Here is a 144179-nt window from a genome sequence, read left to right as displayed (position 1 = left end):
CTAAGTGAAATAAGCCATACAGAGAAAGACAGATACCATATGGTTTCACTCTTATGTGGATCCTGAGAAGCTTAACAGAAACACATGGGGGAGGGGAAGGAAAAAAAAAAGAGGTTAGAGTGGAAGAGAGCCAAAGCATAAGAGACTCTTAAAAACTGAGAACAAACTGAGGGTTGATGGGGGGTGGGAGGGAGAGGAGGGTGGGTGATGGGTATTGAGGAGGGCACTTTTTGGGATGAGCACTGGGTGTTGTATGGAAACCAATTTGACAATAAACTTCATACATTGAAAAAAAAAAGACTAAGAGAAATATCAACAAAAGGCAACCCATTAACATTTTGGTATGTGTCTCATTTTTTTCCACATACTTTAAATCATTATTTGCATTTTTTTCACTTAATATATACAAGTTTGCATGGAATAAAAACTCTTCACAAATAATTTAAAGGTAAATGTATAGTCTATAGATTAAGTGTATCATTTTCTTAAACTCCCATTCATATTAAGTATGTGAGATGCTTCCAAAGTTTTGGTATTTTAAATAATATTATTTTATATTTATTACTAACTATAATATACTAAATATTCTTTTAGACAATATTATGATGAACATCTTACAAGAATTCATTTAAGTTATAGCAACTGTTTTTGTTAATTAAAAATATTGTTTTCTTGAACCTGAAATTGGTATATTCACAAATAAATCAGGCACATCAGCGCTCATATAGCCTCTTAAATTCTCAGACTTTGTACATGATGTTTCCCTTACAACCAAAATTGAAGTGGAGCATTAAGGAAATTATCTAAATTTATGGGGGGGGGAATAATTAAAGGTATTTCTTTACTGGAATTATCCACACTTGCAATCTATATTAATTCCATTACAGACTGTAATAGATTACTGTGAACATTTTATACCTTTAAAATGATAGATTTAAATTGAAATTGAATAAATATCAGAGAAGAGCTAAGGATGAAGATGAAAATTGGAGAAAACAAGGTTGGAAAATTGGTCAGAATTTCAAAAGCCTGATCCACAGCCAGAGTGAAACAATGAAAACTTAAGCTGTGATATAGTTCATAAAACTGTGGGTTGGAAAAAGGGAAGGCAACGGAAAGGAATGAAGAGGAGACTTCCCCTCTAAATGACATAATATCTGACCCAGTATCTTAGGGAAATTTTTTTTTTTAATTTATTTTTGGGACAGAGAGAGACAGAGCATGAACGGGCGAGGGGCAGAGAGAGAGGGAGACACAGAATCGGAAACAGGCTCCAGGCTCCGAGCCATCAGCCCAGAGCCCGACGCGGGGCTCGAACTCACGGACCGTGAGATCGTGACCTGGTTGAAGTCGGACGCTTAACCGACTGCGCCACCCAGGCGCCCCTCTTAGGGAAATTTTAATGTAATCAATGCAACACAGCCACATTTACCAGAGGCACTACATAACAAGTCCTTGACGGTTATCATCAGACCGCACAAACGTCCAAAGCAACCTCTTCCTCCAGTCTCTCTTTCTGCCTAACATGTTCTGTTTCTAGAAGTTAGATTATAAACTCATGTATGAAAATTCACATGCTACAAAAAATAATATATAATCTTCTCACTTTTTACCCTTAGCATGGCATAATGATTTTAAAAGATCAACTAACTGCCACTGAAGAAAGCAAGAGCTCCTACTCTAAGAGCTGAATTACAAAACAGACCCATTATTACAGGATATGTTGACCGAAGAAAAACAGCTACAGAGAAAGAGAGCCTAGAAACATAAAATCCGGGTAGTCAAAGGTTACCACTGACCTGTATGGGTCACAAATGGCAGGTCCCAGGCCAGAGGGTCCTAAAACAAGGACCCAGGCTCAATAAACCATAAAGAAGGGGGCCGAGGGGGGAGGTTAGGAGAAGGGTGTATGCACACATAAGTGCATGTGTATGTAAGAGAGATGGAGACACAGAGGGGGAAAATCCATGCCTATGCCTGCAACAAAGGCAATAAAATGAGGAACTGGATATAAAAGAAAAGTTTCTGTTTTGCAGAAGGGTAGCTCTAATTCTTACTTTCAGAAATAATTTATTTTGTTCACCTGCCATAAATTTTCTGGAGAAAAGCCTTTAGTCATAATTTACACAGAGTACTATTCCAATGGTTGGAGATCTTTGTGAAAAAATTTAAAACACACACACACACACACACACACACACACACACACACATCAGGTTAATCAATAAAAGGAATGAAGAATTTTTTTGCATATTTTTAAAAAGATGGTTCCTTTTTGTTAGGTTCTCTATACTGGAAACTGCAGCATAAATTTGTCCTTGGCATTAGAATAAATTACAGCCCATCTCTTCCTAGGAAAACTGTATTCCTGTCTACCGTGCTTAGTGGGAGTAAGCTAGGAACAGCTTATCAGATTACACAGTATTACTAAGTACATACAGCTCTCATCTGATTGCTTTTCAATCAGAACCTCACATCTTTTGCCAGATATAAATCATCTCATATAAAAGAGCTTTAGAATACAAAGTCAATGACATATTTTTTTTTCTGGAGGTCTTAATGCAACCCTTATTTGATTATATAAAACCCAAACTTGACCACTATATTCTATATAGACGAAGTATGCTGTGTTTACAAAGTACATTTCTGTAACACAAATTATACAAGTACAAACTATATGACCTTGCTACTGAACTGCAAATTATTCAAATGTAATTCTACCCTAAATTAGAAAAATAAGGCATAGTATACTTTCCACCTCTTCCAAATTATAGTGTAATTACAAACATAGCTTTTAGCTCAATTCCCAAGAGCAACAGAGAAAACAGAATACTGGTATGTGCGTGAATATGTGACAGGGCAATTGTGTTGGAGAGAGAAAGGAAGAGGGACTATATGCAATAGACAACAGGTAATAAAACCCTGCCTCCCTGATCTCCAAGCTGGTGGTTGGAAAATACCTCAAGTGTTCTGGGATTGACCTAATAGCCAAGTATCCTGGGTTCAAAATCAAGTCCTAGGACTAATTCACTCTGAATTACTAATTACTTCAGGCCATTGAGTCTCAATATTCTCAGCTAAAAATAATAATAACAATAATAATAATAATAATAATAATAATAATATGGTTGTATTTTGCCCTATCTGGGAATTTTATTATTATTTTCAGATAAACTAAGTATACCATATACATGGCACAATCGTGATCTTTACTTGTTTGCCTTATTTTTAAACACTGGATAAAATGTAAATAAAAATGGAAAAGACAAATAAATAAAACTAGATACCTCAAGTCATTTTTGAAAAGCCTCAAGTTCATTATTCAACAATTATACCCATTGAGTACCTACAACGTACCAAGTATAGCCCAGGGCACTAAGTTGTAAATGAAAGGATAAATGGGTGGTAGGATACACAGGAAATGAGAAAGAAGGGAAGAAGAAGTTAGTTGCTTAGTTGGATACTCAAGCTTATAACAAAATTGGGAGAGGGTGAGAATACACTCATTAGGACAGAGTTTCCCAAAGCCTAGCACTGATAAAATATGATGTAATAATATCATTTTAGGTGACACACTAAAGAATAATTTTATATTAACAATTATAGTTTATATATATAATAACCAATAAAATAAATAGCACACATAACTGGCCATACCTATTTTTTCAGGGATATTATTGGTTAATACAAGGCAATATAAAATAAGTGAGTTGAATTAAGGTCAATTTAAAGAAATATTACATAATAATACGACATGTGTAGAAAGCAAAGATCATGAAGATGGCATTTAAAATGACTAAACATGGGAAAATATAAGAAAAGAAGATAAACCTCTGATATTTTGCTGCCATTCTCTTGAATTCATAGCCCCTCTGATGATTCCATAATCTTTAAATTCTCACACTAGAGAAGAGCAGCTTATCTCTAGGCAACAGATTAAGAATTATATATATACACAAACAACATAGGCCAGCATTCCCTCAACAGATGGGCTCCAAAAAGTTATCAGAATGGACAGGAGATAACCTAAGAGCTTCACGGCAGGGGGGAGGGGGTGGGGAATGGTACTAGAATAAGGTATATAGTGAAAACTACCACATTCGTAAACGTCTACTCTGTGTCTTGCTTTGTACTTAACATTATTGCTAATCTTCATAACAACCTTGAAGGTAGAGTTTCTCTTTTTTTTTTTTTTTCCTATTTTACCTATAAGAAAACTGAGACGGATATATTTTAAGAAGTTTTCTTAGATAACACTGAAGACACAGGCATAAATGAATTGAGCTCTTATCACGTTGTTACTAAAATGAGTTTTAGTTTCTATTTGTGGTATAGTTTTCTACTTTAGATCAAATGTTTATAAAGAACTACATTTCTCTCTAAAAGTTCTCTCTATGAAATAAAGCAAACCTAGCAGTGGATATAGAGATATGAGGGCTATTGGCAATTACAAATGTGATTGGGAGACTGCATGCTCTACCAAACAGAACATTCTCCCCCAAGATATTTAAGAGGAAAACAGGAGGCTGAAGCAATGAGGCACTAAGTATAGACAATGGGCGGAGGGAGTCAAAGTTCTAGCTTTCTCCATCAGGCCCTCTACCATGAGCAACATTCATTCACAAAGGCACCTCAAGCTCAGAAACGAGTTCTGAGAACTCTGCTTTGGAATTCAGGCTGCCTGTCCATTTTATCTATTTTTCTAAATTACTTAGAACATATGTACTTAATGTAGCCAAAATAATTCTTGCAGAATAACACAAATAGAATTACTGACAACCTGATCTATAATACCAGATGATCTTAACATTAGTAATAGGAGGTAGGACAGAAAACAAAAAAGAAAAAGTGCTTACATTTTTCTTTAAATTGATTTTACACCTTGTGAGAACACCATAAGCTTATGCACTGATCTTGCGTGTGTTCAAAAAATTTAGGGTAACCTCCATAAGATAAATGGAGCATGTATCTTTCAAACCCAGAGGAAATTTTCCTAAAAGGTGTAATTAAAACACAATCCACAAAAGGCAGACAGAGAAATAAGAAAAGAAAGACAAAAGAGAATAGACAAACATAAAAGAAGATAACATTAACAAGTCCAAGATGAAAGGACTCCATTCATTAGATAGAGAGAGACCACACGGGGAGGCCCATACGGACAGAAATGGAGTCTCCACCAGCCAGTAGCCAACACCAGTGGGCAGGCATGTGAGTGAACAGCCTGCAGATGATTCCAGCATCTGACCTGTGAGTCTTCCAAATATCATGAGCAGACACAAACCACTCTCACTGCACCCCATCCAAATTCCTAATCCACAGAATCCATTTGTTTTTAATGCACTAGGTTTTAGAGAAAACCTATTATGTAGCTATAGTAATGAAATACACGCAAACACACACACACACACACACACACACACACACACAAACACACAAAGAAAGTACTAGTGATAAAGTAAATGGGTCAAAATATAAACTATTAGTGAAGCCTGGTAAAGGCCATATGGGAGTGAATTTTACTATATTGGCAACTTTCTAGAGATTTGAATTTATATCAAAATTTAAAGACAGAAAAAGAGACAAAGTGATAACAGAGACAGAGAGAGGAAATATAAGGCAGAGGTAACAGAATGAAAAGATGTACCCTATGTCTGGAAATTTTTTTAATGGAGGAGACACAGATGCAGGAAGGGCAACGTAAACAGGATCGATGAAAAGAAATCCACTTGATCTATTGGAGTGAAACAGCAGAAGATAAAGACAAAATCTTAAAAGCAGCCAGAAAGAAATGAGAGGATATGAAAAGGAATGACAATTAAACTGACAGGAGGTTTCTAAAGGGTAGCAATGCAGAGGATAATGAAATCATACCTGTGAAGTGTTAAGAGGAAAAAACACAAAACTCTTAGCTAGACTTTTGTACCCAATTTAAGAATAAGGGAGATACTAAACATACTAAGGAAATTCTGAAGGATATGTCTCAAGAAAAAAAAAAAAAAGTCCCCAGAAGAAGGTAAGAGAAGGAAATGGTAAGCAGAGAAGGTGCCAAGCACACAAGAAACCAGGATGGACATGATAAAGCACCACACGGTGTCCCTTTCACAGAAGGTCTAGTGGCTCTGACAGTTAGAGAGCTGTCAGCTGATGGCATTCACCTATCAGCCCCTCCAGGGAGTGCCCAGATGAAGAGAAGCACCTTACTCAAAGTCAAAAAGCAGTCCACATCTGATGATTGATCAAGGCAGGGATACAAAGGCTGTCATTTTGGACAAAGTTCATATAACTCTGGCAGACCATTTACTCCTGGTGAGGTCAACTGGGACTGTCATTGGACCTTCATCACAGCTCAACTGCTCTCTCCTGTCCTTCCTGCTTCCTTTCCCTCCCCTCCACAAGTGTTGGTCCTGATGGCACTCCGTAATAAGCATCCTTCACTCTGAGGAGAGAAGGGAAGGAAAGAAGTATGAAGAAAGCAAGAAAGGGAGGGTTAGAGGGAAAGAGGGTGGACAGAAAGAGATGGAAGAAAGGATGGATGGTTGGAAGTAAAGAAAGAAGAAAAAGAGAAAGGGAGGAAGGAGAGGGGAGACAGAAAGGAGGGAGAGAGCAAATGAAAGAAAGAAGGAAAAAAGGAAGGGAGGGAAGGAGGGAGAGAATGAATGAAAGGAAGGAAGGAGATAGGGAGAGAGACAGAGAGAGAAGGGAGAAAAAAGGAAGGAAAGAAAGAAACAGAAATCATAAATTATTTAGAAATAAATGAAAAATTGGAACACTGCATATCAAAATCTGTGGGATGGAAGCCAAAGCAATAATATGAGGAAAGTACTTAGCCTCAGTTGTACTTGTTGGAAATCAAGAGAATGAAAAATGAATGAAATTAGATTAAAACTCCAATAGCTAATAGCAATTAATAAGAACAAGTTCCAACAAAAGACAAAATAAATGAATAAAGATAAAAATAGAAATAGAAATAATAATTTCATCAATATAACCAGAAGCCACCTTTTTGAAAAGGTGAATAAAATAAAATTTAAAAACCTTTGTAGATGTGACCAAAATAATGTCATAAATGCAAAAGGAAATATAACTATAGATATAGAAAATATACCTGAAGTGGTAATTAAGTGCTTTGTCTCATCACTTCCTTTCCATAAATTTGATCATCTCGGCTTGAATAATTTTTTGGATGAATCCACATTGCTAAAATAATGAAGAAATTTCGAACAGGCTGATAGTCAAAGAATAAATTATAGAAGTGGTCAAATGCCTACCTCTCAAGAAGAACATTCACATAGCTTTACCAAATCTGTAATAAATAATTACTATATACAAAAGTTTTCTTTTCCAGAGCATAAAATAAATAGCTTTTAAAGCATTCTTTAAGTTACTCTACAAAGGAACCATTACCATGATGCCAAGTCTGAACCAGATAGCTCAATAAAGGAAACAAATTTAAGGACATAGGTATAAATGCAATAAGTAAATTATTAGCAAATTATATCAAAAAGTGTAGATTAAAAAAAAAAACTTACCTTGACCATTCGAGTCTTACCTAGAAATGCTAGGGTGGTTCAACTTAACAAATCAATTAAGGTAATTTGTTATACTATCATATTATAGGATCAAAACATGTAACCATGAATCATGCAATTATGTCAAGAAAAGAAAGGCTTAATAAAATTTCTGGTAAAAATGCTTAGCAAAATATAAATTAAAAGTCCTTCACAAGGTGAGGTATATTTATAGGACACCTGAAATTTAATGATAACCAATAGAAGCATTCCTGTTAAAGTCGAGAACATAGCATAAATGTCATCTAACAATCTCGCTTTACAAACCATACTGGAAGTCCCCAGTGCAATTAGGGAAAGAAAAGATATTGTAAAGAAAAGACCAACATCGTTATTTATGGATGAAATCATTGATTTTCAGATCAGCTGAGAAATAATTAGCATTAATGAGAGTTCTATAGAGGGCCAATACAAGATCAAAAGACAAACACTGGTAATTATTTTAATGTTTATTTCTTTTTCAAAAAAAGGGGGGGGGTGGGCAGAGAGAGAGGGAGACACAGAATCCGAAGCAGGTTCCAGACTCTGGGCTGTCAGCCCAGAGTCCCATGCGGGGCTCAAACTCAGGAGCCATGAGATCATGACCTGACTGGAAGTCAGATGCTTAACTAACTGAGCCACCCAGGCGCCCCAAGAGACAAACACTATTAATAGATCACTAATATACCAGCAATGATCAACTATAAAATAATATAGAAAAGTATACCCCATTGACAATAGAACAAAAATAAGAAACCTAAAAAAAGATTCTAATAAGAAATATAAAAAGACACATCACATTACTTTCACGTTTACCTATTTATTCCATCTGAAATTTAAATTGAGCCCCGTGTCAGGCTCCACGCTGACAATACAGATCTGGCTTGGGATTCTCTCTCCCTCTCTCTCTGCCCCTACCCTACTCGTGCTTGATCTCTCTCAAAATAAATAAATAAACTTTAAAAAATCTTATAAAAAACATAAACAGAGAGAGATGTGCAAAATTCTTATATGGGAAGATTCATAATGTCTTAAATATGTAATGTCTCACCAAATTAATGTAATTGACACAGTATGAATAAAATTTGACAGGATATTTTATAAAACCAAATCATCTGAATGCAAAATTCATACAAAAAGAAAAAAGGTACTTGAGTAGTGCAATAAACTTTTGAAAAAAAATAAAGAACATAGAGGTGCCCCACCAGATACAAATAATATATTTTAAAACTACAACAATTTAGATCTTGAGATACGAGAACCATATTCAAATCAGTGTGGAAAAGATTAAGCTACTTAATAAATACTATTTGGACCATTAGCTATTCATTCGAGGGGAAAGGAAGTAAATGAAACCATGAAGTATAAAAACATTGTACAATAATTTTATTGTCATGAAAGGGCAAACACAAAAGCCAAAGGAAAACAAACAGCATTTTGTTTAGGAAGACAAAAACGCAGCCTTTAAAAGAAGACTAACATACCTCAATATAAAAAATGTATAAATTCTGTCTAAACAAGGACCACATAACCTTATTTTTAAAGTAGACCAAGAAAAGAAACTCTACAATATATAAAACAGAAAAAGTAAAATCTAAGTATAAAAAGACTTTCTACAAATCAGTGATTAAAAGCCAAAAAAGCTCAATAGAAAAAGGGATAAACACATGAACAAGCAGTTCTTGGAAGAAAAATATAAATGACAAATAGATGTTAAGTTTCCCAACCTTACCTGTAATCAGGAAAATATTAATTAAAACTATAGTGAAATAAAACTTTTTACCCAACCCATCAGCAAAAATTAAAATATTAATATGATTTAGCTTTGAGGAGAAGGTTAGGAATAGACACTCTTCCTGAAGCAACACTCTCTGCTGGATGCTTTGTCAAAATATAAATATATAATGGATTTTTGGAGGTCAGTTTAGCCATATCTCTCAAACCAAATATATGGTAACCTTTTGACACACTGATTCCAACTTTAAGCATCTATCCTAGATAAACAGTTATGAATGTTCTCTAAGAAACATGCAGAAAAAAGTAATTCTAGTATCATTCATAATGGTGAAAAATAAGAAATATTCTAAATGACTGCCAATGATGGAAGAATTAAATTCTAGTAACACCATCCAGTGCAGCAATTTAAAAAATGTAAATAGGATCTAGACGCATTTGTATGGAAAGATCTTCCACATATTTTTAAGTAAAAAAGCAGTAAACAGAATAGTTGCAAATGAATCCTACATATGACCTCAAAAAAATAATTTATTATTTGTCCTTATGCATAAAACGTATGTAAATGGATAGAAAATACACTGGAAAAATGTATACTACACTGCTAACAGTGTTTACTTCCAGAGAACAAACTGGGATTTAGGCAAGGAGAAAATATCCTTAACCTCTTAATTCCTTCTCCCATATTGTTGAAAAGTTTAACTATGGGAATTTATTTATTCATTGTTCAAATAAAAATAAAAATAAGAGGGGCGCCTGGGTGGCGCAGTCGGTTAAGCGTCCGACTTCAGCCAGGTCACGATCTCGTGGTCCATGAGTTCGAGCCCCGCGTCAGGCTCTGGGCTGATGGCTCGGAGCCTGGAGCCTGTTTCCGATTCTGTGTCTCCCTCTCTCTCTGCCCCTCCCCCGTTCATGCTCTGTCTCTCTCTGTCCCAAAAATAAATAAAAACGTTGAAAGAAAAAATTAAAAATAAATAAATAAATAAATAAAAATAAGAAAAACAACTTTTAGCTAGGCAATACTTGATTTGTATGTTATTTGAACATATTTTATAGGTACATTTTCCTCTGAGTAACTTCTTCAGCTCCAGTGATTTCTTTAAACTATAAAATATACTTCTAATTACAGAATACAAGCAAGCTCATTTGATTCTCTTCCCCTTTTTTGGCACTCTTTCATAGCCCACAAATTAATGACATGAATAGTAATCGAAAGCCATTTCATAAAACAGAGGTAAGTATAGAATATGAAACCATGAAACCACAACAGAGCCTCAGTTTGATGACTGTTTGAAAATTCTAATTCTACAATGTAAGCATATGATGGCTATCCTGACTATGGAATATCTAAGCAGTTGGTACTTCATAAGTAGGAGGGGCTCACTCAGCATTTAAGGTCAGAAGACCTTAACTGTATGAGTCAGGTGCATTGCTTAACTTTCCTTATGTTATTACCAATCACACTTTCTAAATGTATACATTTGGGTAAGTTATTCAACTTTCCTTATGTTCATTTTTTTCTTCTTTAAAGTGGGGGAAATAACAGTAATACCTCTTCCCACACAGTTGACTTGAGTACTAAAGGAGATCATAAGAACAGAAGTTCTTTATCATCTGTAAAGCAGTATTAAAAATCAATTAATATAGTAGTAGTATTCCTTTCAGGGAAGAGGGTGTGAAGAGCACAACAAAGATACAAAGAAACTTCACTAGTGATGGATTATAATCTTTCTAAAATGCAACGTTTTATTGCCCCTTATAATACTAGATACAAGAAACAGGCATCCTGTTTTTCTGTTACTACTTATTAACATGTTCAAGTATTATACAGAATACACATTATTTTAATTTTCGAAGTGAGATCTATTATACTTATGGAGAATTAAAAGAATTTACAAGCTTTTCTTTCTGAAATTACCCTCCTTCAATAGCATACCATATTACAACACAAGGGGGCAGTATTTCTTTAAAAAATTTCTCTGTCAGATGAGTAATGTTATTCACTGAGGTGGCACGATGGGAGCATCTTTTAACAATACGCCAAGATTAAAACAATTTAGCATCCATGTGAACTATAACTCACAGCCACTGAGAGAAAAATCACAGCACTACATTTCTGGAAACACTTGAATAATTCCTAAAGCAAGAAGTTCATGGGTTACCACAGACGTAGAGATGAAACGTCTGCCAACCAGACCAGAAAGAACAAATATGTAGTTCTTGTCCCAGCTACACAAGCTGTCTTCATAGTCAAACAGGCTGGGGAGCATGGTGCTGTCTCAGCAGCGGCAGCAACAATTAGTATGTGCAAAAGAAACAAAATCTAGTGTGACTTCACCACCCTAATAAAGTCCATTAGGGAAATATCAAGTAAATTAAATGGCTGTTTCCCTGGAAATGGGCAGCAAAAATCCTTACAAAGGACTCTCTACCTCATACTTAAAGAACTGAATTATATGAACTTCAGTTTAATGTATACAAGTACCAGGGAAATATAGCCCAATGCTCCTTTTTATGGAGGGTCTAATGGCATTTTATGCATGGGTCAAGGCATGGGTCAACAGGAATAACCTCCCTAATGGGCTGAAAAAGTAAAACATAACACTATGGCACAGGCTGAAACTACTAATCGCTGAGATGATTCTAAATATAGGTCAAAAGGCAGAGCAGACCAGCCTCCTCAAGGCAGCATGATGTTATTACCATTTATCTAGTGCTCACCATGCTAGGCTATCTTAGGTTTCATTCAGTTCATTTAATCTTCCCACTAAGACTATGATAGGGATAGGTGCTGAGGCACAGGTTAAATAAATAGCAACGGTTGAGTTGGAGTCAAAGGGAAACCCAGAAGCTCTAACTGCAGAGCTAGTGCACTTAATCAGCACATGATACACTGCTTTTCACAAGGCTGAGTTCTGTGCGAGCATCCAGGTGGTCTGGCTTTCAATCTTCCACTGACACTACATGTGTGAGGCTGGCAAAACTGCATCACTTCTGGGCCTCAGTCCACCCTCCCGGCTCACCCACCACCCACCACCATCACCTCCATAAATAAAGGCACCAGACTAGTAAAGTACAAGACCTTTCTTTGGCTCAGTAATCCACGGCAATTTACGAAAGCAGGGACTGAGTTGATGCAAAGTGTGTAGATTCTGGTACTTTTAGATACCTGCCTTCTGTGATCTGATAGTAGCAAAGAAAACTGGTTTGTTTGTTTTAATTCCTCAAAGGCATACAAAGAATCACCAGTTTACTTGTTTAAAGAAAATCAGAGCTATCTATTATCTGTTCTTTATCTGGAAGCAGGTTTTTACATAGAGGGCAAAATACATGCACTGTATGTCTATAATTAAATGGGGATTGCTGGGTATTCACATCAAGAATGTAAAAAAGCTATGGTGCCTGGGTGGCTCAGTCAGTTAAGCGTCCAACTTCAGCTCAGGTCAAGATCTCATGGGTGTGTGGGTTTGAGCCCAGCATGGGGCTCTGTGCTGACAGCTCAGAGCCTGGAGGCTCCTTCAGATTATGTGTCTCCCTCTCTCTCTCTGCCCCTCCCCAACTCGTGCTCTGTCTCTCTATCTCTCTCAAAAATAAATAAACATTAAAAAAAATTTAATGTAAAAAAGCTACCAAATACGGAAGTTCTGGGCAGTAAACATGAATTTCATGTACCATACTTTACAAGTCTGACTTGACCTGACTCCAGTCCTTCCACTGGGATTTAAATACTGCGATAACTTTGAGAGACTTGGTAGCATAACATAACGGAAATCACATGTAATGCCTGTTTACATGTGATAACGATTTTTATATCTTGAAAGATGTTTTTACTGCAATTACTGATCTTTTCATTAAAATTTCCAAAAATTTAGTGCAAAACACTGAGATCCTATTAGATAATCTTACAATCATTTCAAGAAGTCTCTAGATGTTCCCCTAGAATATCAATTCTGTTTCAAATTTATCACATTAAAATTATTTCTTGAAAGCATAATTTCAAACTGGCCATTTTTACAAATTGAAGGAAATACTTCCTTCTTTTGATGCAATTTAAACTGTATCTTAAGTTCTTTGAGATTTTTAAACATGAAGTCAATTTATCTCTGTTATATTCCTGTTCAGGCTGATGTTGCCAGAGGCTTATTTAGAAAAAAAAAAAAAGGAGGAGGAGGAGGAGATATAGGGGGAGAAGGAGGAGGTGAAGGGGGAGGGGGAGGGGGAGGGGGAGGAGGAGGAGAACAACAACAACAACAACACTATTCTCAAATATATAAAAAAAAAATTAGAGCTCAAGTATCAAAACTGCTATTATTTCAGATTTGAAATAGATGCTGGGGGCTAAAAAAATTAAAAAATTTTTTAATAAAATTTTTAAATCTTTAGTATTTGTCACTCTACTTATTTATGAAATAGTAATAGCATTCTGGCAGACTTTATAATTTCTGACTGGTGAATTAACTTTGGCCTTTTCTCTGATAATATAACTGCTATGGAGACCCTATAAATTTGGGGAAATAAGCTCCATTAACATTGAGTAATCCTCCCTTTCAGTCTTCTTAATAATGCACTTCTTGTTGTTTCGTACATATACAAACCAGAAACTCAGTCAAAGCTAGTCTTATATGATAGTTCTAAGGACTAAAAATATTTCTCCAGAGGTTATACAAGGCTGATAGATTCTGCCATTCAGCTTACGCTGTATTTTCCCACCTGGAAGTAAAAAAAGTGGATATGGTATGTATAACATAAAAACTGAAAGACCTTTATTTAATTACTCTGAGAATCTTCTGATAACCCTACAAATATTAGGGATAGTGAACATGATTGTAATCACCTTAAAGGTTTACATATGTATCAATGTCTTTATTTTTTAAGAGTAGCAGAGAACTAAAAACATAATCAAAATTTTCACAGAACACTTCTCTGAAATCCACTCAAGTCTAATTGTTCTCAAAAGGCACATTAGATCAGACCAAAAAGCTTTTCCCAGAGTCATAAACTAAACTAGAAAACAGGATTCCAGACAGTAATAACATAATGAGCAAACTAGCTCTATTTGTGCCAAAATTAATTGAAAAAGTTGTTTGAATTGATTCTTAGCTTGATTTAAGCTACATTTAAACAAACAAACAGGCAAAAAGCAAAACTATATCTAGGTTAGAGTACTCAACTTTAATAAACTTCAAAAGCCATTTTGAATTTTATTACCTTAGTCTCATCTTAAAGATTATGCTATATTTTATCTTAAGGTGTCACGTTTGAAAGGAGAAAAGGAAACTAACATTTATTATGTTCCAGCAAAGGGCCTTTGGAAACTGTGAATTTTCAAAAAATTAAAAAAAAAAAAAAAAAAAAAAAAGAAAAAAAAAAAAGGGGCGCCTGGGTGGCGCAGTCGGTTGGGCGTCCGACTTCAGCCAGGTCACGATCTCGCGGTCCGTGAGTTCGAGCCCCGCGTCAGGCTCTGGGCTGATGGCTCGGAGCCTGGAGCCTGTTTCCGATTCTGTGTCTCCCTCTCTCTCTGCCCCTCCCCCGTTCATGCTCTGTCTCTCTCTGTCCCAAAAATAAATAAACGTTGAAAAAAAAAAAAAATTTAAAAAAAAAAAAAAAAAAAAAGGAAACTGTGAATTTTCTGGTTTAACCCTCATAACTTCCCTGGAAGGAACACATCATTTTCCAGAGATTTCAAATGAGGGCCTCGAAAAAAATTATACTATTTACCAATGTGCCTAAAAACACTGACCTGGGAGCAACAATTTTTCCATAACATAATCTAAGCTCTTAAATGGAAAGATGCCTGAACCAAGTGATTAACTTGGACTTTAGAAGTCATAGGATTGGTCAGCAAGAGCTTGCTGCTGTTCAACAAATGTGTACTGAGGGTCCACAGAGTGGACCTAGGTACTGGGACTAGAGGTAACACAGAGTCCCTGCCCGAAAGGGGCTTATACTGTAGGACACATGTAGAGAATTAGGTAAGGGTTAAGCACTTACTAAGGTCTCCATAAACATCTGGTCCCAGAAAGATTTTCTATCTAACCCAAATTTCTCCCAAGTGCCTTCCAACTATAATTAACTAGAATAGATCCCCACCATGCTTCTGGACTTTAATGTTATCTTCCTCTAAATCTCTTAGAGACCAATATAAACTAACCTCTCTCTGAGCATGGTACTATTTTTAATGACCCCAGCAGCTCTTGGACCTCTTCCCCAACTAAACGATGGCAGGATCCGGTTATAGGAAATGGAGGAAATATAGGAAATGTATGTATGTACTCCATACATCTTACTCCAACTGCAAGAAAGCTTATGCTGCTGCTGATACTATATACAACTTGAGGACTGTATGTAGCAGTGGCTCTATGGCATCACTTGAGGAAAACCTGAATTAGTTCCTTTCCAGTTTCCAAAGAGCTCCTTTATTTGCTTTTAACAGCGCTGGCAACTGCAACTGCAGTCATTCTTTCATTAGGTCTAGAACGGAAACGCTGAATACATAGAAAGCACGCGCTTATTCTTGCCTTCTGTGCCACAGTAGGACATCAGTTATCAACCACAATACCCTCTCCAGGTGAGCGAGGACACTTACCTTAGGGTGCTTCCCAAAACAACATTACAATCCATCTACTGAAGGAGGCTCACAGGCACATCTCTTGTCTAGACAGTGTTTCTAACTGCCACTCACTTACCAGTGTCTGCAAACCCGCTCTTAAACGCAAATATGCAAATTCAAAAGGGAATTGCCATAAGAGATTCCAAAAGATTCTGCTGCCAACTAGAGAAAAAGGTGTCTGCTCTGGCTGACCTCAGACTGATACATATAATAAGCAGAGATCTGAAATGCAGTCCCAGACCAGGTCTACTGCCTTCTACTCACACAACTATAACTTCAACCTGACTTAAACATTCCTAGTTCAGACGTTTGGTGTGAGGACTTGTCCTGGGGAAGATTTAGGGGGGAGGGGGAAAGGTCAATGCTAGAAAAAATTCCAGCGAGAATAGTGGAAGCCAGCACAAGGAGCAGCTATCCCCACTGTTCAAGCTAAAGAAAGAAATTTCATTTGCCATAGAAGTTAGGCAAGGCACTGTGCCTAACTGACTCTGTCTATAAACAGTCCCCATTCCACTCTACTCTCTAGGCAAGAAAACATTTAATACATTAGTGTAAAAATGTTAAAAATGTAAAATTTCCTCTTTACTTTGGAACTAAAATTTTGACGAGAAAGCCACGAAATTTTGGCAGAACCAGTTACAATTCTCACTAAAAGAAATCTCCATATAAGGATAAGCAAAAAAAAAAAAAAAAAAAAAAAAAAAAAAAAGCATATGAAAAACTTTATTAAATGAAAATTCAAGTATTGCCTTTTTGATCACCTCTCCTAATCTCTCCTCCATACTCTTCTGTTTCAGCAACACTGTTGTCCTCGCTGCTGTTTGAACATAATGTACACCCACCTACCATGGTTCCTTTGCACTCTGAGAGTTCCTCTGTAAGCCAGTTCTTTCTTCAACTATCTATGTGGCCCAGTGACTCACTGCCTTCATGCTTTTGCCCACATAGATCACCTTCTCATTGAAGCCCTCTCTAACAAACTACTTAAAATTAGAATCTATTTTCCCATTGCTTCTCCATCTGGCACCCCAATCCTCCTTATCCTGCTCTATTTTTTCATGCCCTTTATCATGTTATATTAAATTTAATATTGTGCAGAAAATGGCTCACATAGAAGAACTACTGTTATTGTTCTTTAAAAAGGCTTGCTTGGGGCGCCTGGGTGGCGCAGTCGGTTAAGCGTCCGACTTCAGCCAGGTCACGATCTCGCGGTCCGTGAGTTCGAGCCCCGCGTCGGGCTCTGGGCTGATGGCTCAGAGCCTGGAGCCTGTTTCCGATTCTGTGTCTCCCTCTCTCTCTGCCCCTCCCCCGTTCATGCTCTGTCTCTCTCTGTCCCAAAAATAAATAAAAAACGTTGAAAAAAAAATTAAAAAAAAAAAAATAATAAAAATAAAAAAAAAAAAAAAAGGCTTGCTTGTGGGGCTGGCCCTCAGCTGGCCTGGTTAAGTTGGATTTTGGAATGTTCCCTATTTTATTTACTAATAAGACCCATTAGTATGTCAGGGGCACCGAGCTCTCCTTGCCTATGCGCTTTGTGAAAACGTGTGATTCATGGTGAACAACTGCTTTCTTTCTGAGAGTCTGAAAGTTTGGTAACATGTGGGTGATTGCATAGGGAGAATGCACCTATGTGACTGTCCCATAATAAAAACTCTGGACTCTTGAGTCTCAAGTGAGCTTTCCTGGGCAGAAAACAATGCCATTGCACATGTGTTACTACAAGTCATTGTTAGAAGAACAAGCAAGTTCTCTGTGACATGCCAGCCCATGGGAGAGAGAACTTTGGAAGGCTGTGTCTGGAAACCTCCAGACTCTGCCTGATGTGACCTTTCCCTCTGCGTATCCTGACTTGTATACGTAGCTCTGAGTACAACTGCCTCTGAGTCCTGTGAGTCTTTCCAACAAGCCACCGACCATGTGAATGATCGCGTGACCTTCAAAAAATATGTTCCCTGCTAATGTTTCCTCCCCCATTAGCATGTAAACTCCCCAAGGCAGGAATTTAAAAATCCCTTTAGCCCACTGATATATTATACACCCATATAAAATCCCTTTAGCTCATTTATATATCCCCAGTGCCTAGAACAATGTCTTCCCACATAATGTGTTCAGTAAATATTTGTTGAATGAATGAGTAATAAAGCAAATATTCTTCCATGAAACAGAATTTTTAATAAATACTGAAAATATCAATTTATAATCTCAAAGATATTTAAGAGGACATTGTTTCTATAAAGAAAGAACACTCTGCTACCAGGAAAAAAATGCTTTTAAATTAAAAGCAAGAGCTGAATTACAAACATTATAGTTATGGCAACAGTAGATTGCATACTTCAGAAATACCATAAACATGAATGAGACCACCTAGAGAAATTCTCCTAAACTCAGAAGGAAAGGAGGAAGAGATAAACATAAAAAGTAAGAATAAATTAATTTCAAAAATCAAAATTATAAACATCCAGGGAGAAGAAATCAAGTTATCTACACTAGACATAGTAGACTCATAATAAGCAATTGCTGAATGAACTGAATGAAACAGGAAAACAATCATATTGGTATCAATATATCCTTTTCCTATATAAAAACAAGTGAAGCATTTTAGAAGAAAAGATAGTGACATAACAATTCAATAGACAGGTGAGAGATTATATGTGGGGCAACAAAAAGACCTTCCCAGAAACTCCTTTATTCAGAAAATATAACAATTATGAACTCTTCCTAACATTTATGCAAGGAAATACTCCTGCTGACTACGAAATTAATCAAATAACAAATGCAAGTAGCAGAATAACCAGCATGATATGAAGCCATGAAATAATAAAAGCCTTTCATTAAATTAAGAAGACAGGGATTTAACTGTCATAACTTTATTTAATAAAGTTTGGTCAGCCCCCCCCTCTAATTTTTGTAGGTTCTGGGACAACAGAACAAAAAGAGGCCATGTACCATATTACCAAATAATTAGAAGTTAAAAAAATCAAGCTATCAGGATACAAAATCAACATACAAAAATCTGTTGTATTTTTACACAGTAATAACAAAATCTCAAAAAGACAAATTAAGAAAATAATCCCATTTACAACTGCATCAAAAAGAATAAAATACCTAGGAATAAATTTAAGCGAGGAGGTAAAGACCCATGCACTGAAAACTATAAGACATTGATGAAATAAACTGAAGAAGACACAAATAAATGGAAAGATGTTTAATGTTCATGGATTTTAAAAATCAGTGTTATTAAAGTGTCCATACTACCCAAAGAAATCTACAGATTCATTGCAATCTCCATCAAATTCTAATGGCATGTTTCACAAAAATAGAACAATCTTAAAATTTATGGAACTATAAAACACCCTCAATAGCCAAAGCATTCTTGAGAAAGAAGTACAAAACAGGAGGCATCATGCTCCCTGACTTCAAGCTATATTACAAAGGCATAGTAATCAGAACAGTATGATGCTGGAATAAAAAGAGGCACAAAATCAATGGAACACAATAGAGAATGCAGAAATAAACCCCCACATATATGATCAATTAATTCACAACAACAATAAAGGAGCCAAGAATATGTACCAAGGAAAGAGCAGTCTCTTCAATAATGGTGCCGGAAAACTGCACAGCCACTGAAAAAGAAATGCAAAACAATGACCCAAGCCTTAAAGTTAACGAAACCTCATTAACACATGTAAAAAATATGAAGAGTTATATGAACAGAACTAGCAAACACACCACTAATGGTATAAACGAGGACTTGAAATAATGGAGAGATAATTCACGTTCTTAAATAGTCTACTGGATCATTGTATTTTCAACTTGGTTAAGCTAAAGTTCCCAGATGCCTCCTCTCTGTATGGTTCTAAGTTACAAGTGACCAAAAGGAATATTTGAATAGTATTTGAGAGGCAGAAGTTAAGCAGGAGCCATCGGTCTTTGAAACTGGTAACAGTTCTATGAAATGACAGATACAGAGGTTTCAATGAGCTCCAGCTTGGGCCCCCCCCCCCACTTTTGCTCCACGTCCAGCACTTTTTTCTGACTATTAACTTGCTAACCAATACTGGTTCCAGCCCATTACCAGACACCATCAAATTCTCTCCTCCCTGACTGTTACCCCTTCTATCACGAGGTGTAATTTATTTCTCCACTCTCTAACACTGGGCTAAATTTGTGATGACTTGACTAGCAGAATGCAGTGGAAAGTGATGTTCACAGCCTTGACTCCAGGCTGTAAAACACCTGGGGCTACCATCTTTGCAGTTTTAGAAGCATGCTACCATGCTAGAAGGGAAGTCCAAGGTATCTAGCAAGAGAAAAAGGCCATGTGGACAAGACCTGAGACATCTAAACAACAGTAAGAACTGAGACTGCAAACATGTGAGAGTCCTTCTCGGACCTTCTAGACCAACTGCAGCAGAGCTCCCAGTTGAATATGAGGACATAGGCAACGTCAGCCTATACTGCATGGAGCAGAAAAGAACTGGCCAACTCAGCCTAGTCAGCCCACTGGATAGTGAGAAATAATTGTTCTTGTTTTAAACCACCAAGTTGTGTGGTGGCTTATTTCACAGCAATGGGTAATGATGTGGTTTGGAGTACTGGGGCTCAGAGCCAATGGCTAAGAAAGAATTCTGGAGAGGTCTTGGATGCCAAAAGGTGGTTTTTTAAAGCAAGGGGACAGGAGCCATGGGCAGAAAGAGCTGCACTGAAATTGTGAGGAGTAACTGATTATATAAGACTTTCTATCCTCTGGAGGGGAGGATGATGTTAGGGCTCTCAGAAAATTGAGTCTATAGGTTTCTGGAGATTGCCTTTTTTCTTGTAGATCATTAAGACAGTTGCAAACTCATGGAGGCTCATGTCCTGCATGACTGTGATGTCTACCAGTTGACCATTTGTTTCTTCCTTTCCCTTGTTCCTGGGCAGCCAGAAGTGCCTGAGGAATGTCACACATATCCCCACTGGAGGGGGAGAGGATTGTTAGCTTGTACATCAGGTAACTGAAATGGGGAAACTTATGCTGTAAATATGACAGCACCATTCTACCCCCCTGACCCCCTTTGGGTCTTAATGAAAGCATTCTAAAGGTCATATGTAAGAATATTCAGTGATTTTTTTTAAAAAACTAAAATAATGAGGGGATATTTGCCCTACCAAACTTTGAAACATTTTTAAACTTTAGCAATCAGAAAAAGAATAACAGTTATCATTTACTGAATGTTTACTGTGTCTTAGCCATTGTTTAAAATATTGCCATGACAAATAAATAATGCTATTATTCTTTATGTTTTCAGATGAAAATATGAAAGTAATTTTCTAAGCTTTTATGTTAATAATTGTAAGACACACGGGTGACTGGGTTGGCTCAGTTGGTTACGCAGCAGACTTCAGCTCAGGTCATGATCTCGCAGTCCGTGAGTTCGAGCCCCGCGTCGGGCTCTGTGCTGACAGCTTGGAGCCTGGAGCCTACTTTGGATTTTCTGTCTCCCTCTCTCTCTGCTCCTCCCCTGCTTGCGCTCTATCTCTCTCTGTCTCTCAAAAATAAATAAATGTTAAAAAAAATTTTTAAAATTGTAAGACATCAATGCTTTAGCTAAACTAGAATAATGGGAAAGATACTCAATAAAACCGCAAATGTATTGAGTTAGGCCAGGTCGGCCTGTCAGAGTTCATTAAAATAAATTAAGTATGTAAGAACACTTGGCCTGTCCAGGCATTGTGCTAAATAATAATCATCAGAACTTAAGAGCCCTCAACCTTTTGAAAAGTTTCCTAAGGGATCTAAGATAACTATGATTCTCACCTAAGGCAAAAAGATCAGGAGAAAAGAATGAAAATCCGTGATTTCAGCCAGTCTGTCATCTTGCTCTGTATAACAGGGTGTACCAGGAAGAGAATCATCAGGGAAGGATAAAGTAAGGTCTCTCCTTAGCATATAAACTTTGCTGTGGGAGGAAAGCCCATCCCTGGAGGCAAAGAGCAGATTTCCTCCATTCATAAATTAAAGCTGGAAAAACCCTTTGAGATCAAAGAGCAATTCATTCATTTTGCAGATGAAGGAGCTGATGCCCAGTGGGTAATGTGATTTGCTCGGAGTCATTCACTGGTGCCAGAAACGTTCCCCAGACCCCAACTCCCACTCCACTCCAGATTGATTCTTTCTCTGTATCCTTTCTGCACCAAACCCACTTAGAAACACCCATCTCCAGCCCCAACCACTTCACTGTATGAACAGACAGTAATTTAAACAAGGAAGACAGCAAAGGTAGTGGCCGTCTTGTTCACTTTCTTAGCATCTAGCTCTATTCTTCTCCATGGAATAACACTCAAAGAGCACTGATGGAGCAAAGGAAGTGAAATGCGTATTAGCCAACAATTATCTTCAACTCTCCTCCATAAAGGCAAGCTATGTGTAAAAATACTTCTGTTGAATATGTCAATCGTCTGTTAACACCCAAGTATTCATTTCTATCTATGTTAATCAACTGTAAGACAAAAATAATGTTATTCTTTGAAAGTAAAGATTTGTTTTTCTGGCATAATTATGATTTTGCTTTCATAATTAATATAGTCATTATATAGAAGGAGTTGCTTATTTTCATTTATCACCAAGAGGGCAAGATGTTTACTTATAAACAATGATTAGAAAGCTCTGAGGTGGGCAGCCTGCACTTTGCCTGAAGTGTCATTTCATCTGCGGGAATATGACTCTCAGTTCATGAAGCCACATTAAAACCATATGTTTCTTTATTTAAAGACACCTGTTCACAAGAGGCAATGCCAGGATAAAATTAAAATTCAAAAGCGATCAGAATGTATTACAAGTGAAGGGATGCTTCAGGACCACAGGTTTTTACAATATCCTAAACAAAGAAAATTCTCCCTAAAGCCCTCAGAGTGGCTGAAATACATACCATGTCGTAATATTTTCTTCTGTAAATAATTCTTAAACTAAATAGTTAACTGTATGCTTCTCATGTTTTCAGAAATTATCCTATCCTCAGCATAGCAGTATCATTACACTAGAAAGTCTTGGATATTCCCTAACCCTCCTCAGCATTCTTGGCAGAGGCCACGTATCAGTGTTTCTTCAGTGGCACTTACACAATTTGGCTAGAAATTTTTTTGTTATTCAGGACTGTTCCATCAACTGCTGTCCACTAGATGTCTACAACATCCCCAGTCATAAAGACAACCAAAAACATCCTCACTTTTCTCAACTCAGTCCACCAGGCTACACCTGGATCCCCCTGTACCAGCACAACATAGCCCGCCCCTCTCTCAGTGTAGTTAAGTTGAGGCCATCATAGGCCTCACTTCATTTTCCCCTATTTCTCAGAGATTACTGTCCTTCACTGGATGTCTTGAAAACCACTGTTTCAGGTATTTTGTCCAGTTTTACTGTTTGTTTCAGGTAAATCAAAAGTCAGCAGTTATTTTTTAAGCTTAATGTGGATGTGGATATAATTCTGACTTTTTTTTTTACTAGATACAGGTTTTAATGGAGATCAGAAAGAAAGCAGACCTGAGACACCGTGGATTTCTGAAGGGGAGAGGACATTAGGGAGTGGAAACAAAGAGCAGGCGGGCATCAGACACTAATCTACTCTACCTCCCAGGTTTTTCTAGGAATGGCCCAGGAAAAAAAAGAGTTCAAAAACACTAGACTCTAGGGTTGTGTCAAGGTTTATATTTATGATTCAGCACTTACAACAATAAAAAAGCAATTCTTCACTCACGAAGACCACCTGTCCCAAGCTACACAAATAGGCAGCTTACATAAAGACACCTTCTTTATGATTAGTGCTCTGCAAATGGTCCTTAGGTCTACACCTGCTGATGAGCAGCTCCTTGCAAGGTGTCCATACTCCAATGTGGAAATAAGTTATCAGTTCCCACAATAGAAGAATCTATACACACCTGTGTTCTGCATATTGACCTCCACCATTTCCTCCCACCGTGTTCCTCAGTCTCCTTCACGTCACAAAGCTTGTAATACTTATCCAACCAACCAAAAGCAATCCCTGACATAGTGCTGTCATTCTAACATACATGTTTTACATCCCATCCTCCTGAATAATGAAGCAGGCACGTGGAGGAATTAGGGCAAACCCAGAAGTTTCTAAAGTAGATTCTTTTAGTGCAGTGAGAGAAGGGACACTTAATGAGGTTTTTAATTAGTTGAATACAATTTCCCGATACTAAGAAACATAGCACTATTTGCATATCCAGTGAAGTTTTCTTTATAAGGGTAGTAAGACCCTGGCCTAAATTTATTGGCAGGCTAGATATAAAACCATTAGTAAAATAACAATCACTGATCCATGCCAGTGAGGAGACATGAGTCTTCTCTAGTGCCTGCCCATGGATAAAATGAACCAGTCCTTATCTCTTTACTTGAATAAAAACAAGATTTCTGTCATCTGAATGTTAATCCATGCAATCTCACAGATGTTATTTGAATGAACGGAAACTGTCAGCATGGCTCCATTTAAACAGCATGTTGCTTGGACTTTTCTGCCTGACAGAGCAGGGCTGAAATGTGGCAGGTGTGGATATGCCAGATGACATACTGAATCAGGCCATGCTCAGGGGGATGAGTCTGATGATGCAAGCCATTAAGAGGAAGGAAAAATTACCAAATAATAAATATGTTCTTCTTAAAGCACAGTCTCAATCACTAACTTAGAAGAGAAAAAATCTGGTCATGCCTGACAACCGGGTTGATTCAGAGAGTTGGCTAGGAAACCGCATAATATAACAAGCTCTAATCTGCCCTTTGCATATGGAGAACAGCAGCGCTTAAGATATCATTTCTATACAAGGCAGCTTTATGTGTGGTCTTCTATGTAAAGGGTAAATGTCATTTACAATAACAATAACAATAGATGTATTGTTACTGCAATACCTTCTATATACTTCAGTCCATGTTCATGTTCAGAAATAAAATGTACAGACACCATGAACTCTACCTCACATTTTTAGCCATACTCAACTACAGTCCATGATATTCAGTCATAGGTTTCAGCTCTAAAATTCCTGAGGTAATTACAAACATGGCATGAAGTGCAAAAAAAGTCTCCTTGGTGCTTACAAATTTAGTTCACTGCAAAAGGTTTGCCATTTGGCAAGCATAAGCCCTTAGCTCCAGTGGGCCCTCCAGTCAGCACATAGCATTCAAATCCCTACTGGGTTCACTCACGCTGGAAGATTTGCCTCAAGTTCCTGCTTAGTACTGTAGTGCTATTAGGGTTGTCCTTGTTAGCGAGGATTGTGAACCTGGTTAACTTAACTGAAACTGTTATGGAGAGGGGAAACCCTGCCCCTTCCATTCTCAGCTGTAGTCTGGAGTCTGGTTTGGAATAATGTGATGATCTGGAGAATTCATTCTGAGGCCTCCCCAGCTTCCCATGTGAGCACTGCCTAAATCCTTCTACTGCTATCTACCATCTTCCAAATTAGACCACCAATGAGACAAAGTCTAGTCAGGGCATCGGACTGCTAACTACCCAACTTGAAGGCAAATCTTAGAGCAAAGATTCTTCTCTCTTGATCCACAGAACTCCGGATGACTCATGAGAAAGTTTCAGACAATCCATGAACCCTCAACGTTAATTCTGTATATTGATAGTTTGGGGTATATGCAAATGAATTTTCATCAAACTTTCAAAGAATCCATAGACCAAAAGTAGTTTAAGATCCATCAACCAGCAGAGAGACCTGTTTTTCCTGTCTAGGTTTCTTCTAGTCTTAGTTTCTTCTCCCTACTGATGAGCACCAATGAAATCCTAAAAAGTACAACAAATGAGCGAGACAGAATTGTAACAACTATAGAGCAGGTTTTATAGGTAAACTGTTATTCCAAAATGTCCCTTTACTCCAATGTTTTCTTCACATTTCCTACTTGCAGTTAAGAAAAATCAGCAACTATTACTTAATGATGCAATGTTCTCAAACAGCTCCTTAATGGATGCTTAACTGATTTTCATCCAATTAAAATTATTTGCTTTCAAACTGCACAGGATACTAGTGAAAGGCATCAATTTCCAAGAATATCCTCTGCTACAAGCTTTCTTTTCCTTTGCTTTGCTGTTCCTACTCTATGGATTAAACTATGATCATAGTTTAAATGGGAAAAATATCCAAACTTAACTGTAGTTGACATGGAAGATTTTAAACACGTGCCAGTTAGCTTTATTTGAATGGCCATTCTCATGTTGACATTGTGATCTTCAGAAACTGAAGTTCTCCTGTCAAATCACAATTCATAACTTTTCTCATTTCTGGTTTCTTTTTTCTTCCAGTTTTTATTGCAATAAAATACACATAACATGATATTTACCATCTTAACCACTTTTCTGTTCTTACTCATTTTTATAGAATATCATTCACAGCTACAGCAAAAGGCACTCTATTGTTTTTATTAAATTTCATTTTCACCCCAACTACTAAATTTGTTAATTTATTTTTATCAGATAGTTTTCTTTAGTCTGTGTCTAGCACTTTCTCACCCCTCCCTGGAAATGAAGTTAAGAAAGCTCAGTGGTTGTTGATTCTGTAGGAAAATTACCAAGAAAAAGAAAGATTCCTCTTCTTGGATGGACCTTCCTATACTCTTTTTGTTTTTCTTTCAGTTTTTAATTCTTTACGGCCAAATAGTTGCACTATGCACAGAAACTCCTGATAAAAGCTAACAGCAAAGAGAAAATAGATTACATTGCCAATTATAGTAAGAATGAGGTCAAGGTCTGAAATTATTTACAGTAATACTTTTCTTTTTCATTATATCAAAAATTACAGTGAATGCATTAAGAAAAAAGGTATATATTTGAAATCCTACTAAATAAATGCTGCCTTTTTATTGACTAATACATGAATAATTAAATTTAAAACTACAGCTTTCAACAAATGAATTCTCACCTGAAAACCTGAACTATTTTTTCTGAACAAAAAATCACAAAGATCAGGGATACGTGGGTGTGGGTGTGTGTCAGAACTGGCTCTATTTTTGTTGCTATTGATTTTTCAAAAGAACAATATATGTGTATATATACATATGTATGCATATGTACAGATATATATATGTACATATACGTATATATATATACACATATGTACACATATGTGTATATATATATACACGTATACATATATATAGATATAGATATAGATATAGATATAGATATAGATATAGATATAGATATATACACATTTCTGTAGGGAACTGCATTCAGCATTTCAGCATGGACACTGTCAGTACAGAGCAAAATGAAGGCTTGTGTATTAAAGAAGGTAAACAATGTTGGAGAATACAATGTATAAGGCTTACTTTAGAAGTGAAATTAAAAAAATATTAAAAACAAAACATAAAAACACTTACAGAGCTTCAGAGAAGCCTGTTCTTCTTTCCCCTAAGATCTAGCCATAAAAGGCCTCACCCTACCAAAGCCCTGGGAAGAAGTAAAAACACATCTCCCCATACTCCATTTTCACCTATGGGATTATAATCAGGATCATAAATGTCTTCAAGATTGGGCAGCCCAGATAAAAAACTGAAACTCTTATATATTTACTAACAGGCAGTGTGGGGCCAGTGGTAAACTGAAGACATCACAGCTTTCAAATTAAAGGAAGGAGAGAAGGAAGGAAGAAAGAAGGAAAGAAGGGAGGGAAGGAGGAAGGGAGGAAGGATGGACGGCAGGCAGACCATATTGGCCAAACAAAACACATCAACACAGTAAACTCAGCTGTGGTTCTATCTGTTTGTTCCCTAACACCTCCTCACACTCCCAAATTCAAGTTTCTGATGCAGTTCTCATGGCCTGGGGAGGGGCTCCAACAGAATATGGCTTGATGGGGTTCTTAGGAACTGGAGTCAAGGGCTCCTGAGAGCGAAAATAAATAAGGCCACCATCTTGGGCAGAACCCTGTCACCCCCTTCCTTATCTCCTAAAAGTCTTGACAATTAGCCAAGCTAATTCTACTTTTAGTATTATATCTTTTGCTTCTGCCTAGGGCTTTTCTCTGGCCAAGTGAGAAACATGGTAATCTCACAGAATTTACCCTTTTCTCTTGGTCTTAAAGCAAGCATAAAACTATTTTTGTGGGTTTTCTCACAGTTTTATTTTTAATAGTTAAAGATAAAATGGGATTTAAAGATAAAATGTGACTTACATAATGCATATGTATATCAAATCACCATGATGTACACTTTAAATACCGTTAAATTTTATGTCAGTGATAGTGCAATAAAGCTAACAAATAATAAATGAATAAATAAAAATGTGGCTTAAAAGACTGCTACATACCTAGCTTGTTTTCTTCATCTTTTTCTGCTTCAATGCTAGTACAAAATAAAGAGGACACAGGTGATCAGAGCAGGGTTATGTAGTAAAATATGCCTCGTGTTCAGAAGAATCCTAAAGCAGTTCATAAGAACATATGGGGCATAGTCTCTTGGTAGGAAACTGAAAGGGGAAAGGGATAGTTTTTGAGAAATGAAGGGAAATATTCTAAAATTATGAGACCAGTCCTAGGGCTGAGAGAGAACAAGGGTGAGAATGGAAACAGTAGCTGCTCAGTGGCTTATAGGCTTACTCTCCTCCTGCTTCTCTTCAACCTTCTCTCTCTTGCTTCCATAGAATCTACGTTGAAAGATAGTGAGAGAATGAGCAATGGATGAGATGGCTTTGAGAAAAAAAAGAAAGACATGAGGTGAGAAGATCCTAAGCTGGATAGAAGGGAGGGGGTGGCCTAAACCCAGGGGATCCTGTCTGTGTAGCCATTCTAATGAATGGGAAGGAGATCCATTATTAGTCTAGACCAACATCCACTGTTGACCATACCATCCAAGTAAATCCTTCATAGTCCCTCACCTGTATTCAGGGCAGGCACTCCACAAACAAAATAGCAATGATGTGAACTAAGCATTTCCAAAGAAATGTCCAAGGTTATCCAATATTTGAGCAGTGGTTTCTACTTCCTGTTTTAATAGCATAGTTTCAGTTGTCATACAATTTTAGACTCAAACAACTGAGGACAACATTTGAAATATTCATTTGGTTTCAAACACAGGGCTGTTTGTGTCTCAGTGAGTGAGTGAGTGTGTATGTGTGTGCGTGTTTATTTTGGCTGGTTTACATTGCTGAAGTCAAGCAGATAACTTTTCTGTATTCCTTTAGAAAACAATTTAATAAAGAACTTAACTGAAAGGCAAAAACTCTATTAACCAATGAACAAAGGAATCCAGAAAAAATGAAGAGAAAGAGCAGAAGTTGGCCTGTAGTATTCATTTTTGTAAAACTAGCCAAAACATACTAACTGGAACTTGTGACCTTCACTGTTTCAACAGGGAAAAAGGAAGTCAACATCTCAGATTGACAATTTTGTTGGAAGCCTCTCTCAAGCAATTTTTAACTTGGTACAAATGTTTTCTGCCAATTAAAATTGTGTAATATACTCATAGATTAAAATATTCTTGGCAAGTACATCTCCTTGGAAAAAAAATAAAGAGTTGGGTTTTTTAAGTGCTTAATTTAAGAATGTCTTAAGTAGGTCTAACCACTAAATATTCACTTTAAAATATAATAAACATTTTTAATTACTATTTTGGGGCTGAAAATGAAGACCCAGAAATTTCTCCATTATCAAAACAAAACATAAAATAATCTCTAATGGTTTGCAACATAATTTTATAAGTCTGAGAATTTCTAAAAATTATTAAAGTCATTTCCTCTTGATCTACTATGAGTTGGTCTTTTGATCTGCTACAGGTCCAAGCATTGGAAACAAAATTAAAAAAAAAAAAAAAATCACTACCCTTTAGGTAATAAAGTTTCATCATCAAGTGGCTATGTAAGTAAAACAAAGGACAAAGGGTACAAAAAATAGATCATTCACATAAAAGGAAATCCACATGGACAATAAACATATGGAAAAAAAGTTAATATATAGGGCACCTAGGTGGCTCAATCAGTTAAGTGTCCAACTCTTGATTTCAGCTCAGGGCATGATCTCAAGGTTTGTGTACTCAAACTCCATATCTTCACTGACAGTACAGAGCCTGCTTGGTATTTTCTCTCTCTCTTTCTCAAAATAAATAAACTTTTTAAAAAAGATAACTTAAAATTCTTATGAGCATTAGGCTCTAGACTCAGGTCATTTAAAGTCAAATCTAGGTGACCACTTACTAGCTGTTTGGCTTTGGACAAGTCACTGATCCTTCTATACCTTTTCATCTGCAATGTAAATATCAGATATTCTAACTCACAGGGATACTATCAGGAATAAAGGAGATAATACACGTAAGGGATTATCAAATAATTGTCATGGTATATGCACTCAATAAATGTTGGTTATTATTACTATTATTAGAAAATAGACTCAACCTTATTAGTAATCAGGAAGCTGTAGATTAAAATAAGATTTAATTTTACCATTTTGGAGTAGCAAAATTTTATAAAGTAATTGATAGTACCCAGTGTTGCCAAGACAGTAAAGAAAGTGGTACACATATATACAATTAGTAGAAATATATATTGGTTCTGCCTCTCTTGATAGCAATTCAGGGTAAAGGAGGGAAGTGGGCTATGGGAGAGAGGAAGAGAGGCAAATATATATATATATGCAGTGTTCCTAAGTACATCTTACTAAGGACATTTTTCATCATCATCATCATTTGTTACACCCTATTCCATGCAAGTCATTTATCAGAAGTTGTTCATTTACTGTATTTGACAAACCAAAATAAGATCAAAAGAAACTGAACACACACACACGCACACACACACAATCCTGTATTCATGTGAATGTTCTTTTCTAATCCAATGACACAACATTTTCTTTCAGTGAGCCCCTGTAAATCTTTAAATTGACTCTATATTTAATAAAACAACCATGTGGTATCTATAGACTCTTTATTGTAAATAGTCCTTGATATATAATACATAATCTATTTTTTTTTCTTTCTGCCTCTCTCTTCTTTTTCTATTGGGAAATGTTTTCAAGACTTCATTCTTCTAATCTGAATCAGACTAACTTCATACATTATGGTGGGGAAATTCCCTTGGCCACAACCTTTTATAAAAATAAATAAAACATAAAATAATAAACTATTAAGTAGTAGCCATGGCATGGTAGAAAGAAAACTAGTCTAGTCAAGAAGGCTGAGTTGTGCCATTCTGACACCTCAGGCAGGTTTCTTAACCTGGCTGAGACTCAATTTTCTAATCTGTAAAGCATAAGAATGTTATGATTTCCTAAAATCATAATGGGAAAAATATACCATCCCCAAACTGATTTTTGTTAATATTTGAAACAACTGTCTCCTCTCAGTCTCTGTGGCAATAGAGATAGGATCTTGCAGAGGCCTCCCTTGATTTCATCCAAGTTCAAGAAGAACAAGACCTTCTCTAGATCAGTGCTGAAATGGGATTCTCCAGTTATTAACATTACCATCATTGTGGGGAAAGATTAGGAGGGAAGAGAGAGTTGAGAGAGGAGAGACGTATGATTTTTAAAGGGCATCAAAGTTCATTCTCTTGATTTGATTCTCAAGGACAGGGAAAAACAAAAGGATTATAAATCAAACCAGAGCGATCAGTTCTGTCTTTACTACCCCTGGAAGAATAACATCAAGAGAGACCCAAGAAGGGAAAATGGGGTGAAAGAAGTCTGGGAAGGGAAGATGGAAGGAAGCTCAGGTCTAAACCTATCCTAGACCTTAACCTAGCATAAAAACAATCCTTCAGATCTTGGATATGATGAAACAAGAATGAAGTATGAGCAGGTGCAGTGGTTGAGAATTTCCTTTGTCTAATTCTTAATGCTCTAAGCAAAGTCCTAAGTGACTCAAAGGGCATTTGAGATTTTGAGATTGAGGATTTGGTTTTAACTTGCTAAATGAAGTTTCAAGCTTTAAGGTCATGCAAGATCTGGAATTGGCTCCCATCTTTCTTTCCTCCCTGCCTCTTCCTTCCAACACACACACACACAAACACACACACACACACACACACACACACACAATATTACATATCCATATATACTTCCTGTGATAATCTTTTAAGAATTTTTTTTAAGTTCACTTATTTATTTTGAGAGACAGAGAGAGAGAAAATTGTAAGTGGTGAGGGGCAGAGAGAGAGGGAGAGAGAGAAAGAGAGAGAGAGAGAGAGAGAGAATCTCAAGCAGGGCCTCCACTTACTGTCAGTGCAGAGCCTAATGCAGGCCCAAACCCACAAACCTTGAGATCATAACCTGAGCTGAAGTTAGATGCTTAACATACTGAGCCACCCAGGTACCTCCCTGTGATAATCTTTAACTCTTTCAGTCTTAACGTAGATTAGGACTCTGGAGACAATGCCCAGAGGCCTGGTCTTTCATTCCATGGGGACTCTAGATATGGACAACCTGTTATTTTTTAACAAGAAGGTTAATTTTTTTTTTAATGTTTTATTTGTGTTTGAGAGAAAGAGAGAGCAGTAGAGGGGCAGAGAGAGAGGAATACAGGATTTGAAGCAGAACCCAATGCAGGACTCAAACTCATGAACCGTGAGACCATGACCTGAGCTGAAGTCGGACACTTAACCGACTGAGCCACCCAGGTGCCCCTGGGATAATCTGTTCTAACAAGAGTTTGGAGCTTTGGGAACACAGCTTTTGTTATTTTTTTCACCCCCCAGATCAATAGCGCCTCTCTGGTAACTCTGAGTGTAGTCAGAGTCCCCAAAAGAACACTTCCTCTTAGAATTATTGCTTCATTTGGGGCATTAAAACTGTCTATCAAGATTGCTACGTTTCTAAAGGTGTATGTTGTAAACCAGGAAGCCCTACAAAACAACTCAAAATAAGCATTCTATAGAATTGCTGCATTCCCAAAGATTTATTTTCAGTAACTCTGGGGAACAGTATAGGAAGGAAGTACATGGAGTACTCATTTGAATCATTAAAAGTGATAAATGTCCACCATTACTTGCTGTCATGGGTTGATGCAATCTGAGACAGTGTCCCAAAATAACAAATGGTGTTATTTAAAAATTAATTAGGTAATACATAACATTTTTACTTTTATATGTTTTTAAGATCCAGAAATTGGTGAAGCCCAGTTTAATGTCAACAGGGCAGAGTTAGCTGTAGGCAAATTTTTGAAATAGAAAAGTTTTCTTTGGCCCCCTCCAAACATCATCTACTCTATATTCTGTTACTCTGTGAAGAATCCTCAGCACTGAAATCCCTCTTAATGCCTTCTGGTAAGCCAGATACTCCCATGTAGTGTCCTTCTCTGACTGGCCCACCCTAAGTAGGGCTTCATTAGTTAGGTCTTTACTTCACAGTAACTTCTAATCAAAACTTAACTTGTCATATATTCTACTCTTATTAGACTCTTTTATTTTAGCTTAAAAATTGTTTATGACTAAGAAGTGAAAGTCTGTTAAGCATTATTACTCATTGGTTATAGTTATATTATTAAACACCAATATATTAAAAAGAAATTCATAAGATCTGCAATATATTTCCACAAGACCCTTTGTCAGCATTAGTGAAAAAGCAATCATCGGCAACACTCTCACTTCAGATGCCTCCAGCAAAGGTTAAGGGTGTGTTATGTATCCAGGTACAAGGCCATTATGAAATGATGCCTTGAACTCTCTCTTCCCCAGTATAAACAAATGGAACATTTTATGGATGAAATTAAAGGATCATAGAAATATGACATTACATCCTGCATTTTTTCTTCTCTTTGGCAAACATCTGGGGATCCAGCCTTTTGTTTTGGGACACCTCTGACTATACCTAGCCAAGGGAACAAGGTTACTACCCCAGGGAAAGAAAGGACCTCATCTGGATGTCCAGAACTGGGTCTTATGGTAATTTTAAGGGATGGTCATAAAAGAGGTATCAATATTTAACTCGTGGGAAGAAAAGTGGAAAAATACTCAAGATAAAAGCTCTGTTTAGAAATAGTGTCTTTTGACTAGGGATGTTTTCATCCTCATACCTCTTGAGAATCTAAGTTCCACAATAGTGACTAGAAGGTAAGTGGGTTTAATGGTAGCAAATACGGTTTCTGAGAGAATAAGTCAGTCTCCTCCCCCAAGAGTAAACTACATTTTTCTATCATTATTTCTTATTCTTTTCTTGTTTTGTTGCTTCCACACATAATACCAAAGGAAGAAATCAGTCCCTCTTTATCCCCACTTCATAAGTTAAATTTCTCTTTGTTTTTAGAATTTGGTGAGCTAAAAAATCTCTTTCTCCTCTTCTTGCAGTGAGAATTTAGCCTCCATCCTCAATCATTGGAAATTAGATCACTAGAAATCCAGAAGTTTCAGAGTAAATAATCTTGACAAAATAAGTTCATATCTGTTGAAACCTTCAGACCTTGTCAGTGGAGACCTTTCACCTTGCACCATTTTCCCATTCAGCACCAGAGGCACAGTGATCTTGGCCTGTGGTATTTGAGTGCCTTTAAAAAGTGAGATTATAAAAGAGCTATTAGATGGATATGAAAGGAAAAAGAGACAATTCAATAATAGGTGGAGACTTCAATACTCAACTTTTAATAATGGATAGAACAGCTATGCAGAAGATTAACAAGGAAATAGAAGACTAGAACAACACTATAAATCAACCGGACTTAACAGATACCTATGTAATATTTCACCCAACAATGACAGAATATACATTCTTCTCAAGTGCATAAGGAAGATTCTTTAAAATAGATCACATGCTAGCCCATAAAACACACCTCAAAAACTTAAAAGGACAGAAATAATACAAAGTAGATTTTCCAATCAAAATGGGATGAAAGTAGAATAGAAAAAGATTAGAAAAATCCTCAAACGTGTGAAAATTAAACAACACACTCCTGAATAATCAATGGTTCAATGAAGAAGTCAAATAAGGAACCAGAAAATATTTTGAGATGAATGAAAATAAAGACACAACATACAACTGATAGATGTATCTAAAGCAGTACTTAATGGGAAACTTATATCTGCAAACGCTTATATGTAGAAAGAAAGATCTCAAATAGTAAAGCTAAGCTTCCACCTTAAAACACTAGAAAAAGAAGAGCAAATTAAATCTAAAGGAAGAAAATAGTAAGAATTATTTTATTAATAAAAAGTATAACAGGAATTAATGAAATAGAGAATGCAAAGACAATAGTGAAAAATCAATTTAAAAAAACCTGGTTCTTTATAAAGGTCAACAAGTTTGACAAACCTATGGATAGATTAACCAAGAAAAAATAGAGAAACTTAAAATACTAGAATCAGAAATAAAAGAGAGGATATTACTACCAAACTTAGAGGGGGAAAAAAAGTATTACAAAGGAATACTATGAACAACTGTACACTAATAAATTAGATAATTTTGATGAAATAAACTCTTTGGAAGACACAAACTATTGAATTGATTCAAGAAAAAACAATCTCAAAATATCTACAACAAGTGAAGGGAATGAATTATTAACCAAAACCTACCCAAAAAGGAAATCCAAGCCCAGATGGCTTCATTAGTGAATTATACCAAAGAATTAATAACAGCTCTACACAAACTCTTCCAAATAATATAAGAGGATGAAACACTTCCCAACTCATTACCTTGTATTACCCTGATGCCAAAACCAAACAAAGACATCACAAGGAAAAAAACAAAAAACAAAAAAAAAATATGGACCAATATTTCTTAAGAATACAGATGCAAATATCCTCAACAAAATACTAGCAAATTGAATCCAGTAACATATTTTTTTAAAAATGATACTCCATGACCAAGTGGGATTTACTCCAGGAATGCCAGGTTAGTTTAACATCTGAAAATCAATTAATTTAATGCATCATATCAATAGAATGAAAAATTAAAATCACACAATTATCTCGATAAACACCAGAAAAGCATTTGACAAAATCCAGTAACTTTTCATGATAAAGCCACATGACAGTGAAGGAATATGAGGAAACTTCCTCAACCTGGTAAAGGCCACCGTCAAAAAACATAGCTAACACCATACATAATGGTGAAAGACTAGATGCCCTACCCCTAAGATCAGGAACAAGATAAAAATGCTTTTTTCAGCACTTTTGTTCAACATTCTACTGGAGGTTCAAATTAGGACAATATAGGCAAGAAACAGAATACATCCAGATTGGAAAAGAAGAAGTAAAACTATATCCAAAGAAGGGCACCCGGGGGGCTCAGTCCATTAAGCATTGGACTTCAGCTCAGGTCATGATCTTGTAGTTCGTGAGTTTGAGCCCGACATCGGGCTCTGTGCTGACAGCTCAGAGCCTGGAGCTTACTTCAGATTCTGTGTCTCCCTCTCTCTCTTCCCCTTCCCAACTCACACTCTGTTTCTCTATCTCAAAAATAAACATTAAAAATAAATTTAAAAACAATAAATAAATAAAAACTATGTCCAAACACAGGTGGCATGATACTGTATAAAAGAAATCCTAGGGAATACACTAAAAAATTATTAAAACTAAAAAAAAAATTAATTCAGCAAGTTTTCAGAATATAAGGACAATATACAAAAATCAATAGTATTTCTATGAACCAGCAATGAATAATCTCAATACAAAAATAAGAAAAACATAATTTTTACAATAGCATCAAAATGAATAAAATACTTAGGAACAAACTCAACAAAAGAAGTGCAAAACTCATAGGGCACCTGGGTGGCTCAGTCATTTAAGCATCTAACTTCAGCTCAGGTCATGATCTCACCATTAGTGAGTTCGAGCCCCTTGTAGGGCTCTCTGCTGATCTGCTTCAGATCCTGTATCTCCCTCTCTCTATGCCCTTCCCCCACTCATGCTCTGTCTCTCTCAAAAATAAACATTAATTTTTTTTAAAAAAAAGAAGTGCAAAACTCATACTTTGAAATTTACAAAACACTGTTGAAGGAAATTAAAGAAAATCTAAGCAAATGGAAAAAACATCCATGAGCGTGGGTTGGAAGACTTAATATGGCAATACTCCTCAAACTGATCTACAGATTCAACAGAATGCCTATGAGAAATTCAATCTGACTTATTTGTAGAAATTCACAGGCTGATTGTAAAATTTATATGTAATTACATAGGATCCAGGATAGACAAAACAATCTTGAAAAAGAGTAACAAAGTAGGAGTACTTATATTTCCTGATTTTAAACTTACTACAAGTCATTGGTAATCAAAACTGTGTGGTACTCACAAAAGTATAAACATATAAATGAATGGAATAGAACTGAGTCAAGAAATAAAATCATATGTCTATGGCCAACTTAGTTTTTGACAAGGGTGCCAAAACCATTTAATAGGGAGTATTTCAACAGATGGAGGTGGAATTACTGAAGAGCTATGTGTAAAAGATTGAAGCTGGACCTTTGCCCCAGGATATACAAAAATTAACTCAAAATAGATCAAAGGCATAATTGTAAAACTATAAAACTCAAAAAAAAAGCAAAGGATATGTTCCCTTGGATTTGAAAAAGATTCTCAGATATGACATCACAAGCACAAGCGACAAAAGAAAAATAGATACCTGAATTTCAGCAAAATCAGAAATGTTTGTGCTTCCAAGGATACCACTGAGAAAGTGAAAAGCCAACCCACAAAATGGAGACAAAATAAACCACGTATCTGATAACAGACTTGTATCCAAAGTATACAAAGAACTTTTACAACTCAGTACTAGAGAGACACATAAGCCATTTTTTTAAAAAGAGGTGAAATATTTAAATGAACGTTTTTCCAAGGAAGATATCGAAGTGGGCACCAACCACATAAAAAGATATTCAACACCATTAGTCATCACAGAAATGTAAATTAAAACCACGGCATATCACTTTGTACCTACTAGGACATTAGAATCAAAAGCCAGATAATAACAAATGTTGACAAGAACGTGAAAAAAATCCGAACTTTCCTAGACTGCTGGTAAGAATGTAAAATGGTGCAGCCACTTTTAAATAGCAATTTCTCAAACATTTAAACATAGAGTTTAAATAAGTTACCATATGATCTACTAATTCCACTTCTTATATATACCCAAAAGAACTAAAAGTAGGCATTCAAATAAATAGTTGTACACAAATAATTAAGCAACACTGTTTACAATAGGCAAGAGGTGGAAATAACCCACATGTCCAACTGATGAATGGATAAATAAAATATGGTATATCCATACAATGGAAATATTATTCAACCATAATAATTAATAGATTATTGATACATGCTCCAGCATGAATAAACCTTGAACACATCATGCTAAGTAAAAGAAGCCAGTAACAGAAGACTAAATGTTAATTATTCCATTTATATAAAATATCCAGAATTAACAAATCAATAGAGATAAAAAGCAGATTAGTGGGTGTCTATGGATGGGCAGGATCGAACTTTGGCTCAGGTCATGATGCTCCAGTTTGTGAGTTCGAGCCCTGCATCAGGCTCTCTGCTGTCAGTGCAGCAGACAGATCCTCTGTTTCCCTCTCTCTCTGCCCCTACCCCACTCTCATGCATGCTTGCTCTCTCTCTCTCTGTCCCTCTCAAAAATAAACATTAAAAAAAAAAACAGTATTCTAGTTTGAAAACAAAAGTTATTGACTCCCAACATAAAATAATTAAAAGTCTACAAAATAAATGTGATGTTTATTTCATTGATCATTAAATTTAATATTAATAACAATTTAAGTTACCCAGTACAATTTGTAGATTAGATTGTCTCATTTCAAAATAATTCTCTAGTAAGCATTATTATTCTTTAGAAATCAGAACCAAACACAAATAATTTAAACAACAAAACTATAAAAAGCATTTACATCTTGTTCACTGTGCAGAAATTCTACTTAATGAGATGTGGGTACACTTATGAGTTCTTCGTAAGATATAAAACACAATTTTCAAGAGCTAAGTGTTGCACACTAACAAACTCTTAAAATGTCCCTGCTTTTACATGTCTTTCCCCACAGGCACATGCCCAGACATTGTGTTTGTCAGTAAAAAAGCCTTACTATTGCAATGTCATTCCTCTTGACTCAACACATTTTCATTTCCAGGGACTCTTGGCCCCAGCTTTCTCCTCAGGTTTTGATCATTAATTCTTTTTTGTCATCTTTCAGCACACCAAGGCTTATGCTTTCAAGTCAGAAATATGGGAAATGTGAACTGATAAACCTATAACATGGACTGAACAGATAAAGCACTATAATATGGATTAGCTCATTTTCATGCAAATGTCTTTATTAAGAGAAAATGTCTTTGTGTCAAGAAAGAAGGGTTAAAAGTGCTAATCTATAAATACCTGAAGTGAAATTCGTACAGTACATAAAATTATTCCTCTTGAAATAAAATTATAGCTATTAAGTATTTTAAATGTGGCCAATCATCAAGATAGAAAGCTTAGAGACACTTTGGAGATAGATTATCCTAGGTTTGGATCTCTTGTCTTTCATTTACTGGTTGGATGATCTTGAGCCAGTTGCCCAAATTCAGTTCTCTTATTTTTATAAAAGAGAGTAATAAATTATTCATACATCATAACATTATAAGAAAAAAAAAAAGGACTATGCCTAGCAAAAATAGGTATTCAAAAATTTTTCCTATCTTAATATTCTATAAAATAGTGATATCCATAATGGCACCACTGGCCATTCAAGAAATGTTGATTCCTAACAGGAATGCTTGATTCCTAACAGCTAAAAAGATTGATTCTGTTTGTTCTAAATACACACAGGTAGATCAGACACTCGGTAGACGACAAATACATCTTCTCCCTACTGCTTCATACTCCTTAACCTTTTATAATATCTAATAAAATAGTTCCCAAAGAGCTTCCTGTGAAAACTGAGGAGTATAGACTCCAGAACAGGGCAATCACTGGAGCACGTGTGATAATTAATAGGCAACAGGCACTCAAGTTTCCCGACAGTAAAATAATTGGTCATCCCTCCCTCTCTGGTGTAGCACTGCATCTACAGACTATCTTACATCATAGGGATGTCATGAAGAACTAAAGACCTAATAGAAACTCATAAGATGATTACAGGCACCAAATGCCTACTGAATTAATGAAAGATAAATAAAGCATAAAAGAAGTAAAGGAAGGGAAGGAACGAAGGAAAGACAAAGTTATCCTCAACTGTAGAATAAAGAAAAAGCAACTTGAGTAAGGTCAAGAAAACATGTTAAATAGAATACTTGAGAGAAGCCTTCTAAATGTTTCTAAATATCTGACGTGATTTTATTTCTTTCAACTTGCATTTCTTTATATTTTTCACTTTCCTTCACAAATCAATTCTTGTGAAACTGTCCTGTACCTATAATGGAAGGGCACACACATAGTGATAGAGATTTTCTAATGAACTATGGCTCAGAAGATAGATTCTGACCTTTTCATACACCTTCCCTGGATCCTTTCAAAGTTAAGCTTAAAAGAACTGGAGTCAGGAAGAGTTGGGGATTGATTTAGTTAAGTCAATTTCTAAAGCGGTCTGGAAATGAACCATATGGATAAGAACAGGATTTACTTGTTTGTGTTTATATTTTCTCTTTGGCAAAATAAGACTATATATTTCCTACTAGCGGAGGAAGGAAAGAGATCGTTTTGAAAGTGTCTTTATGGTCAAAATGATTTATGAAACAAATGGTGGTGTATCTTCAATTAATATAACAAAATCTAAACAAAGAGTTGAAAAACCACATAATATTTTTAAAATTTTTAAAATTGTGATTAAAACTTACATAACATAAAATTTACCATCTTGGAGAGTGTGGCCAGGTGGCTCAGACCAAGCAGGGTTTTCCTTACCAGCGGATTGAGTAGAACGCACTGCCAGTCTTGTAGTCCATTCGCCATGGCTTCTTCTGATATCCCCGTGAAAAAACTGGAGAAGTATGCCTCAGGCCAGGCTTTTAAGCTGATTCTCAGCCCTCAGTCAAATGAATCTGTCCCAGAATTCCCCCTTTCCCCTTCAGATAAGGATCTTTCCCTGGAGGAAATTCAGAAGAAATTAGAAGCTGCAGAAGAAAAACACAAGTCCCAAGAAGTCGAAGTCTTGAAGCAGCTTACCAAGGAACGAGAACATGAAAAAGTGCTTCAGAAAGCAACAGCAGAGAACAACTTTGGTAAAATGGCAGAAGAAAAGCTGACCCACAAAATGGATGCCAATAAACAGATCAAGAGGCACAAATGGCTGCCAAACTGGAGCATTTGCGAGAGAAGGGCAAGCACGTGAAGAATATGAAGTGTACAAGAACAAAGACTCCAAAGATCCTGCTGATGAAACTGAAGCTGACTAATTTGTTCTGAGAACTGACTTTCTCCCCTTCCCTTTCCCAAATATCCAAAGACTGTACTGGCCAGTGTCATTTCATTTTTGCTGTCCTGACAAATATTCTAGAAGCTAATGTAGGACTATATAGGTAGATCTAGACTGTATGTTGTTGTTTTAGAGGCAAAAGGGGAAAGACTCTTCTCCTAAAGTGTTTCTCATGTAGCTCTTTTTCTTGTTGTATCTTTTCTATTTCAGTACACTTGGCTGGGTTAATGGCTAGTACAGTACTGGCTCTGTAAAAAAAACATGTTTGTGAAAAGAGTATATAGTGGCTTCTTCCAAACTGTTAGATGTTACATCTGTTCACATTTAAATCCCAATTCTGTCCTGATCTTACCAGATGCTCCTGTACTTAACTGGCTAATAAAACTGCATAGTGCTATTGAAAAAAAAATTACCATCTTAACCATTTTAAAATTTACAGTTCAACAGTGTTAAGTATATTCATATTATTGTGAAACAGATATTTGGAATCTTTTCATCTTGCAAATATGAAACTCTATAATCATTAAACAACTTCTATTTCCCCCACCCCAACCCCTGATAACCACCATTGTGCTTTCTATAAATTTTATTATTTTAGATACCTCATATAAAAGGAACCATACGGTATCTGTCTTTTTGTGACTGGCTCATTTCACTTGACATAATGTCTTTAAGGTCCAATCATGCTGTAGCATGTGAAAAAATGTAAAAAGGATCCCCCTCCTTTTTAAGGGTGAATAATATTCCATTGTATGTATATATCACCTCTTGTTGATCCACTCACCTACTGATAAACATTTGGGTTGTTTCCACTCTTAGGTATTGTGAATAGTGCTACCATGAACATGGATGTGCAAATATCTCTGAGTCCCTGTTTTCAATTCTTTTGGATATATCCCCCAAAGAAGGATTATTGGACCATATGGTACTTCTATTTTTAAACTTTTGAGGAACTACCATACTGTTTTCCATAGCAATTGCATCATTTTACAATCCCACCAATAGTGTACAAGGTTCCAATTTCTCCACATACTCACCAACACTTATTATTCTCTGTCTTGTTTTTAAATGTTTATTTATTTATATTGAGGGTGGGGGGAGAAAGAGAATCCCAAGTAGGCTCCACACAGCACAGAGTCCAATGCAGGACCTGATCCCACAAACTGTGATATTCTGACCTGAGCCAAAATCAAGAGTTGGACGCTTAACTGAGCCACCCAGGCACCCTATCTGTGTTTTTATTTTTAATAGTAGACATGCTAATGGTTGTGAGGTAATATCTCATTGTGGTTCTGATTTTCATTTTTCAGATGATTACTAATGTTGAGCATCTTTTCGTATGCTTGTGGGCCATTTGTATATCTTCTTTGGATAAATGTCTATTCAAAGACTTTTTTTAATTTTTAACTTTTAATTTTTAATCAGATTATTTGATTTTTTGTTGTTGAGTTGTAGCAGTTCTTTATTTATTCTGGGTATTAATCACTTATCAGATATAGCTTACAAATATCTTCTCCCATTCTGCAGCTTGCTATTTCATTCTGACTGAGCCACTTGATGCATAAAAGTTTTTCAGTTTAATGCAGTCCTATTTTTCCTTTTTTTGCTTGTGTTTTCTGTGCTTTTGATGTCGTATTCCAAGAAATCATTGCCAAGTTCAACATGATGAAGTTTTCGCTCTTTGTTTTCTCCTAGGAGTTTTATAGTTTTAGGTCTTGTCTTTATGTCATTAATCCAGTTTAATTTTTGAATACAGTAAAAGATAAGGGTCCAATTTAATTCCTTTGCATATATATGCCCACTTTTACCAAAAATATTTGTGGAAGAGATTATCTTTTCATATTGAATAGTCTTGGCACCCTTGTCAAAGAACATTTGGCTATATATGTGATGGTTTATTTTGGGGCTCTCTACTTTATTCCACTAATCTATTTGTCTGTCTTTATATTAATGCCACACTGTTTTGATTACTGTGACTTTGTGGTATGTTTTGAAGTCAAGAAGTGTGAGTCCTCCAACTTTGTTTTTTTATTACAAAATTGTTTTGAATATTCAAAGTCCCTTAAGAATCCATAAAAATTTTAGGATGAATTTTGCTATTTCTTCAAAAAGTGCTGTTGGAGGGGCACCTGGATGGCTCAGTTGGTTAAGCATCTGACTCTGGATTTCGGCTCAAGTAATGATCTCACGGTTTGTGAGTTCAAGCCCTGCATCTAGCTCTGCACTGACAGCACAGAGCCTGCTTGGGATTCTCTCTCTCTCTGATCCTCCCCTGCTCATGCTCACTCTCTCTCTATTTCAAAATAAATGAATAACTTTTTAAAAAAAGACTTTAAAAAATTCTGTTGGAATTTTGATAGAGACTGCATTGAACCTGTAGATTACTTTTGGTAGTATGGACATGTTAACAACATTAAGTCTTCCACTCTACAAAAACTTGAGGTGTATTTCCATTTATTTGTCTTCTCTTAAATTTCTTTTAGCAATGTTTTGTGGTTTTTACTGAATAAGTCTTCTACCTCCTTGGTTAAATTTATTCCTAAGTATTTTATTACATTTGATACTACTGTAAATATTGTTTTCTTATGTTACTCTTGTGGATAGTATATTGTTTCATCTGATAGGTTTTTATAAATAATTTGCCATTAGCTTCCCCCCTCTTTGCTAAGATTCTTTTCTATGGTAGGTGCATGTAGTCATGAGGCAGAATGGATGTCATGGTCTGTGTTCCTCTGATGTACACCCATTTCATTGTCAGCCTCTTCCCTGCTTCCAACCATGGTACCTTCAATACTTTAGGAGACCAGAATCAAAATGGAGAGTCAATGAGATGGGTGACAGAGGAGGCTCCTGAGCTTCCCTCCTCCCCACAGATATACCAAATATGCAGCTATACATGGAGCAATTTCCTGTGAAAAAATACAGAAACTAGTCGAATTACTCCTACACACTGGGCAAATGAGAAAATAACACTGAAAGGAGCCTGGATGGCTCAATCAGTTAAGTGTGTCCGGCTTCGACTCAGGTCATGATCTCGTGGTCTGTGGATTTGAGCCCTGCATCAGGTTCTATGCTGACAGCTCAGAGCCTGGAGCCTGCTTCAGATTCTGTATGTGTGTGTGTATGTGTATGTGTGTGTGTGTGTGTGTGTGTGTGTGTGTGTGTGTGTCTGTCTGTCCCTCCCACACTCATGCTCACTCTCTCTCTCTCTCATAATAATAAATAAACATTAAAAAAAGGAAATATATTGAAATGGGTAGGAAAGTCTGAGACACACTTTTGCCATAAAACCCACACCTAGTACAGCACTATGCAATAAGAATGGAACACCCAACAGCCAACTTCTCCCTCTGGAGCAAAGGGGGTTGGGATCCTACCTCTAACACTCCAACTTTTAAGACTCCCACCTGTGAGACAGGCTCCCAAACACCTTGTTCTGAAAGCCAATAGGACTTTCATCCATGAGATTCACAAGACTGTATCAAACAGAAAAACAGTTCTTAACTGGCTATCCCCACCAAGGCTCAGCACAGTGAGAACAGACAAAAAATACCCATCTCCCATTCATTCCCTGAAAAGAGTTTATCTACACATATCAAAAGCTGCTTCCTAAAGGTCAGGCTTCTAATTTAGCAGGCATCCAGGGGCTCTGATCCTCCCTCAGAGACTAGGAAAGTTGGCAAACATTTCCCCCATCTACTCCCTCCACTCACTCCAAGTCACTAGTATTTCCCTGAAAGAAGCTTGTACATACATCTATACCCCATTTTTTTCCAGCCGCTGACCAAGGGATGGGTCTCTGGATTGCCTGGTTCTGACAGCCCATGGAGTTTCCATTCATGAGCCCCACAGGGATACAGCAAACAAAGAAGCAATTTTTTTAATGTTATTTTTGAGAGAGAGAGAAAGAGCACATGCATGCAGGGGAGGGGCAGAGAGAGCAGGAGACAGAGAATCTCAAGCAGGCTCCACACTGTCAGCACAGATCCTGACATGGGGCTAGAACTCAGGAACCCATGAGATCATGACCTGGGCCAAGATCAAGAGTTGAACGCTTAACTGAATGAGCTTCAAGGCACCCTCAAAGAAGCAATTCTTAATGGGCTATCACCCCAGAGCTCAACACAGAGAGAGCAGGCAAAAATACCCTTCTTCCAGTCTCTCTATGAGAGGGATTTATTTGCATACTTTAAAAGCTGCTGCCTGAGGGCCAGGTTTCTAATTTAGCATGCATCTAATGGCTGGCAGCCATCATCTCCAGACACTGGGAAGACCAACAGATACCTCCCCTGTTTTCTCCCTCCAGCCTGCTCCAAGTCACCAGTATTTCCCTGGAAGAAGCTTGTACACATGTCTGCACTCCAACTTTTACAGCTGCCACTCAAAGGACAGATTAGCAAATCAGCTGGCTCTCATAGCAGCCAGTCCCACAGGATTATAGGAAACAAAGAAGAGTTCTTACTCAGCTATCCCTCCAGGGCTCAATACAGAAGAAGCAGGTGAAAATGCTCCTCTCCAAGTCTTTCCTTGAAAAGGACCTAGCTTCTTAAAAACTAATGAATGAGCTGGGGGGGGGGGGGGCAGGGGAAGGGGGGAGATTGGTTTTTGTTTTTAATGTTTATTTATTGTTGAGAGAGACAGAGACAGAGACAGAGTGCAAGTGGGGAATGAACAGAGAGAGAGGGAGACACAGAATCTGAAGCAGGCTCCAGACTCTGAGCTGTCAGCACAGAGCCTGATTCAGGGCTCGAACCCAAGAACTGTGAGATTATGACCTGAGCCAAAGTCTGATGCTTAACCTACTGAGCCACCTAGTTGCCCCACAACTCAAGCTTCTAACTTTAATACATATCTAGGGCCTGACTATGACATAAGTACATACTTTCCCAGCTTCTGCCTGATGTTCCAGTTTCTAATCAATCTACATCTAGGTGCCAACTGTAATCCTCCCTTTTGGAACACTGACAAGACTTAACTACCAGGAGCCACTAAAACAAAACAGGCATCTTGGTCAATCACAGAAGTCCGAGAGAAAGCCAAGAGCTTGGCCGGGTTGATTAACAAGTTTGATCTCCTACATGAGATATTATGTCAAGAGGGAAAGAAGTGGCTATTTTATACAATATACAGAAACCAACAAAGTTAGGAAAATGAAGAAACAGAGAAATACTTAGCAAACAGTAGAATAAGATAAAACTTCAGAAAGGGACCTTAAATAAAATGAAAATAAGTAATTAATCTAATAAAGAGTTCAAAAAAAAAACAAAAAAACATAAAGATGTTTCCTGAGGTCAGAAGAACAATTCAGTGAAAATTTTGACAAATAGATAGAAAATATAAGAAAATATCAATCAGAAATCATAGAGCTGAAGAAAACAATAACTGACCTGAAATTTTCAATAGATGGACTCAAAAGCAGACTAGATGAAGAAGGAAAAAAAAAAGAATCAACAAAATTCAAAAGACAGGGTAGTGGAATTCAGCCAATTAGAGAAGTTAACAGAAAAATAAATGAAAAAGAATGAAAATAGCTTAAGAAATTCATGGGACACCATCAAATGGGCCAGTATTCATACTACAGGGATCACAGAAGAAGAGAGAGAAAAAGAGAGCATATTCAAAGAAATAATCGCTTTAAAACTTCCCTAACCTAAGGAAAGAAACAGACATCCAGATCAAAGAATCTCAGAGAGTAAAAAAAAAAAAAAAAGACAAATCCAAAGAGACCACTCCAAGATGCATTACAATTAAACTGTTAGAATCTTAAAAGCATCAAGAGAAAAGCAAATTGCTATGAAGAGAGAACCCTCATAAAAGTATCAGCAGATTTTTCAGTAGAAACTTTGCAGGCCAAAAGAGAGTTGGATGATATAGCCAAAGTAATGGGGGGAAGAAGACTGCCAACCAAGAATACCTTACCTGGCAAAGTAGTCCTGCAGAATTAAAAGAGAGATAAAGAGTTTCCCAGGCAGACAGAAGTTGGGAGAGTTTATCAAGACAGAAGAAGGCAGACAGAAGTTGGGAGAGTTGTTTTGTTCTCAAGCTAAAACATAAGGGTGCTAAATAGTTACATAAAAACATATGAAAGGTTAAATTCAGTCATATAGGTAAATATATAGTTGAATGAAGAATGATATTGCAATGGTGGTAGGTAAACCACTATTACCACTAGTATAAAAGTTAAAGGATAAAAGTACTAAAAATAAATATAACTACAATAATTTATTAATGGATACGCAACGTAAATAAAGAGATATAAGTCGTCAGGATGCCTGGGTAGCTCAGACGGTTAAGCATCTGACTCAATTTCGGCTCAGGTCATAATTTCATGGTTCGTGAGATTAAGCCCCATGTTGGGCTCTGTGCTATCAGCATGAAGCCTGCTTGGGATTCTTTCTCCCTCTCTCTCTACCCCTCCCTTGCTCTCTCTCTCTCTCTCTCTCTCTCTCTCTCAAAAATGAATAAACATTTTTAAAAACCATATTTAAAAGATGTAAATTATGATATCAAAAACACAAGAAGCACCTGGATGGCTCAGTCAGGTGAGTGTCCAACTTCAGCTCAGGTCATGATCTCCTGATTCACAAGTTTAAGCCCCCCATCAGGCTCTGGGCTGACAGCTCAGAACCTGGAGCCTGCTTCATATTATGTGTCTCCCTCTCTCTCTGCCCCCTACTCTGCTTGTGCTCTGTCTCTCTCTCTGTCTCTCTCTCAAAAATAAATAAATATTAAAAAAAATTTTAATGTTGGGGGAAGCAAAAATGTAGAGCTTTTTTAGGCATTCAAAGTTAAATTGCTCCAAGCTAAAAACAGACTGTTATAATTTACATAAGCCTTATGATAACCACAAAGCAAAAGCTATAGTGCATACACAAATAATAAATAGAAAGAAATCAAAGCATAGCATGACAGAAAAAAGAAAGCAAGAGAGACAAAAAAGAACAAAGGATTTACAAAAGAACCAGAAAACAACAACATTGCAAGAGTAAGTCCATACCTATCAGTAATTACTTTAAATATAAACAAACTAAAATTCTCTAATCAAAATACATACAGTTGCTGAATGTATAAAAATAAGACCCACCTATGTTGCCTACAAAGAGACATATCAACTTTAAGGACACACACAGACTGAAACTTAAAGAACACAAAAAAATATTCCATGCAAATGGACACCAAAATAAAGAAGAGGGAGCTGTACTTATGGCAAACAAAACAGACTTAAGCCAAAGACTATAACAAGAAATAAACAAAGTCATCATATAAAGATAAAAGAAGTCAATTCATCAAGAGGATATAACATTTCTGGCCAAGGTGGCAGAACACCATGGAAGTTCTGAACTTCTCTCATCCCTGAAATGCAGCTAGAACAGCACCAAACCATCTTGCACACCTAGAAAATTGACCTGAGGATTAACACAACAATCTGCATAACTTGAGCCATAGAACTCAGGAGGTACTCAGTGCAGAGAGGTGAAATGGATGAGAGAAAAGCTACAGAGGGTAGGGAGCTGTTTTTGTGGAGAGAGGACAGATAAGGGGAGGGGGAGAGTGCAGCACACCGGAGAGTGCAGGAAAAGCACTCTGCCCAAAGGAGCTGGAGAGAAAGAGTAAAAACACAAGGGACTACACAAGAAATCTATTCCCCAAAACCATTGATAAGGAGAAAGGAGAGGGTTTCAATACCATTAGGACTCTATAAACAGGAGAAAACAGAGTCTAAAATTCTGGAACTTAATACCTGGCAGTGCTCTGGTGGGGAGGAAGGGTGAATCTACGGGAGCAGGCAGCGAGGTCTGAGGGGTCTGTAGGTCACATGCGAAGAAGCAGTTCCCCTGCTAGGAGGGCATTTGGTAGAGTCCATTTGGCCACCCCACAAACAAAGGTCCCAGGGGACCCCAGGGAGCAGCCATGTTTGCTGGTATTGGAACAAAGACACCAGGGTGTGGTGACACCTGGTGCCAGTTGTGTGTTGTGATTTTCCATAACCCATGAACCACTGCCTCTGAGCAATCGCACACACTTTTTCTGAGGTGCCAGCACATAGCCACAATCTCTGAACCTCTGCCACAGAGAGATTGCAGGAACATGTCTGGGACAACCCAGCACCCTGCCATTGCTCAGGAAGACCCTCCCCCAGAGGGTTGGCACAGCTCCAAGCCACAGGGCTTTCAGAAGTGAAAAGTTTGGAAACACAGCCCCGAATGAGATAAAATTTGGGAGGGAGGAGTTGCCTGGCAGGCTGACAGCTTGGACGCAGACAGTGTACAAGCAGGGAGTGGACAAAAGCCAGAGACAAAAGAGGAGTGCTTAACTGCCAGTAGGTGAGAGTGCAGAGTTCCTGTGCCAGAGACTAGGAAGCTAGGTGATGCCATTTTCACCTCACCCACACTTTCACATACATGTGTACACACGCCTCACCAATCCACCCCAGTAAGCCAATCAGCAACAGCTAGTAGAGAACAGAGCCTGTACACCAAGCCCCGTCCAACTGCACACAGCAAGTTCATACCCTAGAGGACCACCACAAGTCTCTCCACCTGCTTAGTGTACAGGCTATAAAGTACTTCACAGTTTGACTTCTAGGGGAAACTGGATGTACTTTCATTTGGGTTTCATTCTGTTTGCTGGTCCACCCAATCATTTTTCTTTTCTTTTTTTTTTTTTGCTTTTGCTTAAATTGTTATTTCTTTACTTTCTTTCCATTTTCATGGATACTAAAAGAGAAAAAATTATTTTTATGTCCTTTTTTAAATTTTTTTTATCTTTCTGCTATATTTTTTCATTTTTTGTATATTTTTTATTCTATTTCACTTTCTTCATTTCATTTTATTCTATTTTATTATGTTTTTTTTAAATTTTTAAACTTTTTCCTACTTTCTTTTTCTCTTTTTTCTTTACCTTTTTTCTCTATGCTACCATGCTTCTTTCAACAACCAGACCAAAACACACCTAGACTCTAACTTCCTTTATTTAATTTTTTAAATTTTATTATTGTTTTCTTCCTCCAAAATGATAAAATGAAAGAATTTACCCCAAAAGAAAGAACAGGAAGAAATGATAACCAGGGGCCTAATCAACACAGATATAAGCAAGATCTCTGAACTAGAATTTATAATCACAGTAATAAGAATACTAGCAGGGGTGGGGAAAAAAACCATAGAATCCCATTCTGTGGAGATAAAAGAAGTAAAAGCTTGTCAGCACAAAACTTAAAATGCTCTAACTGAGATGCAATCTCAAATGGATGCCACAGCAGAAAGGATGGATGAAGCAGAGAAGTGAACCAGCAATACAGAAGACAAAATTATGGAGAATAATGAATCCAAAAAAAAAAGAGAGAGAGAGAGAGAATTAAAGAGTATGATATAAGAATTAGAGAACTCAGCAACTTATTAAAAAGGAATGATATTTGAATGATAGGAGTCCTGGAAGATGAAAAGAGAGAAAAGGAGTAGAAGGTTTAGATGAGCAAATTATAGAAGAAAACTTTCCTAATCTGGGGAAAGACACAGACACCAAAATCCAAGAAGTACAGAGAACTCCCATCATATTCAACAAAAACCGACCATCAACAAAACATATCATAGTCAAATTCACAAAATACACAGACAAGGAAAGAATTATAAAAGCAGTAAAGGAAAAAAAGTACTAAACCTATAAGGGAAGACAGATCAAGTTCATAGCAGATCTATCCACAGAAACTTGGCAGGTGAAAAAGGAGTGGCAGGATATAGTCAATGTGCTGAATTGGAAAAATATGCAGCCAAAAATTCTTTATCCAGCAAGGCTGTCATTAAAAATAGGAGAGATAAAGAGTTTCCCAGACAAACAAAAACAAAGGAGTTCAATGACCACTAAACCAATCCAGCAAGTAATTATAAGAGGGACTCTCAAAGGGGAGAAAAGATGAAACAAAACAAAACGAAAACCAAAAACAACAAAGTCTGGAAGGGACCAGAGAACAGCACCAGAAATTCCAACTCTACAGGCAGCACAATGGCAAATTCATAACTTTCAGCACTCACTCTAAATGTCAACAGACTAAACGCTCCAATCAAAAGACACAGGGTATCAAAATGGATAAAAAAACAAGATCCATCTATATGCTGTTTACAAGAGACCCATTTTAGACCTAAAGATACCTTCAGATTAAAAGTAGGAGGATGGAGAACCATCTATCATGCTAATGATCACCAAAAGGCAGCTAGAGCAGCCATACTTGTATCAGACACTACATTTTATTTATTTTTAATTTTTTATATTTATTTTTGAGAGTGAGAGAGAGAGACACAGAGGATGAGAGAGGAAGGGGTAGAGACAGAGGGAGACACAGAATGTGAAGCAGGCTCCAGGCTCTGAGCTATCAACACAGAAAACGATATGGGGTCCAAACTCATGAACCATGATCATGACCTGAGCCAAAGTCAGATACTTAACCAACTGAGCAACTCAAGTGACCCCAATTTTTTAAAATAAAGACTGCAACAAGAGATGAAGAAGGACATTATATCTTAAATAAAGGTCAAGCCACCAAGAAGAGCTAACGATTGTAAACATTTATGCCCCCACATGAAACACCCAAATATACAAATCAATTAATCATGAACATAAAGAAACTCATTGATAATAATACCATAATAGTAGGGGACTTCAACACCACCACTCACACCAATGGACAGATCATCTAAGCAGAAAATCAACAAGGAAACAATGGTTTTGAATGACACACTGGACCAGATGAACTTCACAGATATATTCAGAGCATTTCATCCTAAAGTAGCAGAATACACATTCTCTTTGAGTGCACATGAAACATTCTCCAGAATAGATCACATACCGGGACACAAATTAGCCCTCAACAAGTACAAAAAGATCAACATCATGCCGTGTATATTTTCAGACACAATGTTATGAAACTCCAAATCAACACAAGAGCAAATATGAAAAGACCAAGAATACCTGGAGATTAAGAACATCCTACTAAAGAATGAATGGTTTAACCAAGAAATTAAAGAGGAAAATAAAAAGGACATGGAAGCCAATGAAAATGATAACACGACAGCCCAAAACCTCTGTGATGAAGCAAAGGCACTCATAAGAGGGAAGTATATAGCAATTCAGGCCTTCCTAAAGAAGGAAGAAAGGTCTCTGATACACAACCTAATCTTACACCTTAAAGAGCTGGAGAAAAAGAACAGCAAATGAATCCTAATACCAAAGGAGACACGAAATTATAAAGCTTAGAGCAGAAATCAATGCTATCCAAAAAAAATTGAATTAGTAATCAAAAAATCTTTCAAAAAAACCAGAGTCCAGGGCTGGATGGCTTCCTAAGGGAATTCTACAAAACATTTAAAGAAGAGTAAACACGTACTCTGTTGAAGGTGTTCCAAAAAATAGAAATGTAAGGAAAACTTCCAAACTCATTCTATGAGGCCAGCATTACCTTGATTCCAAAAACAAAGACACCAGTAAAAAGGAGCACTACAGTCCAATTTCCCTGATGAACATGGAGGCAAAAATTCTCAACAAGATACTAGCCAACCACATCCAACAATACATTAAAAGAATTATTCAGTGCAATCAAGTGGGATTTATACCTGGGATGCAGGGCTGATTCAATATCAGCAAATCAATCACTGTGATATATCACATTAATAAAAAAAAGAATAAGGGGCACCTGGGTGGCTAAGCTGGTTAAGCGTCTGACTCTGCTTTCAGCTCAGCTCATGATCTCACGGTTTCATGAGTTCAGGCCCCACATGGGGCTCTGTGTTGGCAGCAATGAGCCTGCTTGAGATTCTCTCCCTCCCTCTCTCTTTCTGCCCCTCCCCCATTCATGCTGTCTCTGCCTCTCTCAAAATAAATAAACTTAAGAAAAAAAGAATAAGATACACATGATCCTCTCAATAGATGCAGAGAAAGCATTTAACAAAACACAGCATTCTTTCTTGATAAAAACAACCAAGAAATTAGGGATGGAAGGATCATACCTCAAGATTATTAAAGCCATATACTAAAGACGGTATATCATCTGTCTTATGATGACGGTATATCATCATATAAAGACGCTAATATCATCCTCAATGGGGAAAAACTGAGAGCTTTCCTGCTAAGGTCAGGAACAGGGCAAGGATGTCCACTATCACCACTGTTATTCAACAAAGTGTTGGAAGTCCTAGCCTCAGCAATCAGATAACCCAAAGAAATAAAAGGCATTCTTGGGGCGCCTGGGTGGCTCAGTCAGTTAAGCATCCGACTTCAGCTCAGGTCATGATCTCACAGTCCATGAGTTCGAGCCCCATGTCAGGCTCTGTGCTGACAGCTCAGAGCCTGGAGCCTGCTTCGAATTCTGTGTCTCCCTCTCTCTGCCCCTCCCCTGCTCATGCTGTCTCTGTCTCAAAAATAAATTTAAAAACATTTAAAAAATTTTTTTAAAAAGAAATAAAAAGCATCCAAATTGGCAAGGAGGAAGTCAAACTTTCATTCTTCACAGACAACATGACACTGTATATGGATAATCCTAAAGATTCCACCAAAAAACTGCTAGAACTGATCCATTAATTCAGCAAAGTCACAGTATATAAAATCAACGCACAGAAATCAGCTGTACTTCTGTACACCAATAATGAAGCAGCAGAAAGAGAAATCAAGGAATTGATCCCATTTTCAATTGCACCAAAACCATAAAACACCTAGGAATAAACCTAACCAAAGAGGTGAATAATCTACACACTGGAAACAATAGAAAGCTTGTGAAAGAAATTGAAGAAAACACACACAAAAAATGGAAAATCATTCCATACTCATGGATTGGAAAAACAAATATTGTTAAAATGTCAATACTACCCAAAGCAACCTACATATTCACTGAAATCCCTATCAAAATAACATCAGCATTCTCCACAGAGCTAGAACAAACAATCCTAAAATTTGTACGGAGCCAGAAAAGACCCTGAATAGCCAAAGCAATCCTGATAAAGAAAACCAAGTCTGGAGACATCACAATTCCAGACTTTAAGCTGTATTACAAAGCTATAATTCCCCAAGACAGTATGGTACTGGCACAAAAACAGACACTTACATCAATGGAAAAGAATAGAGAACTCAGAAATGGGCTCACTAATGTATGGCCAGCTCATCTTTAACAATGCAGAAAAGAATACCCAATGGAATAAAGACAGTCTCTTCAGTCAATGGGGTTGGGAAAACTGGACAGCTACATGCAAAAAAATGAACCTGGACCACTTTCTTACACCACACACAAAAAAATAACTCAAAATGGATGAAAGACCTAAACGTTAAGACAGGAAGCATCAAGATCCTAGAGGAGAAAGCAGGCAAAAACCTCTTTGACCTTGGCTGCAGCAACTTCTTACTAAACATGTCTTCAGAGACAAGGGAAACAAAAGCAAAAAGAACTATTGGGACCTCATTAGGATAAAAACCTTCTTCACGGCAAAGGAAACAATCAGCAAAACTAAATGGTAACTGACAGAATGGGAGAAGATATTTGCAAATGACATATCAGATAAAGGGTTAGTATCTAAAATCTATAAAGAACTTATCAAACTCAATACCCAAAACAAATAATCCAGTGAAGAAATGGGCAAAAGACATGCATAGACACTTTTCCAAAGAAGACATCCAGATGACTAATAGACACATGAAAAGATGCTCAACATCACTCATCATCAGGGAAATAAAAGTCAAAACCACAAGGAGATACCACCGCACACCAGTCAGAATGGCTAAAATTAACACCTCAGGCAACAACAGATATTGGCAAGAATGTGGAAAAAGAGGAACCCTTTTGCTCTGCTGGTGGGAATGCAAACTGGTGCAGCCACTCTGGAAAAGAGTATGAAGGTTCCTCAAAAAATTAAAACTAAAACTACCCTACGACCCAGCAATTGCACTATTAGATATTTATCCAAAGGATACAGGAGTACTGTTTTGAAAGGGCACATGCACCTCAATGTCTGTAGCAGCACCATTGACAATAGCCAATGTATGGAAAGAGCCCAAATGTCCACAACAGATAAATGGATAAAGAAGATGTGGTATATATATACAACAGATTATTACTCGGCAATCAAAAAGAATGAAATCTTGTCATTTGCAACAGCATGGATGAAACTAAAGTGTATTGTGCTAAGTGAAATAAGTCATCAGAGAAAGACAAATATCATATGACTTCATTCATATGTGGACTCAAAGATACAAAACAGATGAACATAAGCAAAAGGAAGCAAAAGTAATTAAAAAAAACAAAGAGGGGGACAAAACATAAGAGACTTTTAAATACAGAGAACAAACTGAGGGTTGCTAGAGGGGGATTGGGTGGGGGGATGGGCTAAATGGGCAAGGGGCATTGAGGAGGACACTTGTTGGGATGAGCCCTGGGTGTTATATGTAAGGGATGAATCACTGGATTCTACTTCTGAAATCATTATTGCACTATATGCTAACTAATTTGGAAGTAAATTAAATTAAAAAAAGAGGTTATAACATGTGTAAATATTTAAGCAACCAATATAGAAGCAACTTAATATGTAAAGCTTATATTAACAGATATAAATAAATAGGCAGTAATACAGTAATAGCAGGGGTCTTCAATAATCCACTTTCAACAATGGATAGTTCACCCAGACAGAAAATCAAAAAGCAAACATTGGAGCTAAAGGTGCATTGATTGGATCAGATGAAACTATCAGACATATACAGAATATTCCAACCAACAACAGTAGAATACATATTTTTCTCAAGCACACATGGAACCACCTCCAGAATGGACCATATGGTAAGCCACAGAACAAGTCTTAATAAATTGAAATCAGATCAAACATTTTTTTCTAGCCACATGGTATGAAACTAGAAATCAGTAAGAAAACTGGAAAATTCACAAATACATGATTGAACAACATGTTCCTAACAACAAATAAGTCAAGAAACCAAAAATAAATCAAACATAATCTTAAGACAAATGAAAATGGAAAGAGAACATACCAAAACTTATGAAATGCAGCAAAAGCAGTTCTAAGAGGAAATCTTATAGTAATAAATGCCTACGTGAAGAAAAAAGAAAGTTCTCAAACAACCTAACTCAACATCTCATGGTACTTGAAAAAGAACAGACTAAGCCAAAGCTTACAGACGAAAGGAAATAAAGATTAAAGTTGAAATAAATGAAATAGAGACTAAAAAGACAATAGAAAAGGTCAGTAATACTAAGACACGTTTTTTGAAAAGATAACCAAAATAGACAAACTTTTACAAGACTTACCAAGTAAAAAAACAGAGCTGTCTCAACTATATAAAATTGGAAATAAAAGAGATGACATAACTGATACCAAAGAAATATAAAGTATCAGAAGACACTACTATAAACAATTATGCACCAAGTAATTTGACAATGTAGAAGAAATGGATAAATTCATAGAAACATACCACCTACCAAGACTGAATAATGAAGAAATAGAAAATTTGAAAATACCAATTATCAGGAGACTGAATTTGTAAGCCAAAACCTTCCAACAAAGAAAAGTCCAGCACCAGATGGTCTCACTAGTGAATTCTACCAAATATTTAAAGAGTAACTAATACCCATCCTTCTCAAACTCTTCCAAAAAATAGAAAAGTATGGAACATTTCCAAATTCATGTTACAAGGCCATTATTACTGCAATACCAAAATCAGAAAAGAACACAAGAAAAAAAATTGCCAGTTAATATCCCTGAGGGAGCAAAGATGCAAAAATCTTCAACAAAATATTACCAGAGTTCAATAATATAAAGGATCATACACCATAACCAAGTGGGATTTATACCATGGATGCAAGGATGGTTCAACACCCACAAATCAATGTGACATCACATTAACAAAATGAAAGATATGATTGTCTCAATAAATGCAGAAAAAGCATCTGACAAAACTCATCCTTACATGATAAAAATGCTCAATAAACTGGGTATAAAGGAAACATACATCACTTAATAAAGGCCTATTTAACAAGCCCACAGCTAACATCATATTCAATAATGAAATACCAAAAACTTTTTATCCTGGATCAGAAATAAGACAAGAATGCCAATTTTATTCAATATAGTACTAAAAGTAATGAGTCAGAGCAAATTAGGCAAGAAAAAGAAATTAAAAAATACCCAAATTGGAAAGATAAAAGTAAAATCATTTCTATTTGCAGAAAACATGATATCATATATAAAAAAAATCCTAAAGAATCCACCAAAAGTCTATTAGAATTAATAAACAAATTTAGTAAAGTTGTAGGCCACAAAATCAATATGCAAAATAACTTTCATTTCTATATATCAACTATCAGAAAGAGAAATTAATACATTTATAATAGCATCAAAAAGAATAAAATACTTAGGAATAAATTTAACCATGGAAGCAAAAGATTTGTACCTCAAAAATCATAGGACACTGATGAAAGAAATTGAAGTCATAAATAAATGGAAAGATATTCCACATTCATTGATTCTAAGAATTGATAGTTAAAATATCAGTACTACTCAAAGCAATCTACACTTTCAATGAAATCCATATCAAAATTCCAATGAAACTGTCTACAGAAATGGAAAAAAACAATATTACAATTTGTACAAAACCACAAAAGACCCTGAAGAGCCAGTGTACCTTGAGGAAGAACAAAGTATACTGTTGGAAACATCACACTTGATTTCAAGCCATATTACAAAGCCATGGTAATCAAAACAGTATGGTACTGGCATAAAACCAGACAGATCAATGGAACAGAATAGAGAGTCCAGAAATAAACAATTACATAGATGGTCAATTAATTTCTGACAAAGGAACCAAGAATATACAACTGGGAAAGGACAGTCTCTTCAATTGAAAGTGTTGGGAAAACTGGATAGCCACATGTAAATGAAAGAAACTGGATCCCTAACTTATGCCATACACAAAAATCAAATCGAAATGGTTAAAGACTTGAAACATAATACTTGAAATCATAAAACTCCTAGAAAAAAATATAGGCATGTAAGCCCCTTGACTTTCGATGTGGTGAAGGTTTCTTGGATTTCACACCAAAAGCAAAGGTACAGAAAGCAAAAATAAGCAAGTGGGACTATATCACACTAAAAAGCTACTGCATAGCAAAGAAATTATCAATAAATAAAAAGGCAATCTAAAGAATAGGATAGGAGAAAATATTTGCAAATCATATAGCCAACAAGCAGTTAATATCCAAAATATACAAGGAACTCCTACAACTCAATATCAAAACAAAAAACAAAAAACAAACAAACAAACAAAAAGCAATGGCCTGCAGGTCCATGAAAGGGTGAATATCACTAAATATCAGAGAAATGCAAACTAAACCATAATAAGCTAATACCTCATATCTATTAGGGTAACTATTATCAAAAAGAGAAGACATAACAAATTCTCACAAAGATGTGGTGAAAAGGGAATGCTTGATACACTATTGTTGGGAATGCACACTGCTACAGCCACTATAGAAAAGAGATGGAGATTCTTCAAAGAATTAAAAACAGAATTACCATATGATCTTGCACTTCTAGGTATATACCAAAGGAACAAAATCATTATCTCAAAGAGATATCTTTACACTCTTTACAATGCTTCACTGGAGCATTATTTACAATAGGCAAGGTACAGAAACAACCTAAGTATCCATTGACTCATGAATGGATAAAGGAAATGTGGCATATGTATACAATGACATATGATTCATCCTTAAAAAAAGGACATCCTGACATTTGGAACAATACAGATGAACCGGGAGGGCATTAGTTAAGTAATACAAGCCAAAGATAAACACTACATGTATCGTTTATATGTGGAATTAAAAAAAAAAAAAAAAGAGTCTCACTCATAGATACAGAGTGGAAAAGTGGTTGCCAAGAACTGAGGATTGGAGATAAGGAGAGGATGGCCAAGGGTATAAACCTTCTATTATAAAGTAAAATGAGGTACCAGTATCTAATGTAAAACATGGTGACTGCAGCTAATAACACTGTATTGTGTGGCACCTGGCTGGGTCAGTCAGTAGAGCATGTGACTCTTGATCTCAAGGTTGTGAGTTCAAACCACATTAGGTGTAGAGATTACATTAAAAAATTAGGGGCGCCTGGGTGGCGCAGTCGGTTAAGCGTCCGACTTCAACCAGGTCACGATCTCACGGTCCGTGAGTTCGAGCCCCGCGTCGGGCTCTGGGCTGATGGCTCAGAGCCTGGAGCCTGTTTCTGATTCTGTGTCTCCCTCTCTCTCTGCCCCTCGCCCGTTCATGCTCTGTCTCTCTCTGTCTCAAAAATAAATAAACGTTGAAAAAAAAAAAATTAAAAAAAAAAAAATTAAATAACCCTGTATTGTATAATTGAAATTTGCTATAAGAATAAAAAGTAAATATGTGAGATGATAGATATGTTAATAAACTCAATGAGGGGAAATCCTCTGACAATGTGTTCATATATCAAAACATCAGGTTGTATACTTTAAATATCTTATAATTTTACTTATCAAGTATACCTGAATAAAGATGAAAAATGCTTCAGACTAAAAGCAATCCCTCTTCACCAAATATTTAGGAATCCTCAATGACAATATCAATATAAAAAGCTAATCTTAGTAACTATAAATAAAGTAAACCTCACCTTTTTCCTCTGTTCTTTAATGTAAATTTCTCTACCTAGATAATTGTCTTAAATCTTCATTCTATAGTTTAATACATTACCACTACCAGTTAATACCCAACAATCTCTCTGCTTTTATCTCTGAAGAAGAATTAGATGGTTCAGAAGGGTGGAGAGTCATAGTAATTTCCTGAGGAGACGGTTTTAACCTGTGAGGTTCAGGCATGACGCATGGTGGAACAGAAACTGAAGACGCAGCATAAGACTGGAGAAGGACTGGATGTACTAAATGTGCTTCAAGACTTGGCCTCCTGGTGGGAGGCTGTCCACACACCAAATCTCAATACCCAGAAGAGTTGAACAAGCTCAGAGTCAATTAAGAATGGCATCATTACCATGGCAATGGCAAACCAGAGGTGGTTTAGTGTAGCTACAACAATATCTTCTATGAGTATTTTTGAGAGACGGGCAAAATATAGTACTCTTAGGATGCCTGATCAAAAGAGTCCTCCAATCATGATGTTGGTGACGTGGCTCTAATTTCTGGGAAAAGGAAATTACCAAGTGTCTAGGAGTCCAAGCTGAGAGGATGGAGGTTAAGCCAATAAGAAGACAGGTTGGAGTATAAAATCAGAAAACCAAGATAGCAGTTCCTCATTTGGACTTTGCAGATACAATTAGGATTTGGGAAAGGGTTCACTAAAAATACTGAAGCTCAAGGGTGCCTGGATAGCTCAGTCAGTTGAGCACCCAACTCTTGATTTTGGCTCAGGTCATGATCCCAGGGTTGTGGGATTGAGCCCTGCACTGGGCTCCGCACTGAGTGTGGAGCCTGCTTGGGATTCTCTCTCTCTCCCTCTGCTCCTCTCTCCATCTCCCTCTTTCTCTCTCTCTCTCTCTCTCTCTCAAAAAATAAATATAAAATACTGAAGCCGAGAACTAAGGCTCATCCTAGACATAGCATACCTAGAGCAGAGAATTCTGGGTCTAGTAGCAGGGATAATATGCAAAACATTTAAAAACTAGGACGACATGAGCCCTGACCATCAAAACAGATGCTAGTGACAAACACACTGTCTATAGGTACCCATACATACTCCCTGATCTGAACAGTATTCCGGCAAACTAGAATACCTTCAGGTGAAAATAAGTACAAATTCCAATCCAAATGTAAAACATTGTGTTTCTCAGTTGGGAACCACTATTAGCATTTTAGCTAGGACAATTCTTTATTATTCAGAACTATTCTTTACATCACAAAATGTTTACCATTCCTGACTTCAGAAACTAAATATCTGTAGTAATGAGTTCTGACAATAGCATCCCTCACAATCAAAAATAGGGGATAGTATAAACCTTGGTTTAGAATTGCTGCCAAACACTTCATAAGTAGGCTTCAGGTCATGCTTAATCTTGACATTTGTAAAGTTAGTAGTTATCTGTTTTTCACAGGCCAGCATTGATCCCAGGTTAGCCCCCAACATAACAATGGCTGCAACAATTTCAGACTTCACATTCCTATCACATTGTCCAGAAGGAAATAGCATCTTTACTCCAGCACTCCTATCAAAAATCTCAAGGCTCACTGTAATCAGACTGCCTTGGTAAAATCCCATCCTTGAAACAATACTGACTCCAGGGCAATGCAATACTTTCACTGACCTTGATCACATGTCCTCTGGTTGAGTGAAGGGATACAGCTGGTTTCCCCAGGTGGAAAAGCAACCCCAAAGAGAAAATTAAAGTCTTCTGTGAAAGGGACAAGTTGAGAAATGGACACTGGGACTATAATCAACAAATGAACTCTAAGAGTTCAAAATATCAGTGTATGAATTGTTTGTTACCAATTAAGGACAATGTAACAAATGTTGTAACTTAATGTAAATCACTATGTCACTGGAAAAACACAGTTTAGTTAATACTTATTTCATAATAAGACTTTCTCAGCGAAATTGACATCATGTGCCTCCTGACATCATACACTGAGAAAAAAAATACATCATTGCTTTTGGGGCTTTCCTATCAAAATGAACACATAGACTAAATCTAATCGTGAGAAAACATCAGACAAACCCAAATTGAAGGGTATTCTTCAAAATAACTGGCCCAAGCTCTTCAAAAATGTCAATGTTACAAAATGCAAAAAAACTGTTCCAGACCCAAACAGACAAAAGAGGCAAGACAACTGAAAGCAACATGTGATCTAGGACTTCCTTTTGCCGTGAAGGACTGGTAAATTTGCAAAATTTGCCTAAGATCTATAAATTAGATGGTAGTATTTTGTGAATGTTAATTTCCAGATTCTAACCATGTTATGGTTACATAAGAGAATGTCTTTGTGTTTAGAAAATAAAAGCCAAAGTATTTAAGGGTAAATACATCATTTTTATAGCTTCCTCTCAAAAGATTCACACACACATACACACACACGCACGCGCGCGAGGGAGGTGGAAAGACAGAGAAAGGAGAAGAGGTGTGTATACATGTGCTTGTGTATGTGGAGAAAAAGAAAGAGAATGATAAAGCAGATATGGCAAAATGATAAATGTGAGAAATCTTGCTTAAAGGTATATACAAATTTGTTGCACTATTCTTATAAATATTCTGTAAGCCTGAAAGTATGTTTATTTAAAATTAAATGAAAATAAAATTTTAGAATTCATAAACAACAGCAATAATAAGGAAGCTTCTATTTAAATATTCACTCAACTTGCTTAAAATGCATGTGTAATTTTTTAGCTACTGCCTCAAGGTCTTATTTTTATTTTTGGAGTGTATAATTCAATATACATGTGTGCATGTGTGAAGAATATCAACTATCTGAAATAAAAATGCTCTTCTTTTTACAGGAAGCCAGAAAAACAGATACATAGGAGCAGTCTTAGAGTGTGAAAAGTGAAAAGTTTGTACTGGTTTCATGAAATCTGGGATTTAAAAAAAAATCTTGCCTGTACTTCCAGTAAACCTCATGAAACCTTTTTAGAGATAATGTTGACAACTTTAAATATCAAATCCAGAAGAAAAAAAAAAAAAGAATGCAAATTTACTAGGGTCCAGAGCCCTGCAAATGTCCAGAAGTCTCACCCAGAGCAATCTCCAGAAAGGCCCCATCCAATCTTTGGTCCATCACTGCAGAGATGCCTATGGGTACTTGACTTCTGTGCCAGACTTAAAGGCGATGAAATCTTGGCAAACCTGAGGTCTTGCCACCTTCGGTGCTCCATCCGGTCCTTCTTGCAATCCTGCCATCCTCCCAAAACAGGGCACTATCATTGAATGGGGCCTAATTTCCTCATACCTGCAGACTTACCCACCTCTGTGCCTCCGGCCTTCTCCCTCTCTCACTATGTGAGCCTCTCTTCCCTGCCACAACAGCAGTCTTCCCTGCAGATGTGCCTACCTCCAGAAAACAAAAGCCAGCAAACTCTTAGGGCAAGTGGTTTCTATTTCTAGACCTATCACTAACCTTCCTTGAGGAAGGTGGTCTCTATCCACTTGCAGGCTTGAAATGGGGAAATACAAAGGGAAAACAAACTCAGTACATTATCATTTCATATCTATGAGCAGAGACCCTTTTTTGTCAAGGAGAAGAAAGAACATTTGTTCAGTAATTTTCCTGATATGGGGTTTAGCCATTTTTAACTAGCTATGGAAAAGAATGGTGGTAGCTACTGCTTCAAACGGTTAGAGCAAACACTGTTGATACTGTGACCAATATCCCTTGTCCTCTGCAGAGGTCACCTACACCGTGGTGGACTGTTCTTCTAATGGCTTTTTAGCACAAGCACTGGCATCTCTCTGCCTGAGGCCTTTCTGGCTACAGAAGCAAGCTTAGCTGGAATGCCAGCCTGCCAGAAGAAATTAACTCCCTCAGGAGCAGCTCTTAGTCAATGAAGGATCACACTGTCCCATTAGGGGCAATTATGAAGTAAGTTCTCTAAGCTGTCCAATATGGTAGCTATTAACAAATGTACCTCTTAAGCCCTCAAAATGTACCTAGTCCAAATAGCCACTTTAAATGTAAAATATACACTGGACTTCTAAGATGCAGCATGAAAAAAAGGTAAACTACATCCTTAATATTTTTATTGGTTATATGCTAAAATTACAATATTTTGGACATATTTTGCAAATCAAATACAACATCAAAATTAATTGTACCTTTTTTCCATGTAATTTACTAGAAAATTTTAAATTACATATGTGGCTTACATTACATTTCTGTTGGACAACACCATATAGTTTATTACAGGATCTTTCACAGAAATGTGCTGCAATTGCCCACACTAACAGCTTAACCATTTTGATTTTATATCTTCCCCACTTTCATCTGTACTAAAAACATTAATTTAGGAACTGTGACAAATTACAAAGACATGTTTTTTGTGGGTTTTTTTTTATTTTTTGTTTTGTTTTTGGTTTGGTTTGGTTGGAGTCTGGTTTAGATGAAATCAGACTCAAATCTGTGCCTGTTGTTTAGGCGTAGCAGAAAATTTGCATTTGGGGAAAGACTGCTCCTTGGTAAAATACATTATAGACATTTATGGGCCTTTACGTTAAGCAACGCAAAGGAGAAAGTGGGGATGGAATACATGAGACAATGAGAAGGGAATCTGCTCTATTTTACTTAAGGCCATGTGTTATCTCTGCAGAGATTATGATGATGTCACCTGGTTTTCGCTTTTCCTTGAAAAAGCTGGACACAGAGCAAATGGCGGACCTGGGCCCTGAGAGAGAAAGCAGGAGTGAAGAGACATCCATCGGGGGGAAATGAGTCAAGCCCTGGACGATGGCAGCAAAGCAGGAGAGAGGAAGGAGGTAGCCTGCCTAGGAGGCTCTTTGGAAGGCATGAATAATGAACTCTGAGAGAAGTGGCACACACCTTCATCTTAGGCTTCTTTTCCTGAATTGCACTATCATCTCTTGAATGACTTCAGTGAAGTTCTTTAAAATGTCAAAGCTGTGATTTGAGCAATTAAGGGTTAGAAGTCCTGTTTGTCATTGGGGCATAACTAGTATGGGAAGAAAACTAGATAAAGTACTTACGAGATGATGATGAACCCGAAAAACAAATAATCCAGTGAAGAAATGGGCAGAAGACATGAATAGACACTTCTCTAAAGAAGACATCCAGATGGCCAACAGACACATAAAACGATGCTCCACATCACTCCTCATCAGGGAAATACAAATCAAAGCCACACTCAGATACCACCTCACACTGGTCAGAGTGGCTAAAATGAACAAATCAAGAAACTATAGATGCTGGAGAGGATGTGGAGAAACGGGAACCCTCTTGCACTGTTGGTGGGAATGCAAATTGGTGCAGCCGCTCTGGAAAACAGTGTGGAGGTTCCTCAAAAAATTAAAAATAGACCTACCCTATGACCCAGCAATAGCACTGCTAGGAATTTACCCAAGGGATACAGGAGTGCTGATGCATAGGGACACTTGTACCCCAATGTTTATAGCAGCACTCTCAACAATAGCCAAATTATGGAAAGAGCCTAAATGTCCATCAACTGACGAATAGATAATGGCAAATAAGGCCTTTCATAGAAGTTCTCAACTAGATGGAAAAAAAAAAATCATCCTTCACAAAAAAACTCTCAATGAGACAGAAAATTTGAAAGTAGAGAACAATTTCCTAAACTTCACATTCTTCATTGTGCCTCTGTGATCTGTGCTTAATAATAATTCCTACTGATTAAACACACAAATGTGAGAAATAGCCTTTTTTCCTTTTATACCTAAATGTCCTGATACATTAAACACTGACTTTTAAGCTGCCCAAATAGCATTTTTCCTAGCACAGCTTTGAGTGTCAATAGAATATCTGAAGTATTCTAATATAGTCTTAACTAATTTGCTAACTACAGATATAGGACTTTAAAAATACTACCAAGTGATATTAAATTTTAACTCAATATAAACCTCAACTTCAGGTAGTGAAATCCCCATTATTGCTTTTTTAGGGTACTTTCATTCTACTTAATCCGAGGATTATCAAACACGTGCTGCATGATTCAATGAGATTGTAGAGACCTTCCCTCTTCATAATTATAGTCTAGCCATTTTCCTTCACTGAATTGCTTATTTAAATGTCCATAACTTTTACCAAACTTATTCAAAAGAATTAGGGGAAAAAAGACCTTTTAAATATGCTATACATGATTTAAGCAGGAGAAAGCTCAGCCTTCACTCCACTCTTCTTTCCTAAAACCTGCTCTATCCCTACAATTTTTCCTATATATTTGTTCTCCATCCCAAACTTTCTGTTTCTATAAGGATCTGGACTTTTGGAAACCAAACCAGGAAAACCAGCAAGCCTGGTCCCATTTTGCCATATCTTAGTCTTCAGGAATGAGCCAAGAAAACCAACTGCTTGCATAGGAGAAAGGAAAAGGAAATCCCTAGGAGGAAAAGCAGTCAATATTTCAAAATTATTATTCTACATAAGGCACTATGTTCCACATCTTACATATATCATCTTAGTTCATCCTTAAATAACTCTAATGTTGTTTATTGTGTTATTTAATGCTACCAATGGCCTTATTTGTCCTCACTTTAGAGTGAGGGAAACTGAGACTTGACAGTTTGAGCTCCTATCTGGTGGGATAAAGCAGCCTCTGAGATGACCCCTTGTGTCATCTCCTCCCCCTGAGCATGGGATGATCCTAGTCACTTGATTCTCATGAAAGGAAGAAGATCCAAATGAGATGGCACTTTTAGATTACAGTGTGCCCTGTGTCACCCTTTCTCACTTGTTTGCTCTGATGGAAGCCAGCCACCCTATTGTGAGCTGCCTCCACATCAGTGGTAGGGAACTGATGATTCCAGCCAAAGGCCAGTGGGAAGCTGGCCAACAACCATGGGTGAGCCTGGAAGGGATCCTCTCCCAGTCGGGCCTTAAGATGCCTGAAGCCCTGGCCAATACCTTGACCGCAGTCTTGTGAGAGGACCTGGCTAAGCTATACCTGAATCCAGTCTTGCAGAAAATGTGACATAATAAATGTTGTTTTATGCACTAAGCCTTAGAGTTAATTTATTCTGTGACAATAAGTAACTAAAACAGCTGGTAAATTTCAACTCCGGTGATCTGGCTCTGGATATCATGTTGAGCCAGCACACTCTTCTCCCTAGGACTGGTTCTGTCAGCTTCTCTCACACAGGCCACCATTTGCAGCCAGGCCCAGCATGTTCCCTCCTGTTTGCGAAAGGCCTGAGTCGTGCTGAGATTCCAGCACATAGCACATACCAAAATCAACTCCTTCTCTTGTACTAAAGAAAGGATTCTTGGCCTCTTGTTTGCACTACAAAGTCACTGGTAATGCCTGTTGGATTATGACTCAGAAATGTCCATTCTTGTTACCATTTCATTTATTTCTTTCCATTTCTCAACCTTCTCTTTTTTCACTGTGTTTCTGCTCCTTTTTTGCTCTTCTTTACTCGTAGACCCTATTCTCCTCTTCATCTCCACTTTCTCCTGTAAACTGTTTTCTCTTGCTGCTATTTTTACTTACAGAAAAATGCACTATTTGCCTCCTGGAAAAATTTAATGTTTGTCTGAAAAGAACAGTTTTCTGGAAACATCAACAGAAAGAAAAACACAGGTGGAGAGTGGGCTTGGGGGTGGTGCAAGAGAACCCTCTTTAGTGGGTTTTTGGTTTTGCTGCCACCGGTCTCCCATATCAAAACATCCCCTATGGCAGTTAAAAGCTGTTGGCCACCCCAATTAAAGTGTTTTCAAAGAAACTGTCAGAAATAGTTCCAAGAGCACTTTTAACTTATTACATGTGGGTTACATAAGCACTGGAAGCTTGTTAAAACATTCAAAATATGATATGAATTAAGTCACACAACGGTGGGTCAAAGCTTTAGCTTTTCGGTGTGACTAACTCCATCATCTGTGATTTAGGCACCCTCAACAAAAACACATCTTAAAGAAAATCAATTAAAGAATATCTTTCGTTCCTTCCAGGAAACTATATTCCTAACGTTAATAGTATGGCTATAATTACTCTGTATTTGGATTAAGTATGCTTTTAAGCATAGCTGCAACAGGACCTGTCACATTACAAATTGGATATGGGAAGCAATGGTAATTCTTTATTTGATTTAAACTAATTTTATATTTCTCAAGAGCCTTACCCACTAGTTTGTGTGGACAGAAAAAAACAAAAAAACAAACAAACAAAAATGCCCAAACTGTTAAGCCATTCTTCTAAACTCAAATGAACCTTGTGATTTAAACAACCCCTTTCATATTTCTCATGATAACTCAAGTGGCACACTGGGTGGGACAGTTCTTCTTAGAGCTTGGCAGACATTTAGCACTCCCTCCCTCTCATCACCTCCTCTACAAATGCCAGTAGCAGTCTTTCCTGGCATGCTGACAACCTTAACCATCCTTACACATTTCCAAACCACCCCCTTGTGGGTCAGTACTGCCCTCCCTCTTAAAAAAAAAAAAAAAAAAAAAAAAAAAGAAAGAAAGAAAAAAGAAAAGAAAGAAAGAAAGAAAGAAAGAAATCTAAGTAATGCTCAGGTATTTAGGTTAAACTTTTAGTGCTCTAGATCCATCTTTCCCCCACCTCCTCTCCAAGATGCCCCTAGGCTTTATACAAAATGGAATTAGCAAGGACCCTTAAATCTGTGCAGTATTCCCAGGTCCTCTGGTCTCCAAGGCAATGGTTATTACTCAGCTGGCTGGCCTCAGCAGCTAAAGTCAACAGCTAATGTCATTCATGAGCTGGTCTCTATATATATAGTCAACCCCTGTTGATGCATCATTAAAGGAGAATTATTCTCGGGGCGCCTGGGTGGCGCAGTCGGTTAAGCGTCCGACTTCAGCCAGGTCACGATCTCGCGGTCCGGGAGTTCGAGCCCCGCGTCAGGCTCTGGGCTGATGGCTCAGAGCCTGGAGCCTGTTTCCGATTCTGTGTCTCCCTCTCTCTCTGCCCCTCCCCCGTTCATGCTCTGTCTCTCTCTGTCCCAAAAAAAATAAATAAAAACGTTGAAAAAAAAAAATTTTAAAAAAAAAAATTAAAAAAAAAAAAAAAAAGGAGAATTATTCTCAAATGTGACACTTTACATAAATGTTGCATAAATGTCCAATGTATTAAGGAAATATTCTTATCAATCCTAGGTAAAAAATTACATTGCTGTGAAAATAAGGAGACTCAGGAAAAATAGTTGTTTCTCAATTCTTAGAAGTCAGTGAGAATCAGATCCCAAAGGCAGAGTCAATTGAATTGAAAATTTGAAATAGCTTCAAAAAGAAGATGAAGAAGAAGAAGGTACTCTCTTCTGTCTATGAGAACTACAAAATTAAAATAACACCAAAAATATTCTGAATAAATTACATGAAATTTTCCTCATTAGTTTATTAAGGCCACCGTAATTAATACTGTGTCTGCTTTTGGACAGAAAAGTGTCTTGCAAATTCTGACTTGGTCTACTGGTACAGACTGACAGTTTCTCAAGCAATGTTACCTTGGAAAATTGTACCCTCTTCTTTGAAATATCCATAGTTCAGAGTACCTAGTGCAGTCTTTTCCACAGGGCCAATAGTAATACAGAACATACCAAACTAACCTAGTTATTTATAGAATCTCTCCAGTGCTACTACTTGTTGTGCAACATATAGAAATGCAGCATTCAGATGTTCACATCCCTCTTCAAGAAAGGACTTATGGCCTCTAACTATTAACTCCTTCCAGTTGGCCTCTGCTTTGGAGCTCAGGTCATGGTCCTCCTGGAGTGGTCCCAGCTAATGACAAAGCAACATGTGTCACAGGGCCTAGACTTTGACCCAATGCAAGACCCTTTTAATAGTTAATCTTCACTCTGGACCTCTCTGTAGAGCTTTCCGAGACTTTGTTCGACCGGAATCATGGTCTGTTGACTCTTCCTACTCAATCCTACTTCCTCCTTTTTCCTTTCTCAGGTGTTACACCCCCATAAACCTTTTATATGCCCGTCTCCACCTCAGTGTCCACTTCTCAGAAGTCCCAACTGACACAGTGGTACCAGGAATGACCCAAAAAAAAGCAAGTGGTAAGTTGGGATTTTGAGACTGTATCCCTAACTGCTTGACTGGCAAAGAAGAGCCCATCCCAGGTGGTGTATGGGGTACAATTAGTCTTTGGCACAATATGGTAGTATAATTGCTCAACAATACTAGATATGAAAAGTTTATTGATTTGGGGGTACTCTCTTGGAATAGAGGATTGAACACACTGGAAAGGATCCAACAGTGTAGAGCAAACCTCAGGTAGGGTGACTCCCAGACACCTGGAGAAAGTAATGACTCATACTGAGTAAAATGAAATACCTGAACTTCCATAGCTAACCCTGGAGAAAGGAAACAAAAGCCCAGGAAAGTAGATATGCTACAGCGAATATATGAGGCCAGAAAACCTACCAGAAAAGTATTTTCCATGACGGCTTGGAGAACATATTCCACAAGGTTAATAGGAATGTGCTAGTAAGAGGGGCACTAGCATCACAAGGATGTCCAGTGCTGGTCTTCTTTACGGGTAAGAGCTGACTATAGAAAAGGGTGTCATACCATATATGAAAAACCCACACCTAACATCATCCTCAATGGTAAAAAACTGAGAGCTTTTCCCCTAATATCAGGAACAAGACAAGGATGTCCACTCTCATCAATTTTATTCAACATAGTACTGGAAGTCCTAGACACAGCAATCACACAACAAAGGAAATAAAAGGTTTCCAAATTGGTAAGAAAGAAGAATTTCACTGTTTGCAGATGATTATATATGGAAAACCCTACAGACTCCACCAAAAACTACTGCAACTGATAAATAAATTCAGTAAGGTCACGGGATACAAAATCCATATACAGATATCTATTGCATTTCTATACACTAATACTGATGTAGCAAAAATAGAAATTTAGAAAAACCATCCCATTCACAATTGCACTAAAAATAATAACATGCCTAAAAAATAAACTGAACTGGGTGGGGCCGAGATGGTGGAGCAGCATGGAAGTTCTTGGCTTCTTTCGTCCCTGAAATGACAGTAGATCAGCACCAAATCATTTTGCACACCTAGGAAATTGACCTGAGGATTAACACAATAATCTGCATACCTTGAGCCACAGAACCCAGCAGGTATGTGCTGCAGAGAGGTGAAATGGGACAGAGAGAAGCTGCAAGGGTAGGGAGCTGTTTTTGCAGAGGGGGGTAGAGAAAGGGGGAAGAAGTGCGGCACACTGGGAGAGCACAGAAGCACTCGCCACAAAAGTAGCCGGAGGGAAAGAGAAAAAATGGAAACACTCACAAGGGACCAAACAAGAATTCTGTTCCCCAGAACCACAGATGGGGAGAAAAGAGCAGGTTTCAGTACCATTAGGACTCTATAAACAGGGGAACACAGAGTTGGAAATTCCAGCACTCATTACCTGGTGGTGCTCTGGTGGAGAAGAAGGGCAAATCCCCAGAAGCAGGGCAGCGAGGTCTGAGGGGACTGAGGGCCACACAGGAAGAAGCAGTTGCCCTGCTTGGAGGGCATTTGTTAGAGGTGATATAGCCTCCCCACAGGCAAAGGTCCAAAAGGATCTGGAGAACAGCCATGTTTGCTGGTATCAGAACAAAGACACCAGATTGAGGTGAAACCTGTCAATGACTGCGTGTTGTGATTTGCCATAATTTCTGAACATTAGCCACTGCATAATCACATGAACTTTTTCTCAGGCAGTCTGGCACAGGGCCACAATCTCTGAACCTCCACGGTGCAATCACATCAATGTTCTCTGGGCAAGCTGGCAACTGGCCATTGCTCAGTAAGACCCTCCCCCAGAGGGTCAGAGCAGATCAAAGCCACAGGGTTGAGAGATTTGGAAACACAGCCCCATCTGGGATAAAATTGGGAGAGAGGTGCCGCCTGGCAGGCTGACGGCTTGGACACAGACAGTGTAGAAGCAAAAAGTGGATAGAAGCCAGAGACAAAAGAGAGATGCTTAATTGCTACTAGGTGAGAGTGCAGAGTTCTGTGCCAGAGACTGGGAAGGTGGGTGACTCCATTTTCACCTACCCTGTGCATGCACCACATGGATCGACTCCAGTAACTAAGCAGCGCCACCTGGTGGAGAATGGGGGCTTTACACCAAGCCCTGCCCAACTGTGCCCTCCAAACACATGCCCTAGAGGACCACCACAAGTCTCTCAACCCGCTAAGTATACACACTATAGAGTGCTGCATAGTATGAGTTCTAGGGGAAACTGGATACAACTTCATTTGGGTTTTAGTCTGTTTGCTGGGTCATTTATTCATTTTTTTACTTCTTTATTTGTTTTGCTTTTGCTTAAATTATTTTTGTTATTTTTCTCCTTTCTTTGCTTTTCCTTGGACACAGAGAGAAAAATTTAGTTTTATTTTCCTTTTTTAAAAAAATAGAAATATTTTTAAAAATTCTTTTCACTATGTTTTTTTAGTTTTTTGTAAAGTTTTAAATTCTATTTCACTTTCTTCATTGCATTATATTCTATTTTATTGTATATATTTTTAATTTTTAAACATTTTAATTTTTTTCCTCTTTTCTTTTCATTCCCTTTTTTCTCTATTCTACCAAGCTTCTTTCAACAACCAGACGACAACTCACCTAGAATCTAGCTTCCTTTACTTGATTTTTTGTGTTGTATTTAATCTTTTAATTTAATTTTTAATTTTATTTTATTAATTTTTTTCCTCCAAAATGATGGAGAATAATGATGCAGAAAGAAAAAAGGGAAACTAAAGCACAAGAACACAATATAGAATTAGAGAACTCAGTGACTCATTAAAAAGCAGCAACATCCAAATCATAGGAGTACCAGAAGATGAAGAGACAGAAAAAGGGGTAGAAGGTTTAGGTGAGCAAATTATAGGGGAGACTTTTCCTAGTCTGGGGAAAAACACAGACATCAAAATCCAAGAAGAACAGAGAACTCCCATCATATTCAATAAACACAAACTGTCAAAAAAACATATCATAGTCAGATTCACAAAATACACAGACAAGGAAAGAATTACGAAAGCAGCAAGGGGGAAAAAAAAAGTCCTTAGCCTATAAGGGAAGATTGATCAGACTCATAGCAGACCTATCCACAGAAACTTGGAGGCCAGAAAGGAGTGGCAGCATGTATTCATTGTACTGAATCAGAAAAATATGTAGACAAGAATTCTTTATCCAGCAAGGCTGTCATTCAAAATAGAAGGAGAGATAAAGAGTTGCCCAAACAAACAAACAAACAAACTCTAAAGAAGTTGTGACCACTAAACCAGCCCTGCAAGAAATTATACAGGAGACACTCGGAGGGGAGAAGAGACGAAACAAAACAAAAAAAGACCAAAAGCAACAAAGACTAGAAAGAACCAGAGAACACCACCAGAAACTCCAACTCTACAGGCAACACAATGGCAAAAAATTCATATCTTTTGGTACTCACTCTAAATGTCAATGCACTAAACACTCCAGTCAAAAGGCATAGGGTATCAGAATGGATAAGAAAATAAGATCTATCTATATGTTGTCTACAAGAGACCGATTTTAGACCTAAAGACACTTTCAGATTGAAAATAGGGAGATGGAGGACCATCTATCATGCTAATGGTCACCAAAAGAAAGCTGGAGTAGCCATACTTATATCAGACAAAATAGAATTTAAAATAAGACTGTAACAAGAGATGAAGGACATTATATCTTAATTAAGGGGTCAAGCCACCAAGCAGAGCTAATGATTGTAAACATTTATGCCCCCAACGTGATCTCCCAAATATACAAATCAAGTAATCACAAACATAAAGAAACTCATTGATAATAATACCATAATAGTAGGGGACTTCAACGCCCCATTTACAACAATGGATAGATCATCTAAGCAGAAAATCAACAAGGAAACAATGGCTTTGAATGATACACTGGACCGATGGACTTCACAGATATATTCAGAACATTTCATCCTAAAGCAGCAGAAATACACATTCTAGAGTGCACATGGAACATTCTCCAGAATAGTTCACATACTGGGACACAAATCAGACCACAACAAGTACAAAAAGACTGAAATCATACCATGCATATTCTCAGACCACAACACTAAGAAACTCAAAATCAACACAAGAACAAATTTGGAAAGACCACGAATACTTAAAGATTAAAGAACATCCTACTAAATAATGAATGGGTTAAGGAGAAATTAAAGAGTAAATTAAAAAGGACATGGAAGCCAATGAAAATGATAACATGACAGCCCAAAGGCTGTCCCTTTGACCCCAAAGAAAGGTCTCAGATACACAGCCTAACCTTACACCTTAAAGAGCTGGAAAAAGAACAGTAAATAAAGCCCCAAACCAGCAGAAGACGGGAAATCATAAAGATCAGAGCAGAAGTCAATGATATCAAAATCAAAAAAACAGAACAGATCACTGAAACCAGGAGCTGGTTCTTTGAAAGCATTAACAACATTGGTAAACCCCTAGCCAGATTGATCAGAAAGAAAAGTAAAGGACCCAAATAAATAAAATCATGAATGAAAGAGGACAGATCACAACCAACACTGCAGAAATACAAACAATAATAAGAGAATATTATGAGCAATTATATGCCAATAAATTGGGCAATCTGGAAGAAATGGGCAAAACCCTAGAAACATAAACTACCAAAACTGAAACAGGAAAAAATAGAAAATTTAAACAGACCCATAACCAGTAAAGAAATTTAATTAGTAATCAAAAATCTCCCCAAAAAATAAGAGTCCAGGGCCAGATGGCTTTCCAGGGGAATTCTACTAAACATTTAATTTAAAGAAGAGTTAACACTTATCCTGTAGAAGGTGTTCCAAAAAATAGAAATGGAAGAAAAACTTCCAAAATCATTCTATGAGGCCAGCACTACCTTGATTCTAAAAACAAAGACCCCACTAAAAAGGAGCACCACAAACCAGTTTCCCTGATGAACATGGATTAAAAAATTCTCAACAAGATACTAGCCAACTGGATCTGACAATACATTAAAAGAACTATTCACTGTGATCAAGTGGGATTTATACCTGGGATGCAAGGCTGATTCAATATCCACAAATCAGTCAATGTGATACATCACATTAAAAAAGAAAGAATAAGGAGCACGTGGGTGGCTCAGTCGGTTAAGCATCCGACTCTTGCTTTCAGCTCAGGTCATGACCTCACGGTTTCATGAGTTCAAGCCCCACATGAGTAGGGCTCTGTGCTGGCAGCCGGGAAGCTACTTGAGATTCTCTCTCTCTCTCTCTCTCTGCCCCTCCCCCACTCCCCCACTCTCTCTCTCTCTCTCTCAAAATAAAGTTAAAAAAAATTTAAAAAGAATAAGAACCCCATGATTCTCTTAATAGATGCAGAGAAAGCATTTGACAACACAGCAGCTTTTCTTGATAAAAACCCTCAAGAAAGTAGGGATGGAACAATCGTACCTCAAGATCATAAAAGCCATATACTCAAGACCCACCACTAATATCATACTCAACAGGGAAAAACAGAGCTTTCCCGCTAAGGTCGGGAACACGACAAGGATGTCCATTCTCACCACTGTTATTCAACATAGTATTGGATGTCCTAGCCTCAGCAATCAGGTGACCCAAAGAACTAAAAGGCATCCAAATCAGCAAGGAGGAACTCAAACTCTCACTCTCACAACATGATATCCTATATGGATAACCCAAAAGATTCTACAAAAAAACCTGGTAGAACTGATCCAAAAATTCTGCAAAGTCGCAGTATATAAAATAAATGCACAGAAATTAGTTGCATTTCTATACACCAATAATGAAGCACCAAAAAGAGAAACCCATTTTCAATTGCACCGAAACCCATAAAATACCTAGGAATAAACCTAACCAAACAGCTGAAAACTATAGAAAGTTTACAAAAGAAATTGAAGAAAATACAAAAAAAAAAAAGGAAAAACATTCCATGATCATGGATTTGAAGAACAAATATTGTTAAAATGTCATTACTACCCAAAGGAATGTACACATTCAATGCAATCCCTATCAAAATCACATCAGCATTCTCCACAGAGCTAGAACAAACAATCTACAATTTGTATGGAACCAGAAAAGATCCCAAATAGCCAAAGCAATCCTAATAAGGAAAAACAAGGCTGGAGGTATCACAATTCCAGACTTTAAGCTGTATTACAAAGCTATAATCCCCAAGACAGTATGGTACTGGCACAAAAACAGACACTTAGATCAATGGAACAGAATAGAGAACTCAGAAATGGGCTCACAAACGTATGGCCAGCTCATCTTTGACAATGCAGAAAAGAATACCCAATGGAATAAAGACAGTCTCTTCAGTCAATGGGGTTGGGAAAACTGGACAGCTACATGCAAAAAAATGAATAAGAACCCCATGATTCTCTTAATAGATGCATAGAAAGCATTTGACAACACAGAAGCCTTTCTTGATAAAAACCCTCAAGAAAACCCGGGACCACTTTCTTACACCACACAAAAAATAAACTCAAAATGGATGAAAGACCTAAACGTAAGACAGGAAGCATCAAGATCCTAGAGGAGAAAGCAAGCAAAAACCTCTTTGACCTTGGCTGCAGCAACTTCTTACTAAACATGTCTGCAGAGACAAGGGAAACAAAAGCAAAAAGAACTATTGGGACCTCATCAGGATAAAAACCTTCTTCACAGCAAAGAAAACAATCAGCAAAACTAAAAGGGAACTGACAGAATGGGAGAAGATATTTTCAAATGATGTATCAGATAAGGAGTTAGTATCTAAAATCTATAAAGAACTTACCAAACTCAACACCCAAAAAACAAAGAATCTAGTGAAGAAATGGACAAAAGATATGCATAGACACTTTTCCAAGAAGACATCCAGATAGCTAACAGACACATGAAAAAAATGCCCAACAACACTTATCATCAGGGAAATACAAATCAAAACCACAAGGAGATACCACCTCACACCAGTCAGAATGGCTAAAATTAACAACTCAAGCAACAACAGATGTTGGTGAGGATGCAGAGAAAGAGGAACCCTTTGTACTGTTAGTGGGAATGCAAACTGATGCAGCCACCCTGGAAAAGAGTATGGAGTTTCTCAAAAAATTAAAAATAAAACTACCCTATGACCCAGCAATTGCACTACTAGGTGTTAATCCAATGGATACAGGTGTGCTGTTTTGAAGGGCACATGCACCCTGATGTTTATAGCAGCAATATAGACAAGAGCCAAAGTATGGAAAGAGCTGAAATGTCCATCAAGTGATGAAGGGATAAAGAAGATATGGTGTGTATATATACGTGTGTGTGTGTGTGTGTGTGTGTGTGTGTGTGTGTGTGCGTACAACAGAATATTGCTTGGTAATCAAAAAGAATGAAATCTTGCCATTTTCAACAGCATGGATGGAACTAGGTGTATTATGCTAAGCAAAATTAGAGTAAGATAAATATCATATGACTTTATGTGGAATTTAAGATACAAAACAAATTAACATAAGGGAAGGGAAGCAAAAATAATACAAAAACAAGGAGGGGGACAAAAGATAAGAGACTCTGAAATACAGAGAACAAATTAGAGTTGCTGGAGGAGTTTTGGGTGAGAAATGGGCTAAATGGGCAAGGGGCATTAAAGAGGACACTTGTTGGGATGAGCCACTGGATTCTACTCCTGAAATCACTGTCGCACTATATGCTAACTAATCTGGATGTAAATTAAAAAACAAAAACAAGCAAACAACCAAAAAAAAATAAAAATAAAAAACCACAGCGGCCCAGAAAAAGGATCAACAGCCTTGTCAATAAAATGCCAAGAACAGAAACTTGATTTCTTGAAATAAATAAATAAATAAACTAAACCAACGGGGTAAAGGACCTATACTCTGAAAACTATAAGACATTGATGAAAGAAACTGAAAAAAAAAAAATAATTGGAACGGTATTCTATGCTCATGGACTAGAAGAACAAATAGTGTTAAAATGTTCATATTACTCAAAGAAATCTACAGATTCAATGCAATACCTATCAAAAGAGCAACAACATCTTTACAGAACTAGAATAAATAATCTTAAATTTGTTTGGCATCACGAAAGACCCTGAATAGCCAAAGCAAACTTGAAAAAGCACAGCAAAACCAAAGGTATCACAATCCTACATTTCAAACTGTTCTACAAAGCTGTAGTAATCACAAAAGTATGGTACTGTTACAAAAATAGACACACAGAGCAATAGAACAGAATAGAGATCCAATAAATAAACCCACAATTATAAGGTCAATTAATCTTTGACAAAGGAGGCAAGAACATGCAATGGGAAAAAGCCTCTTCAACAAATGGTGTTGGGAAAACAGAACAGTAACATGCAAAAGAATGAAACTTGACCACTTTCTTACACCATACACAAAAATTAACTCAAAATGGATTAAGGATCTAAATGTGAAACCTGAAACCATAAAATTCCTAGAAGAGAGCACAGGCAGTAATGTCTCTGACATTAGCCATAGCAACATTTTTCTATCTATGTCTCCTGAGGCAACAGAAACAAAGCAAAAATAGACTATTGGGATTACATCAAAATAAAAAGCTTCTGCACAGCAAAAGGAAACAATCAACAAATCTAAAAAGAAAACTTACTGAATGGGAAAGATATTTGCAAATGACCTATCTGATAAAGGGTTAGTATCCAAAATGTAAAATGGAATATTATTCAGCCATCATATGGAATGAATAATGGAATATTATTCAGCCATAAAAAAGAATGAAATCTTGCCATTTGCAACAACATGGATGGAACCATAGAGTAGAATGCTAAGTGAAATTAAGTCAGTCAGAGAAAGACAAACACCATTTGATTTCACTCATATGTGTAATTTAAGAAACAAAAACAAATGAACAGTGAAAAAAAGAGACAGACTAAATAACAGACTCTTAACTACAGAGAACAAACTGATGGTTGCCAGAGGGGAGGTGGATGGGGAGATTGGTGAAATAGGTGAAAGGGATTAAGAATACACTTAACATGATAAGCACTGAGTAATGTATAGTATTGTTGAATCACTACATTGTACATTTGAAACTATTGTAATATTGTATGTTAACTATACTGGAATTAAAATTTAAAAATTAAAAAAAAAAAAAGAGGAGGCTGCCATGGAACTTGGTTCATTTGTAGCAGTGAGGATGATGGGTCCCTGAAGCAATAGAGGCTAAGGCAATACTTAACCCTCAGAAGCTAGACAGTCACAAGAATCATAGTACCAGTTGTTGGAATAGTGGCCAAGAGTGAATTGTACAGATGGTTAACAGAATAGGGTGTCACTATGGGCAAAATATATGGGTTGTCAATGATAGTAATGCCTCATATACATAATTAAATGAAAGAATAAATAAGCAAGAGACTGGTCACCCCAATAAAAAGTCACAATCTCTTGCCCAGTTCCTGGTTCTGTATCAGTTTTCAAACCATTGACTGAAGATTTTTCTGGGTCTCAGAAAGAATCACCCTGACTTGACCATGTCTTGATCACCCTGACTTGACACCATGTCAAGTATATATCATGGTGATCCCCCTGGACCTTCCTCAAGGAGACCCATTTGCACTTATCTGAATTACCATGTCTTGGGGTAAGGGGAGTACCCACATATTTTGAGGACTATTAGATACCTGGTTAGAGTCAACATTAATACCTGAAGAACTGAAGCAACACCATGGCAATACTATTGAAATGGAATCTTATGAAAGCCAGGTAATAAATGGAGTTATGGCCAAAGTCTGGCTCATAGTGGGTCCACTGGGTTCACAGATCAACTCAGTGGTCATTTACCCAATCCCAAGTGTATAACTGGAATTGATATACTTCACAGTTGGGAGTCATTTCTATATATTCTCCTTGGCCTGTGGAGTAAGAGTTATCATAGTGGGGAAGGCCAAGTAGACATCTTTGAAACTGCCTCTCCTGGCCAAGAAAGTAAACCTAAACCAATATCACAATGCCAAAGGGTGGTGATTAACAATACCGTTAGGACATAAAGCATGCAGGAATAGTAGTTCCCATCACACCTCCATTTAATTCGACAGTTTGGCCAATGTAGAAACCAGATAAATTAGCAGAATGATTGTAGACTACTGGAAGCTCAACCAACTAGCAGCCCCAAGTGCAGCTGTCATGCCAAGCAAAGTGCCATTGTTAAAGCAGGATAATATGGCCTCAAGCACAGGCCACTGATTTGGAGAATGGATTCTTTTTTACCCCATCAATGAACACAATTAGAAACATTAATATCCAAAGGAAATAAACAAGCAACAATATGCATTGACACTTTAACCCCATGGCTATGTTAACTCTCCTTCTTTCTCATAATACAGTCCAAAGAGATGCAGATCATCTGGAAATCCTGTAGAGTATCATATTGATCCATTATATCAATGATACCATGCTGATTAAACATGTTGAGCAAGTGTTGGCTAGTATGCTAGAGGTTTGTGTTCTAGAAAGTAGGGGATCAACCCTGTGAATAATTAGGGATCTGTCCTTCATTAAAGGGTTTAAATGTCCAGTGTTCTAGGGAGTGCTAGAACATTCCCTTCAAAGTAAAAGACAAACTGCTACCTCTTGCATCCTCTACAAGAAAGGAGAAAGCACAGCGCCTAGGAGGCTGCTTTGGGTTCTGTAAGCAACATAATTCACACCTAGAAATATTTTTCTGGCCCACATGCTAGGTGACATTAAAAGCTGCCAGCTTTACAACCTGGCAAAAGAGCTCTGCAGCAGGTCTGAGTAGTGACGCAAAAAGCCTTGGTACTTGTGCCATAGGATCTGGCACTTTCTATGGTGTTAAGAGTTGTCAGTTTTGGGAAAAGATGCATATGGAGTTTATAGAAATCTTACACAATTCAAGCCCTCGGGGTTCTGGAGCAAGGTTGCACATTTTTTAAAAGTTAAGTCTTGGCATGCTACTGGAAAAAAAAAAAAGAGGGAATGCTTGACCATGGGACACTAAGTGACACAAAATGCAATGTGTCTTGTTGAACCCATCATGTCATAAATTCTGGAGGACCCAGTCATAATTCATCATAAGATGAAAGTATTATATTTGGGATGGCGCACAAAGAATAGCAGAGGCACAAAAAATCCACGTGAACAGATAAGTCTAGACCTTGATATCACCCTTCAGTTGCATCAACACCCTCTCTCAGCTTGTACTGATGGCCATATTGGGGTAGGGGTGGTGTCTTGATCACCAGCCGAAGAAAGAAAAAAATGGCTGAGTTTAGTTTACAGATGAATTGGCTAAGTATGTGGATGAAACCTGAAATTGGACAGCAGTACAGGCTCACTCCCAAATAGTTTGAAGACAGGAGAGCTTCCTAATGGGCAGAGCTTCAGGTGGTGCACCTGGTCTTCCACTTTGTATGGTAAGGAGAAGTAGCCTGATGTCAGGGCATAAATAGACTAATAGGAAATGCCACATAGCCTGGCTGACTGGTCAGAAGTCTGAAAAGAAAAAGATTTTAAGAATTGCAGACAAGGAAGGGCCCCTTAGTGTATCAGTCAGTTAAACGTCTGACTTCAGCTCAAGTCATGATCTCATGATCCGTGAGTTCGAGCCCCACCTCGGGCTCTGTGCTGACAGCTGAGAGCCTGGATCCTGCTTCAGATTCTGTGTCTCCCTCTCTCTCTGCCCCTCCCCCACTCACACTCTGTCTCTCAAAAATGAATAAATGTTAAAAAAAAAAAGAATTCCAGACAAGGAGGACTTAAAGAGTTAGAGGCATGTGGATATGCATAGCATTGTGAGTAAAAAGTGTGAGGATCTTTTTATCATACATCAATGTCCACAAGAAAGCATAAATTACAGAAGTATTAAATAATCAAATAAACAAAATTACTCAGCTAGTTGATGTTAGCTTGTCTTTGTTAGCAGTCACTATAGTGCTGGCACAATGAACACTTGAGTGAAATGGTTATGGTGGCAAAAATGTAGTCTTTGCATGGGGTCCATCAGCATGAGGCCCATTTACCATAGTTCACCTACCTATGATACTGCCTCATTTGCCAGTTCAACCTGCCAGCATATGTATTGGGTATATATTTGCACTTCATACCCACAAATCTTTATCCAGCACCACCATATAGGAACTTATACAATGCCTAATTCACAGACATGGAACACAATACAACACAGCATCCAACCAGAGAAATCACTTCACAGTAAAAGTAGTGTAGGAAGTGCCTGCGACCATGAGTTCCACTGGTTGTATCACATGTTGCATTTCCCAGAAGCTGGTGGCCTAATAGAGCACTGGAATGATCTGTGAAGGGTAAAGTTCAAGCACCTGCTAAGAGAATACTCTGCAAGGAAGAGGTGCTGTTCCCCAGCGTACAGTAGACTTTGAAATGGCTTAGAATCTCCAGTAGGAACAATATATGGGTCCACAAAACAAGGGATTAAAACAGGATTAGCCCCATTTACAATCATTCCCACTGACCCATAGGGAGACATAGTGGTCCCCATACCTGCAACTCTGACCTTTTTGGAATCAGAGGTCCTAGTCCCCAAAGGTGTTATATTCTTGCTAGAGGGCACAGCAAGAGTCCCATTGAACTGAGCTTCATCTGCTGCATAGGCACTTTGGACTTCTTGAGTTCAGGGAAAAGGAGGCAAAAAGAAGAGTTAACACCTTGGGAGGAAAATCTAAGTCTTATCATCAGGAGAATGTAGGCTTGATGTTACATAACAGGAACAAGCAAGACAATGCGTGACACTCAGGTGATCTATTTGGGCAACTCTTAGTGCTACCTTGCCGAATAGTGAGTGTTAATAGCCAACTGCAGCAGCACCTGCATGAGAAGGTGATTATTACTAAGGGTTCAAATTTCTCAGGAACTAGGGTTTTCACACAACTAGTGTAACTACTAAGACCAGCAGAATTGGTAGCTGAGAGTGTGGGGAATTTAGAATGAATAGTGGAGGACAAAGGCAATGGTTCAGGTGTGGTTCAAAACCAACTGCAAAGATGGGGACTATAGTTTGTCCCACTAACTTCTCTCTACTAAGTTTCTTTTCAGAAAAAGAAGCCACTGGAACCCTAGAGGAATTGTTCTCTGAATGTGTATACAGAGTGGATCTAAATGGTGCAAGGGGTTGACTGTGACAGAGAAATTCTGTTCAGATACCCTTTCAAGAAAAGGCTCTTTGCCTAGCTGCTAGGAGTAGTTAGGTAACACCATTCAAATGTTAATACTTCCAACTGTATATCAGGTTTTGAATGGTGGCCACATTTTTCTTGGGGTGGCTCCAGCCAATGACTGAGCAAAACTGTGTTACAAGGGCCTAGCCATTTTTATCCCAGTGTGGGACTCTTCATCCCAGAGTGAGACTCTTCATCTTTGCTCTGGAGTTACCATACCCAAGCCAGTTTCCTCCCTTTTACTTTTACTGTTTTACATTCTTTTTTAAAAAGGTTATTTATTTATTTATTTTTGAGAGAGAGAGAGAGAGCGCGAGTGCACATAGGGGAAGGGCAGAAAGAGAGGGAGAGAATTCCAAGCAAGCTCCACACCGTGAACCCACAAACTGTGAAATCATGACCTGACCCAAAATCAGGAGTCAGAGGCTCAACTGACTGAGCCACCAAAGCGCCCCTGTTTTACATTCTTAACCCTATGTCACAGTTTGCTTCCTGGATTCCAAAACGACAAACCTAGTCTTTTCCAGCTCCATCTAACTACCCTAGCTTCAACTCTAACTTTCCTATTGCTACTGATAATTGTAGAGGTGGTATTGTGCTTCTTTTCAGTATGGATACAAATGTTTACCAGATTCATCTCCTATGCCCTGTATTGGTACAACTGAAAACTATTCACTTAAATATTTAAAGACACCAAAATGTGCCTTTATGGTCAAACATGTTAGATAGGAAAAAAAAAAAGGATGGATAATACTGTTATGTAGTAAGAATTATCTCATATACATCAAGTGTATCAACAAATTCAGTTCTTAAGAGTATTCTATGGGATGGGCACTCCTCCCCCCCCCCCCAACATCAGAAAATGGGCACACAGTGTTAAGTAAACTGCCCCAGAAAAATTACCCATGAGTATATCAATAGATTTAAGAGTTAAACATAAATAGGACTTCTCCAGTATCTTTATCTGTAATCACTGTACTCTTCTGCCTCAAAGAAAGGGTTACTCACATGAGTACTCTAAAATCCTAATAGAGAAATGTTTGGATAAACCAGGCCTGGTGTACACAAGGGTGGGGAGAATAAAGATATAGTTGCTTTAGGAAAAGATAGTTTCCAAAACAGTAACAAGCAGTTGAATTTTTTTAGGTTTTGTTACTCTTGAAAAGTAAAGCATAAGAAAACAATTTCATGAATTACCTCTGATCTCTGCACAGTTCGCTATTTCCAAGTTGGCCAGCCAATCTCCTTATCCTCACGATGTCTTGCCAGCTGGTACCTTAAACTCAATTAGAAGCATCATCTTCTCTACAAAATTAGCTTTTCCTCATTACTTCACTTTGTGGTCCAAAATCCTCCCGTTCTCGCAGCTTGAAATCTTGGGACTTAGTAGGCACTTAACGTTTCCTAACATTTTTCCTTATATAGGCTCTTGATCTAACTACTGCCAAAATTCTGTCTTCTTCTCTTAAAGATTTCCACAGAAAAAATGACTACTGAGGTCTACTTCTTGCCAACTGCAGAGAAAGAGCTTTAAAGTAAATTTTGAGAAATCCTCATCACTATCAGCTTTCAGATGAGCCGCCTGGATGTGCTCTCGGGAGCCTACTCAGAAGAACTACAATTCCCGTCGTACATTGCGACATTCTAAAAAATTACAATTACGCGTCATTTCCGTCCTTACTGGCGGCGGATGCTGGACTTTGTAGTTTGCATTAACTTCTCTTTTGTCGCCGTCTTGGAAAGAGGAAATTGTGGCCAGACCAACTGCTCTTAACGTGGTATTAAGTTATGGTATTTAAAGTAAATTAATAGGATAACGTTTTAAAGTGAATTTAGCGTCAGGTTTGTATGTATTTCACGTTCCGCCTTCCTCGCACTGCCGGGGCCGGAGAAGGGGAAGTGACGTGCGTCCGGTGTAATGGCGGCGCGGTGGAGCTCCAGGTAATTACCGAACTCCGTAGACTCGCCTCAGGCAGCGAACCAGATTGGGGGTGGCGGGTTGCCGGACCGGGTGGGAATAGAAAGGGGACTAGGGGGTGAGCAAGGATTTGCTGGTACTTCCGCGGGCAGCTCGGAGGTGTGCGCGCCGGCCCCCGAGACTGAGGTGTGAGTGCCGGTAGTGCGGAGGAGTCTGAGCGGGTAGGGAAGGGGCCGTGAACTCCGTTCCCGCCTGCGCGGACGGACCTCGCTTCCTGGTGAGGTTGCTGCAGGTGTCTGGCGGTGGTGTTTTTGTTGCTGAAGTCTAGCACCAGCGCCTGTGCCTCTGTCTTGTCGGCGTGGATCACTTAGAACTTCTCAAGTCCTTTAGGTTTCCCGAGGCCCCTTTTTTACCGGCCGGGCCCCAGGCCGTGGGAGTGGGATTAAGGAACTGTGGTTAGTTAGAAAATAGTGGAAGTTCCACTGTTAGCCTCCATCCAGCGTATATCCCTGTGACGGCTTTTTTACATTTTCATTAATCGTTTCTTTTTCATTTATTTGCCCTGTAAATACTAGATGCTTTCTAGTGTTTAGTCCTGGGGGCTCTTCTCTGTCGTCCTTTATCCCTCCCTAAGTTGATCTACCTCCAATAAGGTACTAACTCTCCAACTTGGACCTCCAGTATGTCCACCTCTCTGTGGAGCTCCGGATCCTACAATACACTTGTGCATATCGCTACCGTAATAGTTAATTTTATTGAGTCGTAACTGCAATAACCGCTTTACCTATTTTCACTTAACCCTCACAACACCTCTTTGAGATAAATAAGGAAAAAAAAAATGAAGAAAGGATGTTCTAGATGCAAGATATACGTGATTGAAAGCATACTAACAGTTCCTTTTACGTTTTGATGTGTCCACAGACTAGCAATAGCAGATAGAAAAACAAACTTGGCTTTCAGAAAACTAGTTAGCCTGCCTCCTCATCATGTTTAAACTTGTTTTAGGATTGCCTGTGAATCTGGGAGTTAGTCTCAATTATCCTTCTCTAGAAAAGCGGATTTAGAATTGGCATTAAAAGTGTGACTTTGTTCTTAGAAGCATTGTGACAAGCAGCATCTGTAGGAGGAGGAGACCTGCTAGGGTGGGTGCTGGCTGATGGACTCCTAAGCCAAAGATTCCAGTCTTGATTCAGGCCTTAGAAACTCTGTCACTTAGGCAGGTTACTTAACATCTCTAGTCTCAGCTTCCTCATCTGAAAAATGTGGATGATAATATCTAACTTAGTGGGTTGTTTTGAGGATAAAAATAAATAACAATGCTTATATATAAGGCCTGTGTACAGTGCCCGGCCTACAGTGTTAACTATTATTGTTACTGTTGTAATATAGCTGATGAATCCTCTATGCCTCAGTTCTTGTTCTTTGCTTTTGAATATTGCTCTTCCAGGGGCGCCTGGGTGGCGCAGTCGGTTAAGCGTCCGACTTCAGCCAGGTCACGATCTCGCGGTCCGTGAGTTCGAGCCCCGCATCGGGCTCTGGGCTGATGGCTCAGAGCCTGGAGCCTGTTTCCGATTCTGTGTCTCCCTCTCTCTCTGCCCCTCCCCCGTTCATGCTCTGTCTCTCTCTGTCCCAAAAATAAATAAACGTTGAAAAAAAAAAAAAAATTGAATATTGCTCTTCCATGTTTCCGTGCCCATTCCACTTTCGTGGAGCATTTCCCACCCCATTTGACTGGGGTTCTGGTTTGTGTTCTCCCTGATGATTGTACATTGCCAGGTGATCGACAGTAAGTTGTACCTGAGACCATCTAAGAGAACACACTTTTACAGCGCCGGTGCCTTAGCAAACATTATTTTCTGTTTACTACCCACTTGTATCTAGACTGAATTTTGTATTACCTGGTATCTCCGTAACGTAAGTTCTAGCTGGCCTAAGAAAGAGGTGGTTATTGGTAATGTAGCTGACCATACTGATGACTCTGTGGGCTTCCTTGTTGCATTTCTCTTCTGTAATGTTTGAAAATTTTAGCATGGGAGGGTGATGAAACAAAAAGGCCTCTGGCACATTAGTTTCATCATACTTCTGGACTGAACCTGTCACCTAAATATTTTATCTCAGTGTATACATTTCATTTCAGTGCCTACAATAAAGTGCAAATTTTCGAAGCATTTTCTTCCAAAATAATACATCAGGAGAGGAAGCAGTGGACTAAAGCAAGCCTTCGCTATTTGTAGCCAAGCTAGTAAGTGTTTTCCCGGAGAATAGATAACAACAACAGCAACAACAAAAATGGTATAAATTACCTTGGCCTGGAGACATTAAGACTGCTGTGATTATAGAAGCTAATCAGAGGAAGAGACTAAGTGGAGAGTCATGTTTAACTTGACTTTAGGCCTAATTGAAATGGATCAGGATAGACAGAGTTCAGCACTTCCACCTGAAAGGTCCTGTGAGTTCTTCCCTCAATTATTGTATCAAGATGGTTTAATTCTTGACTTGGTGACAGGTGCCTCCGTAATGAAATAAAGTGCTTTGTGTCTAGGGATTACTTCATAAATTTCTCCGTGGAGACCACCACTTCCAAGTTTTCTTTAACACTTAGAACATGGTTGGAGTGCCGAGGTGGCTTAGTCGTTTAAGCATCTGGCTCCTCATCTCAGCTCAGGTCATGATAGGATTTGTCGGATGGAGCCCCGTGTCGGGCTCTGTGCTGACAGCACAAAGCCTGCTTGGAATTCTCTCTCTCCCTCTGTCTTTCTGCCCCTCCTGCGTGCATGTGCTCTTTCTTTCTCAAAATAAATAAACTTTCTTTAAAAATCTTAAAACGTGGTTTACTAAATAGCTCTTTAATAATCAGAAAGGCCACTTTCAAAGCTGTGCTGAGTGTTGACAGAATGTATTCAGCCCATATGCTTATTTAAGCAAGCTGAGGAACACATTTTGGGGGAGGGGGAATAAAGTGGTGTGAGTATTCAGACATGAAATAGACTCAGTGATTAAACATGGTTTTGTAAGTTGAAGTAACTGCACCTTCAGGATCAGGTTTCCTCTTGCAGTGCCTTTAAAGGAACTGGTATTTTTTTCATCTTCCATAAATTGGAAATTTATTCAGCCCTCCAGGTTAACACGGGGTGAAGACAAGGGATGACCCCTGATAGTGCTGTCTTGATGCAGTTGATGACAAACAGCTCGGGGCTTCCTAGAAGTCAGCGTTGATAGTTAAGACAAGTCTGCTGTGGTAGGTATTCCTTGGTAAAAGTTGTCTAAGTATCGTTATAGAGAGTTCTTTGTGGGAAGAAATAGGAATAATCAGGGCACCTAGGTGGCTCAGTCAGTTAAGCGTGTGACTTGATTTTGGCTCAGGTCATGATTTAGCAGTTAATGGGATCGAACCCTGCTTCAGACTCTGCGCTGACAGCACAGAGCCTGCTTGGGATTCTCTGTCCCTACCCCACTCGCACGCATGTACACACACTCTCTCAAAATAAACACATTAAAAAAAACAAGGAATGGTAATAATCATTAGAAGTCCACACGCCCCCTTTTATGTTTAATTTTACAATTGGAACCTGTGAAGTGGTAAGTACTGTCCTGGGTTCTCAATGTATAGCAGTGACCAAGAATCTCAAAAATCTTGTTCTCATTCAAGGTGTTTCATGCTTTAGCTTCATGAGTCTCATGTTCCATCTCATTTCTGCTCAATCTTACATTCACACCCTTTACTCAAACAACTGAGAATCCCCTAAACTCTTTTTTTATATCTCAGTCTTTACACATGCTGATCTCATTGCCTGAATGACCTCTTTCCCCTTTCATGCGAGAAGTGATTTTTCCCCCTTTCCTACTTGTACTTCAGCATTCAGCTTCTGGACCCACTTTTTTCTGTATGCCCCAGACCCACTTAGTTGCACTTCCTCTCTTCCAGGAATACTGTGTCTATAACATTGCTACAGCACTTAAGACTTTTCTTCTCTCCTGACGTTAGCAACTTTCATTTCTCAGATCCCAGTTCCTTGTGCGCAGCTTAATGTATGCATCGCCTCACTATTAACAGACACTGCCTTTGACCCCCTATTCTTAATTTGTTTCCAAAAAATAGGGGGTAGAGTAAAAAAAACAGAAAAAGACCACAACCATACTGTTCTTTCTCTTAACCTTATACTTTCTTATTTTTTCTATACTACTTTACAACTTCTTAATAGAAGTTTTAATTTTTGGCTTATCCTCATCATTTTTGTTTTAGTTCCATTTACCTGTGTTAGTCCTATACCAAGTGTCTTAATTTTTATGACCTTACAAAAGAGACTCTTCTGCAAAAATTCAAACTTTAACATTAAATGAAAAAGAAAGCATTCAGTGGGTGATAAAGAAGCACTAAAGCTATTTCTTTAGTACAAGACTCTTCTTTTACTATCAAGTAAAGTGGTGAGGGTTATGGTATAGATTTGAAATTTAAGGTTTTATCTATTTGTTATTGTGAAAATAGATATAAAACTTAGCTTAATCACTAGACCAAGAAAACCCGTAATGTTTGTTCAGTGAATGAAGATGCTGGAGTTAGTGAGGAAAGTTCAGTCCTGTTGCTGTGCAGTTGAATTGTGAACCAAAGGGTGTGTGGAGAAACTAAGAGAAGACGAGGTGGGCTTAGGCTGTAAATACAAGTGACTGAGTGATACAAGTAGTAGCAGCAGATTCCTCCCTTAGGATTTGTTTTTATTCAGTAATTACAGGAAGTACTACTGAAGAACTCTTCTCTTAAAGATTTTTATATGGAAACAGATTGTTGACGCATGAAGCATTGAGACAGAAATTTCCATTTTAAAAGCTTAGAAGGAGGGCACCTGGGTGGTTCATTCATTTAATTATCTGACTCTTGATTTTAGGTCAGGTCATGATCTCATGGTTCATGGGTTCCAGCCCTATGTTGGGCTCCATACCAGCAGTCCAGAGCCTGCTTAGGATTCTCTCCCTCCTTCTCTCCCTCTTTCTCTCTCTTTCTCAATTTGCCCCTCCCCAGCTTGCGTGTGCTCTCTCTCTCAAAATAAATAAATAAACTTAAAAAAAGTTAAGTAGCATATTGAAACGATTATATCACCTTTAATTTCTTTGGTTAAATACAGACCAGTATGGACTGGCTTCATGATATAGGAAATGAATGAGGGATAATACCTCCTCTCAGTTTATAATGAGTAATTTTTATTAAAATGTTAACAGCTTTTAGATTTTGTCTTTTTTTTTTTTTTTACTAATCTGTGTCTTTTTACCGTCGTCTTAGGATGTCCCCAAATTGGGGCTGTCTCCCCTGCACAGAGTCAGAGACTAATCAAAGGCCTTTATATTTTGTTTATTCCTCATAAAAAGTCAAATAGTATCCAGGTACTATTTGCACACCTCCCAGCCCTATAATTGAACATGGGAATCTTCAGTCATTCAAATGGTTAGAAGTCAAAGAGCACACCTGGTATATGTATTGACTAGGAAACAAACAACAAGAGAGTACAGGTCTACAGTTCTTTATTTGTAATCTTAGAGCCAGAACTGTTTTGACATTCAGAATTTTTAAGATTTTAAAGAAACACAGTGCACATATATTTATGAAGTAATAGCCCTTTTGGAATCCCAGGCAATATCTTCCAATCAAACACATTAATATTTCTACAGTTCAACAAATTTAAGTCTCAGGTTGGTGCAGGTCAAGTTTTGCTGCCAGATGAGTTTCCCACAAGCTTAAGAAAAATCTTTGTGGGGCACCTTGGTGGCTTCGTTGTTTGAGTGTCCGACTCTTGATTTTACCTCAGGTCATGATCTCACAGTTCGTAAGTTCGAGCCCTGTGTCAGGTGCTGCGCTGATAGGGTGGAGCCTGCTTGGGATTCTCTCTCCCTCTCTCTCTGTCCCTCCCCTGTTTGTGCTCACTCTCTCTCAAAATAAATAAACTGAAAAAAAAAATCTTTGTAAGTCGTGCTGAGCATAGCATAACGTATAGAGTTGTCAAATTCCTATGTTGTATACCTGAAACTAATATAACATTGTGTGTCAACTATTCTTCTATTAAAAAAAAAAAAAAAAGGAAAGGAAAGGAAGGAAAAGAAATATTGTATTTTCAGAGCTTTTCAGATTCCATAATTGCAGACAAGGGATCATCACCTGTACCTGGTGACTTTTCCTTATAGTGATAGTAGTGTTCAGATGCTTTTATTTTCTTGAAATTGTGAACCTATGCTGAAATCAGATTACAACATCATTTGTCCTTGTGTGGTATATAATGCAGCATATTTCTCACCAATATTTACGCATTTTTAAAAATAACAAGAAACAATAGTAGGAAAACAATTCTCTTAAAAGGATTTTTCCTTCAATACAGATATGTAAAGGCCATAGACATCTTATCATATATTAAGAAATGTGGCCAATCTGTTTTTCGTATCTTTTCCCTGGGAAGGAAAATTGCCTTGTGGAAGGGCCAGGGGCTTGGGTCCTCTTTGGGGATTTTCTTGAGGATCCTACTACTATCTCCTTCCCATTTCAGTTTTGTATTTAGAACATATTTAAACTGGTTTTTCTTTTGAATACTGTGTAATATTACCATTTTCCCTTATTGAGCAACTAAGATAGTTTTTATTTAACTCTGTTATCATGTTTGACATTTGTCAAGAGTGCTGTTACTGTGTAGAATGCAGTAGAGCAACCTGAAGGAAAGGGAATGGACTTTGTTGACTTCCTTTTAATTTATGACAGTTACAGCAAGTCACGTTGGTTGAGGATGCCTTGGGGACAACGGGGACAACGGTAGGAGTGCTCAACAGAATATCATTGAGAAAGCTGTGCATTACAGCCATTAGTTGACGTTTTCATCATCTGAACTTTTAAGATAATTACAGAATTTACAATTTCATAGTTTCCAGTTAACAAGCTAAAGTGCATCCTACAAACGTTATTAAATATTTTGCCTTCTGATGCTTGCTGACACTGATGGGAAAATAATTTTTAAACTACCATCTTCTTATCATAAAATGCCCTCGTTGTTCAGGAGAGCAGGTGTGGTTTTGCTGAGTTGCTTACTTGTGACAAGGAGAGAGAAATTTAATAATTCATCATAAACACACAGTGATACTAAGAAGAGCAGCGAGAGCTATAAACTCTAGATAAATTGCTCTCATTGCAGGAATTTCCAATTAGTCTAAGTATCAAGCATGCACATGTTGAACTCCCAGAATTTCCTTATGGGCGTATTCTGTATAAATCTGGACGATGATAGGACTTTATGCATTTTTTGTTAGAATTGTAGTAGCAGTCTACTTTGTAAAATTGTCAATTTCACAGTTACATTTTGGGACATGGAAATCTAACAGAGTGTGCTTGATTGCCAGAAAATTATTTGGTGATGGTGGTTGAAGGGTAGAAAGGAAAAGATGACACACACTGATGAGAAAGAAAACTCATTACATTTAGATAAGTAAGGTAATTTGAAATAAAATACACAGAAAATTGCTGTGTATATGTATGTGTAGGTAAGTTGAGAAGAGAAACCAGGTTTCAGAACCAAGGATAGCCAAGGAAAATGGTGAATCTTGCACAGTGGAGTCAAGTGACTTATTTGCTTATACTGTACCTGGTCAGAGTGAATTCCGGCTATGCTAATTAAACAAAGGGAAACTTTAAAGTCTTATTTTGCATCTTTAAAAAGAAGTGGGTAGGGCTTTATATTAATATCAAAACCTTTGCTATCTGAAACTTCGGAAAAATGGGTCAGTTTAGCATAGGAAGATTTTCTGTGTAGTAGAGACTACATCTGTTTACATTTTATAGTTTACCAATATTGTATCCATATATTAATGTTGTCATTTTCATTGGGATGCAATATCAGATGGTTTTGGCATCAGATAAACCATCTAGATTTTAGCTCTGCCATTTACTAGCTATAATTTACTTGTACACATTGTTTCAACTCTTTGAACCTCAGTTCTCCCATTGAAAATATGGCTAAAAAATTAACAAAGCAAGGTAATTGTGAGGATTGAATAAGAATATATAAATGAAATGCCTAGTGTTGTATTTTTGCGACTGCAGTAATGTATCATTATTTATTGCTATTGTTATCTTAATCTAAATTACACATTTCAGACTTCTAAAGTATATGTAGTTAATTGTTAATCTCTGGGATATCTCAGGAATATCATTGTAATGTGCTATATAGACTCTATTAGTGTCAAGGATAGATTAGTTTGTTGAAGAGTTACTGTGTACATTGGCAGTTCTCCCATTGGCTGGTTTTGAACGGTGATGGTTAGTCTACATTCACCACTGCACATCAGCTTCAGGACATTCATCATTATATTATTCTAAAATGACTTTTGTATCAATGGAATACATGTTTATAAGTTGAGGAAAATATTAAAGTTCATATAATACTAGCATTAGAGCTTAAAGTATCTCCATTATCAACTTGGGCACAGTATTTAGGTAACAGGTGATTTTGAAATGAGTCTTATTTCAGGTACATACTAAGATAAGTTCTCTTGGATGGAAAATATGTAATAAGGATTTAAGTAATTCTGAGAGTCTGTGTCCCACCGTATTTTCATTCTCCCCCTCCCCATCCAAAAATCATGATGTAAACATGCTAATAATTTTAGCAAGTTGACAATTGAACTGGATTAGAAAATGTTCTCTTCCATTATTTCATCCCTTATTCAGAAATAAGAACTTCAGCCTACTTCCATTTTAGAAGGAAAGTTGGGTAGAGTTTATTAGTCAGTTGAGTTAGTACTGAATTCAAGTTGGTAAAGTGGGTTCTATTATACAAATACATCCCATTTTAGAGAAGGGAAAGTGTTCAACTCAGGATCTAAACAAGGGCCACACACTAAATCTGTTGGCTCTTTTGTTCTATAATAGCTATCCTCCTTTTTTTCTTTTTTCTTTTTTTGTCCCCCATGGCATTGAATTATTTGAGAAACTGGATCATTAGGCTTGTATGTGAAAGCTCACTAGTGAATAATCACCAATGACATACCTCATTAGCTGTCAAAGTTTAGTATTAGTATGCAGCAAAGGAGACAGTATACTGTGGAGGACCATGGAGCATCTCAAAAAGGTGGTTTAAGAACGGGTACTTACTATCTTTGTGAGACTAGAGGTTAGTTATCAGATCATCTTGGCAGTGATTGGGCAGAATTTGAATTTGTAAACTAGCGAGTTGCTGGGACAGTAAATGGTCATATCTTTAAAACTTATGGGTCCTTGCAGACATCATTTTGTGGTCTTACTTTGGAACAGATGGGTCTAAAGTAACTAGAAATAAGAGTATGATCTTAGCTAATCCATGATAAGTATATTGTGACTTAAACTGGCATAATATTTATGTTTTTCAAGTTAGCAGAATCCATTTTATAAGTAGTAGTTTCTGTTTCAGTTGTCAATTCTCCCTTCATAGCTGCCATCAGGGTTATTTTTTAACTTTATTAGTACCTCTGCTTACTCAGCCTCAGCTGCAGAACAGGCCATTATCTTCTGGAGATACGATCAATCAATAGCTACACTGTCTTTCAGTGGGTCATGATCATGTATCAAGTTTGTGATTGTCCTAGTATGTCTAGTGCCATGTTTTCTTGACGTTTATGTTAAATGATTGTTTGGCATCATGGTGGATGCACTGCATTTAAGACTGTAGAGATCACACCTTGGTGATTGAAACATAGACAGACTCTAGGACCAGGATTATTATATTATCCCTTATTTCCTGTAATCTGAACCTTTCGTAGAAAATAACCAAGTGACTTTTCTCACAAATTGGATATGAGTTATTTTACTTTGTCAGTATCTAAAGAATTAATACCATATCTGGAGATTGTCAAGGACAAGGATTTTGAAGTACCATGATTAAAAGACCTAAGTGTCTACTAATCATTTAGAATTATGTTGCCCAATATGGTAACCACCGGCCAGCCACATATGGCTATTAAAATTAAAAGTAAACTTAATTATAAAATTAATAAAATTATAAAATTATAATATTAATTTTCTCAAATCTATTGGGCACATTTGAAGTGCTCAATAGCCACATGTGGCCAGTGGCCATTGTGTTAATGAAGTGGCTACTGACAGTGCAGAATATGAACCTTTCCATTAATGTAGAAAGTTCCATTGTACAGATTTAGAAGCATCAACCAGCAAGGAGAGAAAAAATAAATAACCAAGAGGATAAAAAACAAAAATACACAAAGAAGTGCATTATCATCAGTGGTTTCTATCATCAGGGGAAGGAGGGCCTTATTCTGTAGCCTTGGTCAGAAGTAGTTTTCAGTGTTTTCTGCTTCTGGACCAAAAAAGTCCTTGAAATCAGTCGCAGGTGATGTGTGGTGGTGATGATGGCAGCAGCATCCATCAGGTTATTTCCTATAAATAGTAAACAGAACTAGGTGGAGTCTTTCACAGATTCTTTTGATGTTCCTTCTGGACAATTCACTTCCTAATGTTTATAGAAGGAGTGTTTAGATGAATGTAGGGAAGCAAAAACTCCTGTGTACAATAAGTAACTCTGATTAATTTATATAATAATAATAAAACCCAAAGAGAATGGAATCCTCCACTGAAGTATACTATAGTCTCAATTTTATAGGGACTTAGTCACTGGTTATCCTGGAAATAAGAACAAATTAAGAACATTCATAGTTTTCTAGGCTTTTAATTTTTCCATAAAATATATTCCAGATCTCACTAATTAATAAGCTTATTTAAACTTACAGGCAAATATTTTTACAGAAGTTATTTTAGTCTTTATATATGAATGTATATGAAATTTGTGTCCAGTTTACCTAGGAAGGCTGAACTTCTCTGTTGATGTAGGTTTTTTCTCTTCCTATCTCAATTTTTCATGTTTTATATTAATTTTAAGAATAATAAAAGCATTTTATAAACATATTTTATCATCTGGATGACTCCATTTTAGTGCTTATGTTTGTTTGTGGCCATGTTGCAGTAGGTAATGTTACTTTAATTATCATGGCATATATCTTAAACTCCCACAGAACCTGTGCTGCAGCAATCAGTGCATTACCACTGAGAATTTTCTCCCTATGAATTGTGCCCAAAATTTCTCATTTAAAAATCACTGCTATTGATATTCTTTTGCACGCATATATATGCTTCTTACCAATGAGTTAGTAAGGATTAATACATTTGGAATGTATGTGTTCCTTTCCAAATGATTTTTGACTAAACACTATAAAGGAGGTAGGCTATGAAGTCTCTGTATTTTACCTAAAGTAAAGTACAATTTTACTCTCAATTTATGGCAAATTGAGAACCAAGATTTCTCATCCAAAATTGGAAAGCTGAAGCAACCTGGTGATGAGTTGGATATTGGAAATACATCGGGGATACTTTCATGAAACCAGCATGCCTAGGCATCCCTTTTCCCCTACACATCTGATATAGTAAGTCAGGTAGGCCCCAATATATGTACTAGTAATTCTATACACAAGTGTTCATAATTTAATTACTTTTAACATAATGAACTAGGGAACCAGTTTTACATTAAGTAATGATTTGAATGAAACTGGCATTTGCAAAAAAAAAAAAAAAAAAAAAAAACTTAACCAGCCACTTTGCTTGAGCAGCTTAGTGCTGTGCTTATCATTATAGATTTACTTTTTAGAACTAGAATATAAGCTCAATGTGGGCAGGGGATTTTGATATGGCTGTTCATTGCTGTCTAGCCAGTGCCTAGAAAGGTGCCTGGCAAAATAACAGAAGTAGTAAATATTATTTGTTCTTCAATGAGTGTATAGATAAATGATGCTGGGTGATAAAGGTGATAAGTATTTGTTAGAAATGATATAATGATTGGGCTAGTGGGGGTAAAAACCATCACCTTTAAGCAAAAGTTAATTGAGTGAAATTTTGAGTTTCATGGCTCTATACGTTTATAGCCATAAATACAGGAATGAGTCATGTCAAAAAAAGTCATGAAATTTGTGTAATACGGCACAGTCATCTTGTCTGAGAAGGCACATGGGACCTAAAACCCAGTGGAGACAAGATCATGCCTTCAGGGTCGGATCCACCTGAGGTGAGAGAGAAGTAGCTTCTGTTTGAGTTGTTTGTTCATTAATATTTAATATAATTAACAGAGTTAGATTTAGGTCTGCCATCTTGTTTTTTTTCCTCCTTCTGTTTTTTGTTCCTTTGCTCTATCTTGCCCTTTTCATTTAATTTTAAATTTTAAATTTAAATATTTTTAAATTCTATTTTAAGTTATCTACAGGCTTTTTAGCTATATTTTTTAACATTACTTTTGCAGTCATTGTTCTAGGGGAAACAATATGTATCCTTAACTTTCCATAAGTTTCTTAGATTTGATATTAATTACTACCACTTCACAAAAAACTTAGAAATCTTGGATCATGTAGGTCTATCTTACCTCCTCCTATATATGCTACCTAATGTGTCTATTTCATCTACATACACTATAACCCCTCAAGATGTTTTTTTTAATAAGTGCATTTATTTATTTTGAGAGAGGGAGGGTCACAGAGAGAGGGAGAGAATCCCAAGCAGGCTCTGCACCAGCAGCATGGAGCCTGACGTGGGGCTCAAACTCATGAACCGTGAAATCATGACCTGAGCCAAAACCAACAGTCAGATGCTTAACTGACTGAGCCACCCAGGTGACCCTCAAGATGTTATTTTTACTTTAAACAGACCTATGTATTTTAAGTGAAGGAAAAAGTAGTCTTTTATACTTCCTGAAAAAGTCACCATTTCCAGTGTTCTTCATTACTTTCTGAAGTCTCCATTGGTGTCATTTCCCTAAAGCCTGAGAACTGCAGCATTTCTTGGAGAATGGGTCTGCTGGTGCTGCATTCTGTTTCTCTTAGTTTTCTTTTGTTTGTTTTAATTAGTAAATGTCTTTATCTTCATTCTTAATATTATTTTTGTTGGAATCTTAGGGTAGCAGGGTTTTTTTTTAGTCTTTCAGCACTTTAAAGATTGTCTTCTAGTCTCCTTAGTTTCTGATGAGAAGTCAGAAATAATTTGAACAGTTATTTCCCTGTATGACTGTGTGTATAGGCATGGTTTTCTTTATATTTATCCTATCTAGGATTATCTGTGCTTCATGAATCTGTAAATTTATGCCTTTTGCCAAATTTGGGGGGAAATTTGGCTATTTCTTAAAATATTTTTTTCCTATACCATTTTTTTCCTTCATGAACTTTGATTACATGTAGATTAGGCCTTTTGATAATTGTCCTACATGTCCCTGTTCATTAATTTTTTTGTCTGTTTCTAGATTGGATACTTTTTATCTTTTAGATTATGTAATTTCATTGACTTTCTATTATCTCCATTTTGCCTTAGGTCTGGCTAACCAGTGAGTTTTTCACTTCATATATTTTTCAGTTCTAGAATTTCATTTTGGTTCTATTCTTTTCATTGTTGTTTTTGTTTGCTTTTGTTTGTTTCATTTTTGCTGAAATTTCCTGTGTATTCCTTGCAAGTGTGTTTTCCTTTGTGCTTTGGAATATGCTTTAAAAACCTTGTATGCCATTGCCAACATCTGGGCCATCTTAATGTTGGTCTTTGATTATCTTTTTTTTTAAAGGTTGGACCACAGTTTTCTGATAACTTTTTTAATTGTATTCTGGTCATTATAACTGTTATGTTAAGACTGTACATTCTGTTACTTTCCTCTGAGGAGTGGTGACTTTTTAGACAATTAACTTGATTAGACTTAAATTGCAAATTCTGTCTCTTAGGCAGCTATTCATATCACAGTTCGGTTCTTTGATCCTGAGTACTGTTTTGTTCATGTGTTGGTTCAGAGGTGGTCAGAGATTTGGGCACATGCGGCTCCTCTTCTCGGGCTCTCTCCCTTCTGAGAGTCCCCTAGCAGCATGCTAATCTAACTGCAGCTACAAATACTTAATTGCTGGTGTGCTTTAGGCTGCAATTGTACTTTATACGTTAAGTTTGTAAAGAATCTCATATATATTGCTCTTAATAACCTTGATACCATGCTAACCACTGTAATAGAAACTTTTCTTGATTTAGTGATCTGTGTATATCCCTATCTGCATTAAATGATAGCAGCTCTGTGTCACTTTATAGTGTTAGTATTATTTTTGTGTATGTGGTCTAGTGGAAAGAAAATTTAATTGGGTGTCCTTAGGCTAAGTTTCCAGTTATAGGTCTGCCATTAACTGGTAGTATTGCTTAGGACATTGAAATAACTTATCTGACCTTCATTATTTTTATCTATAAAAAGAAGGAATTGGACTAGATAACCTATAAACCTTTCTGGCATTCAAGCTTAAAAATTTTCCTAGTTGTATTCAATTATTTTGGTACTGGCACAGTTCTTTCTCTGTATTTTCTACCTCTTTTAAATCTCTTATTTTCTACTCTTTCATTTGATTTTTGTTGATTTCATTACCTTACACCAAACCATAAACCATTTAGATACATAATTAAAATAAAATACTTAGGGGCGCCTGGGTGGCGCAGTCGGTTAGGCGTCCGACTTCAGCCAGGTCACGATCTCGCGGTCCGTGAGTTCGAGCCCCGCGTCGGGCTCTGGGCTGATGGCTCAGAGCCTGGAGCCTGTTTCCGATTCTGTGTCTCCCTCTCTCTCTGCCCCTCCCCCATTCATGCTCTGTCTCTCTCTGTCCCAAAAAAATAAATAAACGTTGAAAAAAAAAAAATTTTTTTTAAAAAAATAAAATAAAATACTTAAATGACAGTTCTGTGTTAACATAACTAGCAATTCAGCATTTTCCAAAAATTCCTAAAATGTAATTAACAGATAGATATTGGAAAACTTTTATTTTAGCATTTAACATTGGTGACTAGGTTTATTCTGAGCCAAATATTTAGTTCTCATGCCTGAATATATCTGAAGTCATGTACCTTTGATAGATTACATTAAAACTTAATTACTTATATTTTTATGCAGAGCATATTTATTTCTGAGTGATCATTATTACAAGATAATGATAATTGGATATTTCATTCTTAGTCTATATAGAAACATGGGATATTTTGTAGTCGGTTTATATAGACTTTATCTTATATCATTTCCTTTGTTTACTTGTTTAGTGTAATACCACAGCACTGTTTTATGATGTAGGTATAGGTTTCCCTCAATGAAAACGATTTGAATAAAGTTATCTGACATCAGTTATTAAATTAATTTTTGTTCCTTTCCGTCATTAGACTAAAATACCTTCTGGTGTTTAATAATGTTATTATTTGCTCTCTTATTCAGAGTCTGTTCTACATATGTGTTCTTTATACATTGTTATGTGGAGCCATTTAAGGACTTTTTAAATTTTTATATAATTATTGATTATATATCTGTGCCTAGTGATTAAGAAAAATAAGATGGTCAAGTGTTCATTGTGTGGAAATAATATGTTGTTATTTCACATACATTTTATCGATGTTAACAAAACTTTCTTTGGTCTATTTCACAGGTAACGTTTGCAGACAGAAAAAGTAAACTGTCAAGGAATTCATACTGTTTGGTACTGGTTATTTGGACCAACTTAAGGAGTCTTTGATTTATCAGACCACTGTCAACAAAAAATGAAAAGTAGTGTGGCACAGATAAAAGTAAGTGTTTGAAATTTATAATGAAGAACATAAGCTTGTAGTCCATTATCTGTCCTTTAATCAAAAATGCATTTACATAAATAGGACATTAGAAACAGACATTGGATGCATATCTAACTTAGACAATTTCAAATGTAGATCCTTGGTCAGATAGAAGCAATAGTGTGCAAGAGGACAAGTGAGAAGAGAACATGCAGGACATGTGTGCATGTATGTGTCCATGTACATGTGTGTGTATATCAATGCCTGCACAAATCAAGAAAGTGTATGTGAGTGAGCACATGCAGAAGAAAAGTAAATAACAGGGCAAGAGAATCCACCATTCTTAAAGAGCATACTTTCCTGAATGAGCATGAAATGGAGGACAGGTGTCTGCTTCCTCAGTTGATCATAGTTCCTGCATGTCTGTCTACAAGTGAGCCTTTTATTGAATATTTCATATGCATAAATGAGTTCTTTATTCTGTGTCATCCTTTACTTAGACATTATACATTTATTTATTTAACAGATAGTCACTAAATTCTTAATTATGTCCCAGTGACTGTTCTAAGTACTTTAGGTAAAATGGTAAACAAAACAGAAATCCTTGGTTTTGTGGAGTTTGCATTCTAGTAGGGGAAGACAAAATAAATTATAAAGTTAATACATAAGTCATTTCTATGGTATGGTACAGTGTTAAGTGTTAGATTCGGGCTGTAGACAAAGAAATAGGATAAGGTTGATCGGTAGCATTGGAAGTTGCAATTTTTAATAGGGACCCACTGAAAAAGTAGCTATCTGAGCAAAAACTTGAAGAATATGAGGAAGTCAGCCATGCAGATGACCAGGAGAAGCATGTGCCAGGCAGAGTAAACAACAAGTATGAAGACGGAGTCTAGTGTGGCTGAAGCAGGCTGTAAGAAAGGTAGAGTGGTAGATACAGTCAGAGCAGTAACAGAACCAGTAACTCCATCTACTTTCAGAGCTGCTCCTCTGCCTGTTACTGGACTTAGCAGGAGAACAAACCATTCCATTTTTTTTCAGTTTCACAGATCTACAAGCAGGCGCGTCATTTCTTGGGGCTTAGAGTCAGTAAAGGGGAGGGTATATTTTTAATTATAGATCTAGGCACTGCTCCCTTCCTCTCTCCCCCACCACCCCTGCACCCCTAAACTTTCTTCTTTAAAGAGAACCAGTAGACCGAGCTTAAGAGTGGACACCAGGCACTGAGGCAGGCTCTGCTGCAATCTTTTCTAAATCCTGTTGACTGTTGTACTGTCGAGCAGAAGGCTAGGTAGACACCCAGCCCGTCCTTGCATCTCTTTTGGTGGGAACTCACTGTCTCAAGCAGACCCATCTGTCAGTAGATACCTTCATATATTGTTCTGGAATCTGCTTCCTTGGGACTTGTACTCGTTGGTCCAGTGGCACTTAAGCAGTTGATTAATTGTGGGCCTAGTAGGTTGCAGACTATACTAAGAGCCGGGGACATAAAGAAAAAGGAGACCTGGTGTGTAACTGGCTCTTGACTGACAAGAGCACTCAGGTTTAGTCGGATACTTTTTTCAGAGGGAGACATGTTTAGTCTTTCTCAGGATCCTCTTCCTGCTCCTCTTATACTGTGCTTCTCCACCTTTGCCTCCTGTGGTCCTGCTGAGTCCTCTGTGGCATCCCCCTAGGCTGAGAGTGGCTATCTTCAGTCACATGCCCTTCAGGCTTGATGGCTCAGCTCTCTCTGCTAGTACTCAATCTAGTCTGCCTCCCTTTTTCCATCCTTTTAGCTACAGGCAGGTCCAAAAGCTGGGTGGGGCCCATTTTTACCTCAGGTGAAGCTCACATCTTCCTTTAATGTTCTGAGGACTTACCTGCTAGGTTCAGGAGGCTTTAGCTGAGGATTCCTTGTTTTTCCATTGAGTCTTACTGCAGCCTCCTTAGCTATCTAGAAGCAAGTTACCCACCTATTGCCAGCCCTTCCTCTCCTTGCTCTTAAAGACTTGTTCCCTGAGGCTAATGGATGCTCAGAGGTCTGGATTCAGGGTTTCTGCTCCACTCACCTTCATATACTGCTCTGTTTATATTGTTAGAGACTATAGGTAACTGCATGATATAAACATTTGTTTTGCTTAATGAAAAACTTAGAGAATTTTTTAAGGTAATTTTGACAATATATTATTTTCAACTGCTACTCTGACTTATAATCTGAACTTTATGATAAAGGAAATAGGAAAATTCAGGTTATTATTTGGATCGCATGTCAAAAATGAGTGAAATCCCGTTCATCTACCAAATCTGAGTTCAAATCCTCCTCTACCTACTGTCATCCCTCAGTATTCAGTACTGTTCCCTACTCAAGATGTCCTGTTAGCACTTCTATGTGTGCCAGTCACGTTAACTTGATCATATTTACGAAATTCTGATTCACGACTTCAATATTTTTGGTTTCCCCCCATGCCTACAACAGATGTTGCGGAGATGTGTTAAAAATCATTAGCAAAGAACTGAGGCCTTTTCCCTAATGTAATCAAAATAATTGCTGTGCCTTATAAAAGAAAAAGTAGACCATGCAGTTTTGTTGAGTTCTCTCTCTCCTCCTGTCCTCCTCTTCTTCCTCCTCTTCATCCTCCTCTTTTTCTTCTCCTTTTTATCTCTGTTGTTCTCTCAGGAACATACAATCTGATATGTTTAATTACAGAAATCTTTACAATCGTCTCTCTCCCATAAGATCCTAAGTTCACTGAGGGTTTTTCCTATCTTGTGTATCCTCCAGAGTATCTACACAGGAAGAGCTGTGTCCTGTAATAAATGATCAGTGAATACTATGTTTGGTGTTGCCATGAATCTAATGAATCTTGTGCTCCATTTTAGGTTTAGGATCTTGGTGTCAGGTTTTGTAGAAATCTATGTCCTACATACTGAACAAATGTCCTACTTCATTGTGTTGCTAAGGGAAATAATTTTTAAAACTTTCTTATATGCATTAGAAACATAGAAACAGGATTTTAAGATAGTTGTATTCAGTATAAAATAGTAGCCAAACTATGGCTACTGTAAATTATAAATTTTGATCACATGCTAATTCACCTACATACAATAGTTTGTATATACTATTAGAAAAATTCAGTAGTTGTGAGGGGAGAAAAATTCAATAGTTAATGAGATTGTTTGGCAATATATTTATGAGAATGTTAGATTCAAACTGCTGTTAATTAGACGTTCATAAAATAAGAAGTTGAAGTTTGTATTTCTGTGCAGTATAACTTTCTATTTTTTTTTTTTTTATTTTTTTTTTACATTTATTCATTTTTGAGAGACAGACAGAGACAGAGCACAAGCAGGGGAGGGGCAGAGAGAGGGAGACACAGAATCTGAATCAGGCTCCAGGCTCCCAGCTATCAGCACAGCGCCCGACATGGGGGTCGAACTCACAAACCGCGAGATCATGACCTGAGCCAAAGTCAGATGCACAACTGACTGAGCCACCCAGGCACCCCATAACTTTCTATTTTGAAATGTTTCTTTTTCCTGTTAAGGAGGCAAGCATATAAATATGCAGAACAAGTTGCTCATTATTTGATTTACATTTTCTTAGATTTCTAGGTGAAGGTACTTTAAAAAAACATACAATTTTTCTTTTCTTATAATTAGGTATTTAAAATTATTTTAATTCTAAAAAACAAAAACAAAAAACTGGTCAACATGAATTTTCACCAGTAATGTAAAAAACTTACCTATTTACAGAGATAAATATTTTGGCTTTTTAACTATATTTGGATTTTTAAATTAGGATGTGTTCTCACTGGATAGTTCATATCTCTGACTCCTGTGACATGTCTCTTCAGTTTCATGTTACAGTGCAGTTACTTATTTGTATGTCTTTTTTTTTTTCCAAAGGATTTGGCATAGGAGCTATCTCTCACAAATCGTGTTTTTCAAATCTTTAAAGTCTAACATACTGCTATACATATCAGACTTCCAAATGTTTTCTGAAAATAAAAAAGAATTTTCATAAATATACTAGAGTTGGTTTCTTCTAGCTGTTTATTCGGATTTAATAACCTGGATTAAAGTGGTTTTATAAGCCAAAGTAGATCCAAGGAGGTAAGTGCAGTATTATAAGACTTCGATATAACCACAGGAGTGAGCTCTTTGTGCCAGAAGACCTCTGGCCCTTAGTCATGTTTTTCACCAAGAAAAAACTTTGGTCTTGTTTTTCACCAAGAGAAGGTCTTTATAAAAATGATACTCTATACATTTATAATTTATTATATAGGAATAAAATATCAACTAAGTAACTTAGCATCACAAATTTGAGAATTATTTTCTTCTATCTTGAATTTTTCTTGTTTCAAAAAAGTGGTTGGTCCATAGTGAAACCAGAGATCTGCCACAGATATTTACCTTGGAGGCCCTGAAAATTTTCTTTTATGTACTATTTAGATAACATGTTTTATTCTTATGATTTAAAAAAAATGTTTTGAAATAATTTGTACGGCACTTCTGTTTTTCTGAAAGACATATTTCATTTTCTGTGTGTTTTTATCATAATTTTTTAAATGTCCCCCCCTCCCTCTTTTTTTTCCCTTTGAAAGCATTCTTCTGGTCATGACAGAAGGGAAAACTATAATTCATATCAGAGGACCTCCTCTCCAGAAGACAGGTAAATAATTTTATGTGCTTCTGCAATTTAAATTTTTTGTAATAAGTTTAAGAAATTATTTAGCTGTTAGTTTCCTAATTTTAGGGTGAACAATTTATTTTTGATGGTTTTCAGTATTATTTGAATAAGCTTGAGGACAAATCATTTTTGAATGACTGTTCTGGTAGTTTCTAGTAAATAATTCTAGATTTTATCTAATTTTGGAGGTGAGAAAGAATAATCTCAGCATATCAAAAAATTAAAGTTTTATAAATTGAAATGGATACTAAATGAAAGTTTATAAAGTGGAAAACGGAGTTGAAATTATTTTGAAGTGTTGCTTTTGTTACCACTGTCCTATACATGGCTCTTAATAGATTTCAGAATGCTTTTATGTGTATCATATCTTATAATTGTGTTAAGAAAAAAGATCTAGAAATATTACTATTGTTTTAAGTTAACTATTTATTTTGAGAGAGAGCACACAAGTGGGAGAGACACAGAGAGAGAGGGAGAGACAGAGAATCCCATGCAGGTTCCACCCTGTCAGTGAAGAGCCCCATGGGGGGCTCGAATCCACGAAACGTGAGAGCATGACCTGAGCCGAAATCAGGAGTCACATGCTTAACTGAACCACCTAGGCACCCCGACAAATATTACTATTAATGTTCATCAGGCATTCATAGTAGTATTTTGATTATTTCACTTAGTGAACTATGACCATTAAAAATAATTTATGAAGGGAAAAGCATTTTCTAAACCTTCTTTCAGTTGTCTGATCTCTGCCTTACCCCATATGTACTTTCTTTCTTCTTATGCCACTCTGCTGTCTCTAAAAACTTTTGTTTCATTGACATCAAGTTAATTGTGATGGTTTGCAACTACTTAGTACTTTTCATCAATCATCTACTCTGTCTAAAAGAAAAAAAAAAACAACTCTCTGCATGTACTGATGCACACCTATATCCGTATGTATATAAATTACTTGTAGAGGTATACAGTTGACCCCTAAACAGCCTGGGAGTTAGAGGCAGTGGTGCCCTCTGCAGTCAAAAATCTGCTTATAACTTTTAACTCCCCAAAAAGTGACTACTAATACTTTACTGTTGACCAGAAGCCTTACCAGCAACATAAACAGTCAACTAATATTTTGCATGTGTTATCTGTGTTACATACTGTATTTTTACAATAAAGTCAGCTGGCGAAAAAATGTTATTAATAAAATCATAAGGAAGAGAAACATATTTATAGTACTAGGTTGTATTTATTGGAAAAAAATCATGTATAGGTGAACCCTCACAATTCAAACCCGCAGCTGTTCAAGGGTTAACTATACATGAAATATGAATCACTATAATTACTGTGTATGTTACTATGTATGTTTATTATGTGTGTACATGTTTAACTTCTCTTAAGGTTCTCTGATTTTATTGTTTTAGGTTTAAGGCAGATCTTATACTGTCATCCTTGTTTGCTAATAATTTCAATCTGTTTGCACTGTTATTCGGTAAAGCAGATTCAAGAATAACAGCTGATGTTTTTTGGATGTCTGTTGGAGTGAGTTAAACTGTTCTTTATGGAGGCCAACCCATGACGTTGGTCTCATTTGTGGTTATTGCTTTGATAAAATGAGTCAACTAGGCAAACGAGTCATTTGCAGGGTGGCCTTTTTCATGCTAACTACATATGATATCCAGATATATAATCCTTTACTTGAGACAGTGTGAATCAGGATGACAGGTTTGGTTACGTGAACTCTAGTAGTTATTTTGTACACAAGCTGAAAGCTTCTATAGTCAAGACTAAATGAATGTCAACCAAATAAGCTGTTTGTTAAAAATAGTTTGATAAGACATTGTTCAGTCGTAGAGTTACTTTAGCATTACCAGTATATGACTTTGCTAAGTATTTATAACATAGTTGTTTTCATCTTATAACTTTGGTTTTCTTATTTTATGTGTTAGATATGCAGAACAAGACAGATCCCCTCGGGATAGAGATTGCATTGATTACAGCAGATCGGACTATGAGCGTTCAAGAAGAGGACGATCTCATGATGGTAGCATGGAGTCGCGGTTAGTACTGGAAATTTTAACTATAGAAAAATCACACTCGTTTAAATTTTTTTTTACGCTTCATAATGAAAACAATAATAGCTAATTTTAAACGGATGTTCTTAGGTGCCAGGTTTCTAATAAAGACTTCATGTGGATTAACTTCTTATTGCAGTAAATATATGAAGTAGATACTATTGTGTATTTTATAGATGAAGAAACTGAGGCATAGAGAATTAAGTCATTTGTTTTTGTTTTAGAAGCAAGTCTGTGGCAAGTCCAGGTCTGTCTGACCCTGAGCCTAAGCTCTTATTCATGATAGGATACTGTAGTGCATGAGGATGAGTTTTTGAGGTCCCTTACTGAATGAAAGTCATTGATACCATATGGATAGAGTGATCTCAGTTTACTTTGCTGCATGATGGCACTAGGACAGTGAGAGTGAAGCTGCCCATCTAGTTTTTATCTAAATATATTCTTTCCTGAGCCTTTGGAGAATTTGACTACCCACCTTATTATTGGTCATGTTCAAAAACTTGTCTACCATATTTTATTGTTCACTGAGGTCTGTATCCTTTTGATATCTCCCTCATATTACCCACTCCATGACTACCAAGACTATACCCCCATTAAAATTTTGATTAAATTCCTCTGCAGTTTGGAGCTAATCACGTTATGTGATATCTGCAGCCAAACTTTCCTTCTCACTACTTACTTTCTAAAATACTATATCTAAAACCAAAATGTCAGATTAAATTAACCTCCAAAAGCCAGGCTCATCTGCTATCACCTTAATGACACCCATTAAGAACAACGACTGCCATCATAATTGGTGAGCTGGGCATTCTGCATACTTTGTCAAATACGGTTAAAACACTTAAAACTAGATACTATTTTTCACAATTTACAAATTTTAAAAAGTGGGTTTGAAGGGATTAAGTAATTTACCTGAGGTTGCAGTTGCCTATCTGGTTGACAATGAAACTGGGATTTGAATTCAATTTTGACTCCAATGCCCATGTTTTTTTCCCAAATCTCTGACTATTGCTTCATTGTAACTGTTTTTGGTCCATTGTATGTACATAAGTCTCATTTGATCCGTACAACAATACTATGAAGTAAGCAGACTGTGTATTATGTAGAAATAAAAGCTAACAGTATGAAAGCATTGGAAGAGATGCTATTTAGTCTCAAAGAAGACTGACTGTATTACCTCTGCACTCCGAAGGTCCAAATATTAAAATTATAAAGATGCAAGTTTATCAGCCAGCTAGCAGTCTTACCTAGTGTTTCTCAGAAGAATCATAACCGATGCCAGTAAATTCCTGCTGTAGCTGCTCTCTTGGAACATATCACACTCACAATAAGAATCAACTCAGTTGCAAATCACTGCCTAGATTTCAGTGCACCTGGCTTTGTGACTAATTAACGTGTCTATTTGGAACCACTTTTCTTCCCTTCTGTTCACTGTGTCTCCATGGATAGTGGTATACTTAAGTTTCAAAGCAGCTTCTCTGCATCTACCTGGCTAGGTGACTTCTTTCTCTTTGTGTGTAAGTTGTATTACTGTTTGTTAAGACAGACCATCTCAAATACACCCTTCCTAGATCTAGCTAAAATCTAGCCAGCAGTTTCCTGGTAATAGTGATAAATGAAACTTGTTTTTTTACTATATTCATTTAACTCATGGTGCCCAAAGTGTGAGCAGAATGATCTGAGTTTCCCAGGTAGTATAGGTAAAAAATAACTAAGTGGACAAAATCTTCTCAGAAAAAATAGCAAAAAGCAGGTATTTACTATTTCCCATTAGTTCTTGATAATTTCAGAGAATAATACCTTGATTGTTTTAAAAATGTTAGCCTAAGAATGGATACTCACTCACTGTTTCCCATTAGTTCTTGATCATTTCAGAGAATAATACCTTGACTGTTTTAAAATGTTAGCTTCAGAATGGATACTCAGCTACAAAAATGATAGCTTAAGAATGGGCACTTATAGGTAGAAAATAGTTGATTTTTTTTACACTGTCTCAAATAACCAGATGTTTCTGATATTCTGAGGTTTTAAAAATTTTTTTTTTTTTTTCAAAGTTTATTTATTTTTGGGACAGAGAGAGACAGAGCATGAACGGGCGAGGGGCAGAGAGAGAGGGAGACACAGAATCGGAAACAGGCTCCAGGCTCTGAGCCATCAGCCCAGAGCCCGACGCGGGGCTCGAACTCACGGACCGTGAGATCGTGACCTGGTTGAAGTCGGACGCTTAACCGACTGCGCCACCCAGGCGCCCCTGATATTCTGAGGTTTTAAATGCCACTTCTATGGAGGAATAATTTCAAATGTTACAGTTTTTTAAGATAATTTTACTTCTAAATTGCCATTTGGAGATAAATTCTGGTTTCTTCTTTATACAGTTTATCATGTATGTCAGAGGCTAAATTGTCTTCTTAAAACACTATTTTCACATCATTATCACACTCAAAAGCTACTAATGATTCCCCATCAACTCCAGTATAAAAAACTTGAAGTCTGTTCCTTGTCTTTAAAGATTTCATAGTCTGACTCAAATTCATCTTTCCAACTGCCATTATACATGATTCCTTATTGTTTCCTGACTATTCTGCTAATTAGCTTGAACATCCCTGCTCACTTTTCTAGTAGTTACTCTGTCTTCCACTAGTTGCAGAATGCCCTCCTTCCTCCTCCACTTTCCTCAACTTGCCCCAGTGTAAATTCTGTCAAGCTTTGAAGACCTCTTTTAAGTTCTATCTTCTCTGTGAAGCACTTCTTCACCATTCCAAACCACTTTTCCTTATCTGAATTTGTGACCTGCAAATGGTCTTGCTCATTTGGTATGTAGCTCATTTAAGAATGTAATTTATATGGTCTTTATCAAAAAAAAAAAATTTTTTTTTTAAATATTACAGAAGTAGGGACCGAGAAAAACGCAGAGAAAGAGAAAGAGATGCTGATCGTAAAAGGTCTCGGAAATCCCCATCTCCTGGGAGAAGAAGCCCAGAACCGTCAGTAACCCAGAACTCCCCTGCTCAGGATGAACCTACTGCAAAGAAGAAGAAAGATGAACTGGATCCTCTTCTTACTCGTACTGGTGGAGCATATATTCCTCCTGCGAAGCTCAGGATGATGCAAGAGCAGATTACAGATAAAAACAGGCATGTTAATATCACTAAGTGTACAAAGCGATGATACCCTTTCTGAAAAAAAATCAACTGTGGTCTAATTAACCTTGGCTATTGAGAGTTTACATTACCAGTCCAAAATGGTAGGGACCTCAAATTAGACTTCTCTTCTTTATTCTGTAAGCTCCCTTGGAGCTCTGCTTACTATTTGCCCTGACATTAGCTCAACATTTTATTTTTTTGCATGAGTAAATCAAAGAGTTTAAGGAAAGATCTTTTATTTTTACTATTTTCAAACTATTCCTTTTATAGTTGTATGCATGCCTATTAGTAGTATCCATTTTTCATAGATAGTCAAGAGCATTACTGATATATTAGAGCTAAAATGGATCTTTCCAGTTATACCAAACCAAGAGTGGCAAACTTTTTCTGTGAAAGGCCAGGTAGTAAATATTTTAGGTTTTATGCGTTGTTCTGTTGCCGCTGCTCGACTCTGCTCTTGAATGCTGTGAATACAGCCATAGGTAATATGTAAACAAATGAATATGGCTTTGTTCTAGTTAAGCTTTATTTATAAAAATGGACTATAGGATGCATTTGGGTCATGGATGTAGTTTGCCAACTCCTATACTAATCTATGACATGAAGTTGACAGTTTTCTCTACCCATACTTTTCTTAGACCATGCCATGTTAGACTATAATTTTTTGCTAAGGCAAACAGTCGAAATTCATATATGAACATACACCCTGAAAATACATATCTTCACTTCCCTTTTCAAAATAATTGAGACGAGAAGAACTATGAATGAAAATACAGCTACGTTTTCAAGATGTTATTCTCTAGCAGAATGAGGTAATACAATCCAAGATTGAAATGATCACTCAGTTGCCAGTTAGGTAATAAAAAGATGGGATAGAGAGTAGCTACACTTTAAGAAAAACAGATTTCCAGGTGAGCCAGTAGTGTTCCCACATCTTTCATAGGTATTTTAATGGCAACTTGAAAGTACTTGAGAACTTTTTTATAAATGAAATCTAAAGTTACTTCATGAATTGGCTGGAAGTAGAAATGCCATTTATATCAAGTATAAATATTTGAGATAAAATTTGTAAAATTTATGAGCTAGAAAGGGACATTAGATGACATTAAATTTAAAACTAATTAGTAAGTTTCTCTGTATGTGTCATATTCCAGTACTTGCTGGCAATGCCTGCAGTGTTGTGTTGGGAAGGGATTTGGAAAGGGCTTCTGTGGTCAGTAGGAGCTTCATGAGCATGTAAGCATTTTGCTCTCTGCTCTCCGAGGCAGTAGTAGCAACATTAGTGAGAAAGAGTCATGGTCCCCAATTCTGTCCAAAGCAATCCTAATTGTAAAAGACCAGAAACATTGTTATTAAGCCAAGTCTTACTTCCTTGTAAATAAAGTGGGTGGAGAAGAGTCCACAGTGTTTGTAATTTTACACAGATTCCTGCAAGATAATTTTATATACATTTTAAGTCTGTTCATAGGTAGGGGACAAGGAACAAGGAGAAGTAGAAGTCTCTAAAAGAAGCCTACAGACTTTGCTTTTAGTAGATAATAAGTCAGGTGAATTGTATTCTTAATTAGGCTTCTTAATTAGGAAGTACAATTGTACTTGGTTAGTTTTTTTCCAAGCTTTATATAGAGAGATTGATTGTGTATCAACAATCTTATTAATTAGGCTAGTTTTTAAGCCATTGATCTTCTTTCTCAAATAATAGCATACTAAAGGGATGAGGTTGGGGGCCATTGGGAGTGTTCTGCCCACCTCAGATGCAGGCATTTAGGGGATACATGATCTATACGGAATTTAAAAACAATATAATTAACTGCAGGTGAGTCCGCTTTTTGTCCTCAGTATCTTCTGAGGACAACGTCAGTGATGAAATAACTCTTCCGCACCAGGGCAAACTGCTCTCACCACCTCTGCCTTGGTAAGCCACTCCAGAACAGGGACTCGTAACCTACAGACCTTCTACCCATGGGTAGAATTTAGGCAATCTGTGAATGTAAATGGAAAGAAAAAAATTGCATCTTTATTATTCCTAATCTCTCACTAAAATTTGGCATTTCTTTATATTAGGAATGTAGGCAGTAGATCATAGTATTAACAGACTATTTGTTGCAAATATCTCAAAATATTGTTTATGGCCATGCTAATTTGGAAATTAAAGAAGTGATTAGGCCCACCACCACCTTGTATTATTTAATGTGTTAAGCACATAGAGGGGCTCCTGAATGTCTCAGTCGGTTAAGCTTCCGACTTCAGCTCAGGTCATGGTCTTGTGGTTCATGAGTTTGAGCCCGGCGTCGGGCCCTGTGCTGACACCTCAGAGCCCAGTGCCTGCTTCAGATTCTTTCTCTCTGCCCCTCCCCTACTCGCCTTCTGTCTCTCTCCCTCTCCCAAAAATAAATATTTTTTAAAAAGACACACACATAGAATACTGTATCAAACTTTTTTTCTTTTCATGCTTTGAAAACTATTTAAATATGATTGCTATCCTTTGTAGTCCTATATATTTATATATATTATTCCAAGAAGTCCATCAGCTTCACCAGACTGCCAGAGAAGTATAAGGAGAAAAAAAAAGATATGACTTTCTGCAGGTGAAATCATATTTCACAGAGAAATAAATGTAAAAACCATAAAATTTTAGAACTTTAAAAGAAAATAAACCCAATTAGGCTAAATTATTTGCCTGAGATCTAAGTTAAAAAACAGCCAATATAGCTGTGGGATTACTGCCTAAATGTAGAGATGTTCTTTAAAATACAACAGTCTTTCAGCCCTATGATTTCATGTGACCTTCCCTTTTCCTGTAAATTTTACCATTTCTTTATAGTTTAAAATATTTGTTTTTTTTCATGCTTTTATGAGAAAGGTCATAATAAAAATCTCCTTTTTATGGCTTATATTTGGATACTTCATATTATAATTTAAATTTTTTAAAACTGTCATTTTTAAATATTTTTTAAAGATAATTTAAAGTAAGTGAATATTATAATGTAAAATAAATATGCATTGAATCTAATAAATGGATATTATGATTTGTAATGTACATGGATATAAGAATAAAACATTATCCTTACACAATTTTGTTATATTATTAAAGAGAAGTGATCTATAGATGAGCATCATATGTACAGAACATCAAATATGGTTTAGGATATAATCTATGTATTTGTAGTCATATAGTCATATATTTTACTGCACTTTGAGGTCATTTGTGAATATAATGTTAAAAACAAAGGAACACTAAGTATTTTTTAAGTTCTTATTATAACCTCTTGCTATTGTAATCATTGTGTAAGTTTTCACTTTATTAAAATCAATTCTTTTTAGCTTAGCATACCAGAGGATGAGTTGGGAGGCCCTAAAGAAGTCAATCAATGGTCTTATCAACAAAGTCAACATTTCTAATATAGGTATTATTATTCAAGAACTTCTTCAAGAAAATATAGTTAGAGGAAGGTAAGCATCAACTATTTTATTTATAGTATTTCATAGCAATTTTTCAAAGGAACATAATATCCACATGGACAATAATCACTGATTCATTGTGCTGCTTTAATAGTAGTTGAGAATAATTATTTAAAATGCAGTTCTTGTAAAAATGTAAACTACTAACAAATAACTTGTGCTTCACTGTTAGAAATTGCATGGAGTTTTTGCTTTTTGAGAAGGTTTGATGTCACATACTGATTTTGGGGCAGATATTTGTTTACTGAATACTTCTAATTTAAACTCATGAGGAATAATTAATATTTTATTTTTATTATATTTATATTATTTATTTATTATTAAAATGTTATTATATAACGTTCATTTCTAATGAAAGCAAAGTGAGAGCGGGAAAGAAATGAGAAAAATCAGTGGTAAATTTTAGAAAAGCAGAAGGGAGTGACAGTCATTTTCTCTGTGGTTTTAAATGGTCATGATTTTAAAAGGGTCAGGAAATAGAAATATTTCATATGCTATTTTTTATTTTAAAATCTGAGGGATGCTTTCCGATGTCATTTCACATGACCTTGATTTATCATCTCAAAAACATTGTGGGGAGGTCATATAAAGTAAGGTGTAGCATGTTGTGGGGATATAAAAGTTGACCAAGAGGTACCCACTGTCCTTAAAAGGTAGGTAGAGCTCTCCCGTTTTAGTCAGAAAGCAGCAGCTTTATGGGTTGCTTAAGATCTCACAGTTTATAAGCTGGGTGTTCTTTTCTCATTTTCTACTCTGGTGATTCAGTTGTCAAAGTTAAACCTAATAACTGTTAAGATATTGTTTTCCTGCCTTTTGGCAATCCAGTAATTATTTGTCATTACATTGCTAAAAATAACTCTTCAGTTAGCTCACTTTGCATTTCTCCCCTTATCAAATGCGTATACAACCATGCTCACTTCAGAATGAGTTAGAAGTGGAACTTTATATTTTCCTGTCATTGTTTTAGCATTATTATTCTTGCAATGCTTTGTGTCTGTCTCATAGCAGTATTCCAAATCTTCATTTTACTAACATAGGCTTAAAGATGGAAACCATCCAAATTTGTCTTTAATCAGAGAATTAATTTTATATAAATGATGGGCTCACAGTAGAAATTCAACTTCTAATTTTAGTTTTTGATGCAGATCTTTTTTTCCTTCACTTTTTTGAAGATGTAAAACATATTAGTATAAAATGCTTTAAAAACTCAAATTCATGATTAGATCGAAGAGACATAAGCAAGGAAAAGAGGAATTTAGAGAAAAAAATATTTTGAAGAAAATAATTGTAGACAAAGCTGTTTTAAAAAAAGCACAGATCCTTGGGGCGCCTGGGTGGCGCAGTCGGTTGAGCGTCCGACTTCAGCCAGGTCACGATCTCGCGGTCCGTGAGTTCGAGCCCCGCATCGGGCTCTGGGCTGATGGCTCAGAGCCTGGAGCCTGTTTCCGATTCTGTGTCTCCCTCTCTCTCTGCCCCTCGCCCGTTCATGCTCTGTCTCTCTCTGTCCCAAAAATAAATAAACGTTGAAAAAAAAAATAAAAAAAAAATAAAAAAAGCACAGATCCGAAGTTTTGTTTTTCAAAAGTTTTTGTTTATCAGTAAGACTAGATAAGGTGAGGAAGATTTAGTCCAGTTTTAGCTATTGTGTTTATTTACAGATGAGTCATATTGCTGGATTTTAAATGTTTTTTTCTTTTAACTAATTTGGTGATTATTGACTCTTTTTTTTTTCTTTTTTAAACAGAGGCCTGCTGTCCAGATCTGTTTTGCAAGCACAGAGTGCTTCTCCGATCTTCACCCATGTTTATGCAGCATTAGTGGCAATTATCAACTCAAAATTTCCACAAATCGGAGAATTAATCCTCAAGAGGTTAATTCTTAATTTTCGAAAAGGCTATCGAAGAAATGATAAGGTATATATTATGGGCTTGTAAATTGCCTGCCACATAGGGACAGACTAATCTATTATCAACAGTGGTAAGCAATATTGATTGCTACATAGGAATTCCTTGCATTCCTTTCATGAGAACATTTTTTTGTTTTATTAAATATCCCTGGCGACTAATGATGAGCCACAGACACAATGGCTATAACTGCAGAATTGTAATTATTTAGCCAGAAACGGCACTATTTCACATGTAATAGTTTTTATCTTGTAACTTTCTGTACTATAAAAATTAGGTTTGTGTGCTACATATTTTAATTAGAGTGTGTAAGTGAGCTGGAGATTCAGTAGTTAACTGAAAATTGGTTTTAGTTTATAGATTTACTTTGTCTCTGTTCACTTTTCAGCAACTTTGTTTGACTGCTTCAAAATTTGTGGCACATCTTATTAACCAAAATGTGGTAAGTAATTTTTAATACTTGATGCCGTTCAGTGGCATTAGACCACATGCTTGATGCCACTTCATTGACACATCTCTATTTTTGTTTTGCCTTGTAGTCTTTCAGAAAAGTATCTTGGATGATATTTTAGTTTTAAAACTATAGTAAACGTGTTTAACATTCTTAAATAAAAAGAGGAACACAGAACAGTATTTTATCACATTGATAATACTATATGTGGTTATTCAACTATAAATTATTCCTTCAAAGAATATAATTTAATCATATTTATAAGATAATAAAGTTGATATTTCTTCTACTCTTTTCTCCTGTACCTGTTGTTTTGAGAACCTCGTGCTGATATTCTATTCTATAAGAAATTCTTTTCTCTGCAACTACATAGTATATAAAGTCATATATTCTTAGAATCAGTTTATAAAATATAAATTTTAAGTAATTCTAAGTAATTTTAATCTGTTTTAAATGTAAATAGTTTTGTCTTTTTATTGTTCAGGTTTTATGATTATTTTGTATTCATCCATTGATCTATTTGAGAGGGTTTTTTTTAATTTAATTTCTGTTTAAACTTGAAAATAATAAAATTGCTCTTATTAGCACTCAAAGGTTTCTTTCTACATATAAGATGAAGAATTTTGAAGTCACACTTAATCTTATTTATCTACCATTAATATTTTAATTCTTTCCTACATGAAATGCTTTCCAGTGTTCACTCTTAGAAATCTATTAGATTTTAACCTAATGAGTTAAATTACTACAATGCTAACCTGCTTCTTAAGACCCTGGAGACTTAATTTCACGTGCCTATAACAGAACAGATAGTAAGTTTTAGTTTTGAATGTATATTAACTACACTCATTTTGAAGATATTTTAGGCATTGCTACAAAACAGTTAAAATGTTAAATATTTTAGATCTTCTCAATTATGGTACAGGGCAATATTTTCTAATCACTGATATAAGACTGTTAAGATGTGTTTTTGATATTGTGCTCAGTGGAAAGAATATTTTCCTAAGAGTTAGACTGTTTCCCTCCCCATCTCAAAGAAGGATCCAACCTTAGAAAGGCATATAGACAGTGTCTTAAAAGTGCCTCCCAGTACATTTTCTTTTCACAGCAAAGATTCTCAGGAGAATTTTATTCCCACCCTTCCTGGCATTATTTGCAAGTACTAAGTTTCAAACGTGACCAGTGTAAATAACTTGATTTAGTTAAAAAAAAAAATAGAGGGAAGTATTTCAAAAGTGTCCTTGAGTACCAGAAACAGTTAAGATATTTTTGGATAAAATTATTCATATAATTTATCAACTATTTGCTAAATAACAGAGTGGCTGATAGAATGACCTGGGAAATGGCTGTAAAGACTTGTGGTTGTGAAGAAGGGTATTAGAAAAAATAATAGTATTACTATTCTTCACATAGTGATTGTAAAAAATTAGTATATAATTTTTAGCTTATATTTGGAAGTTAATTATGGCATTTCCTATAAACATATCGTTTGATACATGTAAGAAGAATTATTTCTTCTGGAGATAAATCAAATAGTTGTATTCAGTATAATTCAGATTTTTGGAACAATCATCTGGAAATTTTTAAAAGATGCCTAATGAAAGTAAAAAAAATTTTATCCCATATTTGGAGTATTTCTATATGCATTATAAAACTTTGCTCATCAAATGTATAATATTATTGCTGCAAAAACAAGATTTGCTAATTTTTTAAATTACTGTTAATAGTAGGTTAATGTATTTAAAAGTATTTTCTCTATTCCATATGTCTTCATTCTGTTTAAGGCACATGAAGTTTTATGCCTAGAGATGCTCACTTTGCTCCTGGAAAGACCAACTGACGATAGTGTTGAAGTAGCTATTGGTTTTCTCAAGGAATGTGGCCTTAAATTAACACAGGTGTCACCAAGAGGAATCAATGGCAAGTATATGCTCTCAGTTTGATATCGAGCTTTGGCTTGAGTATTATATTTTTTGCTTATTTTCCTGTTTTTTTCTTTGATTTTAACTTTAGCTATATTTGAGCGCCTCCGAAATATTCTCCATGAGTCTGAAATTGATAAAAGAGTTCAGTATATGATTGAAGTGATGTTTGCTGTACGGAAGGATGGATTTAAGGACCACCCTGTTATCCTAGAAGGACTTGATTTAGTAGAAGAAGATGATCAGTTCACTCATATGCTTCCTCTGGAGGATGACTATAATCCGGAAGATGTTCTTAGTGAGTCAGGGGTTGGGAGAGATTTGGGACGTGGGACACCAACAAATGTAAGTATAGAAAATAAACACTATTTTTTAATTTCTTTTTTTAAGATGTTTTCAAGATGGATCCTAATTTCATGGAGAATGAAGAGAAGTACAAAGCTATTAAGAAAGGTAGGTAGAATTTTATAGTCTATTTTGGATTAGTAGAAGCAATTCATGTAGCTCTATAATACTAATAGAAAGGTTTAGATCACTGACCTGATGAAATCTCTGCTCTTATGAAGCCATTTTCTTCATTTTTTTCCCCATGCATTAGTATTCTGCCTAGTGCTTGTTGGTGGTATTACTTCATTCTAAATTATTTACCTCTTTGTCCCTCTCCTCTTTCCCTGTGTTTAAATTATACAGCCTTTAAGTCTTATTCCTCTTAAGAAATATCCATATATTACTAATGGCCTTTATTTTATTTACTACCACTTAAGAATTACTGGTGGCTTTCATTTTAACTTCACTGCCACCTAAGAATTAGTACTTAAGTTTACCCCTGATTTAAATGATCAACTGAATGCTATTCTTTTATTATAAAGTGCTGTACTTTATTATTTCTTGAGAGCAGATTGATATCCTGATAAAATCAATAATTCCAGACAGGGTATCAATGGTCAATAAATTGATAAATTGATTATTATTATCATTTGTATGTTGCCGATGTATTGTAAACACTAACTTTGGACAGACTTTGGTTTGTATTTTGTCTGCCTTTACAAGCTAAGTGACCTAGAACAAGTTACAAAACTTGTTTGATGTAAATGTTACTTGTTTAAGGATAAATAAAGTATAGAGCCAGTATTTAGGCAATGTTTTTTTTTTTCACATTTGTATCATTTTTCTTCTAAAGCTAATATTCAGAATTACCTATATAATTATATTATAATTACAATTTTATGAGTTCCATTTCCCTCAAGCTGTGATTTTGTGTGAGAAGTACTTACTGTTCTGAAATCTCTCAGGAAGCAAGCAGGCAGCCTAGAGCTCTGTCACTGCCTGCATTTCCTATTTTAGTCATTTGGAAGTAGAATGAAATAGCAAGTAAAGTGTAAGCAGCTTCACATTTCTATACGCTATTCTACAAATCTGGTTCAATAAATAGATTTCTCTTCTTAGGTACCAGGTTCCTAGGGGCATTTCACTGCAACGGCCAGATTCCTTTTGCTATTATAATTTAGTTTCTAAACATGGAGAATTCCTTGGACCCATTTTGCCTTCTTTTCTTATGCACTTCCTTTTCTACAGTATCCCTCAAAGATGCTAAATGGATTTATGGAATTTTTACCATACCTGTTGTTTTTTTTGTTATTGTTTGTTTTTTTTAACTTGGGAACTCTCCATCCGTTTCTTTATGATATCAGCAGTTGGGCAGTGCCAGGAAAGTGGTACTTTCTTTAATTGTAGCACTTTCTTAAACTCTTTGAACTCAAGATCCCTTTCTACTCTTAATGACTACTTTATGAGACAAAAGAAATTTAAGAAAAATGGCACGTTTCATATATTTTGTACAATTTAATATCTGACTTAATAGGAAATGGATTTTCATATTGTTTGTGTTCAGTCTATTGCAATAGGTTGTTTGGATGTATAGGAAAAAAATTTCGCCTCACAGATAATATGTGGTTGGAAAAGAGAGAAGTATTTTAAGCCTTTTCAGATAATGTGTATATTCTTCCTTAAGAGTATGCCTGTATTTAAAAGCTAATAGTTTTGGGTGGTTTTTTTTTTTTAATGTTTATTTATTCTGAGAGAGAGAGAGAGAGAGAGAGAGAGAGTGCAAGATGGGGAGGAGCAGAGAGAGAAGGAGAAATAGAAGGAGAGCATTCCAAGCAGGCTCCATGCTGTGGGCACAGAACCCAAAGTGGGGCTCAGTCACATGAACCATAAGATCATGACCTGACCCGAAATCAAGAATCGGACACTTAATTGACTAAGTTACCCAGGTGCCCCCAAAAGCTGATAGTTTCTTAAAGATTAATTGAAATGTGAAACCTGAAACAGTATTCATGAATTTTCATACTCTATTACATTAAAATCCCCTGGCATATCACTTTGAATGGATCTTTTACCCATGCATGATTTCGTAACATGCTCCACTGATCATTTGGGAAATAGCAATTCACGCAGTTATGCATATCTTCCAAGTGTTAACATGTTAACATTATCAAAATTAAATTAGCACAGTATCAAGAAATCACATTTATTAATATTGCCACCTGTCTTACCAGAGAACTCTGAGTATTGGGAAACTGTCAAGCTCACAAGAATGGATACGAGTTTTCTAAAACTCTAATTTTCTCTTGAGAATTCTGATTTTATCATGGGGGTAAATATTTTTGATTGTTTTCCTTGAAGTGACAGTCTCACTTTGTTTATATTTGAGAAAATGTCTGACAAAATGCCTAACAACTAACGTCAGCCATTCTGTCAAGTAAAAATGAAAAATGTAGCCAATTCCCGTGGCAGGTCAAGCAGTCACATAGGTGCTTTTCTCTAAGATAACCATCACCATTGTGCATCTGTCTTTAACAGAAGGGCCGTACATGAACTTCATGTTTTGTTGTTCATGCCTATATATATGCCTACACATAAGGACTGAGATTTAATGAAATGAAATGCCCTTCCTCTTCAAGGGCATTCTTAAGTCAGACTGGCTTTTTAAAACCTCCTGCAAGAGCATGGCAGTAAAGAGCACAGTGACTGGTGCAGTTTGGTGCCTTGATTTGTGCTCAGGTTGCAGTGGTTTCAACCCCCATTGCTTTTGGACCACTGTAGATGTCAGCACAGTGAAAAGGCAGATAATGTCTTTGTATTGTTATGAAAACAATTTTGACCTCGCAGACCACCTGACAGGCTTCACTGACCCCTGAGGGACTCACAGAGCATACTTTGAAACCACTGCTTCATTCAGTTAATGAAATCCAATTGTCATTGCCTAAGTGATTTCAGTAAGTAGATTCTAAAGTGGAGAGATGAGGAGAGGATGATGTAAACGACTAGACAATTCATTTGACCTTCATTCTTTCATAAAATGTTCTAGAACTGGCATAAAAAAAATGGCCACAGCAGGAAGTGGGCACAGCTTTAGTAATTAGCACCTTAGAGTGACCCAGGTGCACTTGTGTTTTAGGTCTTACAGCATTTGGGAAAACAGCAGGAGTGCCTGTCTTCCTACTATTGAATGCTAAATAGTTTCCTCTCTTAAAAGTCTGTCTAAGCCACATTATGTAATAGGAAACTAGACACATTAGATTATTACTTGAAGTCACATTTGTTAGAAGTATTCTTGGGATTTGTGTGTCAGCTAAGGATTGAATGACACCTCTTCATTTTAATAAAATGATTTATTTTTTAAGATAGGAAGTTTTCTGCTAACATTAAATGTTATATGTAGCTCCTGATTTATAGTGCTCAGTTAAATATAAGAAAGTAGAATTTTCCTAAAAATAAGTTCACCCCAAAACTTTATATTAAAATCTCTGATTGTACTAGAAATGCAAAAGTGAAGTATTAGCCAGGTTTGTAAAATCTTTTATCTGATTAATAGAGGACACCATTGGGCAAAATACAATTTTAGTTTTTGTTATTTGTTAACTATTAATATGGTGACTGGACCCACGTATTGTCTGATTTACATCACTGTTTTCATCTCCTTCTGAAGGTGAGTTGTATTTTAAGATGCAATTTTCCAGTGAAGCGCTTATCTTACTAGTTTTTTTTTTAAGGCTTTTAAACTTCTGTTTCTGTTTACATATGGAAAGTCTTTAGATTAATTGTAATGTTCTATTTAAGTATACATAAGAATAAAAATCTCATCACTGTTTATTTAAAGTAAACACTAAATTATGCAATTATTTTTTCTTCGTTCTTAATCTTTCACAAAACATTCTTACCCTAAATTCTTTTTTTCTAGATCTAGCCTTAGCTTTTTATAGTAGACGATCTCTTTTTTGATGCTGAACTATTATTTTGACTCCAGTGTACCTGTTTCCATTCATAATTTATTTTTCCAGTGGTCTTGCTGTTTTGGAAAACCTTCATCTACTATTTCTTTGTTCTTTTCATCCCTTCCTTATTTTATGACCATTTTCTAGCTGGCAGAAGAATGATACATACGGCTCTCTGACCACTTAGGCAATAACATAGGCCTGGGCGATCATCTTTGTTGGGTGGTAAACTGGAACAACACTATGGATTTCGGCCAACTGAGAATTATCTTCTCAGAATGAGATTCATGTGTATCACTTGCTCACTGATATTTTCCTATACTTTGTTCTGGTAGAAATTCTTGATGAAGGAGATAGTGACTCAAACACAGACCAAGATGCTGGAAGTAGTGAAGAGGAAGAGGAAGAAGAGGAGGAAGAGGGAGAAGAAGATGAAGAAGGTAAAAGTGTAGCTCATTCAAATAATACTGTAAAATATTCTGAAATTAAATTAATTTTAATGTAATCCTCTAAAATAAATTAGGATTGTTCATTAAATTTATTTATTATTTATGTATTATATTATTTAATTTATTAAACTAACATTATCCTCTAAAATTAATTAGTAAATTAATTCTAATGTAATCCTCTAAAATAAAATCTATGGAGGCCTGGGAATTGCTACTGGCATCTGGTAGCTGGAGGCTAGGGATGCTGTTAAACATACTACAAGTCACAGGACTGCCCCCCAGGACAGATTATTATCTAGCTAGTAATGTCAGTATTACTAAGGTTGAAAACTCTGCTCTAAAAGTATTAAACAAGGAAATCATTTTTTTTAATATCAGCATAATTTTAATTTGACATTTTATGCATGTGACTATAAACTGTGAAAAAGATGCATTCATGTTGAGTGCATGTGATTTCTGCAACCCTGGCATGAATGTGACACATGAAAGTGATGAGATATTTTCTATTCATTTTGGCAAAATAGAGTGGGGAGGCCAGAAGCTGTGTTTGCACAGAGCAGGCATGATCTTCTTTAGCTTTGATTGCTTTATTTCACAGAAAAGTAAGCTCAGAACTTTAGTTTGGTTAAGTCTCAGTTAAAACATCAGAACGTACATACACTGGTCATTATTTACTTACATCACGTACTTGAAAATATTAAAAGTATGTCTTTTCCTTCTAAGACACAATGCATTTTAGTTCTGTCTTGAAGTGTAATTAGTTTTCTACAACATATTTTATAAAAGTAAATTCAATTTTTCCAGTGTCTTTCTTATTTAAAATGTTTCCTAACTACCTGTGTACTACATTTACTTCAGAATTTTTGTTTCATGTGAAAATACTGTTCAAATAAAAACTATGAAATATTTCTAAGAGAAGTTTCCATGAATTAGATAAGAGAAAATTTTGATAAATACACATATTTAAAATGGACCCATCCAGTCTGTCATGATAATCCAGTGTTCTCTGAAACTGAATTTCTACCTGTAAATTACAGTTCTTCCAAATTGTCATGTTTATAACTCTAGAAATAATATCTTAGCAAACAATACCATGAGCGCTGCCTTTTATAGTGTCTAAATGAGCAAGTGGCACAGAAACAAAAATAATATTTCTGGCTTGATTCTGGACTTCTTTGAACTGACATAAGTTATTAAAATACTCTAAGATATGACAAGAGACTAGAAATGGTTACTTTGAACTCCGCAGAAAAGAGTAGTATTATTATTAAACTAGATTCTAAATATTTATGAAAAATTATTATGTAGAGATACATGTACATTTCTTCACATTTATTTTTGTAGTTTTGTAATTGGTTATGTTTAATTTCTTTCAGGACAAAAAGTGACTATTCATGACAAAACAGAAATCAATCTAGTCTCATTTCGTCGTACAATTTATCTTGCTATTCAGTCAAGGTAAGATACTGTAGCTCTGTTGATCCTTGCTTTTCACAGGAGATGGAAAAGAAGATGAAATTTTTAGTATCTGATAACAGAAAACTAGATACCATTTCAGGGATTCTCAAACTACCTGCCCAACTTCATAGATCCCTACTGTTGGTTCTTTGATTCAAAAGAAAATTATCTTTTCTTATTTGGAAGGTCTATTCATGTTACATAATTAAACAGAGTTCTTTTAACTGTCATTCCTCATAGTTAAATATAACTAATAAAAACCTGAAAACAACTCTATATTATAGAGCTGGCACAGTATATAATTGTGTAGTAGAAATTTAGTATTTTTTTAATTTGGTTTCTAATTCTGATTCTAAGCAGAGAAACACTGTTATGATAACTTTTGGATACTGATTTGCTGTGCGGATGGAAATGAATATAAATGGAAATAGGAATTAGGAGGTTTTGAGGACCCTTTGAAGTAATGTTAAGTAAGAACTACTATGATGTCATACGAATATCCTATTCCCTTTGAAGGCTGAGTTTGGTTTTGAAGAGAAATAAATGAAATATGAAATGCTTAGTACATCTGTTGTTTTTTATGCGAATCAACCTATTGATTTAATGGGCACAGTGTTTACATTTTACACTGGAGGATGAATGTTTTCTCAGTTTTGTTTTCTTACTAGGTTTTGTATATTTCCATTTCATATGATGTAATAGCAAAAATGATTCATACGTAGGAGTCATCCTGTTTTTATTCTGTCTGAAAACTTTTTGGCTTAGATTCATCTTCAGAAAGAAAAATGTTAAAAAGCAAAACATTGGCTAGAAATATTTTTGGTTTATCCTTACCTATTTCTTTGCCTCTCAAATGAAAGAAAAACTATTAAATATTTTTTCATACAAACTTAAAATAGAAAATGAGTTTTTGTTACAGATAAAAATTCTTAGAGTTTGACCTTTCATTTATCCTTTTTTACAAATTCAACAGTAATCACTTGTAAACAGTAGATTCACTGCTTTAATATTGCTGTTAACATTAATTTTGAAAGAGTTACAGTGGAGCTCTTTGAATAATTATTTAAATAAAACTGTTTTTTTAGCTTACCAAACCTTGATAATCCTTGAATCACATGAAATATTTGAACAAGGAAGCATTAGGTCACAGTCACAATTACAGAGTGGTAAGAACTCTAGTAACAGCAATACTGTATTATATGTTAGTATTTGTTAAGAGTTTTGAGCCCCCAAATGCCAAGTAAAAATAATTTATTTATAACAAAATTTGCTGTACTTAATTAAAAGCTCATACAAATTTTAGGAAAGAACCACACAGACTTCAGCAGAAAGGTGTTTAAAGGACATGGTTGAGGGATTCATGTAATGGGATCCTGAAACAAAGTTATCAAATAAATATCACTCTAGAACAATAAATGCTATTGTTGGTCATTAAAACAGCAAAGCGATTTACTTTGGTTTTTTTCCCAAAGCAACAGTACTCAGTACTAATGATTTTAGTGAAATACATATAAACATCGGTGGGAATTTAAAGGGATACACTGTCTGCGGAAAGCCTTTTGGTAACGTGAATCAAGGGCTTAGTGTCCATGCCGTTAGACAATCCTTTTTCAGTATATTTCTTAAGGAAATATATACTGACAGAGAATTACAGAGAGAATTGTTCAATATGGAAAAAAAAAGAGACCATCTTGTCCAATACAAATAACAAAATGTCCAGTTTATGCCACCATTGAAAATCAGGCTAGTGGGGAATTGTTACTGATTTGGGCAAGTGGTCTGACTTAATGTTCAGTGGGGAAAAAACTGTATACTGTATAGTACTGTACCAGTAGTATTTTCTTCACTGTTTCATTGGTAGGCAGATTCTAGAAGTAGTATATAACATCTCAACAGTGGTTGTCTTGAGAGGAAATTGGATTATAGACTTTTTGTGTCTACTTTTTCCAGTTTTTTTTAGTCTTACATTGATAGTAAACCAATCTATATGAAATATAAATTAAGAATGGAATATAACTCATCAAGTCAGATGGCAGTGAGGGCATCATACAGTTTGCTTTCAGAAATCTTGTAAACAAAACTAAGGTCGGACAGCTGAACTGTGTGGTGATTTTATTGTTTTTATATCTTTCCTTTTAGACTTGTTGACTGATCTCACCAGCACTCTTTTTATCATCTTGTTACTATCCTGGCTCCTAAATGACCCTCTCTCATTGACACAAAACATAAAACAACACCGTTGGTTTTGTTATTGAAAAGTAGACATTCCTGTTTATTCTTGCTTTCAAATGATGTTCCACTCTGATTTTGCATTTTTGAAGCTATAGTATCAGAAGGAGGTGGGACTGTCGTTGCCCATCAGAGTTTCTTAGGTTGGAAACATCAACAAAACCATTTGTAAACACAGCTTGAAAACTAGTAGCATGTGAAATCTTTTTTTCTGTACCCTTCCCTCAATAGTTATTTGTGTTAAACCTGAAATTCATTTGATTTAGCAACCTAAGATAACTGAAATATCAAACTTAGTTCATTTAATATTCACGTTTAGTGTAACTTCAAAACAATCTTGATATGGGGAGTCACCAAATACTTTTAAAATAAAGCAAGAAGGAAAATAGACTATCATACAGTTAATTTTCTCCCTGGTACTTACTAGATAAAAGGACAGTTGTAAAATATTTTCCTCGACTACTTATTTTTCAGAAATTTCATAGGTTTATTCCTGCATACTAATTCTGTTTCTTGAGGAAAATTAAAACTAGAAAAGAAAACAGTGTCTTTCAAAATACTTTTTGGTAATACTGCTATATTCTTGAAGTTTATCAACTGTAGTTTAATATTTTAATCTTAGTGCTAGATATTTAATATTTCCCATTGCAAAAGCTCTTTTTGATATATTTCTTTATAGTTTTTTTCTTAATTCCATTACATTGTACCATCTACAGTTAATATTCTGTTGTGCTTATGAAGCTCAATAAGTATAGAAACTAAGGAATACAAAGGAATTATAAAACTAAATTCATAATCATTCTGATTATTTTATCCTGATGTTATCGAAAGAATAAAGGTTGAACATTCTGCAGAAAGTACAAATATATTAGCATTATTCCTAAATTGAATTCACATTGAATTTGATAATTCTCTTAAGCATATTAGAATTATTTTTACTGCAACTTATATGGCATAAAAGCAGTTTTTTTCCTTGTAAGTGATTTTGGTTATTTACTATTTTTATACTTAGTTTTTGAAAATGTAACACAAAAGCACTGTGTTTGAGTATGAATCAAGATAACTTGTAAATGTGGTGATTAAGCCCTAGATGTCATGATGGGCTCTGGAGCATCTTTATCTCTTCCTGACTTGGGTCAGAGATAAGTGCAAGTACTTAGCAGTGTAATAAAATTTGTCCACTTTCTATCTATATGTTTGCCTGTTCTGGGCATTTTATATAAATGGAATCCTACTGTATGTGGTCTTTTATATCTGACTTTTTCCACTTAGCATAATTCAGAGTTCATCCATGTTGTAGTATGTCTCAATACTTTATTCTTTGTAGAATTAAGAGCTATGTCTTTTGTTTATACACAATAGAGTACTGTGAAGTTACTGTAAAAAGCTTATTTAAAACAATTATTAAAGTAAGATCCTTTTTTATAAAACATAGTTCAACTATGCTGCAAGTTTTTAACCTATTGTGTCTGTTTTATCTCTACAGCTTAGATTTTGAAGAATGTGCTCACAAATTGCTGAAAATGGAGTTTCCTGAAAGCCAAACAGTAAGTTGATGTTTTTTTCTTCTATTAGGAAATAATATAGTTTATAAAAATGTTTAAAGCAGTTCATAGGTTTTATGAATTGAAATAACTCAGTATTGGATATTCTGTTTTTAATGTAGTTATTCTAAAATTTTAAAGTAACTTGAAACTTAGTCCTAGGGTGTTTCATAAGTGCTACTCATTGCAATGAATTAAATGGGCTGCTTAAATGGGATGTGGGGGGAAAAGGAAGAAGTCTGTCAGAACCACTACACATGACATGAGTTTCTGAGTGGTTGCCTATAAATCAAATAGGTGGCCTAAATACAATAAGAAATTTGTTCCTTAGTGAATTGCTTAGCCCATCTACTTAATGTGCTCAAGCATTCTTTTGTGGTAGAAATTATAAAGGTCACCATACATGTTATTACATTACTTTAATTGTATATGGAAGAATCTGTGTCATTTTTTTTCATTCATTAATTCAGCAGTCTATGTTTACCATATACTACATGTCAGACACTCTACAAGGTGTCAGGGATTCAGTGGTCCATAAAGTACATATTAGCCCCCTCTTAGTCCATGGGACTCATAGTCTTATAACTCCCTATACTTCACTGTTCAAAGTATCATGGAACTCTAATGCCAAAGATAGTAAAGACTGGATTGAGTAGATTATCTTGGTTTTTTTTTGCTAGTTGCATTCTTGTGTATGTTGCTTCCTGCCCATCTGCATTTTAAATCCTTGGAACCTGAGCCAAGGCTTTTAGGGTTTTGTTCTTCACATCTTGCTTTACATGTGGTAGACCCAGCAGAGATGCCAGAGTGAATATATCAACTGTAGGCAGTTTCGTTTCTAGTTCTAAAAGATCTTGTCTATCTGAGCTGTTACCATTAGGTGTGAGTGCTTTGTCTTAAGGCTTTAAATATGATCTGTTATGGAGATTGGCAGACTGTAGCCCAGGCCCACTGCCCATTTTTGTAAATAAAATTTTAGTGGAATACAGCCATGCCCATTGGTTGGTGGATCGTGTATAGTTGTTTTCACCCTATAGCAGCAGAATTCACTAATTGCAACAGAGACCGTATGGCCTCTAAAGCCTAAAATATTTACTATTTGGCCGATGATAGAAAAAGTTTACCAACCTTTGTTCTAGATTATAGATTTCTTCTTGAAATGCCATGGTACGTAATTTTGAGATGAAATTATTTTTTTCAAATTTAAAAAGTTCTTTTTTCCCTCTTAAAGTTTATTTTTTGGTATATTAATAACAGTATACCTATTTGTACCCTGGGTGTACCTGATGTGTCACCATTGAAAGGAAATAAATTAGGGAATTAACCTTTAAAATTATTAAAAAAAAAAAAAAAAAAAAAAAAAAAAAAAACCTTTAAAATTATAATTGAAACTGAAATTACTTTATGATCTTGTCACATTATTTGAGGAGTATAATTAAGTCTTTATACGTTTTATTAATACTAATTCAGAGGATAGTTGTTCTAGAACTAACCTCAACATATTTTGATAGCATTTGGAAGAATGTCTTAGTACACCTATTTTCATGCACTCAAAAGACTCTCCTGAAATTGCTATAATATTTAATTAAAATGTTAAAATATTTAATTATTCTAAGCCACAGGGAATAACTCTTATAATTACATTTAGTCTAGGGAAGAAAGTAATTTGTTTTGCAAGTAGCACTGGCTTTATTAGCAATGCTATCAGTATATTACTATGTTATATTGTTTAAAACCTGATTAACTGTTATGTTACTGTAAAATACAATGTTGGTAGAAAGAGTTGAAAATGCATTTTAATATCAAATTAACATAATATGGCAGAACTCAGAGAAGCCTTATTTTAACTTTTTACTACTATATTAAAATTTTGACAAAGTACATCTTTTCAGAACTTACACATTGAGAAGCATTTTATTTAATTGAGGTAACTTCTGAGTAATCATAAAAAATAATAATTTAGCAATGTAACGACATCTAAAAATATCCTCATATTGTGAATTAAGGCCTTTGAGTAGAGTGTTTTATAAGCAGACTATCAACTTCTAGAGCAGCGTGGTCCAATAGAACTTTCTGCAATGATGAAAATATTTATATTCTACACTGTCTAGTACAGTAGCCACTAGTCACATACGGATTTTGAGTACTTGAAAATGTGACTAGTGTGACCGAAGAATGGAAATTTTATGTAATGTTAAGTAATGTAACTAATTAGCTGCATATAGCTAGGGGCTACCATGCTAGTTGAAAATATAAAGGTAAAATTAAATAGAAGTAAAAATGAACTGAATGGGTATATGTTATATTTTGTAGGCTGGCTTTCCATTTATAGAAAGCAGATATATTACAGTTACTATATTTGGAAAAAATAATTTTTAACTTTTTGATAAATGTCTTGTAGAAAAAGATACTTAATCACTACTACAGCAGTGGTCAGAGAATGAATATATGCCTATTTTCATTTTGTCTCCAATGATGTGTCCATGTTGTCTGAGTTTCATCATCAGTGAAATTGATACAGTTTGAATATTTGGATATTTCATTTGAGTATTTTAAAATTATAAATCATTTGTGACGATGGTATTTCCGGTCCTGGATTTACTCTTGCATTTATTAGTTCAAGAGAATTTTTTTTCCCCCAAATAATTTTTTTTAATGTTTATTCATTTTTTGAGAGCTAGAGAGAGAAAGAATGCTAGTGAGGGAGGGACAGAGAGAGAGGGAGACACAGAATCTGAAGCAGGCTTCAGGCTCTGAACTGTCAGCACAGAGCCCAACACAAATCCCAAACCCATGAACCAAGAGATCATGACCTGAGCCAAAGTTGGACGCTTAACTGTCTGAGCCACCCAGGCACCCATAGTTCAACAGAATTTTTATACAGGAATTTTCAAAGCACAAAAATAGCTGATTGGCAATATATTATTCCAGCAGTTATGGAATGATTTGATCTATTTGTATAGATTTATCAATAGATCTATATGTATAACATTTATTTTGAGGCTAGCAAATCCAACCACAGAGGTGTTTTTTTCTTTATTCTTTTAAATACATTTCTTGTTGGGGCGCCTGGGTGACTCAGCCAGTTAAGCGTCCAACTTCGGCTCAGGTCATGATCTCACAGCTTGCGAGTTCGAGCCCCGCGTTGGGCTCTGTGCTCACAGCTCAGAGCCTGGAGCCTGCTTCAGATTCTGTGTCTCCCTCTCTCGTTGCCCCTCCTCTGCTCACATTCTGTCTCTCCCTCTCTCTCAAAAAAATAAACATAAAAAAATTAAATACATTTTTTCTTATAATAACCAGAATGTCATTTAAGTTAATTTTGTAGCTGTACTTATTTATGCCTAAATAAAGACTCATCTTCTACCTTTTCCATACTAATTAAATATATTCTTAAGAATTGAGTTTAAAGGTGTGTAACTAAACTGTCAGGTGGTATATTGATGATCTATATTTTAAAAAATTTTGTGTAGAATCTTTTTAGAATATAGTCTATTCAGTCTTTCCTTGGTGTATCTTTTTCATATAGTAGATTTTATTGAAGTGGTTCATACTTAATTTGAATTGAGAATTTTATAATCTAATTAGCATAGATGACCTTGGAAACTGTCAGCCAGACTGAAGGCTTTGAAAAACTATAGGCCTGACATAGATTGAATTTTTTATTTTGTCTTAATAACTTAAGCTCACAAAGCTTAGGAAATTTTGTGTGTTTAAAATCTTATTTAAAAATTCAGGCTGTCTCTATCATACTGATAAATTATAGCATGGATTCATTGTATTTTGAATCATTAATGAATTTTTTTTCCAAACAGAAAGAACTCTGCAACATGATACTTGATTGTTGTGCCCAACAAAGGACCTATGAAAAATTTTTTGGCTTATTAGCTGGGGTGAGTTCCAGCCTCATTTTTCTTGTTGGAATTTAATAGCATCACTAAGGCAATCCTTAACATGAATATTGTGAATTACTGTGTCTTCTTTGTGGTCTGGTCTAATACAATAGCATATCTCTGATAAAATCTCGTTGCTCTTCCCTTCCTCAGGTTTCCTACCCTGTATAGTTTCCTCCGTTCCTACTTCATTTTGTGGTGCCTTAACATTGCATAGGTCTCTTCCAGAACTTTTTGAGATTCTGTATGCTTTGTAACAATTTCCCAAAGAGGACAATTAAATGTTGCCTTTTCAAAATCTCAAAGCTGTTTTTGAAGTCAAGTGCATGTTCAGGCAGCACAAATAGATCATGAGTTAAAATAAGTTTTTAAATCTAAACTCTACCCACAGAGAAATATATTTGTATACTATGCAAATGTATGTGTCTATGATAAGATACTTGTATAATTTTGTTTTAGCATATAAATCCCAAGTAAATAGGGATGATATATATTATCCTTTTTTTTTTTTTGAGCATTCTGTCATACAGCACAAAAAGATTGAGTAATGTGATGTATAAAAGATTTACTAATTTTTGATTCAATAAATTCAGGAGGATCTGATATACTCATAATGGTATTGACAGTCAACTTTTAGTAGTACTGACATTCAATTTTTTTTGTTAGCGATTTTGCATGCTAAAAAAAGAATACATGGAATCCTTTGAAAGTATATTCAAAGAACAATATGATACCATCCATCGCTTGGAAACAAACAAATTGAGAAATGTTGCTAAGATGTTTGCTCACCTTTTATACACTGATTCACTTCCATGGAGTGTAAGTAGATGGATCGATATTTATACTTCCTTCCTAATCCTGTTATTCTCAAGTAGGTATTAAGTATAGTATAGCCGTACTTTTCCTATGTAGGAAATGTACTTTAAAATGAAATGTATAGTTGGGGTGCCTGGGTGGCTTAGTCGGATAGGCATCCGACTTCAGCTCAGATCATGATTTCATGGTTAGTGAGTTCAAGCACCTGCGTCGGGCTCTGTGCTGACAGCTCAGAGCCTGGAGCCTGCTTCGGATTCTGTGTCTCCCTCTCTCTTTCTGCCCCTCCCCCGGCTCATGCTCTGTCTCTCTCTCAAGAGTAAATAAACATTAAAAAAAAAAAGATTTAAAATGAAATATATACCAAACTTTTACTGTAATGGCAGTCTTTGAGGCTATATTCAGATAACATGAGATCGAGAAGCTAAGTAAATAACATGAGTGTTAAGAAATACAACCCGGGGTGATATTAACAGTCCAAACATCACAGTGCTTTTTAAAAGTGATAGCTAGTGGTGTTTTCAGGGAAAACAATAGCTTTTTGTCTTCTCTGTGTGTGCACACATGCATGCACACTCATATACCACATACATCTTACTTGGGTGGTCATGTATCATGTAGCCATAGTTATTTAGAACAAGATAAGATATTCTTGATACAGAAATGTACACTGGATTGGAACTTGAAATGCATTCATGAAGCTGGCATTTATTGTACAACCTCTGTTCATCCAACAACCATTCATTTAGTTACTAGATAAGAGCCTAGTCACTTGAGAGAGATAGTGGGCATCCAGAGTGAATTATTTATGGTCTCTGCTTTCATAAGAAATATATAAGGTAAGGTATGCCCATAGTGCTAGTATAAAATAAAAAGTGATAGGTTATGAGAAAAGTGAAATTGAAAGAAGGAAATTACATCCAAGAGGAAAGAAAGAAAAGGATCACACTGTGGAATACCACAACCTGATGATAGAATGAAGCAACAAAGTGAGCTCATAAACATTGGATGGACTGTTGTAATACTGTAGGTACTAAACATGTCTAGCTGTACTAATAGGCATTTTGTGAGCAGACCTAGGAGCCTGATCATAATAATTTTTTTACTTCTTTCTTTTCCCTCTGGGAATGAAAATGAAATCAAGTTTTTAAACAATCAAACCAAATGGGTTTCTGGAACACAGAACTCATAAAAACTGGAGGTTACTTTTATTTTTATTTGTCCTAAAACCTCTCTCCATGAACTTCCGTTTTTAAGCCTCTATCTTAATATTCAGAACAAGCCATCACTCTTTCTGTCTTTACTCTTGTCGTATATGTCCTATACAAAACTATAGCCTAATGCTCTAAGTAGCAGTTTGCCCCAAACCCTTATACATCCATGTTTTGATGAGTGAGTTTTAGGAGCTAGTAATCTTTGCTTCAGCATTATATACTCATGGCAGAATATATCTCTGCTATAAAAAGCACATTACTCAAGAAAGAAAGAACTCTATTTCTGTAGCATCTTAGCATTATGAAAATTAGCATAGAGAGGTAGTCTTAAACTTTGCCAAGAAGTAATACTTACTAGGACAAAGAAAGATATTCACAGATAATTCTTTAGAGACACTTCAAGTTATCAGTGTTGGTCATTTTATCTTTTGAACAAAATAAACTTGTCTTTTTTAATTTTAATTTTCAGGTTCTTGAATGTATAAAGCTGAGTGAGGAAACCACTACATCATCCAGTAGAATTTTTGTTAAAATATTTTTCCAAGAATTGTGTGAATATATGGGTCTTCCTAAACTTAATGCAAGATTAAAGGATGAGTAAGTTTATCATTATGCACTTTTTATTCTTACTGTACTCAGGAATTTTCCTCCATTTTAGCGACATAAGTCCACCCTTAGTCGTAAAAACAAGAGGTAAGCCCCTAGGACTTTTCTTCATCCGTTAGTTACTACTCTGAATCTCATGTTCTGTGGCACAGGACAACATGTAATTTTAGTGATGGATTTTAGGCCCAGTAGAGACAGCACAGAATTAATGCCTCTTTGAATTTAGTTACAACACACAGGATTATTTTGCATGCCCACTGGAGTTTTCCAATAATGAGTGCTTACAGTTTTATTTTCATTTTTAATGCTAATTTTGAACCTTAGAATATTAATTTTTGTGTTATCAGTGGACAATTGTGAATATATACAGATGATTCAGTGATTTGTTCACATTATTACACTGAATTAGGGCCTTATTCCAGGACTGTCGTGTAATCCCTATCCCAGTTTTCTTATTTCCTGTATATTCACATTGCCTCCTGCCACTCGCATCGGCTTCTACTGCATTCACACTACTGAAATCATCCTTTCAGATTTCTTAGTGACTGTCTGCCAAATCAAGTACTTTTTCTCAGCCCTCACAGCCCTCACTTCCCAGCCTCCCTTAGACAGTTGACCACTTCCTCACTGTGGCTCCTCACTTTCTTGTCATTCTGCCTTACTCTTCATGGTCTCTGCTCTTCAGCCTCCCTCTCCTCTTCACCACAGTTTCTATTCTGGGCTCAACATGCCCCCTCTGTGCTATTCTGTCTACTCCCCTTGGCTTCAGAGACTTACTTATTGGTCTCCCATCTACTTCACCAGGTTTATCTCCCCCCCTCTCCACAGCCTGCACCAACATTGCTCCACTCGTTCGTACTTCCTTACCTCCAGAGCTAGAAATATACACTCTTGGTCTATCCATCAGACTCTTCCTCATTCTTATTTGTCAGTTTTTTCTATGAAACGGTTTGTCCTGCTGGTTAGTCATTCGGTGTAGCACTCCAAAGGACATGTCCAAACCACCTTGTACTGTTAATGTTTTCTGTTTGTTCCCCTCCATAGAAACAGTAATTACATGCAGTCTTCATCCATCACTTCTTCCTTTTGTTGACGATTTTTCCCCAACCCCCAATGCCATGCATAGTGCTGTGCATGCATCCATGTGGATATATGTATACAACAGAGATTTGTTTTTACTTTGCATTATATACATTCACATACTGTGTGTGTGTGCGCGTGTTTGTGTATGTTGCACAATATGTGTGTGGTGTATAAAAATGATTTTAAATCATCTGTTGTATATTTATAGAAATCAAGTATAGTAAATTATGACTTGACCCTATTCATTTTATTTAGATAGCATGTAGTCTAACCTAATAAATGATATAAATCACCTCCTTGATTGTATTTCATTTATTAATTTCGTAATACATAGAAAATCTGCAAAATGACTGTATGTGAACTTTGCCTTTTAATCTTCAAGCAATGTGTTCTCTTTTGTTCATTTTTTTCTTCTTTTAGAACCCTACAGCCATTTTTTGAAGGGTTATTACCCCGAGATAATCCAAGAAACACTCGGTTTGCCATCAACTTCTTTACTTCTATAGGACTTGGAGGTTTAACGTAAGGATAATTTTCAGGATTTTTTTTTCATCTTATAAAGCTATCCCACAGTTGCCTTTGGAGCAAAAACTAACAGAGGTTGTATCTTTAATTAGGGATGAATTGCGCGAGCATCTCAAAAATACACCAAAGGTCATTGTGGCACAGAAACCAGACGTTGAGCCAAATAAATCCTCTCCTTCCTCTTCCTCTTCCGCATCCTCATCTTCAGAGTCTGACTCCTCTGCCTCTGAATCGGACAGCAGTGATAGCAGTTCGGAGTCTTCCAGTGAGGAAAGCGATTCTTCATCCAGCAGTAGTCAGAGCTCTGCCTCAGGTACTGAAACTCATTTATAATTGATTGGGCTCTTTTCTAACAAGTATATTGCTGGTGATGTTTACAGTGAGGGAAGAAAATAAGTTGATTGCTTAATTATTTTAGAGTTCAGTTGTTTAAAAGCCACGATTAATAATATAAATGATCATCTGTCACTGCTGGAGTCTGTAGTGAATTACATCATTTATAATGCTAAGATTGGCTGTTGGAATCTTTTTCATAGAAATGAAGATATTTCATTGGTAAATATTTATTTGAATGATGACTGAAATACCATACATTCATAATGCCTGCAGTCCAGCTTACAGCTTTCCTGGTGTTTGTATTTTAAATAAATTATAGGGGCGCCTGGGTGGCGCAGTCGGTTAAGCGTCCGACTTCAGCCAGGTCACGATCTCGCGGTCCGGGAGTTCGAGCCCCGCGTCGGGCTCTGGGCTGATGGCTCAGAGCCTGGAGCCTGTTTCCGATTCTGTGTCTCCCTCTCTCTCTGCCCCTCCCCTGTTCATGCTCTGTCTGTCTCTGTCCCAAAAATAAATAAACGTTGGGAAAAAAAAAAAAAGGTATTAAATAAATTATAGTTTTTTACTTTAATTAGTGAGAGTTTGTGTTAGTTACTGACACGTGCCATGCATCGAATGCATACATACTTCGCAAGTGTACAGCTCTAGAAATTTTCATGAGAAGAACATATCCATGTGCTAGCTACCCATAACAAGAGTTAATAGCTACTGCCACTCCCCTGTCCACTGCCTCATGTTAGCCACTACTCTCATTTGTGATTCCATAAATTAGTTGTGCCTATTTTTAACTTTATCACTATGTTTTGTGAACTCCTTTGACTGGCTTATCTTTCACAATCACTTTTGTGAGCTTCATCTGTAATATTGCATTTAATTATAGTTCATTCTTTTTGCTGTATAGTTTTCCACTATATGAGTATGCTACAGTTAGTTTAACATCTCTTTTACTCAGTAACAATTTAGATTTAGAAATATTCCCGTGAATACTCTTATTTACATTTGGTATGTGTATATATACATGTACATACGTATACATATGTATACACATACACATACACATACATATACATATACATATACATATGTATATATACACATATGCATTTCAGTTGGGTGTGTACTTAGAGATTCACTGCGAATTCCTGGGTTGTAGGTTGTGTGTACGTTTAGCTTCAGTAGATACGGCCAGTTTTGCAAGTGGTTATTTCAGTTTATGCCCCCATCAGCCGTGTATGAGAGCTCTAGTTGACCCCAACCTTGCAACACTTCACTTGGCTATCTTTTTCATTTTAACCGTTCTGGTAGATGTGTCATGGTATTGCATTGTGGTTTTAATTTGCATTTTCTTGATCGCTAATGAAATTGAGCACTATTTTATATTATTATTGGCCATTTGGGTAGTTTCCTTTTGTTAAATGGCTATTCAAGTCCTTTGCTACCCACTCTTTTTGTTTGTTTTATTGTTATCTTTTTGTATAGATTCGTAGGAGTTCTTTAGGTTTTCCGGACATGTATCTTTGGTTGCACATATATATTGCAAATAGTTCCCTTCCATTCTTGTATGTCCAGCCCTGTGCAGCTGCCAGAGCTCTGCCGGGTCTCTCTGTCCCTCAGCAGCAGCGCTGAATCAGCAGACAACCTGCAGGGAGCAAGTGGCTATATTATGTCAGCTTACCTCTCTATGGTTCTGCCTTCTCTTGAATCTTGGTCCTTATTCTACGTAAAGAAAGTTGAAAAAATAGTACAGAAAATTCCCATATAGCCTTCACCCAACTTCTCCTGGTGTTAGCATTTTACATAATCATAGTTCAATGATCAAAGCCAGGTAATTAACATTGAAACAACACATTAAACAAACAACAGATCTTATTTGAATTTCACCAGTTTTTCCATTAATGTCCTTTTTCTTGTTCCAGGATCCTACATGCATTTAACTGTATTTCTCCTAAGTCCTCTATAACCTGTTGATAGTTCTTCACAGGCTTTCCTTGTTTTTAAAGGCTTTGATACTTTTGAAGTCCTCTGGTTACTTATTTTTTAGAATGCCCTTCAATATGGAGATCTGTCTGATGTTTTTACATGATTAGATTGAGGTTATGCATTTTTGGACAGAATGTCATAGAAATGATATGTTCTTAGTGCATGTTATCTGGGAGTTCATAATACTGGCATGACATTAACTGATCACTTGGTTAAGTTGATATCTGCTGGATTTCTTTCTGGAAACTCCTTTTCTCTGTAAATTAATGTGTTGTAGAGAGATAATTTGTTCAATTTTAGCATCTATCTTTGGACTTTGTCTGCAATACTTAACTGCCGTGGTGTTTGCCGAATGTGATGTTTATGTTTGTCTTTTTTCTTCTACGCTTAACAATTGAATTTCTTCTGTAAGTAAGAGTTGTCCCTCAATCCCCATTTATCTATTAACTGTATATTTCATCAGTCTGGACTCATGGATATTTATCTTATTCTATGAGTTAAAATCCAGTACTATCATTTATTTTGTTCAGATCATTTCAGCTTTGGCAGTTAAGAGCTCCTTCAGGTTAACCCCTGTGTTCTTTCAACATACCCCCATCCTTTTTTTTGAGCACCACCCGTCTTTAGAACATCTCAAGTTGTTTAAGATCTTTATTGCCTCTAAACAGAAGATTTTACATTTTTATCTGGCACTTCTAGTTGTTTTCAGCAGGAGCCCTGGTCTTCCACAGCTTTCTCCATTCTCCCTGGAAGTGGAAATGCTGTAGTAAAGGATTTTCAAATGTGCCATTTTCTGAGGAGGTCTCTGTTGTTTTCCCCAGGGTCAACTCTGCTTTCTTCCATTGTAGCATCTTAGTCTGAATAAGACGTAGTCTGATTGTCCAAAATGCATGTCATTTCTTCTTAACTTCTTAATGCGTATTTCAGAGAAGCAGCACTTTTCCCCGTAGTCTTAGTAGGTTGGAAGGTTGATCTTTACACTCTGGTTCTCTGGCTTGTGGCACTTGAAAGTGTGTCACGTAATGTGTGCAGCCAGAATTGTGGGACTCTTGGTGTTTTAAATTATCAGAGTAAGATTCCATTTGTCCACAGGAAGTCTTATTCTTGAATTAAAATATATTAACATTGTTCATTTAATATTCACCTCTTTTAATTCTAAAGAATTTGTTATTTCATGGTTATCTGTTTTGAGAACAGATGAGAACACAGCATGAATTGCTGCAATAAGGGATCTTGCTGATTCAAAATTAATTTGCCTCATCATACAATTTCAGTAGAGAGTTTTCAGTTTTATTAGTAAAATATTAAACAGCATAAAAGCGGTATGAACTATCCCCAAATTAGAAAATTGTAAAGCAAATGCCAAAGACAGGAGATTGCACGTTGTGGTGGGGCTCGGGTTCTCATGTCAGCAAAGCCCTGAGAGTAGCATAGAGTAGGGTCAGAGAGACGTTGATGGAGCACACAGCCAGATGGTTTCTGCTTGGCGAGCTGCTGCTCAGCTGAGCTGCTTGATAGGAGCCAGAGAAATAAATCCTTAGTGGTAAACCAATGGACTGTGCCAAGGGTAGGCATTTGGCAGAAGAAATACAGGTTGGTACGGTGAGATTTGGGTGGAGATAGGACGAAGGTGGACACTTCTCTTCCATATTTTCTTCTTTCTGTATGTATATGAATTTGACAGAAATTTTGGTCATCTCAGCACCTTTGATTTATGTACCCAAAAGAAATCACACAGATAAAGTGATTAAATTTGTTTTATACCTTAAAATTTCACTGTGATTATTTAACATTTATATTTGTGATTCTATCAGATTAAATTGTTCTAGGCCTTTTCAGAAGAGTTTTCTCAGAAATCAAGCCTTCATGGCTCTCATAAAGCCTGTGATTATGTCATAACATCACTTCTCTTTCTGGTGCAGGTAGTGCTTCTCTGATAGCAGAACTGTTGTTTTTTGTAGGAAGAGGTTTTTATTTGAAAAATATATATTCATGCTGTTAAGCAAACTAGTCATCCCTTTCCCCTTTAAGGGGGCTATTGCTGGCATGTATTTTGATTATTAACATAACCAGATCTGACACAGTACTTTACTTTATATGACATAATGCACATGGGCTGAAATTTCTGTTTTTGAATAAAATTTGTAATGGAAATATACCATGCTAGTCACCTTATAAAAAAAAATTTACATTTGCTGTAGTTCATTTAAAGTTTCCGTTTACTGCTTTTAGTCTAAGGATCAAAACAGTACTTTGGTAACTAATGGTGATATGTCATATATTCTTAAAATTATGCATCTCGTGAAATATTGTCATTAGACTTTCCGTTCAGTCAATTTACTTTTGCATCCAGTTTATCTGAATTAATAAGCCTGCAATGGACCAATAAATGTCATTGTTAAATTATGAAATTAAAGATTAAAATTAAAGCTAACTATTTCATTTTACATGTGCAGCTAAAGATAAAAGAAAAAAGGGACAAGGGAACACCAGAAGTAAAGAAGTAGATAAATTGATCAGGAAACAACACACACATGATAGGAAACAAGAAGAAAGAAGACTGGAGCAAAGGCATCAGGAAATAAGGACTGAAAGAGAAAGGAGGTCAGAAAAACATAAAGATAAAAATTCAAGAGAGCCAAACTGGAGAAATCCCGTAACAAAATACAGTGCAGACAGAGGTGTCCCTGCTGAACGAAATAGTTACAGTAGAATCATGAATGACAGAGACCAAGAAATGCACACAGATTTGGAAAATAAGCATGGTGATCCCAAAAAGAAGAGAGGAGAGAGAAGAAATTCTTTTTCCGAAAATGAGCACAGGCACCGAAATAAGGACAGTGAACATTTTACAAGAAAAGATAGGTCAAAGTCAAGAGAAAAGAACAGAAAACATTCGGGTTCTAGAAGTGATGAGGATAGATGTCAGAATGGTGCTGAGAAGCGATGGGAAAAATCGAGCAGACGCTCTGAACCCTCCAGAGAATCCAGGAAACATCCAGACCGGCGAAGAGAAAAGTCTCCAACAAAGCAAAAAAAGTAATGCTACAAAATTACAGAAACTGAACTTGCCTTATATTCAGTTGAAACAAATTATTTTTTACATTAACGAACTTTATAGAGAATTCTTGTATAAAGTACTGGTTTGTATTTGTACATTTAAAATTTTTTCATTTTAAACATGTTTTATAATTGATACATCTCAAGGCCCTCCACATAAAATTATTTGAAAAGTTTCACCAGAGAGGGATGTAATCTTGCTTATATTTTGTTAATAAAATGATCAAATGCTCATTGAATCAGTGATTTTTTTTCATTGACAAAATTTTTTTTTCCTGATGTTTCCAATTGTTTACAGAACTATTATATGAATTAGTAGTGGCTTTTTTTAATAGATATAACTAGAGACCAAAATAGGTGAACCATTTCCATGTAACATTTTTGCTTTGTTATGAGATGCTATGAACCTCTTTTAGGAGTCACCCTTTTTTAAAACTGAATTATTTCAAGTCTCATATTACATCTTGAACAAGATAGGTATGTGTACTTTTTTTTAACAGGTGTTTTCATGAAGCTATGGGTATGTTAGTCTTTTAAACAGATACACAGTTATATTATTTATAATTAGGACTTCTCTGTTTAATAACATTTCTTCTCTCTGGACTGCTAGATTAACATTTAATTGAAATTCTTTGTGATTAGTGCATTTTCTGAGCCTTGACATTATATTGTTGTTGGTGAGTTAACGTGTATTTAACTTTTAATTTAGATTAACGGGTTGTTGGAAAACAGTCATGAGAAATGTGAACAGCTTAACTGAAATAATTCCACTTTTTTATAAGAATTTTAAAGGTTTCTATCATTGTAACTCTCACCAACTAATATGTGGCCATATTATTTATTACTTTTGGAATAAAATACTGCCTCTGAAATTTTAGATTTACCTGCATTTAATCCTACTTACCAAATAGACAACTTGTGCTTGTTCACTTTTAAAGTACATAAAATCCATTTTAACTGATGTCTGGTTTCAAGAGTAATGGGACCACCATCTTTAATGTTTGACTTTCAGGCATTTTCTGATTCAAAATGTTTTCTATTTTGTTCAAAAACTGGAGTATAAGTAACAATAAAGTCCATGTAAATAAATAAATATTATCCTCTCCTCCTCCTATCCTCCTGCCCCGCAAAAACAAAACAAAACAAAAAAAGTATTAATTGACTATGGCAGCCTGGAAAAATTCTTTTTAGCACTTTCTCCTCCTGTGGTGGTTAGAAGATGCTGAGTTGTCATTAGAAGGTACTGTGATGGACACCGTGCATTTTACAGAACTATGAAGCTCAGCAAATTGGATTTAAGGAACACATAGCGCTGTGAGCCCTAAAGGAAATAAATGAGGGTTTATTTTTGTAACTGAACCCTAAACTTGGGGGATGGTAAAAAGGAAAAAAAAAAAAATGGACTAAAAATTTTAGCTTTTTTTTCTTCACTTTAAGTTTAAAATTTCTAAATGTAAAAATAGGAAACCATTCTTTTAATTGAGTAGTAAGGACCTTAAAGAGTTATTAAAGTAGATAATTTTTTAAACATAATATTTATTGGGCTTCTCTTATGTGCCCAGCCCTGTTCTAGGAACTAGAAATAAAGCCATGAGGAAAACAAAGTCTCAGTTCTCACTGGGGTTCGGACTATAGTTGGTAGGGAGAAGAGGTCATGATACTAGCGGGTGGTTGGTAATTTTCCCATAGGGAAGTCATAGATCTCTGATAGGGTGACTTTGCCCAGATTGTTAAAGGAAGAAGGTATGTGTAGATTGCTATGGGGAGGAACGTAAGCAAAAAGAGCTGCTTGGGTATAGATGTTTCTTTATAACAAATATTGTCTGGAAATTTATGTTAACATTTCCTATTCAACTAGTTGGATTTTTTTTTCCTCTTCACTATTTTATTTACTTTTTTTTTTTTTTTTTTAATATTTATTTTTGAGGGGGAGAGTGCGCAAGCAAGGGAGGGACAGAGAGAGAGGGAGACAGGATCTCAGGGCAGGGCCCAATGCAGGGCTTGAACCCATGAACCACAAGATCATAACCTGAGCCAAAGATGGTCACTTAACTGAGCCACCCAGGCACCCCTATTTTATTTACTTTTAACAAAAGCAGTGAACAGAATACCTAACTATCTTTAAGCAGATGTTTTTGAGTGTAACTGAATCCCATCAGGGCACAGTGAATGGGAGTCAAGGGGACAGAACGGTACTGTTGTCTTCACAGTGCATTTCTACAGCATCAAATACGGTATGCTTACATGCAAACTCTGCCATTCACTCTTGTTCTTTTAATATGTGGACAAGAAACATGTTGACTATGTTTGCCATTCCTGACTTTTTACTTCTTAGGATTAGCTTTTTTTTTTTTAAGGATCGGCTATGACCTATATATTTTGCATGCATTACTCACTGTTTTTCTGTTTCTCAACTTGTTGCATCCAGGGTTTCTCTGTCGCTAGTATGTCCCTAACGACCTACGCCCATAGTCATCCCCTTTATGTTACTTCAGAATCCATACCATCTCTCAATCTCTTCTTCAAGCATCACACTTTGACCACTGCCCATCCCACTCAC

General features: G+C 36.4%; 1 protein-coding gene and 1 pseudogene across 1 annotated transcript; both read left to right on the top strand.

Moving 5' to 3' along the window:
* Nucleotides 1-40632: 40632 nt before the first annotated feature.
* Nucleotides 40633-41299, top strand: LOC112872236 (stathmin pseudogene; annotated as a pseudogene).
* A 43455-nt stretch (nt 41300-84754) lies between these two features.
* Nucleotides 84755-141858, top strand: CWC22 (CWC22 spliceosome associated protein). The gene is made up of 20 exons (XM_025934929.2): nt 84755-84984; nt 100436-100574; nt 105143-105210; nt 107154-107264; nt 110168-110413; nt 113747-113875; nt 115629-115797; nt 116177-116230; nt 118021-118156; nt 118250-118456; nt 118549-118611; nt 122771-122875; nt 124261-124342; nt 128058-128118; nt 131928-132005; nt 132672-132824; nt 134502-134629; nt 136142-136243; nt 136339-136559; nt 141016-141858. Exons 2-20 carry the CDS (start codon nt 100548-100550, stop codon nt 141600-141602), a joined length of 2727 nt encoding a protein of 908 aa, XP_025790714.1. The 5' UTR covers nt 84755-84984; nt 100436-100547; the 3' UTR covers nt 141603-141858.
* Nucleotides 141859-144179: the final 2321 nt, after the last annotated feature.

Source organism: Puma concolor, chromosome C1, assembly GCF_028749965.1.
Source record: "Puma concolor isolate L17-30 chromosome C1, mPumCon1.1.hap2, whole genome shotgun sequence".
NCBI lineage: Eukaryota > Metazoa > Chordata > Mammalia > Carnivora > Felidae > Puma > Puma concolor.
Note: the sequence above shows the minus strand (reverse complement) of the source record. Positions and strands in the feature narration are given on the sequence as shown.

Excerpts from the sequence above, each read along its gene's own strand:
- CWC22 (XM_025934929.2), top strand. The coding sequence starts at position 100,548 with ATGAAAAGTAGTGTGGCACAGATAAAA. Across the intron at positions 107,265-110,167 it reads GATGGTAGCATGGAGTCGCG|AAGTAGGGACCGAGAAAAAC; the intron begins GTTAGTACTGGA and ends TAAATATTACAG. Across the intron at positions 128,119-131,927 it reads AGTTTCCTGAAAGCCAAACA|AAAGAACTCTGCAACATGAT; the intron begins GTAAGTTGATGT and ends TTTTCCAAACAG.